Genomic DNA, 144,179 nt, shown 5'->3' on the forward strand with positions numbered 1-144,179 from the left:
GTTATTCAGGTTAGACAGAAGAAAATGGAGGGGATGTAGGATAGTACACAGATTTGTAAATTGACGTGATAATAATTAAAAGGATACATTCTTCTTATTATATTAATTTTATGCTACTAGTCTCACTAAGTACTGAAGAAAATGTAGTGAGCTATAGCAGGGTAAGTGTAGATTAAATATTAAAGGGAAATGTAGAACTATAAGAATACTTATGGAACAAGACATCAAAGAAGCTTAAGACATCACCATCTTTGGTAGTATTACAAATATTGGATTGGACTCTACATCTGACCGTGGGCAACAATTCAATTTTTTTGAAGGATTTTGACATTTTAAAATTTGGCTTTGTTTGGAATCAGAATGAAATGTGAATATGTTGAAATTCTCCATGATGGAAAATTAAAAAAAAATTTCAGATTAATCAAAACTCTAATTTTGAGGCAACACAACCATCCCCATGAAGACAGATCTTGATGTTATAAGGATAGAATGGAAGGTTCAGTGTAGGGTCTAGACAAGGAAGGGGAAGCTGGGCCCCAAAGGGGAAAAATACTTGTAAAATCACAGATAGTAACAGCAAAGGAAATAAATACTACAATAGGACTACTCAAGTACCTAAACTTCGCTCACTAAATTAGAAAGAAATTATGAAAAATTTGTTTAAGTGATAGTTTCTATTTACTTCTATTAATTTCCTACTAACTAGTTTCCAAGACACACAAACTGACTCATAAAAGTAGCAATCTAAAATACTGTCTGTTTAAAAAATTCACATAGCAATATTTGATCAAACATAAATTTGATATTTATGGCAGTATTGGTTTTTACTAATCAAACTTTCTGATTTAGAATCACATTAAGGCCTTTGACGTTTATACAAAACCCCCTCAGTTTTATTGTATTTTATAAGTTTTATGGATTCACAATTCAAAATACAATATGTTTACATAATATATAGAGAGAGATCAGTTAAAGATATATTGCATTTTGCATTGTGACCCTAAAATTTATGCTCCCTCCTCTTGTTGTCAGAAAGCTGCATTAGCAAATTGCCTGTCAGCTTTCAAAGCTCAGTACTTAGACTTTGCAGCCCTGGGGATATCAGTAACACAAAGTTTGCCCCTTGAAGGCTGGAATGACCTGCGCCCTACAGCTCTATCTATCATATAAAAATGTACTGCTCCAATACTGTCAGTTTTCACAGCCTAATCTTGATATCTCTTTTCAGGTTTCCTGCTGACTGACAATATCACATACAACATTTCACGCAATTTTTCTTCTCTATGCATGAAATTACATATCCAGGAAATGTGAAGAGAATCAGCAGGATCCTGGTGTTGTTTCCCTGTATGCAATCAGAGTTAACCACTGTTTTATTCTGAAAGAAGAACTGGGCAATTAGTGGAGGAGGAAAAATAAAAGAGGTCTCGGAATGTTTGTTCACATTTTTAAATAAGTTTTCTATGAATTGATTTATTTCTCTTTGTGTTCTTTTTAAACAACCATTCCAGTGACTGCATTTACTTACTGGCAAGAAAGTTTGTGGAAACACCACATATTAAGCAAATTTTGAAGAATATTGGCAGAAAATGTTTTCTGAATTCTTAAACGTAAACATTTACACCAGAAAACAGGTTATGCTTAGCCAACAGAGAACAGAAAAAATACTTGTGACATATGCGTCCAATCAAAATTAACCTGTGTATTTCAGATTTTGATTATCAGCAATGATTTGCTTGCCAACAATCTGCAGACCAATAATTATTTGCAAAAATTATTAGCCAAATAATTGATAATAAATATTATGTTAGTTGCTCATAGAATAGTCACATAACAGAAAAAGAGGAGAAATTTGTCTAATAAATTATTCACTGGCAATTATTTCTATATTTCTATGGACCAGCAACAATAATATGGTATGTGCACTAATGTATCCTCATCCTACAGACCGCTTATTCTAAATGTCCAACCAATTTAGATGGAGACAAAAAGACAATAATAAGATAATATAAGACAATGCTCCAGTCCCTTCAGATCAGTGAGAAACGTCTTAAACAACTTTTTTTACACAAAAAGAAAAGGAGGACTTGTGGCACCTTAGAGACTAACCAATTTATTTGAGCATAAGCTTTCGTGAGCTACAGCTCACTTCATCGGATGCAATTACACACTAATTTCAACATATGAATTTAAACAACAAGTATGGGAGGGGTCAGGGAAGATGAAGTTGATAAGCAGAATTAAAAGTAGACCACCCTTTTTTACCCCTCTGGATACTTTGCTCTTAAATTACAAAGCTAGCAGTAAAAATGTAAGCCACTTTCTCTGCTGGTGTAAAGGGGAAAAACTGCACTGAAGTTAGTGGAACTGTGCCCATAGGGCCAGATCACTAGCTAGTGAACATCAGAATACCTCCACTGAAGTCAATGGAGCTACATGGATTTATACCAGTGGATGACCTAGTACCTGGACCAGCAAAGAAATCTGGCCAATAGGTGGGTTTTATTTGATACTTTATTTCCCAAAAGACACTTCAACAAGTGGAGAGCAAGTCCAAGCTATAATGGAACTACACGACAGTGGCTACAGTGACAAAGCTTCCTACACTGGTGGAAGGGATTACTCTTTCTGAGAGGTGGTAGCTAGGTTGATGGAACTAGCCACATCTACAGATCAACCTAATTATGATGCTCAGAGTGTGAAATTTTTCACAGCTCTGAACAACATAGCCTGGTCAATCTAATTTTGAAGCATAGAACAATCCTTAGACATATGAAGCAGATATTCAAGTGCCCACTAGATAGATGTAACCTCTGCCTATAAGACAACTATTCCCCTTGATGAATAATAATATACAACACTTCCATAGGACAGAACAATTTATCTTCAATGTATTTTACACATATTAATTAATCCTCAGTAATTCCTGAAAAGTAGGCAAATAGGATTATTCCCATTTTAAAGGTGAGGAAACTGAAGTAAAGTGACTCCCTCTGTGGCCTTGGACATGTCATTCTCAGAGACAGTATCAAAATGCAAGTATTCTTGCTTCCTAGTCTTGTGCTCAAAGCACTAAATGGGGGTTCTCAAATATTTCCATAGTGGCCTATATCTCAAAACTAGATATGCATATGGAACACCTACCCTCCAATTCATAATTGCATAAACCACCTTCCCACCCATCCATAATCACTTGACATCCCCCTGGTAACTCCTGCAAATGCTTACATTATAAGTAACATCAGGAAAGTACAACTATTTTTTCTTCTTCTTTTAATGCAATTTAGCAATTGGAAACAAGGAGAAGAGCATCATATGATGATGTACCGGTGATTAGCAAGTGCTTTTGGGACCACCACTGATCCACTGGCCACAGTTTGGGAATCTCTGTACTCAGTCATGGCTCTGTCTAATAAGTGACCCTTAATGTGTGTATGTAACTGTTCTCCAGCACTCCCAAAGGGCTGCCCTATACTGTCTCTTAATCAGAGTGTATGGGTAGCCTTTCATTCTTTCTTGCCCTGAATGGAACCTGTATAACAAACAAGCAGAGCTTTAATTTGCCTAAAGAATTTTGTTCCATCCAAATGAAATTTAAGCCTTCCTTGACATCTAAAGAATGAAAACATTTCTCTGTATAGGGGCCTAGTTTACCTTCTCCTGAACATACAAATCCATTCCAGATCAGGCTGGAGAGACAATTGACAAAAGTAAGTGCCAACTGGGCCAAGGTAAAATTTCCCCCCTGTTTAATGATTGTTAGTATTAAACTTATTTTGTCATTATTAACATACATGAACTTTAAAAAAATATGAATACATCTTATTTCTAACCTATATTTGTTACCTTAAAGACTTATTTGTATTTTCTCAAAAATGGCAGTCATATATTACAAAATCTATTTGATCCTAATGTAAGGATGTGTGTCATTTTTTCCGTCGAAAGGACTGCCCGTATTTTATTTCTCCATTTATTAATGTTGGGAATCTGTCCTTTTCCAAAAATGAGCTATCACACATATGGCTGCTAATAGTAATTGTGTTATCAATGAGGCCTTCCTCCAGTCAATTTTCTTCTTTGGACTATAACCTAATAGAACACTATAGATTCTGTGGAACACTCTCCCATTTGTAAGACGCATTAAAAAAAAATCTACCTGCTACAAGAATTCACACCATGGACACCAAAGACTCAACCAGAATTGCAACAGAGGCTTTCTGAGGTAATATTACTAAAGGTATCTGTATGATAGTATCCAGCCTGCTTGTGGGGTTGTTATTCTAAACACTGCATAATTACATAGTAAAAGATGGTCCTTGCTGGGGTATTATAACCAGTTGCTGGAAATTTTTTTAAATGAACAACTTACCCTTTTATTTTTCTTCAAACTTTTTTTAAATTGTGAAAATTCAACATGCAAATTCAAGCTTCTTGCAGGCAACTTTAACATATGTGACCAGTACTTGAACAAGATAGGTCTGACTGGTTTGGCAACATTCCCACGGCTATATTTTCACATGGATAAACTATTTTTGAGCAATTTTTTTCATTATATTAATGTAACCCATGCCTGGTTAGTGTGGTGCTCTGTCCCCCTCTAGTGGCACCTAGACCCTCTAGAGATTGATGAGTCTCTGCTCAGCACTGGCTCAGATCATGCAGTAGAGGCATGTAAGCATGCAGTAGAGGCTCATGCATTTAGCTCCAGAAGTCCCAGGTTTGAACCTCCCCGATGGTGACAGGTGTCTGTTGGCATTACACTAACAGTCTCTCCTTTAATATTAGACATGCAGGTCTTCTCTCTAATTCTCTTTAAATCTCAGCTTCAGCAAACATGTGGCCAGGGACTAAAATTATCCCTCTCTCTGCTAGTATATGTCAGTATTTTAGGAAGGTAATTTAGAAAAATGGCTACATATAACAGCTTGGATTCAATTCATTCTTATTTTTTACCCTAAGGATCACAAGCCATAGGACAACCAGGGCCCTAGGTCCTAATCCTAATGTGTTATATTTTGTGTGTGTCACTTTTGTTTGCGTGGCTGCCATGGAGACTGAGGTAGGATGTCTTCTCTCTAGCCTCAGAACAGGTATGGCACGAACAGCAGCAATACATACTTCCACAGGCTACTGTACCAATGAACCTTAACCTAGCTCTGGAAGAAATGGGCCAAATGCCGCCCTCAGTTCCACAGCTGTAAATCAGGCACAACTTCAATGAAGTCAATTCAGTTACTCCGGATTTATGCTCAAACGCTGTGAACAGCAGTTGGCTCTCTCTGGAAGCGAGATGACATTTCTGTTTTCTATGTCCCATTCAAATTACCAGCCAAGTGGCCAGATAATGTAAATTGTTGTGGTGGCTTTTGTACTACAGACCCTTGTCTACAGGGAACTGTATTGAGGCTACCAAACTAATTTGACTTCAACTGTATATGAAATGGCAGTCTAGAAGTGAAAAAGCATTATACCTCATTACCATTTTGTGAGCCATCCTGTCCCTCATTATTTAACCTTTTTAATACTGTTCTACTTTGACTATAAGCCTACAAGATTTTTTGCCAGGGTGTTTTTTTGGCCATTTTTCATTAGTTTGATGAGAATGAGATGACCACATACATTTTCATTGGTGACCTAAATTAGAATTTGAACTCTGGTCTCCAACTTTGAAAGGCCAGTGCACTTAATCACAGTATTCTCTGACCCTCATGGATTAGATTTTCACTCTTACATCCTTTTAAATGTGGTCTATGACTTTAAAACTATTTCCAATACAGAATCATACAACTTGGCAGGGTTCCAACTTGGATTCCAAATATGAAGAGTGTGGCATCTAGAATTTCAGTTCATTTTTTATCCTGATGATCAGAAACCTTTATTTTGGGTCTGAAACAGCCGGGTTTGCGGTTAGCAAAAATCAGCATATCAAATACTGAAACATTTTATTCTATCCATCTCAGGTAATCTAATGAAAGCTACAACTCGCATGAACAAGCACTGTCCACAAAAATTCTTTAAACTTTCTTTACTTTCATTAAGACTGATTAAATGTAATATGAGATTATGACATTTAAGGGTCACTGCACTCTTACTTATTATAATAGAATGAATATCCCTTAGAAAGAACCTAGGTCTGATCCTGTAAAGAACTAAGGAGTTGAAGGTGCTCAACACTTTTTAGGATCAAAATCCAGGGGCTACAGACCATACTTTTGTTACTACACTGGTGATTTCAAAGGGCCTGTGATGTTTTTGTGGATCACCCAAAGAAGTATGGGGTTCTATCACCGGCTGCTTTGTAATTTTGGGTGCCTTAATGCTATGGCTCAGAGCTCTAACTTCAGTAGCCAGGCTACAAGCATCCGGCCTTGCCCTAGCTTCCACCAGCCTAGTTACTCCTTGCAGTGTGACCTCAACAACCCTGCCAGTCCCAAGTCCCCCCCAAATCCATCTCCCCAAATTCTTAACTACCAGACACTCAGACTTTTCCCCTCTGGTTCATCACCCCGAAGGGATTGAAACCTGACCCCAGTTATCAGTTCACTTTGACACACACAAGTTTGCACAATGGAGACCTGCTTGGGGTAAAAGCAAACAAAAAGTTCCTCAAATAGAAAACTCAGATTCAAGGATGAAATAGTAAGGAAAAGCAAACATACAGAAAATAAACATAAAGATGCAATCTCAGGCTTTACACTTCTATATTATCTAAATTTCCCTTTCTAATACAAGTTACCAATTCCTCTGAACAATTTCCCAGCATGCCCTCTGTCCTAGAAGAGATCCAATGTTTCATGGACAGCATTCCGATTACATGTTCTACACATATGTACATGCATATATTCATAACCATAACATGTACACCAATCTCCCAATTAAGTTCAGAAGATTACACACTTTCATAAAAGACTATACTTGACATATTTTTATACATAATAACATTATATATTGCTTACTCTTTGGGGTGCAGACCCCCTGTTCTCCCCTTGGGGTGTCTGGACCTTGCCTGTCACAGGCCCAAATCTGCCATTCTTACTCATTTCAGGACTGTACCCAGTGGGAGCTTTGTCCTTATGTTCAAAGGCAGCAAGATCATGCTTTTGGAGTAGCACCTGACTTCATGAGCAATTCCATTGAAGGCACTAGGATGACTCATGGAGTAAGGTGCTACACAAATGAGCTATGGGTGCCAAATTTGGGACCTACAAAAACACTGTCTCTGGTCTACTGATGGGATTCAAACTTGGTAATTTGTAAAGTCTGAGAGACAGAATTATTGGCATTTTTTAATATGGTCGCAAAAAGTCAGAAAGGAAAGTGAAGTGGGAGTAATTTAGATGAGATTACACTCTGTCATGGTCACTGTGTTTACCTTGCTCTTGATTTCTCCCCCACTTTATTTTTTACAGTTATTGACCATGTGCTGGCTTCTTTTTGTTAATATTATTCCATGTGCATATTACAGCTTTTACAATGTCTGGGTAAGTGTTGTTCATTTCTGCAACTGTACATGGCTGAAACAAAGATCCTGTGCCCTTTGCAGGCCAAATTTCCTGTTCTGGTATGAAAGACAGGTCTCACTCCTGGCTCAGTGAAGGCTTTAACTACCCCACCCTATTGGGGCTCTGAGAAACATCGTGCCTTAGGCTTATGCAAAGGCAATTGTATGACCTCAGACCCCTTCCCCTGCCAGCTTTGGTGAGTGTCACTATGGCTGCTGGCCTCACACAATCCTTGGATTCCCTAAACATGTTTCATGTTCCATGCTGGTATTTCTAAAAATCATTGGAAAACTTGTAGTAACTAAAATCACTTATATTCTCTTTATAAATATACAATGTACCTCACCTTTGTCCCATTCATTATTTGCTTAGTGTAGAGGACTGGGTTTCAAGACATTAGGATCCTATTCTCATTGCTGCCATTGACTCTCTGCATGATCTTGGGCATATCATTTAGAAGCCAGGAGTCATTCTGCATTTAGAACTCAAAACTAACACTCTTGAAAGGCTGGCAAGCTCAGTTCTTTAACCCACTTGTGCCTCTATTTAACCCTTTACAAAAGTGGCATAAGCATTCTGTGAGTAGGATACTGAATTAGGAGTCAGGAGACCTGGGCTCTATGTCCAGCTCTGACATGGACTGGTTATAAACTTTAGGCAGGTCACTTTACCACTCTGTACCTTAGCTTCACTATCTGTAAAATGGAGATAATACTACTTACTCTCTGTTATGCGATGCTTTGAAAACAATGGATAAAAATGATTTTAAAAAGAGTTAAGTATCATAAATAAAAAGTTAATTCACAAGGATACCAATAAGGGTTAATTAATTAATATCCAGAGCATTCTTTGAGACCAGCAGATGAAAGATTGTTAATATTTTAATGATAATAAACTTGATAAATGCTTTAAGATCCCAATATATTAAATAATATTTTTGTAATACATGACTCATTGTATGTGTTTATATTAAATCATAATCCTATGGTGATTAATTTAAAATCTATACAGATCTCCATATGCTAACCAAATATGCCTAAGGCTGCATTAATTCCAAATAATAAACATATTTTAAATTGCATACATAACTGATGTTTTAATACATTACACTACTATACTTGACTCCAAAGAGCCCAGTATTGTACAAAACATTTCTCTGCGTTTTATATGCCAGCTTTTTCTTATAGGCCTTTAAACTTTTTCTGATAGCTCACTAAAACTCTTTGCACAAGCAACACAGTTGCACAAACATAGCCATTTGTGTTTGTAAATGCGCACCAGGTTATTGCACATCTAATTGTTCCCCTAGTGCATGCCAAGTGTCCATTTATGCAGGCAAAAGCAGATAAAGAATGCTCACAGTTGTATGTATGCAATTTTGCAAGCTGTTCTCGGGGCTGGGTTAGGAAATGTGGTCTTTGGGACACATTTTGTGTCTACTTCACTATATGGTAAGTTCTCATTTTACAAACCATTGCTCAGCTTATTTTGTACCAGAAAGCTGTCAGAGATTTGAAAATATGCTTAATAAAATAAATGAAAACTCATAGTCCATCTAATATATCAAAAATTGAATAGCGAGCTCTAATTAAAGAGTGAAGTATCAGAGAACTGTGCAGAATACATAACCCAGACCATAAAGGTACATACATCAGCATTTCTAGAGTTCCCATCACTGTGATATCTGCATGTCTTGATTCACATTCAACCTACTTTCACAAACTTCTGCCCATGTTTTCAACAGTTCGGTGAAGACACGCTGAGGTTGTTCACATCAGCCCTGATTCAGCAAAGCACTTAAGCACATTCTTAATTTTAATCACATGAGTAGTCCCACTGAATTCAAAGTTAAGCACACGCTCCAGTGCTTTACTGTTTCAAGGCTAGAGTTGCGAGGTGTGAGTCCTCTTTTCTATTCAGCCAGTCGCCTTCTCTTTGCCCTCAGCAGCTGCACCCGTCCTCAAGTAAGAGAGACTCCTTCCCCCTTGAAGATACCAAAGTGACAAGGCAAGGTTCCAGTGGCTGTTGTGGGATAGGGATGTCTTGGGATTATAAGGAGAAGCCAGCTGGTGAGGGGAATCAGAGTCAGACTTCCAAGCAACCCCCAGAGATTGGTTCACTTTCTAGCCCTGTCAGAACCAAACCACAGGGCTCTGTTCCTGACTCCCTTTGCAAGCTGAACACAACACAGTTTGCAAAACTCTAGTATCATCACAGATGAAGTGTATTTCTGTACATGGAAACATTTCTTTGTCTGTCATTACATATGCCCAATTGGGTATGTCATGTTCTTTTGACTGCTTGATTGCAATTTGGCAGTAGTTTCTGACCAATTTGCAAATTTTATATTTTTATGTATCAGGTTCTGTGTTTGCAGTAATGCAGACCTGAAGAAAATGTATATTGTCCCCTTCAGCCTAAAATGAATAACTACTGTTTAATGAAGGTACATAAAATAAAGCTACACGTCACCACTGTTTTTGTTTAGATTAATCTCTGTGATGTCTGCTTGACATCAGGCTATAACAAAAATTTATTTTTCAGATCTACTAGCCATAAAAGTTTATATGGAAATATCTTATGGCAAACTGGTAAGTGCAAATATGACCCACACTAGTATCTACCCTGATTTTGATGTGAATATTTCAAGGAATTATTCAATCATCCTAAATTACTAAATATAACTTTTCCTAAATTCTCCTCTGAGGCCCTGGAGATTTCAAAACACCGTGCACTAAAGCACTAGCACCTAGTCCTGGTCTATGGCTGGGACTCCTAGGCTCTACCACAATTCAAACAACAATGAAATAAAAATAAATTTTACACAAATGTAAGCCCTGTGGCTTGAAGCTCTAGAAGGGAAGGAGCTCTCTTCTCCCATCTGTTGGAGAACAGGGGGAAATGGTCACAGAGCTGCTTCATCCTACTCATAACTCCAGATGGACAGAAGCTCTCTGCCCCATCTATTGGTGAATAGAGAACAGTATGGCTACAGAGAGAACTACTTTTACATAACCTTTCTACACAGAAATCCCTCAGTGACACATTGGTAGCCACCATAACTGCTCACAAATTTAGAATTGGTTGGGTTGTGGAACAGAATTCACAGTGGAGGGAGAGGAAAGGGGCTCCTATCTTGTGGCAACGAGTGGGTTTAAAGGTCCTATATGCTACTGATTCTTCTCCACTGAAGATCCTGTTCTGATGAGAAATGATGCAGAGGCAGCCCTTCAGATGGAGATAATACAGAGGTGACTCCTTGACGGGGTAAAGTGCAGAGAGGGCTCTTCACTAATGCAGGCAGCAGCAGAAAGAGGACACTCTGGTGAGAGGCCCCAGCCATTAACTAAAGTTGAAATCACTACAGCTGGGTTCAGTGACAGAGCTTCTGGGCAGGACCAGGGAGCACTTCCCAAGGGACTGGAGAGAAGCCTGCCTGAGTGTATCTCAGCACTAGGAGACTGCACTACACACTGACACCAAACTGAAATTTAGCAAATGCTGAAGCGAGGCGGTACAAGGGCATTTGGCTATGGGACATCCACACAGTCAAGTCGGGAACCAAGATAACAGCCTTCTGTCAAAGTTACTGTGCAGGAGTATTTTCCTTATCATACATATAGATATATTATTGCTGTGTTTTCTTGATTCTTTGTTCCCTTTTCCCCTCACAAAGTTTGCCTTGTTTCATACACAGGTGAGATAATGCCTGTTAAGGTACGTAGTCATCCCAGAAATTCTGAGCTTGGCTTGAGCTAGAGTTGCTTGTTAGTTTTAAAAGAGATTCCCTAGCTTTTTGAACCTGGCCGTTGTTGCTGTCAATGACACTTGGGTTACACAAATAATGCAAAGTCTGTTCATCTTGCTGTCAGAGGTAATCTTCTTGCTGAAGGAGATAATCTCCCATGCTTTCACATATTTGATATGAAAAGTGCCACTTTGAGAAAATGTCATGGACAACTAGCTTTGGTAGGCTTGGATTATGCTGGAATGAAACTGCAGTTTTATTCCTTTATTCTGGTAAATCTTATTAAGAGAAGTTCTTGAGTCCTACTCTCCATGAAACACCCCTGACGATAGCAGTATATGAATGTCACTGAAGGGGAAGTGAGCCACCAGTTGCCTACATCCAGTATCCTTGATGCAACTAAGGGAATAAATTTGTCATTAGTTGACATTCCCAGCCCCCTAATGCCACTAGGGGAGAAAGAGTGGTCTCAACTGGTATCAATCACAATAGGGATTATACCATCAGCTGCTTTTGCCTTGGGTCCAGCTACCAGTTCCTTTCGTACAGGTTTCCTGCACCAGCTGGAGGGAGAAAAAAATCCTTGGTGGCCTTGGCTGGGAGCATACCACGGCAGAGCTCATCCTCATGTTTGGCTTGCCTTTTATGATTTATCTCACAGGCTTTCACATCCTACTGCAACATACATGCGTATGGGATTTCTTTTCAGATCTGTACAAGATTATCCTACCTGCTTACCTTATTTTCACATTACACAGCAATCATTTAACGAAAAGCTGCTTGAGCTTTTGTCCATGAACTACCAAGCAACAACATTAATGAAATATCCCAGATCTTTTTTGAAGGAGCACAGCCCCCAGTCTCCTAGAATTCCCTATCTTTGGCCTCTGCCCAATACTTAAGACAAGCATATGAAATGTGCCTAATCTGAGACTGAGTACTTTTTGCCTTCACCTAAAGTATAAGCTTTACAGGAAATCTGCAGGAAGAATCAGGAGAAATAACAGGAAAAACTGTTAGAAGAGTTAATAAAAATAAGAAGTTCTACTTTTGTAATAAACAGCTTATTTACTGTAATGTGCTTAGGGCCTAATTCTGTCACCTTTACACATGCTGAGTACCACTTTACTACTCAAGCAGTTCCAGTTTCATGGAGCGAGGTGGGGTAGAACTGGCAGAATCTGGCTCTTTATTCATTGGCTACTGAAATTTTCATTCACCCTGCCACTCTCTTATATCTGTTTTTTGAGCTGGTGCTTGTGCACCTTGAGTAACTCTGCTCCATACTGGAATCTTCATCTCTTCAGCCAGGCCTACACTACAGATCTATATCGGTATAACTACGTTGCTCAGGGTTGTGAAAAATCCACATGCCTGAGACACGTAGTTATACTGATATAACCGCCCATGTAGACAATGCTGTGTTGACGGGAAAGCTTCTCCCATCGATACGGCTACCACCTCTTGGGGAGCTGGATTAACTATGCCTATGGGAGAAGCTCTCCCATTGGTGTAGTAGTGTCTACACTAAAGAGGTACAGCGGCACAGCTGTAGGGCTGTGCATGAAGACAAGCCCTTCTTCTTCACTACCTCGTCCCCTCTTAAAGTTTCAAGAGGTTCCTGCAGGAGACAGAGCTTTCTTGGGGGCTGGTCCAAGGCTGTGGAATGAACTTTAAGAGCTAAGAACCATGACAAATCTCATCAAATTCTATTCCAAGTGCAAAATGAAAGGAATTCTTCTTGCTTTCTCTAATAAAAGCACATAACAAAAAATTAAAAGAAATTACTTAAAAAAATCTATAGATAATTTTCCTCAAGTGGAGAGAAAAAGAGAAGGCAAGAATCACACACAACAGATGCTAGTCATGTTGCTTAGTGACTGGAAGGCAATCTGATATCATCATGATGCGTGTATGGAAAGAACCAGAACAGAATAGAGTTTATTAAATTTAGTGCTCATTAACTTTTTCTCTGAGGAAAGAGACTGAACACAAGTTAGGAAGAAGTTCAAAAGAAGAGTCTTCTTTGTCCTATGCCTATGACCTACTCCTGAAAGCAAAAATCAGCTTTGCTCCCAAGGACTGAATTTTGAAGTAACTCTTTCTTGCAAATTGCATTTTGTCTTCCTCCTTTTTCTTGTCTACAAGTCTGCCAACTGTATGACCACCACTTCTGTAATACTGGACTCTTTGGCCTGGGAAGGTGGTTATTGTATTAATCAATAAAAATGGGTCAGATGCTCAGCCAGTGTGAACTGGTGTAGCTCCACTGGTTACAATGGAATTCTGCCAATTTACACTAGCTTGAGAATAAGGTTCTGTTATGATTGCTGCCAGAATTCATACTTACTTTAATAGAAATTCAAGTTTCCATTTAAATCCTTCCATTAAATGTTGGTTTCTGATGGACAACCTGTAGCCCTGTTATTCTGTTCCAAAATTTAATTGCCATCTGGAATCTGTAGCAATAACTTGAGAATTGTATTATCCATAAGACTACCTCTGCATTCTGCCACTGTGCGCTCTGGAATCTAGTTTTACACATATATAATTTCAGTGAGATCAACAGAGTTATACCAGTTTGAAAGTGGTTAATGTAGAGGTGATCCTGCATCTTATTCTTGCTTTTAATCACTGTTTCTCCACAACTGCAATTTCTTCTTTTTCCTAAATCTTTATTTTCTAAATTTCAGTGGGAGGATAGAGTAGTAAATGGATAAGGGAGCCTACTTTCTTCTTCCAGGAAGGAAAAAACTAAAATCGTCACCCTCCATCACCTTCAATGACTTCCTTTCCATCTAAAATCCAATTCAAAACTTGTATACATTACCTCTTAGACCTCCTACACACAGCTCCATAGTTGGAAAGTATATCTTTCTCCATTATCACCATCATTATACATCTAGAACCTTTTCCCTCTTCTCTCCAAACCACTACGTCCTTTAATTCACCTTAAAACCTTGTTCATCTCCTTAGTTTATGATTGACTCTGGCCAGCTTTTTATGATAATGTGTCTTAACTACAAATGTATTCAGACATCTGTAGATTTTCATGTCAGAAGGAGCCATTATGATCATCTAGTCTGACCTCCTGTGTAACACATGCCATAGAACCTTACTCAGTCATTCCTATATCTAACCCAATAACTTGTGATTGAACTGAGGCATATCTTTTAGAAATACATCCAATCTAGATGTAAAGAATCTAAGTGATGGAGAATTTACCACAGTCCTTGGCAAACAGTTCAAATTGTGTGTAGAAGAGACTAGTGTTTTAGCAAAAAGAAAAGGAGTACTTTTGCGAATACAGACTAACACGGCTGCTACTCTGAAACCTCTAGTGTTTTAGGTCTCTTTTTAAAGTGAATATTCTTAACTTTATCTTGTTTTTAGGAATAAATATGTAGATATGTTGCTTCTACTTAGTGAAAGATACATGTAAAAACCAAGATCTTAAAACACCTCTCAGATTTTGGGCCAAAAGGCCCACACAGTGTAGCTGTAGTAGTATGAGGTGATACGACATGGTGATAAATGCTTTCAAAAATTATAGATTAATGTTAAATAGGAACCTTGCTGAGATGATCAGGATGTTTTAGAACCATGTTTTAGAAAATATAGGTACAAAAAAACCATAATTGTAGGTTGTGTAAAACCAGACAACATATTAAAAAGCCAAGCAATGGAATGTCAGGGTCTATACAGGGGCCGAGAGAGACTAGAACAGAACGCACCTCTCAGTGAGTAGAGTTTTCAGTTGTCTGTTACAAAATGTAGTGGGACAGACTAAGATGGGTGTCTAGGGTAAGTGTGCACCACCCTCTCAGGGCTATTACTGCAAAGGCTTAGGTACCCACTATCCAAAAGCACAGTTGTGGACTCCCAGTAAGTCTAATGGTCTCAAAACACAGACACTCCATGAGACTAGCGAAGGAAGTCAACTTCCTTAGCATTAAGGGCTGCAAGAGACAAAAAGACCATTTGAAAATCAATCAGGCAGGCCAAGGAACAGAGGGGCTCAGTGCTCTGCCTGATGTGCTCAACAAGCACACCAACTGGCTGCAACTACCAAAAGTTAGAGCAACCCCAAGGCTGTTTTAAGCAAGGCCCCTGGCTGGCCCAGGGTCAGAGGACCAAAAAGTTGACTTAGAGCCACTCTCCCCCTGCTGTATTCATCTATGCCAAGAATTGTGCACAGTTGGATTTTGGCATTGATTTAAACAGGGGCAGGACCAAGGTTCAACTGAGGACAAAATTAGGCTCACTGGGTGAAATCTTGGCCCATTGAAATCAGTTTTGTCATTGATTTCAATGGGGCCAGAATTTCACTCACAGAATCCAAATAATATGGAATTTTGTCCAGAGATGTAGCAATTAGAGTTACAGGCCAGAATCTCTGTGTTTTCTTTTCCACCCCCAAACTCTGGATGTACCTTTTTTCTAATATTATGGTGTTTAATAAACTTTGTCCTGATAATCTCAGCACAGTAGAACCTCACTAATCTACAATCCCTTAAGGTGCATACTTTAATCAGAAAAACCAACAGGCAGCCCCTCCTCAACTCTAAGCAAATATTTAATCACCAAGAGTTGTAAGGAGGCCTCATATTACTAAACTATCTTGTCAAGTCCTGAGCTCCTGCAACTCTTACTGAAACCCGCAGATGCTCAGCACCTTTCATTTTTGCCCGATGACTTTTGCAAGCTATTTAGTACATTTATCAGTATACTGTGAGGTAATAGCACAAACAATTAGAACTAAACTGAAAAAAATGATCAGAATATGTTTACTAATACATCATATTTGTTCTTCCAAAGTGTTTGCTCGCTTACATGCTAATTCACAAAATACAGTAATTCCCAAAGGGTCTCCCAGTCAATAGTGTGAATTAGTAAATTGTAAATGTATATGTCTTGAGCTAACTTTGGTGAGACATCATCTCTTTTGATAGTGATTTTGGATATGTACGTTTTAAGGATATGTTTCTACTTTTTTGTATATTTTTTTAACAAGTGAAGCCATGAAAATGAACACAGTATAATCCTGTCTATCCTGACTGAGCCCATGAGGCTGGTGTAGAACATTCCCACACAGATTTTGTTTGTATGTGAGTGAGTGAGAGAGAATATAACAGAAATATGCTGACACAAGGGGGTTTTCTTTCAGATTTTATTTGCACACATTTAATATAATTGTTGCCAAAGTGAGTGATTTGTAATACCCACATAGGCAGTATTTGCCATAGAAAGATTCATATTGTCCCACCCATAAGCTAGTTACTTGTGTGATGCACATATAATGATCAAGCTTGTGGTCACTGTGACCAAATCTAATTATTTTCATTTGTGCCTCTTACGTAAACCCTTTTCTCAGGAATTAGTTATTTCATTTCTTTACAATTGCCTTTATGCAGTCCACTATGCAATATATTTGCTTTTAAACTAGATGTTGATTGAAGCCTGAAATGGCTGCAAGTCATGTCATTGATTAATTAGCTTGGATCTCGGGTGGTAATTTTTGGCGATTTCAAAGATAGGGGCTAATTGCAAAAGTTGAATTTGGCTTTGGGTCCAATTCTCAAGCTCTCCAAAGTTCAGGGGTATTTGGATCATGCAATTTTCATTTTTCTTAATTAATTCAATTAATCAACAACATGACAATCTGGTTCTAAAAGCAGGAAATCTGAATTTGTCATGTATACCTAAACTACCAAAATCTGCAAATATGAAAGCATATAAGGACATACTAAGGACCAACACAAATGAGAATTAGGCAATTTCCTGTTGAAAATTTCCCACTAAACATTTTCTTGAACTATTTTGAATGTAAGTATTCTAAATATGCTCTTCTGCTTGGGTTTTCAGAGGGCAAATATGACCGCAAAGGCAGTGTGAATTGGTAGGAGCCATGGAAAGCCATCAGAATTAGAACACCTCTGTGTTGTGAATAGTTTCAAAGAGACATCATTTGAATGTATGTAGTATAATCTCAGGGGAACTAATTCCCAACTTCAAGACATTCCTTAGTTCCAAAGCAACCCCCTGATGACATGAATATCTTCAAAGTGGGACGTCACTGTAAGTTATGTAAGTATTTATTCACAGGAGACACCATCTAAGAACAAGAAATTTTTCAGATGGGACATTCCCAAACAACATGAAAATCTTCAAAGGGAGAGCCCAAAGCATTGCAAACGCTACGAAAAAGGATAGACATGAATACACACACACATACACAGACGTGCGCGCACACACCATGTGAAATTTTTCAGGAAAAACAAGCTGCCTGAAGCAATGTCAAGGGTTTTGTTTTGAAAAAGGGATCCCCTGCTGTGGCAGTAAGTATGCATGTATGATTACAAAGATGTCTAATTAAATTATCCTTATCTGAATGCTGTCTGAACTTAACAAAGTAGATAATAAGTTCCAGAAACAGATACTGTGTGTGAGGCCAAAATTATTTTACTTCCAAAAATTAAAGCCTGAAATGTGAGATGTATGGGTAATAGAAAACATGATTATTTCCCCACCCCCACAGTCTACACCTGATGTTCCCCTTTTGCCAGCTGAATCACAATGCTAAGACATCATCTCAACTCTACTTCTATAAAGAGAATATGGACTTGATTCAGTGGATTTACTTCTGTTTTATAGCAGGGCAAGTTACACCAATAACAACTCCCTCTCTGCTATATTTTAGTGCTGAAGCCCTAGCTCCAAAAATAGCATGCCCAAAAGTGAAGTATGGGACATCTGGATCAGGGTAGTACAAGGGAAGTATCCTCTCTTTTCTCTCAGATTAGTTTCTGGGTAAGATAAGAAAAAAAAAGTGGTGGTATTCTCCCAAATTCCACCCACAACCCTATCTCCACCCCCTCATGGTGCAAAATGTGATGCCATACAGAATAGACTGTGTAGATCCTCATAATATCATTATTCTTCTACTTTCTTGCATGTTATGATAACAGTGAAATAGCTAACAACACTGGTATTCAGCTACTTGCTTGAAATTAATAAGGGCCATTTGCAACTCCCTACACTTTCTTTACAAACTAGGACAATTTGACTTCTAGCTGGTGAGTATCCCAAAGCTGACAGATATGCAAGTTTCTACATGTAATTTTGTTTATTTTAAAAATGTACAAGTTAGTTTGTAAACTCCTTTAAAAATACATTATAAAATGTTACCTGACTTGGTCTCTTAAATAGAGGAATTTTGTTCTATTTGGTCAAGGATCACAAGCACACACCCTTCTTTTACTTTAAAGAGAACAAATAAACCAAGAAGGGCTGTATAAACTCTTTTTGGCTACAGCCCTGATCCATGAAAGCCCTATGGGAAGCCACATGAGTGCAGAGATCTGTTTGCACAGAGCTCCTTGCAAGAACAGGGCCAGACATGGTTACTTCTGAGAGGCTAGTAGATGAGTCATAATATAACTACAGGTGCCTCCTCTGTTGTCCTGTGATCACAGAGCTTGCTATTCACAAGTACTTTACTTTCTAGGTATGGTGTCAATCTAATAAAAAGATGGACAATAAGGCCATGTCTCTCCCAATTTTCCTCAGTTGGGAAATCAGCCTCATAATCAACGAGTCAGCTTTCCTATGACATCCCTATTATTTTCAGGATTTGACTGGGGAGGAAATACCATGTGAATGGTACACACACAGAGACACATATATGTGATATTTATTTTATTTTGATTCTGTACCTGAATGAAAGCAGGAAGACCAGAGGAGCAAGAGAACTAGCAAAAACATTACAAAAAACCCAACAACTTTGTGCATTTTTTAAAAAACTGGATATCATTCAGACGATGTTTTGGGCAACAGTTCAAGTTATTCATTATTTTATCCAACGTGTTGATCCAGCCTTAGTTTGGTATTGCAATACTATTAAAAAATAAAAAAATTCACTGGTTCTGAAAAATCAGACAGGTGTTACTGACCCAACCTGTTCTGCTGATGCCATTTCGTACTCTAGGACTAAGATGAGAAAAGGCACAATCTGGATTTTTGCCTTCAAAAATGAGGGGAACAAATTTCAATCCCTAAAGTTGAATTGCTGCTGCTATGGCCCTGGTTTAGGAAGGTATTTAAACGTGTGCTGAACTTTAAGCACTTGAGTACTCCCTCCCATTACATTGCTTAAAGTTAGATACATGCTCAAGTACCTTTGTGGGTACAGAATCAGAGCCTATAACACAGAAGTCATTAGGCCAGACTCGGGGCCCATTACTCAACCAGGACACAGGGCCTGTAAAGGGGGCAGGACAGCATGGAGCTGGTATATTTGATACTTCATTCTCCTTTCCACACCCACAACATAGAGGTATGGTGGAGTAGCTGAAGAACTCTGCCCTCTGGCAATCAGGGGCTGCAGAGCAGCTCACAGTCAGCCAAACGAGGCTGCCATAATTTAGAGCAACTATTGGGAATGGCTCTGAATCTGCAAGGTACAAAGGTGGCTTAACGCCTCGTTGGGAGACGGGCAGCACAAAATCTGATCCCCAGGAGAGAGTTATAAATATGGAAGAAAATTCTTTTGCTGCTTTATTGGTCAGGGAATGTAATAGCTATCACAAGGTCAGAGTGGTTCAGTCCATTTCTGAATAGGCACTTGCTTGTTAATTAGCTGTCTTACACTGTTATATACTATTACACAGTATGGTGTAATATCATAGTGTCAGAATGCGGGATTAGTATCATTAGGATCTAAGATATGTGGTCATGCTATTACCATGGTAGAACAGAATAAGTTACTTCAGAAATAAAAATCTTGCAGCAAACTGAAGTTTTTCTATGCAAGATCAGTACAAATAAAAATGTGTTAAATCTAGCAGTTGCCCAGTGTCTCTAGTGATATTACAGAAGGGTCAAGAGTATAAAGAGAGGTATTTTCCTTGCATTGGCCTTAGAAAACATGTATGATCAAGGAAAAAGAAGTGGAAATGAAGACATGCTTCCCTGATCTTAGAGGAAACGCTGGTTGAAAACAGTTCGTCATTCTGTACAGATTTCCTCTGTAATGCTGCCAAAGTCTGTTTCAGACTGTGTTATCAACTGTATAAATTGCAAAGTAATGCTGCCTGTGTTGAACTGAGTTCCCTATTTATTTGTTGTTAAAAATAGCTGGAATTGGTGCTTAGAAGTGTATCCTGCTTACTCATCTGAGCTGGGTTCCCTCTACTGTTACTGTTTCAATTTCTGGAAAATTAAGCACATTTGTGTCCAGCGTCACGGGTGCCTGACAAGGGACCTGATTCTCCTCTCACAGTGATTTTACACCAGCACTACTCCACTGACCTCATGGGGAGTTATTCCCGATTTACAGTGGTGTGTGAGAAGGGGGAATCAGGCCCAAGATCCCTGCCCTGAGACATCCACACTCTAAGGTCCCAATCCTGCAAACACTTATGCACGTAACTTTAAGCATCTGAGTATCAAAGGAGTCAATACTACTGCTCCACATTGCTAACCATGCTTAAAAATTAAGTTGAGTGTATGTTATGTGCCCCCCCCCCCCGTGCCCAATCCACAGACAATATAAGTTCTTTACAGTCCCAGCTAGGGAGACTTTGCTCTTTAGCTCTGGAGGTTTCCAGTACAATCCCTGGTATCAGCCAGGATGGCAGCCGTCACACATAAGTATTTGCAGGCTCATGGCCTTACTGACATCAGTTGGTTTTTTCACATGACTGCACAAGTGAATAAGGGCCTCAAGTTCCAGCCCTTTCATATATAAACTGCTTTTCTTCTCTCCTACTGTTATTTTGTAAGTAACAATAATTTACATGTATACAATGGAACTTTTAGTCCACTTTACTATGGGACATAATTTAGTTACATAAAATAGTTTCCAAAAGAGAAACCTTTGACCATTGTGCTGTTTTATGCACAAGAGTTGATTGTACATGCATTTTTTCTTTTATACCATTAACAACTACCATACTTGCAAAGATTAAGAAGTATACCATAACAAACATAGATCTGTATGGGAAGAGAAATTGTAAAGCATTACAGACGTGTGTAATCCAGGCCTTTTAGCTCCCTAGGCTTCATTAGAACTAAATGTACAAATATGTGGTAAAGGAAGAGCCAATATTTGAAAAGCAACAGGAGAAAATCTGTACATAATTTGATTGTTTTTACAGCAGCATTTTCACTTGCATGTGACCAGATTATCGATCAAAAGACCAGTAATATCTTCAAAAAAGGACTTTTAAAGATTCATCACTTAGTCATATGCATACAGAGAGATGCATGTGCTATGTACAGGAGAAATGCACTGAGCTACAGTAAATAAGATGTATACAAATACTGGAAAACCAGAATTTCATCTCTAGTGCTAATGATGTTTAGCATTCAACATAAAGTCCTAAGTAGGGTTTTAGTGCACACTATTAATACTGTGTATTTTAGCCAGGTATTGAGCATCCAACTCCAGTGTAATGAATGTACACATAAACCTTAAAATTAGTCTTAAAAGCATATAAACCACTTCAGTTGTTAACATTTTCTAAAACCCACATGTGTGGGTAATATCACTAAAAGCAGGTATGTTGGATAAAAATGAATGATGTCCCTCTTCCAACATAAACCCAGGAGTTCATCTTCCAGTATTGTTTATAAATAGAAGAGAGTCAATTTGCTTAGGATCTGCAGGACTTTTCAGTACTCCATTTAGATAATGACAACATTTTTAACACAGCTATCACTCATTAGGTCAAGAGGTTGTGATTAATCAAGAACTGTTTTGATTTAGGCTGATAGACATCTAGTCTCTTTAGGTTACAGTTGAATGAAGATGGCTTCAACAGTTTACAGAGTGAACTGTAATGATACATTAGACAAAAATTGAGATGGAGAAGAGAAGTGTGATCTATTTAACCATTCCATTTGCATTACAATGTGCTGTGTGTGGATTAGGCTAGGCAATGCTACAGTAAATTAAAATCTGCTGGGAAATTGTTAATGTATTATACCAGTAGGAGTTCATTGGCAGGTTACAGCTAGATAGATGTCTGCTGAATATTACCAGGCAATATTAGAGTTTGGACTAAAAGAGGAAGATTCCTTCCAGCAATAACTGACTGATGGAGAAGGCACTTCCTGACTGGAAGAGCAGAGATCAGAAGCAAAACAGGTTCTGACAAAAAAAATTTCATGAGAGAGTCTGTTCTCGTGAGATTTTGGACCAAAATACAGACCAAAGAAGTGGGGATCTGTTCAAATAAACTTTGGCATGAACACCCAGACTTCCTGAAGATTAACTAAACTGAAATGAATTGCCAGACATTTTAGAATATTATGTACAGCATGCAGCATAAATGTCTCCTATGTTTTTATAGTGAATGCAACTGTTGTCTAAGATTACTTTCCCATATTTTTCCGACAAACTTCTTGATCCAGTTTTCTGGATTGCTGTAGTAGCCTTTACTAGGTCCTCAGTGACCCAGTGTTAGGATGTTTCATTGTAATACAATATACTCACTAGGAAACATGGTTGTATACTCATCTGCTCATGATAGATGTGAATATCTGTAATCGGACCTTTTTGTTTTTAACCACATCTTGAAACATTGTACCGCTGTTATATATATTACATTAAAAAGTTTTCAGACTTCATTAAAGAGTAAGTAGGCATTCCTGAGAAGATGCCTTCTTTGTACAATCAAAATTTAGGAAATCATCCTTCTTTCTATTATGTTCAATACCATCCTCATCAGAGTTTAACACACCTTTGTGCCACAACATAGTTCACTGCTTCTTCAACTCATGACACTCTTAGATTTGTACTACCTATATGGCCAAGACCAGGGTGAAATATCTGCAATCATTTTTCTTTTTAAATCAGATTTTATAAACTCAGACAGGGAATGGGCTGCATGCTCTGACTGCATTAATGAAGTACCATCTCTCCCCATCCTCCACTTTCCTTCCAATAATGATGATAGCTGTAAAGTGGAGTAGCACCAGAGATACAAAAAGAAGTCATAAATTTTTTTTAAATTATTCTTTGTTCAATCCATGCCTGCTATTCCTAATTGGATCCTCTGATAAATCTATTATATGCATCGTATGTGCCTTGTACAATACTGCAATCCAGCAAAGAGAACATTAATGAATACAATGTGTGTGTACATGTGCTAAGATGGAGTCTATGTGAACTCCTGTTGGCTAGAATTGTTTGGGAAAATGATGATCTATTGTTGCAACTAGTGTTCTAGTTTGCCCCGGGTTTAATGAATTAAACTGGAGACAACAAATAATGAAGAACACAGACTGCTGTATGATTATTTTCACTCCTTAGTGAATCTGTCTATGCTTAATAAATGTTAGCATTAGTTAAGAACATCGAACTGGGTTCTGGTGAGCCATCAATACACCCAATTCATACACACTTTGGAATGTTTTAATCCCTTGTCACATGGCACAGGAACTCTCTCTTTGTGACGTTCCCCCTCACTCTCTCATGGGACACACTTGTCTTGCTTTTGGTATGAAAATTACCTTTTGAAACTGCTCCTTCTTGAGTTGACCTCTTGCCCTTCAAATGGAAGGTTGTCATGCCCTGGAAACTGGTTCTTCTAGTGACTTCTAATGAACTGAAACATCATTCTCCTACAGTAAAGCACCACAAGTAGAAATACAGCATAGTACCTGCATTAGCTATTTAAAGAATTCTGTGCTTTGAGAAAAGAAAATGCAGGACAGACCTAAAGCCATTAAACAGGGGACATGAAAGGGTGCATTACACAAGCCTGAAGGATTAATGTCCCTTTATCTAATTACCTAATTAATGTTTTTATAATTTAGCATGCTATTAGAGAGCTTTCAGTGTGCACAATATTTTCAGATAAAACATGAATTCTAATTCATTAGGAGGTTGCTTCTTCTGATCCTATTAATACAAAACATAACCCCCATGTAATCTTTGAAAAGTCGGTTATTTCAGCACATAGTATGAAGCTGTAGGCTTTTCTCAAAGAAACCTCAGGGGACATACCAAGAAGCATACTAAGAAATGCTGTGGCTCAAGAACTAATGCGCAGGAAAATAACAAACAAATAAAATACACTTCTCATCTGACAGGCAGGATTTGCACAGGAAAGAGAAACTGATAAAACTGAGTCAAAGGAAAGCAAGCATTTAAGAGGACAGAACAACTCAGCCAACCTAATCATCAAGGCCACAATCTTGTCTAGCATTCAATAAAATCTGAAGATTGATACTTTGATCAAACCACTAATAAGCTGATCACCTACCGACATTTGTCACAATGTTCTGGAATATGATACATTTGGGGCTCTGACTAAAATGCTTAAGACATGAATACAAATCACCCACCTACTGAGGTACACACTCCTTTCCATTTCACACAGTTCAGATACAAAAGGAACAAAGATGACACCAACTCAAGACTGCTGTGGAGGTATTCAAGCCCTAAATTTAACATTAGACAACTGTCCTTGACTAGGGGTTTCAACACCCAAAGAGGGAAAATGATTACTCTCTCCTTTCTTTATGGCTAACTGGGGGGTCCTGAAACTCTTCTCTGTTGTAACATGGGGTAATGATATGAGAAATGGTTGAGAGCTATTGATATGAGACATTTGATCCATCAGACAGAAGGGCTGGTGATCTTGTTCCCAGCTCTGCCCTTATTAGCTATATGATCTTGGCCAAGTCACTTAACCTATCCAAGACCTCTTCCACATCTACAAAATTGGAATAAAAATACTTACCCTTAAATCCTTCCTTGAAAAGGGGAGTTGTGATTTGCTCCTTTGGAGGCTACAGGGAACTGAAGATGGACAAGGAGCTGTAAAACACTTCAAAAAGGTTCTGTCCTCTGAAGGCATAGAATTGTTTATTACCTCAGATAGCACACACCTGAAATGCAGAGCAGAGACAGACTCCGGGGCATAGATGACTCATGCCTCCTATACTGGGGGGACAATCTAAAGGGGCAGGACACGTGACCACCCCACGTGTCTCCTCTGCCCAGCAACCTCCTGGCCTGCACCCAGCCCGGGGCCGCCGAGCTCTCCCCACCCCACCAGAGTTATTTGTGGAGGAAGGGGAGGTTCTGTCCTTCTCCCACTGCGTCTCTCCCCTGGCACACTCAACTGCTCTCCCTGGCAGCCAGGCCTGGGCAGGGAGTGGGATGGAGCCGCTTCTCACGCCGGCTGAAGCTGGACGCTCTGGGTCGCTGTTCTGTACAGCGCAGTGGCTGCCTGAGAGAGAGCCTGTCTGGGGTGGCGGCCTGCCCTGCCCCCTCTGCTTCCCACCTGGGCCTGGCTGTCGGGGACAAGAGCCAAGCGAGCCTGGCAGCCATGACCCATCAGGGAGTGGAGGGGGTGGGCTGCCCCCCAGCCAGGCTCTCTCTCCCGCTGCACAGAACAGCAACCCAGAGTGGCCAGCGTGAGAAGCGGCTAGTCCCACCCCTTCCATTCCCCACCCGGGCCTGGCTGCCAGGGACAGGGCTGAGTGTGCTGGGGGGCAGGCACAGTGGGAGAAGGGAGTCCTTCTCCTTCCCCTCCCCCTGTTAGGCCCAGCAGACCCCATATGCCCCCCCTACATGTCACCTATGCTCAGGGGTCTGTATTAATCAGGGCTCAAACTAAAATGTCTCAGACATAGTTTAGCATGGTTGAGCACCTTGATTCAGTAGCCTAATAACAGTGTGCCATGTAGTTTAAACTGTTCTGCTCCTTTACGGTACATGGACTTCAAGGCCTGGCCTAACACAGAGTAAAACAAACAAACAGCAACATATTTTCTGTAATCACATATTCCTAACACTTTGAACCATTTTATATTTAGGTAATACATGTTTTAGAAGTCTTTAAAGCATAAACATATAGCTCACACCTGTAACATAGCCACAGAGAGAGACTCAGAAGTCCGTATGAAACAGAGCTCAAACTACAATTCAGCGGCAAAAAAACAGAGTTAAGATTGCTGGGTGGTATGTTGTTCCCTCGCAGAATGTTGAGTTGAGCAAAACTCAAACTTCTGAAAACCAGAAAGCACAGAGTCAAGGTTGCCCACGCAAACTTAACTCTGCCCCCTTTCCACAATGCCCCAATACACCTTGTTAACACACGCACCGTTCTCTGACAACCACACAGTTGCTGAAATGTACAAACTCTTCACCTCCTTTTACAATTCACTCTCTCTCACCACAGGACTCCATCTAATGCTATTAAAGGACACAAAGAGAGAGAAGGAGGACTTGTGGCACCTTAGAGACTAACACATTTATTTGAGCATAAGCTTTTGTGAGCTACAGCGTTCCGTGAATGCATCCAATAAAGTGAGCTGTAGCTCACGAAAGCTCATGCTCAAATAAATGTGTTAGTCTCTAAGCTGCCACAAGTCCTCCTTTTCTTTTGCAAATACAGACTAACACGGCTGCTACTCTGAAACAAAGAGAGAGAGCGTTGTAACAGACCATATCCTTTGTGGATTGGGCATGGAGGGGGATATATAACGCTCACTGATCAGTGAGCTGTAATATCATCTGATAGCAGAAGCAGAGAAAACTTAATGCTGCTCATTCTCATAACACTCATCTACCTCACAGGGGCATTTCTGATGAGTAATTAGTTTATGCTTGAACAGTGCTTTGGAAACCGTAAAGAACTGTATAATTCCTCTTATTCCTTTTCTTATGTTCTTCTTCCAGGGCATGCACCAGCTCAGCAAAACAAGGTCAATGTGAGAGTCTCCTGTTGAGATTTCTCTTAAACTGCTTTCCTGAACTGCCAGCCCGATAGCTGGTTAGGATTCTCACTGAGCCCGCAGAGCAACAAAAATGAACAATCTGAGCTAAGGTTTCTCTGGTGCAGCGGTAACAAGTGGGATTTCACTGACTGTGGTTAAATACTGTTGCTTGGCAGAAAGAAATGTGATCTCTCAAGGTAGAGATTAAAACTGGTGGATCTAGTGCAAACTATTTTTGTTTTATTAGTTATTTAATTGTGATAATTCAGCAGGAAACTTTGTCAGAGAATCTCAGCATCCACAGCTTGGGTAGATACTGATGATATCTGACTAATCATCTCTCCGTGTACTGCTTTTTGTCAGATGAACAGCACCCACTCGCCTCCCCCCCCCCCCCAAAAAAACCAAAAACACATCATGTATAGCTTTGAATTTGATGCTTAACACCTAAGAAGGTTTTGTTTGTCCATGAGGAAAGAGGGACTAAACTGGGAAGTACCTTTATTTACTGACCTTGTGCCACATTCTACTCTCAGTCAAATCCATGGCTGTACATATTTGCATTTGACTGGAGGAAGCACCTGGCACAAAGAGTTATTTCAACTGATCTAGAGACGAACACACAAGAAAGCAGAAAGCAAAGCAAGACTAAAAACCTAAAAAGAAATTGAGCCCATTAAAGCTTAACTACCTACTTTTTATTGCTTGTGGTAATAGATAATTGGCCATCTACAGTACAGTATATTATTTCATTACCTTAATAACTTGGCTTTACATAAGAACTTTTCACACAGCAACTTGGCTCCAAACTGTTAACTTCTTTTATTAATGGTAATAAAACAACAATCAACCCACAATAATTTATCCTGTCATACCCTGGTGACTTGAAGTATGTAGCCTTCTTCTGAACTCTATTAACTTCCCTGGATTCTAATGATATCTTATATTCTTCTTGAAATTGCAAACACCATCCACTCATCTAGATGGAGAATTTTTAATACACATCAGGCTTTTAAATTGTAACTTCATAAAATTTTCCTTTCAGATCTCCTTAGTCACGTTCACCTAAAACACTTCGGAAAATATTAACTGTTAATTTCATTTTCTCTGTGGGCTTTGGTTAGTGACAAATCCCCAAGATAATTTCAAATTCATTTGTGTGTAGTAGCTAAATGCCTAATCCTGAATAGGGTTTTTTAGGTTCTCTGACAAAATGCTTCAAAAGCAGATATTCTGGTATTGCAAAACAATTGTGTTTGAAAACACTGCATGCTTCTCCACAGCAAGAGTCTAAGGGCCAGATCCTCAGCCCTGCTCCAGCTGTTTGTACTGCTCCAGTAGTCCAAAGCAGTCTTATCCCTGGCTTAACCAACTCCATGAAAATGTGTACCCTCTCTGTCCCCAGCTCAGGGAGTGTATCCAAGCCAAAGAGTCCATGGGCAGGCATTCTTGTGCCCCAGCAATCCTCAGCTGCTGGAATAGCAGCTATGAGCAGCAGAGAGGGGAGGGATAGCTCAGTGGTTTGAGCATTGGCCTGCTAAACCCAGGGTTGTGAGTTCAATCCCTGAGGGGGCCATTTAGGGATGTGAGGCAAAAATTGGGAATTGGTCCTGCTTTGAGCAGGGGGTTGGACTAGATAACCTCCTGAGGTCCCTTCCAATCCTGATATTCTATGATTCTATGAGAGCTGGTGAAAGTTAGAGCAGCTTCATGACTGCTCTAACTTTCACTGGTATATCAAGGCAGTGGGTGGACTGTCACAGGAGGTGGGAATTGCAAACAGGAGTTTATTTTCTGCACCCTTTCTTTCCTTTCACTCAGCACAGGTTGGCTGGACTCAAGAACTTGGCTCAAAATATGGATGAAAAGTTCCCTAGTGATCATTTATTTGTATTTGGTTAGTTGGAATAATAAAAATGAGAGAAGGTATGCTCAAAGAGCTCTGACTCTGAGTATTGTCATTCCTTAGATGTCCACAGTACACTAACCACAGAAAGTCTCCCTGAATAAAATTCATTACTCCCATCCTGGTCATTTCTCCTCTAAAAAACAGAGGAGGCTTCCATTCCACATTCTGGCTATTTTGGATCAAGTGGGATCTACTTAAATTGGAAGCTTTTTCGGCCAGGGACCTTTTTTTTGTTTGGCTGGTACAACGGAGCCCTGACTGGGCCTCTAGGAGCGACTTCCAAAGCAGCAGCCAAAAGTGAGCCTTCTATAAAAAAAGAAGAATACAGAGAAATCATTCTGGAAGGTTTCTGATTTTCCTGCTGTATCTAAATGCGTATGCATACTCATATGAACTATAGTGAAAGACTCTATATCCAGGACAGATGAGTATTAAGATGAAAACCTAAAGGTAACATTGTATCATTTTTAAAGGTTGTTTTTGAACAAGAAAATCATAGATCGTGATTAAATAAAAGAATGACAACAGTCGGAGATGGAAATGACTTATTACTTCATTTGGGACCTGGCCCTGCTCCAAGTGAAGGCAATGGTAAACTCTGCTTGATAGTAATAGGTTCAGCCTCTAGCCCAATTCTCTGCCCATGCAGGACTGTTCCGCACAGTGAAGGTTTTTTTAGAGTTATTTTTTTCTGTCTAATTTTGTATGCACCAAGCAATAGAGCTTCAATCCCTTCTTTTGAGAGTCTAGTCCAGTAGTTTTCGAACTTCTTTTCTGGTGACCCAGTTGAAGAAAATTGTTGATGCCCGTGACCCAATGGAGCTGGGATGAGAGGTTTGGGATGTGGGAGGGGGCCCTGGGCTGGGGCATGGGAGGAGGGTCAGGGCTCTGGGGTGGGGCTGCAGATGAGGGGTTTGGGCTGCAGCAGGGGGCTCCGGGTTTGCAGGGGCTCAGGGCTGGGGCAGGGGATTGGGGCACGGGGTTGGGGTGCAGGCTTACCTCCAGCAGCTCCAAGTCAGCGGTGCAGCTGGAGTGCAGAGGCAGGCTTCCCGCCTGTCCTGGCACCGCGGACCGCGCTGCACCCCGGAAGCAGCCAACAGCAAGTATGGCTCCTAGGCGGAGGTGCGCAAGTGGCTCTGTGGAGCTCTTGCCCACAGGCACCACCTCCTAGCTCCCATTGGCCCATTCCTGGCCAATGGGTGTGTGGAGCCGGTGCTCGGGGCGGAAGCAGCGCGTGGAGCCCCATAGTCCCCCTGTCTAGGAGACGGACCTGCTGCTGGCTGCTTCCAGGGACTAGGGATTACTAGTTTTTACTGGCCAGCCGCCAGCGTCCCTGGGTGCTGAGCAAGGCAACGCAGTGCCTTGCATTCTGCAACCCAGTACTGGATCACAACCCGAAGTTTGAAACCCACTGGTCTAGTCCACAAATTAGTAGCATAGATCAGAGTCAGGAATTTTTAACAATACTAAATGTTCTACTTATACTTTCATTCAAAACTCCTAGTGATGCTCCCTTCTACCACCGATTCTCCCCCTTGTTAGTGCTTATATGTATCCAGTTAGTCTCCTCTTAGGATCAAATACTGTGTCACTGAAGCCAATGTGAGTTTTGCAATTCATTTCAATGACAGAAGGATCAGGCCTTTAGTCATTATTTAGCCAAGTTATATGTGTTTATTTCCTTTCATCTTTGCTCTAAAAGTCAATCCATTCACTGACCTCAGCACTGTTTTGGTCTTTCTCTGAACTCTCCCAATTTTCAATATTGTGCTAGTTATAAGTGTGGTCAATTCCAGATGTGGTCATATCAGAGTTACATAAATGAGGACTGTGACCATCATGTCCCATGACATGCCTCTACAAGTATAGCACAATTGCACTGGCTATTCTTTCAACCATAACATATTGAAAATTCATGTCCACTTTGACCTTGAGATCTCTTTCAGCATTGCTGCTTTCAAGGATTTTCCTTCCCAGAGAATATCTATGTTTCAGATTATATTTCTCCTGGTGTACTGGGTTATATTTTCCCATGAATGTCATGGTTATTTTCTAGCTCCATATTCTTAATCCCTGTACTTCCTCTTTTATTATTTCTCTGTCTTCCTAATTTATGTGAACAAGGGTTTCTGGGATAGGACCTTTAGTATCACCTGTGAGTTTCAGTAATTATTATTAAGGTTACACAACACTTTCAATTATTATATTGATTTCAGTTAATATTTATATTGCAATAATAGTCCATTGCCCTAGTCAGGATCAGAGCTGCATTGGATTGTAAACTCCTTGGGGAAGAGACTCTCTTGTAATTATGTGTGTGTACAGTGCTGAGCAAAGTGGAGCCCCAATCACAACCACAATACAAATAGTAATTAACCTATCTGTGCTAGGTACGGTATACGCACATAGAAAGATATGGTCTCTTGATGCAAAGAGTTTACAATCTAATGTATTTACTCCCTCTTCTTGGTATTAATGAATGTTAAATAAAATTGATCCCTGAAACAACCCTAGACACCCACCCCCAACTTGACACCCTGCCAATTTCTTTAGTGTCTTTCAGTTAGTTTTCAGTTCATGTAAACTAGTTCTCAACCTAGCCAACTGGAATGTATTTGCAGAATGAAATTGCATGAGATGATGCATCAATACTTTAATAATAAATTCCAAATATGTTATGTCTGCCACAATCACTTAATCCACTATTTTTTGCAGTTTTATAAAAAAATACTGAAATCAGTCATGAAGTTTCCATAGTCCACATACAGATGTGATGTATACTGAGTGCTGGAGCATGATTACAGAACCTGATCACATATGCAGTGAGTAGAACTGACGAGGGTTTGAATGCAGCTCTTATTGAAGTAAATGGAAAGACTCCCATTGGCTTCAAAGGGAGTCGCTTGAGGCCAGTTTGGTAAAAGCGATTTTACCGAAGCGATTTTCTCCTTCCTCTGAGGAGGCAATCAGGAAACACATGCAAATCTTTGCTTCCTGACTGGCTAATCAGAAGTGAATAATATTTTTTTCTGGATCTCTAACTTCTTCTTCCTATTACAGGGTTAGTTTAAAGGAACAAACTGTTATATTTCTGAAACTTATAGGCATAATGGAAAGATTTCCAGATATTTCTGATGAAGACATTCAGAATGTATGTAATAATATGTACTGTAAATTGCCTTCAGAGTTCTGTTAAGGGGGAAAGGCTAGAGTGGTGAAGGAATGTGGGGCAGGGGGAGAACCAAGATACAGTTAATACAGGACACTAACAATAATAGCTACTAGACACACAGTCTATGACTGTCTTAGATTACTGTCAGTCTTAGAGACAGAGATGAGATCTCAACAATATCTTTTGCTGTGTCTCTCAAGCCCCCTACCCCCGCTCAGGAAAACTAATGTAGTTCAGATATCCCATTGCATCATTCTGCAATATTCAATTTGTTTGCTGATTTTCTGTTTATGAATAGACCTGGCAAATGTAGAAGCATGACGTATGTAGAATGTAGAAGCTACTTCTGAAAGTCACTCAGGGCTTTTATAAGATTCAAGTCATGCAAAAAAATTATTTTTTGGTTCTACACAGATGTCCCTTCCTCAAAGCATATGTAAGTTTCTCCTCGAGTTCTTACCAGTACTTTTGAGTAGAAATAGACAAAATTTTCTGAATTCTGATTTTTCAATGAATTGTTTGTGAAATTTTAACAAAACAAAAACAAGAATGATTTTTTTTACAAAAATGTACATTTTCCTGCAGCAGCATGGTTGAATCTGGCTCAGCACCACAAAAACCCTGAAAGATCATCCCTCTCATCACTACAGTTCTGGAAAACTAACGAAGTTATATGGTCTCATAAGCTGCTCATCTCATCTCCATTTTTCAAACTGCTTGTGACAGTTTATGCCCCTAGGGTCAGGGCAGTGCAGCCTAGCAGCCAGAGTCTATAGCATCACCCTCAGGTGCAGCGCGGCCTAGAGGCCAGAGTTTGTAGAGCCGCCCATAGGTGCAGGGCAGCGCGGCCTAGAAGCCAGAGTTTACAGGGTGGGGCACCCACCAAGGGCTGTGGCAGCCCCAGTAGGGGGGCCCAGGCCCTCCCAATTCCACAGGGCCCTGACCCAGGGCCCTAACAGTGGCGTAGCAACTTGACACTGATTCAGCAGGGGGTGGGGTCCTACCGAAACATGCTGAGGTTTCCCGGGTGGGAGGTACCACTCCATCACCCTCCCTGGGTCACTTCCTACCAGTGTCTGTGTTGGGGTCTCCCATAAGACTTCGGGTTCTCTGTGGTCAGCTGGGCCAGTCACCTCCGGTGGCTCCTCCAGTTGCCGGAGTTCAAGCGGGCCCAGGGAGGCTCTGATTCCCAGTGCAGTCAGGGGCTGTGGCTGCACCTCTGCAGGAGCTTCCCAGACAGGTCTTTCCCCTGCGGCCTCTAGCCCAGAATGAGCTGGGCTTCCTCCCTTTATATTGCTAGAGCATCTGGGACGGCGGGACTTCTGCTGTCAATAATATGGGCTTAACCCTGTCTGGACTAGGGTGGGGTAAGCAGACCCCGTCACACTGCTCCATTCTAAAGCTTGTTGCTGGAAGAGGGGAGGCAGTCACACTCCTTCACCCCCATCCCTGGGCACCCATCTAGGGTGTTATCTAGTTTCACAGTCTTTTGTCAATCACCAGAACCTCAGTGTCAGTTTTCATTAATGACTGGCTTTTTGCAATGTTGCAGACAACTATGCAAATCAACAATGTATTCCATGGTCTGGCAGCCCTATTTATTGGTAAATGCACATCTGTAGTTGACTCCAAATCTCACACTGTCACAACATAATCCCATGAGATCCAGAGGGCAATGCTTAATCAGATTATCAATATTTGCCAATAGTTATAGGCTATTTCATTGAATAGTTAAAAACTGGACACCTCCCAGCATCCCATCCCTAGAAGTAAGAGGCCAGATTCTGATCTCCTTGACCAATGAGGTTACACCAGCACAAGTGAGATTAGAATCAGATATCTAATCTTGCACCTCACGATATCATCAGTGTTAAAATAACAGGCTAGTGACAGAGGATGAAATCTTGACTCCATTGAAGTCAATGGCAAAACTCCCCTTAACTTCAGTGGCACCAGGATTTCACCCCGAATGTTTAAATTTGTTGTGAGAAAAGAACTATATTCATCTTGTCTGATAATGCTGCAGGGATGTGCTAAAGCCACTGTGTATTACAGAAAGTGAGAATGCCATAAAAAAACAAGTGACAAAATTAACCAAAATAGTGTTTAAATGGTTCTCACGTTTTATTTCTTCCTTTTGCAATAACATAAACATGCTTAAAACATATAATAAATGCCCACAACAGGATCAAAATATAAAATATAACAAATCCATGTACTGGAGTAGGGTGCAGAGAAAGGGAAATTGGTGACCATTCTTTCTCAGTTTAGGGGCTATGCAACTGCTAAACCTGCTCATTTTAGAGCTATACTTTGTTAGAGAGGACTTCAATCTTGGCATTTCAGTTCCTCAGAGAAGGAAAAATCTTCCAAGTGCAGGGCCTGCAGTAGCAGTGAATCAACTATTGTAATGTGCTGCCTCTTAAAATACTCCAGGGTAGTCAAGGATTAGGAAGGCCCCCATTTTGTGTGAGCTGATCAAATACAGATGTTGCCAAAGAGTTGACCTTATTGACCGTGACTTAACTAGAGATTGAATGGCAGACAGACGGTCAGTAGTAGGGTGAAGCCATGTTTTGGCGATAGGGTGTAAATGTATATACAGTTTACAGGATGTGAATGACACTGAGCAAACATCTGGTCTAGTGATAAATACATGTTTTACTTCCCAAAAGTTTTATCCCAGAGAAATGTGGTAAAAATAAATAGTGCCTGACTTTGCTAGGTGCCTTGTGTGTTTGTCATAGTCGTGGAAAACTTGAAATAAAAAATATTAAAAATGGTACTGACTTTTCTCTCTCTTCCTGAAATATCAGATTTCATATAAAACTCATCAGCTGAGCTGAGTATTTGTCTTGATCAATGGCAGGAAACCAGGGGATCAAATGTTAATAAATCAGAAACAGATACCCCACTTGAGCAGAAATATATCACTAACCTGAAAAATAAGGCAAATTATTTGACAAGTTTTATATGTATGTGCATGGAGAAAACAAAAGCTTTTCATAAAACACTTGAAAAGTTGGAACAAAGAACAAGGAAGGAGAAAAAAATAACTCACAGTGCCAATGAATATAAAATATAGCACACAAAAGGATCCTAGTTTACTAGTTTAGCTTACTTTGAGGTTGACAAAATTAAATGAAAATGCATTAATTAATACAACACAATGAACAATCCTATTTGTTTTAATAGCAAGTTATCTCTTTTATTTTGATGGCACCCCATAATAATTGAAATCCTACTATAGTGATAATTTGATATTTTGAAACATGCCTTGAGCTATTAATTAATTAATAAAGAGTGATAATAATTGTAAAGTACTGACAGATTCATGACGTTCTTGGTTTGTTGGTATGTAAGTAGATAAAGACGCACTGACTAGCTTTAGCTTAATCACTCTAAACGTTCTGGTCTGACTTTTTAAATTTAAGTTTCTTGTACTTGTTTCAGATAAGCATCCTAAGAGTGTGGTCTTTTCTTTAAATTGAAACTGTTTTCTTTTGTGCATAGCCTACTAAATTAAATTAGAAAATCCTGGTAGGCCAGGAGGACAGAATTTCCCTTCCTTCCTATTTTCTCATTCTGCAATCTATCACCTAGGGTAATTAGGACCAGTGAGGGATCATCTTCACTGGATTAACCTTAACTAAATTGTATGCATTCAACATGTGCTCTTTTGATTAACTTGAGCCTGGACTGCTGCCTGTGGTACACCCACCTTGTAATTCTACACACTTAATTAATTTCAGATGAATAGCAAGAAGAATACATTAAATTCTCCAATTAATAAACCTATGTTAGTTAAGGCATTTTTTGTTAACTATCGTTAAATGCACAGAAAGAGAAACAAGAGGTAACATAAAATGCATAAAAGTAGAATATAAAAGAAGAACTCCAAATGAGCCAGCTTTGCCAATGAATTTACAAATTCTTTCTATGAACCTACAGTGCACTACACACACAACACTTCCACTGACATCAATAAGAATTTTGGCTGAGGAATCAGGCCCTACATTTTAAAAGACACAACGGACATAAAATGCAACGGAAGATCCTGGTAGGAACATTTTAAAAAATGATTTAACAATATTTAATTCAGTTTTTCATATGGCTTCACTCTTGTGTAAACGTCCTTTGTCATAAAAAAAAAAACCAAAACTTGTAATGGTCACTGGCTATAGCCCAAATCTCCAGCCCTGACTCAAATAAGCATGTTTATCTCATCCTTATTGCTGTGTGAAACATGGGTAAATGGCACAGGAAGTGCCCAAGGGTCCAATCCTGCAAGGACTCACCCATGTGAGTAACCATGCTGCTGTAAATGTTCCATTCAATTCAATAGAACTACTCTTGGAAGTCAAATTACTCATGTGCCTAAATATTTGCAGGATTAGATCCTGACCATACAGGAGGAACAGACTCTATACAAAGCCATGCCAAATGCATAAAGAAAATAAACAGAAGGAAAAGGAGGAAATATTTTTTTGTCTAATCCCTTTTAATTGAGGTTATTTTAGGTGCTAATTGTAAAAATAAGGATTTATGATCAGATTCACAAAGGTATCTGCCCAATATCAGTTTTACACCAGTATAACTGCAGTGACTTCAGCAAAGTCACTACCAGTTTACATTGGTGGCAGTGAGACTTCAGTGGGACTACATATGTGCTTAAAGCTAAAGTACTTTGCTGGGCTGGGGTCAAAATGCTCAGCCGCTCACAGGATCAAGCCCTAAGTGAAAGCAGAGTCAGATCCATAAAAAGTACATTATTTTCAGACAGATGTTGTTTCTAAGTTAATTCTGGCCCTTTAAAATCATTTGCTATTTTCCTCTTTAGAAATCAGTATTATAATGAATGGAGCCATGAATATCCATTTCACTTATCTTTCATCTATCTTTGGTATTTCTGTGGTGCCTGTTACCATGGTATTTAAGCACAGTTTGTTAATTTCTAGTATCTAATTTTACTGCTAAACACACAAGAGACGATTAATAATATACAAATACAGACAGTAAAACAGTCTACGAATAATTTTATTTATAATTGGCTATTTGGCCATTTTATAAAATCATCCACTTGTACTTTTTTTCTACCATTTTTATCTATATAAAATCAGATGTTTATTATAGGGCTATTGATTAATTGCAGTTAACTCACACGATTAACTCAAAAAAATAATTGCAATTAAAAAAATCGCAATTTATCGCAGTTTTAATTGCACTGTTAAACAGAATACCAATTGAAATTAATTAAATACTTTGGATGTTTTTATACATTTTCAAATATATTGATTTTAATTACAACACAGAAGTTAAAGTGTACAGTGCTCACTTTATGTTATTTTTAATTACAAATATTTGCACTTTAACAATGATAAACAAAAGAAATAGTATTTTTCAATTCTCCTCATACAAGTACTGTAGTGCAACCTCTTTATCATGAAAGTGCACCTTACAAATGTAGATTTTTTTTGTTACATAACTCAAAAACAAAACAATGTAAAACTTTAGAGCCTACATGTCCATTCAGTCCTACTTCTTGTTCAGCCAAATGCTAAGAAAAACAAGTTTGTTTACATTTACGGGAGATATCGCTGCCCGCTTCTTCTTTCAGATGACATTGTAAACAAGAAACAAGCAGCATTATCTCCTGGAAATGAAAACAAATTTGGTTGTCTGAGAGATTGGCTGAAAAAAAAGTAGGACTGAGTGGACTTGTAGGCTCTAAAGTTTTACATTGTTTTATTTTTGAATGGAATTATTTTTGTGCATAATTCTACATTTGAAAGTTCAACTTTCATGACAAAGAGATTGCACTACAGTACTTGTATTAGGTGAACTGAAAAATACTATTTCTTTTGTTTTTTCATTGCAAATATTTCTAATAAATAAATATAAAGTATACAGTACTTGTATTAGGTGAACTGAAAAATACTATTTCTTTTGTTTTTTCATTGCAAATATTTCTAATAAATAAATATAAAGTGAGCACTGTGCACTTTGTATTCTGTGATGTAACTGAAATCAATATATTTGAAAATGTAGAAAATGTAGAAAACATTCAAAAATATTTAAATTAATGGTATTCTGTTATTGTTTAACAAAGCGATTAATCACATGATCAATCTTTTTAATCACACGATTAATCCCGATTAATTTTTTAAATCACTTGACAACCCTAGTTTATTATAAATTATCATTTGACTACTGTTAAAAGGTTATAAACAGTTATTGCTGATATGATATGCAATCTTCCTAAACTACCTGGGAAATTTATATAACTATGGGGGTAAAAATTTCAAAAGCAGCTAAATGACTTAAGAACCTAAGTGCTGACTTCAAAAGTGACTTATGTGTTTAACTCTGGAATTCAGGCCCCTAAGAAATTTAGGCACTTTGAAGTTTTCATTTCAAACTGATTAAATTAAACACAATCAAGACCACTTTAATTTTAAATGAAAGTGGCCACAAAGGGGTTTAGTGCAGTTCAATCCACTTAAAATTCATATCTTTAGTTAATTTAGATTTCCTAACTTTCCTACCATGTCCCTTTACTATATCAGCTGGTCCTGTGCCATAAGGACATGTGGGCCAGTTCTGCCTTCTGGGAGAGGTTGAAAAAACTGCACTTAAGGCAGTTCCAGTCCTTCTGAGAATGAGAATTTCATCATTGACTTCGATGGGACAAGATTCTGCCTTGCCCTTATGCAGGGTGCAAAGTGCAGGAAGCCTTTCTCCCACTACTGGATGGTCCAGGTTAGGGTCAGACAGAAGTCTACTCCTCGTGCTCAGGGCAGCACAGTGGCTGTTCCCTAAGGGTTGTGTGTCAGAGGGCAGAGAGTAGACAAAGCCATGGTCCATTCTGCCACTCACAACAGTCAGCAGAGCTTGCCAGAGGGAAAAGTAGGCCGAAGCCATGGAGGAGATAATAGTGGGCATGCATCCCTGGTAGGCATTCTGTCATTGTGATAGGTCTACACAGTAATCAGCATGGGCTGTACAGGTCCACCCAGAATTACTCACAGGGCTAGCCTATGCTGAAGCACACACTGCCACAGATTCACTGGCATTTCAAGACCCAAGCTAGCTAGATTAAAGCTAGCTTGGATATGTCTACTCGAGGTGCACTTGTACCCTGTGATTCCAGTGTAGACATACACCCTGAGGCAGAGTGCCACACACACTACAGAGAACAGCACTGCAGGTTAGCCCTCCCAACCCATTCCCATTTGGGGGAAGCTACTCATGCCCTTTTTTGTAAACTTCTCCAAAAAGATGTTCGAAAGAGCAGTGGGTGTCAGAGCTGGGACTGGCCAGTCACTCTCACAGAGACATTTGGCAAAATAGAATTTCCCCCTGGTTGCGCTTCATAAACATGTTCATTAGGGAACAACTTGAAAAAAACAAACCCAAACCAAAAGCCATTAATTTGGGGGCCGATTCTGCACCGTCTTACCCAAGTAGTCTTCACTCAAGCAGGCAGCATTAGTCCACCTAACTGTAAAGTAGGGATAACGAGGCATAGAGATGTTAACGCTCAGGGAAGAGCCAGCGTGTATGTGATAGTGACATGATCAGACCACATTAGAAACCACTTCTACTCTTACATTTTATGGGTCCAGTAAATCAGAGTATTAAATAAACCTATTCAAAGTAATGACATTGCTGCTCCAGTTAGTGACTACAACACAGAACTTTTCATCTGCTGTCAGAAATGTGGAAAATAACCCCATTTATTATTATTATTTTATTATTCTTTTGTTTCAGCTCCGGCAGTTCCTTTGAGATAATAGCTTTTTTCCCCTCTATCAGCGCTAATACTCTGCTTGTTGATTAACAGAGGTAGATACACACTTAAAAGATTATATATATGTACTCATTTCTAAACTAGTCCTTAAACTTTCATTTTAGTGTTTGAGAGTTTCTGAGCATATCAGCAACTAGAAAGTTATGCATTTCCTTCATTTTTATCTGGTGACAAAATCATAGATTCGTACATAAAAATTATTAATTTCTCTTTCTTGGTCCATTTTAACCACAATATTTTTAACACTTTATCATGTAAAAAGAAAGATTCAGAAACGTATAAAATGTGGATTATTCTCCTGATGAATCCTAATAACTTCTTTGGTGATCTATTATATGCAGGAGCTAGCTATCAGGAATAAGTTTCAAGCTGGCATTATGTATTTAATAGACCACAACAAATTCTTCATCATTGTAAAATTGCATTGTGAAAATACTTAACTGTATTTGGTCAGTTTTTAAAATGTTTATTGGTATGTGTAGTAAATTACTTCATGAAAAGAATTCATTGCAAATTCTCAGCTCTCAGTTTAGGTGACAATGTGAGCATTTTTTTCAATAATGCCAACAGCAAGTAACCCTTTCCATAGATTAAATATTGAGCAAAATTACAACCCGATCCTGAAACATTTATGTGCATGACTAGTCCCACTGAGATCAATCCATATAATTGATAGTAGAGGGATTGTTTACACACATACAGTCAATCAAAAGCATAAATTCTGAAGAAAAAGGGGCTTAATTTTTTAATTATGGCCATTTTTAGAGCTCAATCCTGCTTTCAACATTAGCAGGATTGGGCTCTTAGTCAAATACAAAATAATATCTTAAATCAGTAATTTTTTTTATTCTCCTTTTTCTTCTTTCAGTAAGGTGACTGGGTCATACTTTAAATGAAGTACTGGACACTAATAAAAACAATATAATCACCCACAAGCAGTAACAGACTCTGGATATAGCGTAAAGTGGGAATTAGGTAATTATTTATTTTCATTCACACTCTATATAGTTCTAATTGTTCTTTAAAAACTCAACCTTGAAATATCAGTTTAATATATAATGTTCTTAAAAGGAACATCATTTTGGAAAATATGGTGCCTTTTACACCAGTCTGTTTCGAAGCTGTCATGTACTGACTCTCCTATACTGAGACTGAGACTGAAAAAACATATAGTTTCTAAATTAAATTAAGTACAGTATAAATTTAAAAACAGATATTGATTTAATTCTGATAGCAATAATTATATTTACTATACCATTTAAATATTTATTTATATTAATTACTTTTGATAATGTTGCTAATGTTGTTGATTTTACTCTACAATAGAAAATATTTAACAATAAAGTCTTCTGACCTATTCCAATCTATTGCAGTTTAACCAGTTCACTTCTAAATCATCGTTGGCTATAGAAATTAATCTAAAATACTAGTTCAAATACATTTCATTCCATTAATAGCTAAAAGGATTAGCATCAATTATATAGTGAATTTTTATTGTCAGATCTTCATTAACAACTATCATTTTTCAACTTGACTATCAAACACTGGGACTTGTTTTAAGCTTGTCCGCTATATGGACCTTTCTATAGCCCAAACCTATATTTTTACAACAGATTTTCAAGAGTTCAGCACCAATCAATTCCCATTTAAGCACCTCAACAAATTACCAAAAGAACTTAGCTCTTATTTAGGTATCTAAGTGAAGTAACCAGATATTTAAAAGATATCAGAGCTGCAGGATACTGAGCATTTTGAAAGTCTGGCTACTTCTTTTAGGTACCTAAATGGGAGCTGATCTCTTCCGAAAGTATGAATACGGATGCTGAGCACCTTCAACAAGTTAATATAGAGTGCAGGATTTTCAATAGTGACTATTAAGTATCAGAGGGTAGCCGTGTTAGTCTGTATCCACAAAAACAACGAGGAGTCCGGTAGCACCTTAAAGAATAACAGATTTATTTGGGCATAAGCTTTCATGGGCAAAACACCCACTTCTTCAGATGCATGGCCACTTCTTCAGATAGATGGATGCATCTGAAGAAGTGGGTTTTTTACCCACGAAAGCTTATGTCCAAATAAATCTGTTAGTCTTTAAGATGCCACTGGATTCCTCATTGTAATAGTGACTATGTTACTTTGGAGTACAACTGCCGCTGAAAGTCAATGGGGCTGTGCTCTTAAACCAATTAGGTACTTTTGAAAATCCCACCCATAATCTCCGATTCAGCCTGCACATAGAACAATGAGTCTAGCAATACCAATAACGAACAAGCTGAGTCTTCAGGGTCAGTGATAATCATTACATCTGTTTACTTTTGGAGAAAAGTGGAGATTTCAAGACGTTAAACTAGCTAACAAGTAGGAGTCATGGTTCTTTAGAAATGATCAAAAATTAAAAATGCAATCTGCTCTCCCTGGGACAGTAGTGGTAACTGAAATGCTTAACCTTTTAAAAATCATAACAAAAATTAATACAAGATTAAATTAAGTCTAAAAGGCTAAATAAGAGCTAAAACATACCAAACAATTGTACTCTTCCACTTAGATATCTTAGCAAATGTGCAATATCTCAGCATAACTACTTTATTCAGCACTTTCATTTGCTATTTTTTCCTTTTCATGACCAATTCCTAGACATAGATACTTTATAAGTAACATACTTACACTTCAGGAATGTCTTCATTTCTATCCTGGCATTCACATCTGTACTTATTTAATGCTCTGCTGGTGGTCTGTGCTCGATGGTATGCCAACTGCTATGTTCATCTTAAACAATATTTACATTGATTAGGGACACCAGAGTGCTGGAGACACTTACTAGAAAATGAACATAATATCCTGGTTTACAACATCCAAATATTTTCAAACTAAACTGCTATTAAGATATCATGTAAATGCATAATCAACCTAGACTCTCAGAATATGAAGGCAATTTTGCAGAACCACATCTCGTGAATATGTTACAAAAAATGTGTATTTGCTCAAATAATTTAAAAAATCCAAAATGCACACTTTATTGAATTGTATTATAATAGCATCTCACGATCGGGGCCCCATTTCACTAGGCACTGTACATAGACATAGTAAGAAACAGTCCCTGCCCCAAAGAGCTTACAGTCTAACTGAACAAAATAGACGAAAGTGGAAGAAAGAAGACTCTATCCCTATTTTACATATAGGGAACTGAGGCACTGAAAGATTAAGGCTTGAATTCACAAAAAAGGAGTTAGTCATTGTGATCCTGAGCATTGCAGTGACTAACTTTTAAATACCTAGAAAATCACTGAGATTCACAAAGTTTGAGTTATGCACCTAGGCTCTCCAAAAAATGAATTAGAAGAGGCACCTGAGACTGTGAGTCACAAAACCCAGCATGTTAGGCACCAAAACTAGCTAATGGAAATGCTGATGAGAGATGCATGCGCTAAGCCCAACCCTTCTCAAAGAAATAAGGCTAGGCTGCTGGGAAGCACCTATCTCTGCCTACAGTTCTCAGCTGTGAACCCCCTCCTGGAGTCAGTGCCTACACCATTTTAGCAAAAACCCTATGGGTGGGTAATGAGGGAAGAAAGAGGAAGAGGAATAGGACCTCCCTCATAATTATGGCTTTAATTATTTTTCCACAGGGGAACAGCTTCCGCAGGAGAGATTGAGGGACCCCACATCAGAGTATCCCTGTTCAAATCCCTTCACCCCCTCAGTTGGAGGGAGGACTTGAACCAGGGGGCTCCCACATTGCAGGTCGGTACCCTAACCACTGGGCTAAGTTATGAAGGAGGTGCTCCCTGCCCACACATGCTGCTGTGTGTGAACTCACCTGAGGGGCCCGAGCCAGTAGGCATGCTCAGAGAGCACCTATTGCATTGGGCTCCACACATACTCTTGGTAGCCAAACACCTAACTTCCTCTGGTTTGTGAATTGCTCTGGTGCTTAGGTGGGAGAGGCATCCAGATGCTTCGAGGGAGGCAACAGTACATATGCCCAGACACAGAAACATAGGAACCCAGACAACTTTTACAGCAAAAAATGTAAGTACCAAGTGAGTCTGGGCACTACAGAGTTCAGTTTTATGCAATGAAGTGATGCTAAACTGGGACTTAGATGCCTAACTCCTTTTGTGCATGCAAAGCCTGTGGCAAAACTAGGAAGTGAACTCAGATCTCCCGATTCTCAGTCCAGAGCCCTAACCCTCACTTTTTTAAACCAACGTGACTGGTTATAAGTTAGTCATATGACCAGAATTATATTTGTGACATTGCCCTTCTCAAAGGATAGTAGTGTATACTGGCAGGTGGCAGTTTATGTCTGACATAGAGATCCACAGAAGAGTTTGGCGAACATGGCAGTCATCTTCCCTGAATTTCAATACTCCACTAATGCCTCCTGCCAACAAAAGGAACCAGCAAGTGAGTCTCAACTTCTCCAACTTGGGGGACCCTCTGCAACTCTGAGGCCTTGTCTTCACAGGGGAAAAAAGATGAATTCTTAAAATGAGTTAGTAAACCTGAGTTAACTAGCATGTGGTAAATTCCTAGAAAAGGCAAGGCAGTTTTTAGTTTTCAGATGAGTTAGGAGGTCAAGGTAAACTCCAGGGTCCCCCATAGTCTACTCTCTCTGGCGAAGCCTTATTTCCTGTACTCACAAATGTTACTCTTAAGGTTAACCGTTCTAGTGTTATATAGCAGTTGTGGAAGGTCATATTCATGCACAGGTTGAGACAAGAAAACAGATAACATGGGAAAATCACTTGGAGAGTTATGGGATTGAGGTCCAAAATCTTGAATTTGATTGGGTCTTCCACAGGGAAACAGTGGAGGGAACAGTGCACTGGAGTGGCAGGTTAACAGCAGCCTGTGTCACTGAACATATGGGCTGCTGTGTTCTGAACTGTTGCTTTTTTAACAGTGTCAGTTTCATACCTAGCTACAGAGAACTAAAACAATCAAGCTTTTTTCCTGTGGCTATGTCTGAACACAACAGGTGTGGGTACAGTCTTGTTGCCCACTGTAGACAATAAAGGTATTTTCTGTGGCCAGGGCTATTCAGGTATCCAGAAGTAGTGAAGGACTGAGGATGTATTGAGGACCAAGACTCTGGAGTATTTTGTCTGAGGACACAGTACAGTCCCATTAACTTGAGATGGGACAACAGGAATCTATGATTCTCTATATCAAATGAGGTGTCCAGTAATATGAATATGGATTTATGGCTCTTGTCCGTGGCCAAGAGATCATCCAACAGTGCAGCTCTTGTTTCATATCCTTGTCTGAAACCTGACTGGGAGGGAGCCAAGATTTTGGCAGTATCTAGGTAGGGATAAAGATAGCTTTTGATTAGCTTCTCAGTTTGCTCAGGAATGGGAGGCTATATGATTTTACCACCAATCAAGCTGCTCTGTGCTTACTGTGTTCTATGCTTATGCTTCAGGGTGTCAGCCAGTCACCAGCAGGGATCAGGAAGGGATTCCCCACCTCCCGCCGCCCCCCCCCCCCCCACAGTGTATTCTGACAGGTTTTTATATCTCCTTCCTCTGTAGCTTCAGGAATCGCTATGGCTGGAGATGAGACATGGGGAAGGGTGGACCAGGGCTGAGGTGGTACTGAGCATTCTCACAGGTGGTTGACTCCCTGGTTCCTGCTCACATGCTGAGGGTCTAAGTGATCACAATACATGGAGTCAGGAAGGAATTTTCCCCAGGTTCATATTGGCAGGAGCTTGAGGGGGGCGGGTCACCTTTCTCTAAAGGTTGTTGGTGCCAGGATTATCTGGGTATATATGATTTAGTCGTTTTCCTGCCATTCTAGGGGCCTCAGGCACTGGTGCACCTTGGACCCTCCTATTCTGTGGCACATAATAGTCTAGTCTTCTGTGGATCTCATTTACTTTGGTTTCAGTTCAATCGTTGGGTTTAGTACACAGGTGCTAGGTGATGTCAATGGCCTATGACATACAGGTCAGACTAGATGAACTAGTGGTCCCTTCTTGCCTTAAACTCTATGATGTTATTGCAGAGTTCGGGCTGCCATACCATTCCTACACAGGAATATATGGCTATTTCATACTCCTCATTTGACTGCCAAGGGAGCAGAGTGCCCTGGAGATCCAAGCTTAGAGCCATGGTATAGGGGTGTAGGTTAGGGCACTGTGCAAAGTGATGCCTTTGCTTTCGAGGCTCACAGGATTTGGCCCTTTATATATATACACACACACACATATATATATATATATATGTATATATATATATATATATATATACACACACACACATACACAGTGTGAGAATGTGCAGGTATACAAACAGATATCTATCTATTGTATAGAGGCAGATATGATGATAAATATAATTGATCTCAGCAACATTTTCATGAAAGTATATCAGTCCAGGAACAAAATCTACTCAGCTGCTTTCTACCAGGATAATACTGATAATGGGGGTGGAAAAGATATTTTACTTCTACCTAAAACAAACACACAAACAAAAAATCCATAGACCCATTTTGGGCAATAGATGAATAGAATTGGATTAATAGAGTTTTGCAAAGCTGGTCTATCTACATATCTGAGTATTTATCTCATTACCTGACAATCTCAAACACATTGGGAATGGGAAAGGACTGTCCTTAAATGCTGCGAACCAAATGAAAGTTGACACATGCAGTATGTCATCTTTCCACAGTGTATGAGTAAGAAGATGTCTGTCCCAGTAAATGATTGATTGTGACACGTGTGAAGTAGGTTAAGCAAATAAAAAGTGATCCCTCTAACTATTGTTTTGCAGCATTGGTTAAATGTGTAAAAATAAAACAAAACATAAGCTATACATTCAAGATGCAACCCAAATTAATCATGGTTGTGTACAATCCAGCTGTGAAATATGAGATTTACTACAACTGTTTCTGTATCCCAGAAGTTCCGCAGGACTGTTTTATGAACTTTTACCAGTTTATTTTTTAATAATAGAAGAAGGAAAAGGGCCTCTTTCTGTTTCACTGTGTTCTCTACCAGTTAATCATGGGTCCCCTGTTACTCAGATAGGAAAGTTGTTTTAGTAATTCGGGAAATAAAACTAGCGCTGAGTCAGCACGAAGGCTGAAAACGACAAGTTTAATATTAAAACACACATTTGAAAAAATAATTAGAGTCACCATTTCAACTGTGGATCCCTCACCTCTCACCCCAAATTAGCTGGTATTTCAGGACCTGATTAAACAAGTGTCATACAGTTTGACATAAGAAATATGTCCAATTTCTAAATCAGCATGAAAAACTGGGTTCATTTAATAGGAAAAAGGGTAAGAGATTTAGAGCCAAAATACAATGTTCTGATCTAAGTAGCACTAAATAATTTATTTGTCATGGAAATCTGCTGCAGAATGTTTAAACATTACCTTAAACCAGACCAATGTGAAAACATTTGATGCAGCACTTTGGGGCTTGGAATCTTGTTTTCAATATAAACGGTTACGGTGTTTTTTAAAAATGTATTTTTATGATGTTTCTAAAACCACTGTATCTTTACAGATACCTGTGGGACTGTGGTACTTTATTTATCTGGAATTCTATTTTTTATGGGGAAAATAATTGAAAATGTAGTATTTGCCAGCAATTAATCTTTTATTTCTAAATTTGTTAAACAAATCCATATGTAGTTATTGCTTATATTTTGAGGACTGGTAGCAGTTGAAAGCTGAAATATTCTACAACTGTAAATTCAGGTAGCCTTTTGGCAGAGGGGAGCTTGATAATGTATTGCTAGATATGCCGTAACAGTGAATAATGGTTTTAACTTATGCAAGACATAAAACTTAATTTTTAAAATAGTAGAAAACCTGAATACATTACCCTAAAAATTCACCCAGAAAGCTACTTAATATCATCATCATACTAGTCTAGGGTCTGATCCTCCTCCTACTGAAAACAATGGCTAAACTCCTGCTGACATCATCTGGATTAGGCCCTTCCTTTAATTTTGAAATCTGGTGACACTTTTGATAACTGCTTCTCACTGTGGGCCTGAGCCAAAGCCCAAGTCATTAAGAGTTTTTCTATTGATGTTAATGGGTTTTGGGTCCAGTCCCGAGTCTCCCATCAAAAATAAAACATGGGGACCTGACCATGTACATTTTAAAGAAACACATTTCTCTCATTTCTAGCCCCTATGAAGAACTGTATATACACATAGAGTCTCCATTGACTGTAAAGCAGCTATTAGGTGAGGCCTCTCACTATTTAAAGTAATCTAAATACTATGCTTTTAGTAAAGTAGTCTTCAGATTTGTGTAGCTCCCAGAAAAATAGGACCCCAGTCCAAACTGTGGCCTTTGGATGCCACCATAATTTAAATATTTATTACCACTCACAATCAGGCGATAAATATTTTATTTTTATATGTTAAAAATGTCCCCATGATAATGCTAACAAAATGTTCATAATAAGGGGGGAAATTATTAGCATTAAAATACTGTGCTTGCTAAGTAATTTTATACTGAAATATCAAAAATGATAGGTTTAAATACCTTAATTTTGATATTCTCTGGGGCTTATTCAGAGGAACTATGGCTACAAAAAATAAATATTTACTGCAAAAACTCTCACCGCTCTTTCTTTTCTTTCGCACCATGGCATATATGCTTGGTAAAAAAAAAAAAAAAGAGGAATTGTTGCAGATTTTTTTTCTTCAAGATATTGTAAAAGGTCCTGTTCCTTTCCCTTTCCCCACAGCCCAAGGAAAGACTAACTATTTCAATAAGTTGTACTAACTCCCTTTGATTGTGGTTTTTTATTTTCTTTCTCTCTCCCTTTTTCTTCCCCACCTGCTATCATATGGGTATTACTGTTTTCCCAATAAAAAAAGGAGAAGAATTGTTTTACTGTGTGTATTTTAACAAAACTGAAAACTTGAATTCAAAGTAAAGGTAAACTAAAAAGCAAAGGGGAAAATTATACATTTAAAGAAGAACAAACAATAATGAGCGTCAGCCCTACATACAGAACATATACCACTCATTTAGTTTAACATGGTCCCAGTTGCATCAGGGCTCAGTGTTAAGAATCTTGCAATTTACCAAATGGAGCAGTAAAAATGGACTTGCACTAGAGCTTTCATACTTTTCATATGACCTTCATTAGTGAGACATATGGATTATGTTAGTATTTCAGGTTACTGGCCCAAAGTCAACCCAGAAAAATTAATGTCCCAGAAACACAGAAATTGCCCCTTTTCAAACCTTGGACAGGAAAGGTCGAAAAACGTCAAACTGACAATATTCAACTACTAATTTTGAATTAAGTCATTTTCCGCATAGTTAACAACTGTATTGCAATGGTGGCTACTCCTTTTTACATGGATATATGACCCATCACAACCTGGCTTATAATTATGGATTTCAAAGTAGTGTCTAATGAGATGAGGCCCATTCAGCAGTATACAGCAGTGGAAACAAGCCAACATTCATTAAAGATGTACTATCTAGAAGCCCAACACCTAAGATAGGTTTCAGACACAATTTTCCCACTTGTCTCAAGAATAAGGCAGAATAGCAAAAACAGAAGTAATAAAACTTGGTCCATCTCAATAACTTGGCTTGTGCTCTTGGCAACAATAAGCCAGAAAGACCATAGTTTAGCTGTACTAGTGAACTTGCAAGACCCTTCAATCTGCATCTTCATCTTAAGGGATTGTTTCTGTTGGATTAAAGAGACAGTCTAAATTTAAAAGAAAAGAAAAGAAAAGAAAAGAAAAGAAAAGAAAAGAAAAGAAAAGAAAAGAAAAGAAAAGAAAAGAAAAAGATCTGAGTAATTAAGAACCATCACCATCAGCTGAGAAACATTTGTCCTAACAAGTTACATTGGTTCATCTGTGACCACAAAATTTTGAACTGAATTTTCAGAAGGTAGAAAAGACGACTACTGGTGAAACTGGAAGAAGAGTCAAAGTATTTGAGAATAACATCAGGATTCTTTACATGACTTTTCTCTTGTTTGTATTAGAGCCCATGTAACAACACCTCTGGCCTGCAAGGATTCATCCTTTGATCTCTGAATCTAAAGGCAAAAGTATCTGCAGTTTGAGCGAAACCACCAGGTCTGGAAGCATGAAGATTGCAGCAGATATATAATCCTCTAAACATGCTCTTGAGCCACTCGATGGGGACAAAGAGGCAGTGTCAGCATGGTTGCACCCACACTAAACATCCTGACCAAGATTTGCAAGAACAGGAACCTAAAGAAAGGCATACGATAATACATATAGAAACATCTAAACACGTGGTTACATTTGAGAGACAGATTTATAAAAATTTAAAAATAGGAGCCTGACACCATTCTCCTAAAGCCCTATGTAGACACCTAAATAGGTATCCAGATTTGCAAAAGCGCTGGGCACTCAAAAGTTTTTACTAAGGTTAATAGGAGCTGCTTTGTGCTCAGCAGATTTGACAATCTACCCAACTATTTAGGTGACTGCGTATAGATTTAGGAGCCTAGTGTCAGGCTCCTATTTTTAACTTACTACAAATCCACCTTCTAAATAATACCAATTTAAAGAGGTTGTGAATTTAACAGGAAGGTTTTCTTTTGTTGGACTTACAGTGCTGTGCAAGAGGGATGCATAAGGTTCAATCTCTAGCATGTTAGGCACCAAAATAAATATTTCAAACCTACCACACACACAGAGAGAATACTGAGGTAGAATATTTCCTAACCTCACTTAGTTTGGCACAGATGTCTCTATTTCAAATTAAATGTCAAACAACTTTCTTTATAATCTGAGTGCTAAGAAAATCCTTGTAAACTTCTCAAGATTGAACTATTTTCTTGTGTACTACAGATGTAAGGCTAATCTGCATCAAGGTCCCAGTTCAGAAAGGTACTAAAGCATGTGCCTAAGTTTAAGCACATGAAGGGTTCTATTGACATATTGGCACTACTCACATGAATAAAGTTAAGAATGTACTGCAGGACTGAGGCCTAAAAGCTCTAAAGGCCTAATTCTGCAAGATGCTGAGTGTCTTCTGTAAGGGGCTGCGCATCATCACCTCATATTGATGTCATTGGGATGCTTAGAACTTTTCATAAATTGCTTGGCACCTTGCAGGATTGGATTGCAACACAATGCACCACAGCCCGTGGGGACTGGGTAAAGGAATACCAGGGAATTTGCCGCAGAGAAACACCATATGTGGCCCAGTTCCATTGGAGATTGCAATGAAATCGAGGAACAGTTAAGGTAAGTAAAAATATCACTTGAGATTTGCTCTCCAAAACTGATCAGGATTTTGGCCACTCTCCTGGAGAGAAGTGTGAAATCCTTTTAAGCAAATCACTTCCCATTTCCTCTCTGTTGCACAAGAATTTCCTTCCGATGAAGTGAGCTGTAGCTCACGAAAGCTTATGCTCAATTAAATTGGTTAGTCTCTAAGGTGCCACAAGTACTCCTTTTCTTTTTGCGAATACAGACTAACACGGCTGTTACTCTGAAACGTCTTCTGTCAGAATCCTGAGAATTCAGAGACAACTGGAGCCATATGCCTGTCTTAGAATTCCAATGCCTCCTGAATTGTCATAGTGAGAAAGGTGGGGAAGTATTTACTAATTTATTTGCTGCATATGTCAATTGCTAATTCACATTGAAAAAATATAAATAACATATTTTCAGTTGAACACCAGATTGATTGGGAACAGAGAGAGATGCAGTGCAGTACTCATAATAAATAAGACGGTGCTTGATCAGTAAAGCAGCTGTTCATTTTCAAATTAAACCTCCTGATTTTTAACACTTAAAGAAGTTTTCCACAAATGCTCATGTTGTGAATATTTTCATTGCACCTAATAGGTTAATTCTTTTTACCAAAAGCCTGAATGGACCAAGACCTGGGGTAACATCTGTCAATTAAGCAAGATTGAAAAGGAACTCCTTTGTGGAAAGCAAGGACTCTGATAGCTCTTCTCTTTGTCCCTCACTCTGGATCTCTGGCAGTTTACCTTCACTGAAGTAGCAGCAGTTCCTCCTTTCTCTTCATGCAGATGCTCTGGTGCTAATATATAAAACTACCATATTAGGAGGTACCAAACAGGAAGAAAAAAGACAGAGTCCATCAGGGGTCCCTAAATGTCCAAAATTAACTAAATTTTTTTTAAGTGACCAAAACTGGACATTTACTCACCCTAATCCTCACAGTAAAAAATAAATAAAAAGAGAGAGCGAGCGAGAGAGAGCGAGCGAGCAGCGGAAGAACCATACTTTGAACAAATTTAAACAACATAGCATGAAAGTAAAGGGTAAAGGGTAAAGAGTGTTTTGTGATAGAGCAAGGTCACACACTATTGTTATTCTAAGATGTCACAAATAATTTATAAAGATGACTTAAAAACAGCAGACACTTTATTTACCGATATAATGGATAACCTAGGACCTAACATGGCACAAATTATATATATATATGAATGACTGGTGTCAGGGTCTGTCCATGTCTTCAGTGAATTCAAAAGTGGATGATGTGAGAGCAGGAATTTATATATATCACATCATCCTATTTTGAATTAGCAGAAGAGATAGGCAGACCCTTCCAGCGGTTCTTCCACACATGCTACTATGTACTCTTCCTGCTAGAGATTGATGCTTCTAGTGAACATTGGTACTAGGATGGAAGGCATCCAAAATGACTCATAACAAATAGCATATGGCATGAGCAGATTTAGGGATTTGACATCTGTTATGCTGACTAATATTAACACTTCTCTCTTATATTTTAGCCAGCAACTGAAAACAATAAATATTGTCTTCACAGATCCTACCTGAGGAAATCCCATATCCTCTTTTTTCCCCTCCAGAATTAATACTACTTACTGGAAAAAAATGGATTTCATCTATAAGTAGTTGAAGATTAGCTAAAGTTCTCTCACCCAGAGCTCTTTGAATTAAACAGTAACAGAAAGTTATTTGTGGATATATTCAAAACTGTTCCTGTCCCACCTATTTACAAGCCAAAGAAAGCTGGGTGCCTATGGGCTAAATTGGACAGGCCTCAATTAAAAAGCAAGGATGAAATACTACCATCTTTGAAAGTAGAAATTTTTCTCAAAATTAATATGTGATTAGCGCATTGAGTAGGTCTCCCTTTCGGGATGAAAAAAGTCAGAAAATGTATTTCAAAGAACCAAAAAGCATTAAATTTATTTAATTTTTTAACTTTTTTTTTCAGATTATTATTCTTCAGAGAGAAATGGAACCACAAAAGCAGATGTGTGTAACTCTAAAATTAGCTGATGAAGCAGAATGTCTGCTTTACAAAAGATTCAGTGACTGAGGACATCAAAAGTAGTGGGCAGCCATGCCGGCAGAGATTAAAATATGCATCAGAATAGACACATTAGCTATCAAAAGGTGTCCAAAGACTGCATTGTGACTAGATGATCTAAGTTACTCCCTTTCAGCTGGGAAATGCAATAGTTGCCAACAAAAATGTTAGAGTTTGACAAGACTTGGCAAATAGCTGGGATATAAATTTGTGTTTTGTAAGTTATAAGGCCTTCCAGGAGATGTGACAAATCCTGAAAAAGGCTGGAAAAGCATGCACAGCCCACAGAAACTTACTCCCTTTGCCTGGATCTGCCAAAAGAAAGGAAATATGAAAAAAACAAATACACATGAGATTTGCCAGTGCCAGACACACCATTTCATTTAATAGGCACACCTCATAAAATGCTGAAAAAATTAATGATTGTAATATACAGTATGTATATTATAAATAGTGACTGGTTTTGAAGGCTATAGCAGTAACATATTGCCTAAGAGACAGAAATGTTATTAAGATGGGGACAAAATATCCAAAGCCAGAGGCCACTAATAAAATAAAATAATAATAATAAATTACTATTTCACACTTATGTAGAGTTTTTCATCTTCGAAACCATTTGCAAACATTAACTAATTGTTGTTAGTTAAATTTTAAAGTTAATGGGGCAAATCCTTTATACACTTCACATGCCTCCTGAAGTCAATGGAAGGTTGGGGTATGCAAGGAATGCAGGCCTGGACCCATTCTTAGTAATGGGCAGATCAGGAGCAAAGAAATCTCAGCTATGAGTGAGGTTAGGGATGTTATCCTTTATCTGGTGAATCCAAAGTTCATTGATCATGAAGTGGGAAAGCCAGGAATAGTCCTTTTTTAGAGCTCTGATGTGATCCCAAACTGAAATATTATGTTCCATTCTCCGGCCCCATATTTCCAGAGAGATGTTGACAAATTGAAGGAAGGTTAGAGAAGAATACACTTGGTTAGGTCAGTGGGTGGTTTGACTTACATGGAATGATTAAAAGAACTAAACAGACAGGGTGAAATCCTGGCCCCATTGGAGTCAATGGTAAAAGTGCCATTGACTTCACTTGATGCAGGCCTTCACCCTTGTGTTTCCATAAACAATAATTAAGAAAGGGGTGAGGAGTTTAAATGTACATATATTTGAAAAGCAGCAGCAGCAAAAAGGGAGATGATTTATTTATTGCAGTATATTACAGCCTAAATATATAATTTAGAACATTGTAGCATATTATAATACATCTATATAACACCTATATCTACACGTAATCAGATCATCAGAAAGGGAAACATATATATGGATAACAGCAACTTCATAGCTATGAGATCTTCTACTGTGTTATAGAAATACGTTCCAATGAAAGTGGTGGGAAATTTTAACATAAAACACTAGAAAACGTACTATAGGGAACAACCGTGCACTAGCAGGGAAATGGAGTGAATATTGTACTAGAACAATGCCATTTCTAGCAGTTTCAACCATTCTAAACAAAAACTAAGTTTTTTGACCTAAATTAAATAGAAGTATCCCCTTAATAAATAAACCAAAGTAACTATACTGTTTAAAAATGATCATGTTTAATATTTATTAACAGAGGTTTTACATTTTAAAAGATCCACAGTGGAATGGAACTAATTGCTGCAAAAAAAAAAAAGTTTCCCTCCTTTCATTTTTTTACATTTAGGTCATAGGATTATTTGTAGTTAAATATTCTAACATACAAAATGATGGGGTTTATATTAAAATGTAGCCCCTGGGGATAGCCTCATGGGATATACATCTTCCCTTCCCCTCCCCCCCCGAAGTTCCTGTCACACAGTCTTGATCCAATTGCTTTCTGGTTAGATGATTTTCTTAGGTGAATGTCTACAACTTATTTCCCATTCTGAGAAACATATCTTTTCACTGCTCTGTGATGACTGCAAACTTCAATAATTTAGCCTGGGACATAATGATTTGTGAATGAGCCCGCAACAACAAACTCAAGCAACCCCCTGTTGTATCAATTGAGATGGAATATATGGCCCAAATAGTCAATGATATCAACCTGACCCTGTCACTGTCCAGCATTAAACAGTTTTAAACAAGGTTTGGGGTATACAAGGTCTTTGGTGTACAAAGACCTCAGCCTGCCTAGTACCATGGCAAATGCTATTAAAATTCCTTTTTACCCTTTTATTGAAGATAAAAAGAAAGTAAAACAGTTAATACTTTACATTTCCAATCTTTAGGTCAGGCTTTCATTTTAACCACATTCCTTGTTCCCTTTCCCTCTTGCTGGAAAAAGTTTTTATAAGGAAAAAACTCACTGTTTGACAACTTTTTCGATGGTATTAAAGATGGGAAGAGCTGTCCATTCTGGGGAAAGGAGAAGTTAGTTGAGATAGGCTGGAGCTATTGTTGTTGGTGGTGTTGGTAGAAGACAAAACAAGACTAACACAAAAAGGTGGCTGGGGAGGTGGAGGTGGGGGAAGAAAGAGCAAATCTAGAAAATGTACCTTCTGTCTCCAGGCTGTCTCTCACTTGTAATCTTGCTGCTGGAAAAAACACAGGCACAGTAGATGGTCTTATCAGCCACTCTGAGACCTGGTGAACTTGTACCAGCATTGGGCTGTTCAGGACATTGCATTACGGTCACAGGCTTACTGCAGTGTTACAAAATATACAATTGTGGCTGGCTAAGCCAGACTCTTATTAGACAGAAGGAAAAAGGAGAGAGATGGGAAAAAAGATATAAGGTGAGGAAGGAAATGTACCCATGCGGAGGGAGACAAAGCCTCACATCCCAGTTGGTGTTCGCGATTTACCTGAAGCAGGCGCAGTTGGTCGTGTCATCTGGGTCCCTCTCTCTGGCCTGGATCTCTCTCAGGGTGAGGACACAGAAGGCACAATGGCATCAAACTGGATCTCGATGTCCCAGGAGACAGTGGATGTAGCAGCAGTTGCATGATGGTGAAGCTCTCTTCTTTTTCTTCTCTCGTCCTTCAATCCGCCACTGTACCCCTTCACTTTTCCTCTATTACTTTTCCCCAAAAGTTTTTTTCTTTTTAAGCTTTTTCTTTCTTTTTTTTTAAGACCCCCAAAAGGGCATGATGGAATAGCCATCCACTCATTATTTTGCTCACTAATTAGGCCTAATTTCTGACACATCGATTTTGGTTCATGGATTTTCAGTCCCCAACTTTTCTTGTTTGCCAAGCATGATCTTAACACAGTTATTGAAAAACCTTTTCTTTTTGCATTAATTCAGTCTGTCTCCATTTTGCACCTTTTCCTAGCAACATTTATTTTTATGAGTTATTGTGACACTTAATGAACTTTCACTCACTTTTCACAGTTGAGCTCACAATTAGAGTAAATTGATTGATTGAGCTCAAACCATCTCTGCAACTCGCCCAAAATGTCCACCCTAGTCCATGCCAACCTATTTCCATGGCCAAAGGTGCCCTCCATCCTCACCCTCAGTTATAGTCCATTGTGGACTGTCCTTTCATCTCCAACCCCTGCTACATTTCCCCTGATGTCTCACTTTGTCCGCAGCAGGTTTCCTGATGGTTTCCTTTCACAGATAGTACTACCCATTTTGAGATGACATGTGAGAATTGCTTAGAAGGACAAAATACCCACATGAAATCTTCTCTGGGTCCAATCAACCCCATCTGTCCTCACCACCAGTTAGCCTCCCAGTCTGAATGACTCAATCCCAAACTCTCCTTCAGCCTTTTGCCAGGACCCAACTGGGATGGGGGGGGGAGGGAGAGTATAAAGAGCACAAGAATTAAGTTTTGAATACCCCACAAAAAACAGTCAGGAATCCCCTCAGTTTGCCAGAACGCTACCCCTCCGCCAACACATTCACTACTCACTGCTGCACCCAAATATATGCACACACCATCACTCAACTCACACATGTACATGCATAAACACACCGCCTCAAACACTACAGGATTGGCAGCTGCACTCCTGTGTACAGCGTATATATGCTAGAAATATATGAATAGCGTATGTATTCTAGAGCCTAAACCAAAATGTTGGATACCAATAACCCCAAAATTTTTGGCATAATCGGATATGATATCAGGTATGATATACTAGACTGTCATACACTGAACTTGAACATTTTAAAAATAGCAATGCATTCTGAAGCTAAGATTTTCAAAGATAAGTGTCTCACGGTTTGGCTCCTAAATCTACAATTAGGCACCTAAATAAGTGGCCTGATTTCAGAAATGTTAAGCTCCCATTGACTTCAATGGGAGTGTCTGGAAACACAGCAATTTTGAAAATGAGGCTATTTAATTACATGCCTCAATATGGATTCAAGAGCCAAATTTCAGTCTCCTAATTTTGAAAATCTTAGCCCCAGCATGTTTATTTATTTATAGTGTAGCTTGAATTTCCTTGAAGAGCTTTTGTATAATTTGGGGAAGTTGCTCTAAATTAAAAAAATATTCATTTTTTCCAGGAAGTACATAAGCAAATTTATAATAGCCCATTTGCTGCCCCAAACCTCATCAATACTGCATAATTATTATATCTTCCAAGCAAGCTACCATTTTTCTCAAAATGATCAAAGCATGGGGATCAAAGCATATGCCCCAAAATAACTGACAGCAGGCATTACTTGTTCTGATAACAAAAAATTAGTATGTAGGTCAATATTCAATAAGAAGCAAATTATGATTGATGTCATCTCAGTGTAAAAGCTTTCCCTTCAATTGACATGTCAAATCCTTGAGAGAATCATGTGTTATGTTTGCTGCCAATCAATTTCTCAGCATCAGTTAATTTCCATATCCTTCTTTTGATGTGCTTGAGTCACAGCACAATCCAAAATATAATATATACCAAGGCAATGGAAATGGATGGATTATGAAATATAAGTGGCAGTTCTCCGACTGCTTATAGAATTCTATGAGCAGTCGGAGAACTGCCACTTATACCCATTTTGATTATTTTTGATTCTTTGTTCTGTGGCTGAAAGATTTAAATTATGTCCATGAAGACTGTCTGACGTCTCTTTATCCTCCATCATACCTCGTTTAATGCTGTGGGAAATGTCTTAAAGGACACTGGGTTTAACATTACTTGGAAACGGATATACAAACATTTACTCTTAGCCCAGTGCAATTAAATTTACAGTAGTAAGATTTTCACAATATCCCCCAAAATGTAATTTTCTGTATATTAGCTCCAAAGTGTATATGTGACAGAGTGCAGAATGCAAACAGGTGAGCATGTATTCTGATCATTCAGATATTAATTAGTTCCCCTGGAGAAAGCTGAGGTGAGTAATTAGTCAATCAGGATGGCCGGCTGAGCCAATTACCCCATCAGCCCAAGGCTGATAAAGAGGCAGGAAGGAAGTGCCAGAGGGAGGAGAGAGAGGGAAGAACAGAGTTAGCTGAGCCTAACCATAAAGAAGCTCAGAGTAGGGAGATCTCTGTTCTCCTCAGGCCCTGGGGAGAGGGACAAAAAGCTAGGTTAACATTGTTGTGAAAAGGGTAAAGGGAACTTAAAAGGACACAGTGAATGTACAACCACAAGAATCTGCAGTTTCTGCGGGAAGAAGGCAGGAGAGGAGGCATACCCTATGACAGCATATAAAATATGATGGCTATATAAAGTCCCGCACAGAATCATAGTAGCTTGAGATGCAAGAGTCTTATTAGGTCATGCTGTCCATTGTTCTTAAAAGGCAGGATATCATCTCTTGCTTTTTAAGGTAGGCTCTAGTTACCAAATATAGATTTGGATCCAGTTTGCATGTACTCCAAACTCTGGGATATATGATTCCAGTTTTGGTTCAATTTATTATGATGGCAGGGACAATTTGCAAATTTCAGATCCAGATCTGGGTTCCAATATTGGGTGTTTTGATTGGGCTCATTTTCACCTGATAAAGGACAGATATTGATTTGATACTACATTTGATCCTCATCAAAAGGCCAAGAAAAAACTTTTGTTGTTGTTGTAGTAAAATTGCTATATTTTAATATACAATAATTACCCTGCTATTGTGTGGAAGGAAATATATCCGTAAATGCATTAAGTATGGTCTAGAAATTGTCAGCCACGGGACACAGATTGCTGTGTCCAGATGACAGATTGCTGACCAGAGTGAAATTACTGTTTGAAGGAATTCAAGGGAAATATATAATCTGATGGTATGAATAAGAAGCAGAAAGAGTAGAGAAGAGCCAAAACTATAAGGAAGTAGATCCTAGTTAGTTCACCTTGGAATTGGGCTTCATTCTCCCTCTTGTCTCTTACTTCTATATATCTAGCAATGAAGGGAAAGGAAGAAAAGAGAGAACAGGTGAGAGAAAAGGCTCTAATGTTAATGCAGTGTGAGTTGTTCAGTCTGAACCATAAAAGTACTTGAAATCAAACTTTGTCTGAATTCCCACAGCAACTCCTTCCCACAGCAGTAGTTGGTTAGAACTTTTTGGGGCCAACAAACCATCTGTAGAACCTTTTTACAATGTTTCTCTTGTTCTATCAGAATACCTGCTAGCCATTTCAGGCTGCTGTTCTTGGCGTATTTTGAAATTATGCCAGGTTTGTTTGAGAAGGTAACCCAGGACAAGTCACTGGGACATTGCCCTGTGTCATAACCTGTTGCCACTAATTTGTGTCTCATGGGTATGGCTATATAAAAATGAAGGGATGCTCAGCTGATGATTCTAAATGTTCTTTCAAGTCCTCTAAGGAATGGTCTACACTAAGAAGGTAAGTCGAAGTACGTTTCGCTATTTCAGTTACTTAAGTTACATAACTGAAGTCAAGGCAATTTAGGTTGACGTACAGCAGGAGACAGCAGCGTATTATCACCTAGACCTAGGCCTAGGTCTGGGGTGGCAAGTTTGCAGGGGCAGCAAATTTATAACAGCAGCCAGAGGCACCAACTTCCCCCAGTGCTGGTGGGTGCTCGCGCCCCCCCAGCCCCACCCCAACTCCACCCCTTTCCCGCCCCCATCCCCATTCCAACTCCTTCTGCAAAGTCCCTGCCCCAACTCCACCCTCACCCTGCCCCTGTTGGTCCCCTTCCCCAAATCCCCGCCCTGGCCCTGCCTCTTCCCCTGAGCGCTCGGCATTCCCCCCCTCTTCCCACCTCCCTCCCAGCCGCCCGAAGCTGTTTCACGCACAAACGCTGGCAGGAAGCAGGGAGAAGCAGGACCAGGCAGCGTGCTCAGGGTAGGAGGCAGAGTCAGAGTGGAGGTGAGTTGGGGGGAAGCTGCCAGTAGGTGCTCTGCACCCACCAATTTTTCTCCGTGGGTGCTCCAGGGCTGGAGCACCCACGGAGTCAGCGTCTATGGATGCCGCGATTCTACCAATCATAGCGCATATTGAAGCCACCAATGATGGCATGAATTTGTAAAAAAACTAAAAACAAGTTCATATGGGGGCAGCAATTATTTCAGGGCCGAGGTGCAGCAAAATCATTAATCCGCCACTGGCAGGAGACGCTCTCCCATTGACATAGCTTCTGCCTCTGGGGGAGATAGAGTACAGACACTGAGGGGAGAATGCTCTCCCATCAACTTAGCGTGTCTTCACCAGACCTTCTAAATCGACACTGCTACATCACAGCAGTGCCGATTTAGCCCATAGTGTAGACATGGCCTAAGTCTATGCATATAAATGAATGGGGAGGGCGAGAGAGCAATATGTTGAGCTCCCACTCTCCTGCTGCAGAAGTGGAGCTCAGTTCTTGTTCTAGTCAACCCCAGCTACAGGTGACATCGATTTAATAATTAAAAAAAAAGCTTAAATTTTCCTTTATATTCTAGTTACCTCATTTTGGGTGCCTGTGACTGCTGGCCTCACAAGGCCCAAAAGCTCACTCTGGCTTTCTCTATTGCTTGCCAAGCACCGAGGAAATGTTTTTGGAGTTGTGAGGAATTAAGAAGTTCATTATGACAGCTGATACGATATGGTAGAGAGTAAAATAAATTACTAAGGAAATTACAGACCATGTCAAAGAAAGTAATTCACTAACAGTGCAACCTTGAGACTAGCATAAAAGTGGTGGACAAGATTGTGGCAAAGCAAGTACCTTTAACACTTTAGTAAGTACCATGGAGGTAAGTACTCTTCACTATAACTATAGTCATATATATGTCGTGTTTCTCTTGTGGATCAGTGCTACACATTACGGTATCCAACTACGCAAGGTAGACTGCAAACAAAACAAAGCAAAAAAAAAACCTGCCCGGTTTCACTACAACAATAAAGCAGGACTGTCCTCTAAAGTATGCTATAGATCCCACAGCTGAAATCTAGTCTATGATGTCACTATTTCTGATGTTTCTGTTCTGAGTATAGCTAATTATAGTTCACCATTGCCTGTCCATAAACCGTTCTCTTTTGTTGACATTTTCACCTCTGCTGGGCAGCCACTCTCCACTGAGATGATGATCTTGGTTTGGTTCAATCATTTCTGCTGGAATCTACTTAACTACAATGTTTTAAAACTCAGACAACCTAACCTCCATTTTGTGATTTATTTGAAGAAAGCAAACCTTGATACGGTATTGAACTATGACAATTATGTATCTGCAAATCTCTCCAGGTATGCTGTAAAAACCCACAATCCTATTCTGTAACTGGACTTTTCTGTTGCTCTTTAAAGCAAAAGATGATTGATGGATAGATTTCCACCATTATACAGGAGCAGTTTAAATGGGCAGACTGCAATGAGTCTAAAATACAAGGCTGTACAGCTAGTTAGTGTATGGAGTAAAACGGAGGAAAGATGTGGGTCCCCGTGCAATAAACTTAGCAGTTTCAAAATACTAGAATCATAACAAGAATTTAGAACTTCAACTGGTAATTACCAAGAAAAGGGCAGTGGATTTTCATGAGCCTAATGATGCAGTTGTATATAACAGCCATTATTGCCACACAGAGGAATGTTCTTAGAGCTGTGACACTCACCACTGGAATCACAGAGTGAATGTTATCTGGTACTACTTCATAAGGATAGCACCTATACATTTCACAACCTATGGGGGACTACTTTGATTTTCGTTTTATGTATTTCCATCTTTACCCAGTGTTAGAAAATGACATCACATATCTTGAAAGGTCAGTCCATTGTTAATTGGTCTATATAAACAGTATCCAGACAGACACCAGCACAGCATGCTTGGATGTACGGATAAGCTTGAGCTATGCTTGGATGTATGGATAAGCCTGGTATGAAACCAAATTTTTCCGAGTGCCACACTAGACAGACAAAACTTTCTTTTTTGGGGCCTGTGATCTCAGAGAGAATCATAAGCCCTGACCCAGACCACACTGCAGCAGTCACTCAGGTGCCCAGACCAGCATATGTGACCACTATTTTCTTTTCTGGGACTTACCTCATGATACGTCAAGTTTATTTCAAACTATGCAACAGTTGTGGAACCCCTGTAGATGTTATTACATAGTAACATTAGGTTTTTTTCCTGGACAACTGCAACTCAGGCTTGTTTTGAATCAGTTAAAGAATTCCATTGGTAAAAGTTACTTACTTTGCGCAATCCTGCTTTGCTTACCATTGTCGAATAGATGCTTTATACTTGTGTTCTAGATGCAGCACTTACTCAGGTCAATAAAATTAAGTCTAAGAGAACAATTCCATTTGCATCAAGGACAATAATTAAGGCCAAACAAAAGTACTTTGCCACTAAAATACAACCCCTCGCTTTCATCTGGGACACGGAAAAATTGTGCATTTACAAACTGACGGTATTCTTTGTGCTGTACTGGTGTCTCCCTGGATACTGCTATATAGACCAATTAACAATGGACCCTGGACTGACCATGCTGACAGTATTATCATCTACAAGCCTAAATGTTTAGGATACGAAAATACTGCTACAGGATGCTTGCAGGGGCATTGGGACAGTTTTTTATAGTGGGGGGTGCTGAAAGCAGAAACCATGTATTTGGTTGTTATTACTACTTCAAGCCAGGGGGTGTTGCCACACCCCCAGAACTCACAGCTGCTTGTGCTTTGCCCATAAATCATGCCTCGTTGAAAGATGATATTGAAACAATTGCACTGGTTATATGTAAACTCCACACTGTATATACAGAGCAGTTCCAAGCATTGGCTGAAATACATCCTACATTGCTTAGAATGCTATCTTTAAATTTTTTTGAATAAGGAGAGGAGGGGGTTAATGCTTAATTTTAACACAGGAGTGCCGAGCTGATTGGAAGTGGAGCAAATATGATGTTTGGGAAATACCATGACCATAGATTCTGCCGCCATGGAGGACCCTAATGCAACCCAGTCTTCCTGGTTCCAGAAAGAAGAGGGGGTGGCTGCCCCTCCATGGTTGCAGCAGGGGCAGCAGACACATGTTCTGAAGCAGTCTGAAGGTTCTACCTCTCATGGAGAAACTGTAATTCCTTCCACCTTCCCTGCACAACCATAAGCACCCTCTCTAGCTCTCATTCTCCTTAAGCCATAGCCCTTTCCCACTACCTAGGATCATGAAGAACCAACTTAGTTTCTTTGCCATCACACCCAGTGCATCCTTGCCCTCCTCAACAGCTTGCTGCCGGGTCACATGTGTCTGCTGCACCTGATGGGCTTTAACCAACTCTATCCTGATGCCACTCCCTTCTAGTCTCTGCAGATACTTCAGAATGGGGTTTCTCTAAGGTCCTTCGTAAGTCCATAGTATCCATCTTATGCTTGCCTCTGCCACAGCATGCAGATGGCAATCAGCAACGACATGTTGCATTCCCTTGCTGTTGGATAACTGTCCCGGATCCAGATCAAGTCTGCATTCTAATGCTTGGAACTACTACCCCATCCCTATCTGCCTGCCCCCTCCCTCTAAACATCCGAGCTACTATTGTAAACTTACAATATTCGTACTATAGATAACACACTACCAACACGATCTATTACATTAACTATACCAGGAGCTAAACTACAAAATTTATTTACATCTAACTGTGATTTCTAAAAGTAACAAGTTCAAATATCACAAAACCACCATTTACACAGTAATTATATGGGATGTGGGTGTGAAATGAAATATTTGTTTTTTTTATAATTAAACTACTCTCCCTCTTTTCACTTCCACAAGCACCAAGCCACAAAATGACCTGTGGTGCTCTTTATGCCTCTACAGTACATAATACTCTGATAAACTTTACCAGTACAAAAATAACTCATCACTCTTTTCTGCCCCTCTGAAGATCTGCATATGTAATCTCAAAATATCAGCAGATCTGTGGATCTGTACATATAGATAATCATATGTGCAATTTGATTTTAATTTTGAAACTTTCCTTACAATAAATTATTGCAGCACCTCTGATCCATTAAGCTATGTAAATGTTTTGTCTGCTTAGTCCATCATTCCATCAATAGAGTCCAGCAGATAGGGCACTGGACCGGGACTTCAAAGACCTGCACTCTATTCCTGGCTATGCTACTGATCTGTCGAATTACCTCAGGTAAGTCACTTCAGCTCTCCATGCCTTTGTTTGCCTGCCCACCATTTGTCTATTTATGAGACTTTCTACAGTATAAACAGGACTTAATTTTCAATGGGAGATGGGTGCCTTGCTGCCTTTGGGCCTTTGAAAATCTCTCCTGGAGACTGTTTCTAACTATGTGCAAGTACAGTGCCGAGTACAAGGAGGCCCTAATATCAGTTGAGACTCTCAGTGCTAATGTAACACAAAATAATACATTTGCCATGCCAGTTTTTGTAGCAAACAGCATAAATACTACTTCAGAGACACAATAAAAGAGAGATTAGCCTGTGAGTCTGAACCTATCTGTGTTTTAAGCAGAATAGATGCAATAAGTTCACATACTGTACTTACCCCTGGTTATAGTCCTCAAATAATGGATTCTGACACAAACTATAACTCTCAATTTTAAAACTTCTCTTTGTTTAGCATGAACAGTGCAGCCTCGGGAGAATAATTATTACGAGCTATAACATCACCCGTTTTGGTTGATCCTCGTCATTTCATCACACACCTTTCATTGCATGACATTTTGTTGGCGACATCCCACCCTGTAGCATTCCATCCCCTGATGTACAATTTCCTGTTGGATGAGGGAACACTGCTTTGGACAGTATTTCATCTCCATTATTATATTTAAAAGAGGGGTTCCATTTTAGCTTTCTTACGCCAAGCAGCACACATGAAAATAGGGCCAAAATTTTGGACAATGATCTATCCCCAATGAAGCAGCACGTGGCGAAAGAAGTGAGGAAACTGCATGATCGCCTTTACGCTATGAACCTGGACTTCTACTGACTTGCTGCGTGTACTGCTAAAGACTGTCCAGTTATTCATTTATTTTGGGTTGTCACAAGCAATATTGGCTTGGGGGGGCGGGGGAGAGAAACAATACTGCCTGAGTAGCTGTTTAAGACCTTTAAACCTCCCTGCTTCTTTAGCCTATTTAGGAACACATTAAGTGCCTGGCCCAAGGTGTTAAAGAATCATCTTGTTTTCACTAAGCCTTTTACTGACAAAGAGCACGGCAACAGGCTTCTGTTTGTGATGTGCAGCTGTTGTTAAGTCAACCCTCTAGTGGCCGCATTCAACACAAGGTTTATAACAAGTTAGACAAAAGCAAGTTTCCGCAGCTTTTTATTTGTCTTGCAATTAAAAAGAAAATCACATTTATGTTGAAATTTAGTGCTACCTAAATTAAGATAATGGGGGAAATACAGGATTGTTTAGCTTTCCAATCATGAAAGTATTGTAAACATAAGGGCTGGATTGATGCACTTCTTGATGATTTGAAGTGGTTTCATAAATGAAGTCCAAATATGTAATAGCTGCTCTCAATTTTCTATGAGAAGATTTATTCAAAAATAAATTTAGCTAAGGGGAAAAAAGAGACAGATTTGAAAACTGAGTTATTGCCAAGGACTGAAACATAGAAGCAGCCAGTCCCTTCTGAGACAGCTGCAACATTTCATGGTGTAAAGTCAGCGAATTTCCACAGGCCCTGCTGCCAGAGACCACAAAATGGTTTCAAACAACAGCTCACTTCATGATATTTTTGTTGTTTTTTTTTTTTTTTTTAAAAAGTGTCCTTGCGCTGCTGAGTGGGCAGTGTGCGTTAAGTTAGCAGATTAATGAAAATGTTTCACTGGCACAAGATTTTGATTGCCCTAGTGCAAAATTGCTTGCAGATTGGAAAACAGCATGTTTCATTTCAAACTCATTCTCTTCCCATACATTAGCACTTGTCAATGTAGCCATTAAGCACAGTCAGTGCAGAAATTTAATTACAAAACCATTTATTTTATTGAAAGAAAAATAAACCTAAGCTACCTCAAATGCATTAGGTGGGTTCAAAACATGTTCGGCTGATAACACCCAAGGGTAGAGAGGCTGCTGTAAGAATAATGTTCCTTTCATGTGTGGTGGGGACTCAATATTAGAAACAGCTGCCTATAAGTCATTCTTTACTTAAGTTCTATTATGAATTAAAGAACAACTGATTTAATGAAGGAACTTTTTATATCTGAAGTTACTCAGCTGTGGTATTCATTCCCTCTTCTTCTTTCCCCCAAAAGGTTTGAGTTTTAAATGCTAAGTAGGTGAACAGAATGATACTTTCTATTGAATACTTTTTTGCTCATGTTAGCCTTTTGTTCCCCTAATGCTTGAAGAATGTAAGGTCTGCGGTATTAAAGGAAGTAACAAAAATGTGCTAAATACATCAAAAAGTACAAAATCTGTATCTTATTTATGCTGCAGTGTGCTATGCTAGTATGTCTTATAGGCAGTTGGAAAGAGCTAAGCATAAGGATCTCTGACTAAATGATAGATTTGGGTCAAGCAGTACTCTGATGTCATGGTACATACTCCCTCGTCTCACAACTAATGAACTGCCAATAACAGGTCTGTTTTACTGTTCTGCTTGATGAAGAAATAAAAAAAAAAGAGTTATAACCTTCGTGGTTTGGACTGATTTGTCAATTTAAAGTACAATTTTTTTTTCTGTCTGAGATATCTACCCACAATTTCTTACAGACATACACTCATGCAGTCCACCCAGTTGAAGGGGCTGGCAATGGGAGACAACTGTTCTGCATGATACACTGGGATGTATATTATTTAAAGAGGCTATTATTACTGAGAAAAATAAATTGCCAAGCGAAGGTTTATTGGCAATGGAGAGTTTGCCATGACAAAACATGAGACTCTTGCTTTGTCAAGTCCAGTATCTCATCTCCAGCAATGGTCTCTGCCTAATATGGCAGAGGAAGATGAGAATCCATCCATTATGCATACAGCCATGTACATGTGCAGGGAGTTATGCCTGCGGATTCCATCTCACTTCCTGGAATGACCAGCTGATGCCCTAAGACATGAGTTTGGTCACTCCTGTTTTAGCAGGCATAACTGCAAATGTTATTAATGAGTATAAAATTATCTAATCCAGCCACGTTTGTCTCAATGGCTTCCTATGGTAGCCAAGATTACTACATGTTAATGTAGAATAGCATTTCTTTTTATTAAATGAATTAGTAACTAAATTTACACATACACTTTGAGTCATTTCCCCAAGAGCACCTATTTTTCACCACTTCTGGGTTTACCACAATCTGAGTAGGCAGAGGAATCACCTGAGTTTTCTTGGTGACTTTTACAGACTACTATAACTTCTGAGAAGCTCCATCCTTCAACAGAAGCTTTAAATAGCATCTCACATTCCTCCCTGAGCAGAAGAGCAGGCAAACTTCTCTGTCTCCAGCCAGTACCACTGCGCCAGACATCACCCAGCAGAATACACTAAAGCAACAACACGGTCAATGAAGTTTGAGACTGACCTTGTCACCTTCATCATTAACTCTGTCCCCTTCAGTTAAGACCCCAGTACTGTCTAGCCTGAGTTTCCTCTTGCCTACATCAATGTAAAGTAGGAGGAACATCACTGAAGTTAATGGAGTTGAAACAAGTGGAAGTGGAAGTTAAAGTATCAAGTCCCCTTATGTCTGAGCCCACACATATGCAAGATATATACAAAAGAGACACATGCACCCACAAAAAACCCCTACCCCACTGCTACCACTAAGATATACTCCAGGTGGATAATTTAATGTCTGAAATGAGATGTTCTTTGTCACTGAATTTTATATTGGTTAATCAGAACTTTTCTTTCTCCACTAAGAGAACTGGCACAAAAATAATGGTCTGAAAAAGCTCAGAAATCTTAAAGCTGGCCTTTCATCCTGTTATCATGAGTGCACATGGCAGAGACAATACCAAAAAAATACGAACACACTCAGATTCGGTCACAGAGGTGAAATCCAGTTCCACTGGAGTCAAAAGGGGAAAAAAACAATTTTAAAATGCATGCGGGGGATGGGCCATGAAGGAACGCTAACGCACTGTTACCAGAGGGATTTTCACTAGAGTTTGGGCAATATACTGCTTGTTGGAGACATTCTAGAGCATCACATCTCACTTAATAAAACTGCATGCCAGCATTGTGTGTTTCTCTTTATTTCTCTCTTCATGTCCAGCTACAAGGGGAGGCGGAGAGGCTCAACTGTCTCATTTAATGGCTTTTGAATGCCTTTCCTGATGACAATTGCTTTTTTGTACTTCAATCTTGCATTTAATTTCATAGGATTTGCTTAGATATTAGCTCAAAAAATGCTGATAGGGAAGCTGTAACAGGGCACACCATGAAAGAGTGCTGTAAAAATACAAATAGCTTTCTCCTCCTTAGTGAAGATGTTACCTAAAGAGTTTTCATCTTTGTGAGATGGGTGGTGATTTGAAAGGCAACAAAATGGTCTTGTGCAAGTCTGACAAGAGACACAATAAGAGAAGAACTGAAATGTACATGAATAACAGAACCATTTTGGTAGGAAAGAGGCAATGTAGTACATTCCCCTACTTTGCGAGAGGACTAATTTAATTATTTCTAAACCATACCTAATAAAGGGCTGTCTAGACTAGTACTGAAAAACCTCCAATTTTATGATTCCATCACCCCTTTTGGTATCTTATTCCATTGCCTTAGGTGTTCCCAACACCATCTATCCTGAAGCATAAACCAGTCAACATTTTGTTTTGTCCTTGCTGAGTAGTGGGAAGAATTTGCCTAAGTCCTCTCTATAAAGGAAGGATACAAGAAGTCACTCCCCTTACAGCCCATATGCAAGAGCTGGGCACAATTGTAATGCCTGCCTAATTCCCCCTGGAGAACAAGAAGTCTATCTTGGGTATTTCTATGGTCTCCATTGCCACAGTAACTGAGCACCTCACAATTTTAATGCATTTATTCTCAGAACACCCTTGTGAAGTAGGGAAGTTTCATCCCTATTTTAGGGATGTGGAATTGAGGACAGATAGAGTATGAGATTTGTCTAAAGTCACACAAGGAATTTATGGTAGAGTAAGGACTTGAGTCTTCTGAGCTCCAGGCCAGCACCCAAACCACCAGACCATCAATCCTCTTAGTCAGCCTGAAAGGGCTGGCTAGGGACAGGACAATGTCTGGTGGAGCTGGACTGGTATTATGAGAGGAGCAAACTTCACCATTTTAAAGTATGCTTCCCCCTGTAGTACAACTGCTCCCAGACCTCAACTCCTATTCAAGGCTAAAACCGTCAAACAGCATGAAACTGAAACCTTAGTGAGACTCATTATTGCCTCTGTTGCTGGTCATATTTTCAAGTAGGCCTTGAAAAATCAGAGAGAATTTTTCAGTCCACTCAGGGAAGTATAATTATGAGTCAGTGGCATGAAAAGACACAAACCACAAAAGCATATATGCAATGTGTATATATCTGTAGTAACAGATACATCCAGAATCTAATATTTCAATCTCAGAGGAAGAATTTGTTGGCTCTTCCAGTGCAGGCAAGGAGTGAAAAAAAGAGGCAGAACAAAAAGAAAGTGACTGAGATAGAATAAAACCTAGCTACCACAGAAACAAAAAGAGAGGAGTTCCTCCCCTAGGTCGGAAGGAAGGAAGGAAGGAAGAAAGGAAGAAGCCACAAGTTTATCAGGATGCTGGTCCATTGGAGACACCATCTGTACCTGTTTCCACATTCACACGAGACCTATATTTAATGCTAGTTGCTTCAGCTGCAAGAGCCATGACATAAAAAACTGGAAAGACATCTTGGCACATGGGCTTCAGCCACAAGGACTAGATGCACTGCCAATAAAAGAAAGGAAGTAGAGATCTGGTAGATAGATGACAGAATAAATCATAATGAAGCAAGTGCAATATCAGCTTCAATTTTATCATCCAATTTCGTGTGTGGTCATAACGACCACTCTGATTCGCTTGCAGAGCAAGCCTGGGCCTGCTGCATCCATAAAATTTATCCCATTATTCTCTTCCAAAATGAACTTAACATTCACATCCTCCATGCCAAACAAACAGTTAACCTTGAAAAAGAATCCATCAAACAGACAAAGCAAAGTTCTGCCAATTTCAGACAACTCCTGGCCATTGTGGCACCAGAGTTTGACTACCTTGAAAATATTTTGCAGTATGGTCAATGTTGCACCAAAAACAATTCATCCAACTTAAAAAAGCTCCTTGCAACAGAGCAAGTTTAACATATTTCCATAACACATGAGATAGGGACAAGTGGACAAATACTTGAGTGCATGAGTTTCACAGCTCACTGGGTGCCATTCCAAAAAGCATCTGTCAGCAAATTTTGAAAACAACTGTGCATTGCATCTCTTGAGTTTAACAAGATCACACAGCCGCCAAAAACTATTGAAGCTTAAAAACCAAGTAAATGTGTGCTTTACCTCTCAAAATCTTTTCTCTTATTACATTATCAGTGACAACATTGTCAGAGCAGGGTGAAATGACAAATTCACAGGTGTCTAAGTTTGGAAAATGTCTCTCGATCTGAACTTGCGAATATATGACTCTCAAGAAAAACACAATTATTAACATCTTCTTGCTGAGGTCTATAAAACCTGAACCTACTTAACATTTTGTTAAATCACGTACATTTTTAGAAAACAATGTTGCCTTGTGTGCTAAAACAGAAAGCCCTAGCTCATTCTGTTCTGTGTTATGTGTATACACACACACACACACACACCAAAGGCTGCTAGAGCACCTAAAAGCTCTTGTCGTCAAATTCTGCCCTCATTGAAGTCACTGGGAATATTGCCATTGATTTCAATAGAACTTGCATTTGTCCCTATATGCATATTACTATTAGAACTGAGAAAGGAGCCTCATTGGGTGGACTGTATGAAAGGCTGCTACGAGGTCAGGAACATGGACCCAGGGAGCCCATTCCCAAGAGCGCTCCTTGGGGCCGTAACCTTCCCAATCAATGAGGTTTGGAGGGAACCATGTTTGATTTTAGAATCCCTAATCTCATAGATCTCATATTCATCATAATTCTGGACTCATGCTGGAGGGAGCAGTGGTTGTTGTTGGGGAGCAAAGAAGCTGTTGACGTGTGCCTTCAGCAGCAATACTTGGAACACCGGGTGTACTATGACAGATCGAGACAGCTGGAGCCTTACAGTCACTGGATTGATCACTGGCTGATTGGGTACAAGCCTATGTATTGGTAGTGCAATTTGAGACAATCCTGATCTTCATGGAGGTGTTCTGCTGAGAGCCAGACCTTTTGTCCAACTGCAAATATGAGGCCTTTCTGGCACTGGCAGTCAGTGTATTGCTTGCAATCCCTCTTGGTATTTTGAAGATGTATCTTAAACTCTTCCTTGACTCTGTGGATCTACTGTACCAAGATGGTGGCTGTGGGGTTTGTGGAGATAGCAGGTATGGCCAGGTGGAGATGGGGATGGAACCCAAAGTTGTGTAGCATGGACTTTGCCGAGTAGAGACATGGTCGGTGTTACTGCAGGCAAATTTGCCTGGGGTAAGACAGCCAACCAGATGTTCTGGTAATAATTTGTAAAGCACCACAGAAACTGCTCTAAGACCTGATTCACTCTCTCAGTTTGTCCATTGGTTTGTGGGTGATAGGTGGAGGACCTGTAGGCGTGGGTGTTGAGCAGCCACAGGGTTTCATGCTAAAACCACAACAAAAACTGAAGACCTCATTCAGATGTGATGTGTTCATGGAGTCCATGGAGATGGATGATGTGCATCACCAGGAGTTGAGCCGCCTCTTCTGTAGTGGGCAGGTGTGCAATGGGAATGAAGTGGGCCATTTTAGTTAACTGATTGACCATGATGAGATTGATAATATATCCATCAGATACAGGGAGCTCCACTACAAAAAACAGAGTGATGGCTGCCTAAGGTCTAGCTAGGTTTTCTGCAGATATTAGAGTGCCAAGGGGTCTCATCCTCATCTTGTTGTAAACACATACCTCTCAAGAATCTAAGTAGAAGTGCACCATTGTTTACATCTAGGGCCATCAGAAGAAGTGGGCAATCAGGTGAAAGGCTTTGAGGTGTACGAAGTGGCCTGCTAGTGGGGAGTCATGGCTCAGTCTCAGTACCTGCAGTGGGGGCATCTTGGTGGGACATACATGTGACCTCCTGGTACGGAGTAATCTGTCCCATATTTGATGTTGCCCCTTGCTTCCTACTTCAAGTTCCTTGGGAAGGGGGCTCCTCCCCCACCACTGAGCAGATGAAACATGTGAGATCTTGAGAAATGGTGACATCCAGGAAATTGAGGGGCTTGCAAATGCATGGCATCTTTGTGCAAGAGGGCTGTTGACTGGTAAGGAAATCCCCTTTTTGGACAGGGTATCAGGAGCATTGTTTTGGGCTCCAGCGTGGTAGGTGATGGTGAAGTTAAAATTTGCGAAGAGCAGAGCCTAGCAGATCTGTCTTAGTTTAGCACCTTATAATTGGGAAGGTATTCTAGATTCTGTATGATCGGTGTACACCTATATTGGGTGCCGGCCCCTTTCAGGTAATGGCACCACTCTTTGAAGGTGGTCTTGATCTCTAGAAGTTCTTTACCTAAGATTTCATAATTCCTTTTTGTTGAAGTAAGTTTCCATGAGTAGTAGGCACAAGAGAGGAGATGCTGTTGGGGGCCATATCCTTGGGACATTATGATCCCAAGAGCAGCTTTGGAGACATCAGTCTCGATGACAAAGGGCTGCCTCAGGAGTAGCATGCTAGTGAAGGCCATCTTGAGCTGATCAAATGCCTGTTGTGTCACCAGGGACCAGGTGAAGGAGGTGTCCTTGAGTAGAAGTGCTGTCAAGAGGGTCATCTAGCTCAAAAATCCAGGAATGAAACTTCTATAAATGTTACAAACCCCAGGAAGTATTGCAGCTTCTTGATGTATCAAGGGGGAGGCTGAGGGAGCTGGGATTGTTTAGCTATGAGGAGAGGCTGAGGGAGCTGGGATTGTTTAGCCTGCAGAAGAGAAGAATGAGGGGGGATTTGATAGCTGCTTTCAACTACCTGAAAGGGGGTTCCAAAGAGGATGGCTCTAGACTGTTCTCAATGGTAGCAGATGACAGAACGAGGAGTAATAGTCTCAAGTTGCAGTGGGGGAGGTTTAGATTGGATATTAGGAAAAACTTTTTCACTAAGAGGGTGGTGAAACACTGGAATGCGTTATCTAGGGAGGTGGTAGAATCTCCTTCCTTAGAGGTTTTTAAGGTCAGGCTTGACAAAGCCCTGGCTGGGATGATTTAACTGGGAATTGGTCCTGCTTCGAGCAGGGGGTTGGACTAGATGACCTCCTGAGGTCCCTTCCAACCCTGATATTCTATGATTCTATGATTTTCTATTCCCTCCACAAAACATAGGGGTTATGGGTTGCCAAGCAGGAGACACCAAGGATTATGGGACAACCTGGTGAGTGGACTTCCTGAAAAATTCAGATTTCTTGGTGGCTCTGGATAACAACTTCCAAAGACAGTCTCCTGTGTCATCAGGTCCAAGGAGAGGAACAAGTCTCTAAGAGGTCAGGAGTCACTTTTGGCTGCACTGGGATCAAGGGCACTGGAACCGGAGAGGCCTGGGGACCATGGCCCTCCCACTTTTCGAAAGTGGACAGGCGGCCCACTGAGCCCCCAACCCAGGGCAGGTGGAGAGTCTGTGGCTCCCAACAGCTGCCCAGCCACGCAGCTCTTACCATGTCTGGGCTACGGCTCTCAGGCCCCATCCCCCAGCTGGAACCTGGTCAGGGAGAGCCATGCAGGCAGCTGTGGGAAACTACAAAGCCCCCATCTGCCCTGGGTGGGGGCCCCACGAGGCGGGGATACAGGCTGGAGGCTGCTCTTGCCCCTCCTCCCTACCCAGGGTAGGTGGAATGTCTGTGGCTCCTGGCACCCTTCTGCTTCCTGCTTGGCCAGGGGCGGGGCCTCGGATGGAAGGAGCAGAAGGGGCCACAGGGGGGGCGGGAGCCCCTGGCCCCTCCACTTTTGGGAAGGCTCCGCTACCCCTGACTGAGATGCTCAAGACTCCTGCGGCATTTGTGTCCATGAATCTGTCTGCAGCTCCAAAGTCCACATGTGCCCACTGCAGAGGAACTCACTGAGGCTCGCCTGGAATTTGGAGGTGGACCTGAACTTGGAGGTGTAATGATGGCTCACCATGCCTCAGGCATGTTTCAGTAAGGGGATGAATGGCTTGGGGCCCCCAGAATGGCCCCCTTTATTGGTTCTGGGCTCAGTCACTTCCCAAATTTTTCTGGACTGGGACCTGTGACAGGTAACCAGTGAGTGTGTGGCCAGGTTCCCCACCATAGAAACACAAACTGTGGCAGTGATGGTGTTTTCTTTCCTCGGGAGTCTCACAGCAGTGGGTTACATCAAGTTGCATGAATTCTGGGACCAGCCATTACTGAGGACTATTGTCTTGGATGTGGCACTGACCCCTTCCTTTCTTCGCATTGCTCATGCAGTCTGTTGTCAATGCATATGGCAAGGTCAACAAAGGCATCCAAGTGGGTTGGGATTTCCACATAAGCTACTTTGTCTAACTTCCTCAAGAGCTGGGCCATCACGTTCCATCTGGTGTCAGACACAAGTAATCTGAAGTGGGTGGCATAGGAGACAACCAATTCTGGCCCGCTGGAGTTTTCACAGGGCAAACTTGGCTGAGAAAATGTGGTGGGATTGTTGAAAATTACAGAAGACACCTGAAGGAAACCATCCCAGTTCGTCTGCATTGGGCTTCCTTGTTCTAGCAGGAATGAGGCCCAACCTAGCACCTCTCCCGTTAAGAGGCTAGCTACAAATCCTACCTTAGCTTGATCAGTGGGGTAGGATCAGAGATGGAGCAGGAATTGCCCACAACGTTGATTAAAAAACCCAATGAATTTTTGGCAGTCCCCGTTGAAGCATTTAGAGAGCATAACAGCTGTCTCACATCCAGGAACATGGCACATGTCTGGAGTGCAGTATTCTTGCCTCAGAACGGGGTAGTCTCCTTCTGCAGGGACTGGTTCTTGGCGGCATATGGTACCAGATAAGTCTGCAGTGTAGCATTTTCTTTGTGTAGCTGAGTAATCTGCACCCACAGGGTCTGGTTCTCCGATGGGAGCTGCAACTTGTACTCTCGACGTGGGGAATTCCTCCAGAGGACAGTCAACCCATTCAGGTGTTTCTGGATTCCTTTGAGACATGCCAAATAAGGGATGATCTGCTGTCTCTATGTTCTTAAAAGGCCAGCCTTCAGCATGCGCTAGGGGTGATCCATAGAAACTACCAGGTTCTTTGGGTGGGGGTTGAGGCTTAGGCAACTCGAGGTCAGATTTCTGGGCTGAGGTTAGTACCAGAGGTCAGAACTTGTGTCCGAGTTCCAGGTCTGGAACCAGGTCAGAATCCGAGTCAAAGCCAAAGTCACTGCCGGGAGTTCAGAAGCAGAGAAGCAGAGCAGGTTGTGGCGGCTCGCTGGGGATCCACATTGTTGCCTGGACACTTCCTGGTACACCTTGTGAGCTTATATGGAGTCAAGGGGCCAATTAGGAGCCTGCAAGGCAGCTACCAACCCAGTCTTTGAGGCAGAGCTTCCCATAGTGTATGTCTGCTGTGATTTGTGGCTCACAGCCAGTTAGCAGCTGTCACAGAGTGGCAATATGGAGGTGTCTGTTGCCTGATGGCTCCACCAACTCAGGTTTGAGTTCCACTGATTCTTACACATGACCACATTAAGGATACTTGGATCTTGAGTCCAGCTCCTATGTAGAGCACAAGAGTTATTCTCTGGATAGCGCCACCTCCCCCGCAGGAAGCAAATGGGTGGAAAGAAGCAGAGAACGGATGGAGCACTGGCAGAGCTGGCTGGGTACATGAGAGAAGTAAGCTATGCCCCTCCCTTTCAAGGTCTATAATAAATTACTCCTCCCTTGTCCCCAAAAGCAAGAAAGGTGCATTACTACTAATACTGATGCTTGAGTTCAAGCAAGGAAGCTAATTCTTCTTGGGAAAGAGCAACAATAGAAGAGTCTCTCTCTAGTGTCTCGTGCAGACATACAAGGAGCATCCATCACTGTTCCTACCACCTGATCAGAGGAATTATCTCCAAAAATGCCAGTAAAGAGCATTTGAAGTTGCATCAACAAGCAGAGTACATTTGTCCAACTTTGGTGAGAACGTTGTCAATCAGCTCTATTACTCTGAATCTATTAAAAGAAAGAACTGTCTCCAAACAAAAATTCTTTCTGCTTACAAAGCTCTTGCTCAAAATACATTAGATCCATCAGATTCATGAGGTTTAGCTTGAGAGAGACCACTGTCTCAGTCTGAATACACTGCTCATCTCCTTTGACCATTACAATATTTAAGCTGCTCAGATATAAATTCAAATGAAAGTATTTAATCTCACCTCTAAATGTACCATTTGGATACTCATAATAACCTTTGTGGCAGGGACATCTGCCCATTGCTCATTGCTTTGATCATCCATCAGAATGGACTTCACTTCTAAGGACCAGATTTTCAAAACAGCTCAATTCTATGTAGGTACCAAAATAATTGGCCAGATATTCAAAAGAGCTCAATACACTAAGTGCTAAGCTCTTCTGAAAATTTAACTCCTTATGTTCAGAACTGGAATGGGACCAAACAGACCTCTTAGTGTTCAGCAGTGCAGATGGAAGATGGCAAAACAGAAGCCACTGAAGAACTTAAGGGTATGGGATGGCATATTGTGTTGATTCTCACTCTGCAACTACATCTCTTAGTTCCGTGAATATTTTATATGGTTGTACATATAATGCTAGGTTACAAATTCCAACCTTGGATCACGGAGATCCAAGGACTCTTTGGACACCTACACACACACCTGTACAAAAGATTTATTTTGGTTGCTAATGTTCCTTTTTACCCACAGTGTTCTGTTTTGATCTTGAGTTTTGGACCCAGCTGAGACTTTTGAGCTTAACTTTTGGGCCCACACTGCAAGAGCACATAGTCTCAAACACTATTGTATTAATATTGGTTTCTACCCTAGCAAAAAGGAAAATAAAAAACCAAATCATCTTTCCACCACATGACTCTGAAACAAATCCATTTTAAAAGTAGAAGCAAGAATATAGCAGACTTTGTCGTTTCCTTTCTAATCTATGAGACATTACTGTCAGATTCTAAAATGTGCTGAGGTTAAAATGAGGCGAGATTAAGCTGCATATTGGAAATCACAGTTTATTTCTCCCTAACAGCTGTCAAGCAAGTTAACACTTCCATTTCTCCGAGTAGCTGTCTACATTTATTAGTGCCCTTTGTTAAATTACTGTAATATACAATAACTATGTTAATAAAGAACAACTTTTGCAGTAATGAATTGGGGGGTATTTACAGTAATTTTCCTACTTTTATGCTGGCATCTGCAATTTGGAGTAGACAAATGTTCCAAGGGGGGTAGTAAATTGTCATTCTCTCTAAGGATTTATAAGATCAATCTTGGTAATTTGTTAGTTACAGTGTAGGTAATGTGATATTATTACTCATGTTACACAAGAACTTTATATGGCTTACTAAATAAAGTGGAGGTCTTTACTTTAGAGACCACACTTCCTTCCAGCCTGATGCCTAGACATGTGAAATAAGATTGGTGATTTCAGCCTTAGGACCATCTCGGGTGAATATTAACCAAGATCCCCAAACCCCACAATACAACTTAGTCAATCACTCATCTCTACTTGCTAGTCTGTCACACCCGAAAGAAGCAAACTATTGTATGTCTTTTGTACATTAGTTGTCGAAACACACTAACGTGGTTTTCAATGCAAAATTTTCCAAGTCCTAATTTTGTACCTAGCCTCCCATTAATTTATCAGTGGTCTATGAAATCCCTAGTCAACTTGTATAATGACACACTAGACTGCTATGTAACAGGTTTAGAAATTATCAATTTGAAAAATCTACTTGTACTTCAGCTTTAATTTTTTTTATCATAGATGGCTGATATAAGTTATAGATGACAGAGACGGGAAAGATCTATTAGTACCTCCAGCCCACTTGCATGCCAGTGAAATATTGTTCTCCACAATGCATTTTTCTAGCCTAGTTTTAAAAATCCCACTTCTCTCGGGAAACTATTCCACAAACCACTCTCTCCTCCCGCTTATTGCCAGTCCAAATTTCCCCTGCCTTAATTTCATGTCATTTCTCATAATAAGCCCACACGTCACACTAAATAATTCTTCTCCATCCATGGTGTCTACAACCTTCTAATATTTATAGGCAGTTATTACACACACACACACACACCACATGTTGTCTTTTAATCTTACCAGGTCCCATAATTAATTTTGTTGCTATTCTCTGAACTCATTCAGATTTGTCAATATCTTTTGGGTTGTGTGGCACCCAGAGTTGAACACAATATTCCAGGTGTCATTCATCAAAACAGAATGACACTTTTACCACCTTAAGATTAAGATGACAATGTTTATCTTCTTTTAATATTTTTAAGTGAATTTAGTGTCAGTGAGAAGCCTTAGACTGACAGGCTCTGAAGACTGCAGCTGCCTATTTATCCACACAACAGGTAAAGCACTGCAGTAGGGGTGCAAGCTTCTCCACAGTCTCCTGTCAATCTAGATCAACCTTGACTGACAGAGATCACATCTGTTATTGAAATTGGTTGAAACTATAGTAAAGAACAGAATTATCAGATACAGAGATAAACACGATTTGTTGGAGAAGAGTCAACATGATTTTTGTAAACGGAAATCATGCCTTACCAATCTACTAGAATTCTTTAAGGGGGTCAACAAGCATGTGGACGAGGGTGATCCAGTGGATACAGTGTACTTAAATTTTCAGAAAGCCTTTGGCCAGGTTCCTCACCAAAAGCTCTTAAGCAAAGTAAGCAGGTGTGGGATAAGAAGGAAGGTTCTCTCCAGGATCTGGTTAAAAGATTGGAAACAAAGGGTAGGAATAAATGGTCAGTGGGACCAGTACTGTTCAACATATTCATAAATGATCCGGAAAAAGGGGTAAACAGTGAGGTGGCAACATTTGCAGATGATACAAAATGACTCAAGATAGTTAAGTCCAAAGCAGACTATTAAGAGTAAGAAAGGGATCTCACAAAACTGGATGACTGGGCAACAAAATGGCAAATGAAATTCAGTGTTCATAAAGCAAAGTAATGCACATTGGAAAATATAATCCCAATTATACATATAAAATGATGGGGTCTAAATTAGCTGTTACCACTCAAGAAAGAGATCTTGGAGTCATTGTGGATAGTTCTCCGAAAACATTCACTCACTGTGCAGCGGCAGTCAAAAAAGCTAACAGAATGTCGGGAATCATTAGAGAAAGGGACAGATAATAAGACAGAAAATATAATATTGCCTCTATATAATTCCATGCCTCCATATAAATCTTGAATACAGATTGTTCGCCCCATCTAAAAAAAAAAGATATTTTGGAATTGGAAAAGGTACAGAAAAGGGCAACAAAACTTATTAGGGGTATGGAACAGCTTCCGTATGAGGAGTGATTCATAAGACTGGGACTTTTCAGCTTGTAAAAGAGATGACTAAGGGGGGACATGATAGAGGTCTATTAAATCATGAATGTTGTGGAGAAAGCAAATAAGGAAGTGTTATTTACTCATTTTCATAACACAAGAACAAGGGGTCATCAAATGAAATTAATAGGCGGCAGGTTTAAAACGAACAAAAGGAAGTATTTCTTCACACAACACACAGTCAACCTGTAGAACTCTTTGCCAGAGGATGTTGTGAAGGGCAAGACTATAACAGGGTTCAAAAAAGAACTAGATAAGTTCATTGAGAATAGGTCCATCAGTGGCTATTAGCCAGGATGGACAGGTATGCAAAAGCATGCCCTGAAGTGTCCCTAGCCTCTGTTTGCCAGAAGCTGGGAATGGGCGACGGGGATGGATCACTTGATGATTACCTGTTATGTTCATTCCCTCTGGTGCACCTGGTATTGGCCAATGTCGGAAGACAGAATACTGGGCTAGATGGACCATTGATCTGACCCAGTATGGCTGTTCTTATGAAAAGGTTGTACTTAAAGCATGTCCTCCTATCCCCATACCTCTCAGCTGCTGATATTTGTCTATAACCTTCTTGCATTTTGTCTCAAATTGTCTGGTAAGCTTGTTGAGCCAAGAGACTCATCTTTTATTTGCCTACAAAGTACCATGGGCCAGATTTTCAAAGGTATTTAGATGTCTCATGGGATTTTCAAAAGCATCTAAGCAAGTTAGGCTCCTAAGCCCCATCAGTGGGAATTGGGTGCCTAACCTGCTTAAGTGCTTTAGAAAATCCCTACTAGGCACCTAGCTGCAGCTTTAGGCATCTAAATACCTTTGAAAAAGCTTACCCCATGTTTATGTATGGCACTACAGAAATAATAAATAAATAATAATGGATGCCCATTTAGTCCTTAGCATCTCTGAGGAAAATGCCAACACGGATACCAGTTTTGGATGTGAACACTTTTCTATTAGGAACAGGACTGAGATCAACAGGACACTCAAAGCTTGTGAACTTCTGACAAGTTATTACTGACCGGGATTGTATTTAAATAAGTGGCCCAGAGGTGAAAGGGTCTTCATCCCATTACCAATCACCTCAGCCATACAGTCCCCATATTGTAAATAACTTAAATACAAGACTATGAATACAGCTCTACTAAGCAATTTTAGAAGGCTCCCCTATGCTTTTTGCTAGCACATGTTGGTATACTAACATGAGTGACTTGGGTTCTTGGGGGTTCAATTTCTGCTCTATGGGCCTGTTTCAGCCTCAATTGAAATAAATGTCAAAACTCTTGATGGCTTAAATTAGGAGTGAAAGCAGCACCAGACTAACCACTAGACTCAATAGGCCTATGACTAGGGCACAAGTGCAGGGAATCGCTTGAGTATGTGCTGATTGAGGTCAGGTATGCTGGACAGCATAAGAAGTGGATGCTGCACAGAGGCAGCTCATTATTCAGGAGAGAGGAGCTCAGGTGAAATCAGCAGCTGTGAGATTGCTAACCCTAACCCACACCTGAGTAGGAAGAGACTATCTGGCCCCAACGTCTCATCACCCTCAAGCAGAAATCTTCTCAGGACAGGGAATATATCTGGAAATGGACGCCAGTGGCTACCACAGTTCTGAAGCACTTAGAGGAGAGGAAAGTGATCAGGAACAGTCAGCATGGATTCACCAAGGGCAAGTCATGCCTGACTAATCTAATTGCCTTCTATGATGAGATAACTGGCTCTGTGGATTAGGGGAAAGCAGTGGACGTGTTATTCCTTGACTTTAGCAAAGCTTTTGATATGGTCTCCCACAGTATTCTTGCCAGCAAGTTAAAGAAGTATGGACTGGGTGAATGGACTATAAGGTGGATAGAAAGCTGGCTAGATCGTCAGGCTCAAAAGTAGTGATCAATGGCTCCATGTCTAGTTGGTAGCTGATATCAAGCGGAGTGCCCCAAGGGTCAGTCCTGGGGCCGGTTTTGTTCAATATCTTCATTAATGATCTAGAGGATGGCGTGGACTGCACCCTCAGCAAGGCTGCAGATGACACTAAACTGGGAGGAGTGGTAGATATGCTGGAGGGTAAGGATAGGATACAGAGGGACCTAGACAAATTAGAGGTTTGGGCCAAAAGAAATCTGATGAGGTTCAACAAGGACAAGTGCAGAGTCCTGCACTTAGGACGGAAGAGTCCCATGCACCACTACAGACTAGGGACCGAATGGCTAGGCAACAGTTCTGTAGAAAAGGATGTTGGGGTTATGGTGGACGAGAAGCTGGATATGAGTCAACAGTGTGCCCTTGTTGCCAAGAAGGCTAACGGCATTTTGACCTATATAAGTAGGGGCATTGCCAGCAGATCAAGGGACATGATCTTTCCCCTCTATTCAACTTTGGTGAGGCCTCATCTGGAGTAGTGTGTCCAGTTTTGGGCCCCACACTACAAGAAGGATGTGGAAAAATTGGAAAACGTCCAGCAGAGGGCAACAAAAATTATTAGGGGACTGGAACACATGCCTTATGAGGAGAGGCTGAGGGAACTGGGATTGTTTAGTCTGCAGAAGAGAAGAATGAGGGAGGATTTGATAGCTGCTTTCAACTACCTGAAAGCAGGTTGCAAAGAGGATGGATCTAGATTGTTCTCAGTGGTAGCAGATGACAGAACAAGGAGTAATGGTCTCAAGTTGCAGTGGGGGAGGTTTAGGTTGGATATTAGGAAAAACTTTTTCACTAGGAGGGTGGTGAAGCACTGGAATGCGTTACCTGGGGGGGGGGTGGAATCTCCTTCCTTAGAGGTTTTTTTAAGGTCAGGCTTGACAAAGCCCTAGCTGGGATGATTTAGTTGGGGATTGGTCCTGCTTTGAGCAGCGGGTTGGACTAGATGACCTCCTGAGGGCCCTTCCAACCCTGATATTCTATGATTCTATGGCTAAAGAGAAGAGGCGGCCCTGGCTGCTGCAGAATAGGCTTGGAGTGGAGGACCCCAGCTGCCATTATAGCTCACATTCTCCTGCTCTTTGAGCAGTCAAGGAAGATTAGGGCCACAGCTCCCAGTTTAAGAGCACCACCCTGACATCTTCAGTTAGGCTGGTTGAAAGAAGAGGGGTCTCCTGAACCACAGCTGACACTCATCCCTCCTCCCAGGCCCATCACTGCCATCCCTCTGATGGAAAGAGAAAAGAAGCCCCCTTTTCACCTCAGGGAAGGAGGTTCTGCTTGGGCAGTGGCAGTAGCCAGGGATCTGTGGCTTCCCTCCTCCAGGAGTGGACCCCAGCGAGCTTGAAGACAGAAAGCAGCAAGCCAGGGAGGAGAAAGGCCAGTCTTTTAATATTTGGGATGTAAGAGCATTGATAGTTAAACGTTGGGAATGTGGTGGTGATGTGGATTATGCCCTGCCTTTTTATGAGTTAGCATTGATTCTGTATAATTATTATAGCAAAGCCCATAACAGAACTAACCAATTTGGTTTTGTATTTGTTTCTGTTCTAGAATTTCTAACACATGCTCAGTTTTTCCTATGTGTTCATAGGTATGAACGCCTCTGGCTTTCCGGAACTGACTAGAGCAGAACTGACTTTCTGGTTCTTACCCTTACAAGTTACTGGTAGCTTACAGATGTATGTCAGTTGAGATTTGGATAAAATAAGAGTTATACACATTATGGCATAAGTGTTCAGACACACATTAGACCTGCAAATTTGCCCATGCCCTGTGCTTCTTTTAAATTTGTTGCCTTGCCAAAAATTCCACAGATTTATGCCACTGAGTTGTTTCCCCATTTACCATATTGAAGTTTGATGCTTTGGGTAGAGGCTTTTTACTTTTTAAACCCATTTTGAACTTATCAACAGAAAAAGAAAAAGAGGCTACTTACTCATAATCTGGAAATTATTAACAATGGCTGATAGGATAGCAGTTCAAAATATTTGATGAAGTGGAAAAGTGTGTTAGACTCTTTTCCCCAAAGTATATTTGTGATTAAATTGTCAGGCAAGGAAACAGATGAAGAAAGCGCATAGTCTCTGTTATTCAGATTACAATAATCTGGTTCTAACTAGATTATCAATTGCCCAGGGGAGTTTACATACTGTGTTACCTACTGCTTTCCTTTGAAACAGTTGCTCAAGTAATATTGCTTCTATTACATTCCTTGGATTCTTCAGTCTCCAACAAGTTGCAGGTCAGAGTGTGTGTGGAATCAAACTTCATTCATGATGCGCACGTTGATGGAAGTTCTTTGTTAGTTCGGTATAAGAAGAAAGGAAGAAGACACAAGCAAGAGGACAGAGTCACTTCAAACAATGCTGCACTGCTAATATCAAGAAAGAGGGGGGTGAAATGTTTCACTGACAGCATAGAATCCTCCTTGCTACAAAGCCTTCAAGGTTTTTGCTATAAAACCACATAAAAATATATGGCTAGAGTGTGTCCTGTTCAGCCCAGGTGCACAAGCAGCTAGAATGTGAAGATCTTTCCCTCGAACATCCATTCCTGTGAAGGGGACAATAGTAGTCCTTGTGGTCCAGAAGCGTGATCCAAAGCTCACTGAAGTCAATGGGTGGAATCCCATTAATACCAGTCGGCATTCATTCAGGTCCAAGAATCCCAAGGTTTGTGTAATCTTACACTGGTGGTAGCACTAGATCCTTGAAAACAGGTGAGAAGGAGGACGCATGTGTGAGAAGGGACAAAGGCCCACACTGGGCTGTGTTGAGCAACTGAGCATTTGTCCAGTGTGCCAATCCTAGGACTGACCCACAGAACCTGTCTGCCCTCCCTCTAGTTCTCATACACATACACGGCATTGACTAAGTTGCTGCTCCTAACCTTCCTCATAGAAAGAATCTAATAGTAAAACTAACAGCTTGCTCTTTCCCCCAAACAATTTCCCAGCAATCAGTAGCTTCAGATGCAGCACAACCAGCATTTGCTCCTCATTTCTTGCTTTGTGGTGATGTCTGGTGGGTTTCTATCAGAGGTAAAGTAACAGGAGTCTGAACACCTGAGGTGGGCAACTTTCACGTCACCTACATCCCCCCGATGGTTCATTTCCAACTAAAATACTATGATATACTACAATTTTTTTTCCTCGTCTCCAGAGAGAGCCCAAGGAAGCATGTCACAGCAACAGAATCCTTGATCAAATGAGGCCTACAATAATATTTTGTAGAAAAAGCGTATTTTCTTATGGCTTATTTGTATTCCCCTGCTGGGCAGAAAGAGACAGAGAATGATATGTCCCCAGTGACAAAGTCCCCAATAGCAAGAATAAAATGAAAATAGTATAATACACAGTATTTTTTAAACTTTTATTTTGCCTCATTTCCCTTTCCTCCTTCCTTGAGAGAGAAAAAGAAAGTCACACAGAGAACAACAGTGAGCTAAACTGGGGAGAAAAAGACAGGGGACTCCAAGGCACTTTGTTATACCCAGCTCTAAATTTACTGTCAGCTTCTAATCTACCAGGCAAAGGAAGAGCATTCCAAATATTCCCCCAGCCTGCTTGATGCATATGTCAAAAAAGCATGTCAGAAGAGCTCCTAAAGGCAAAATGCAGGAGGTTGGTATATCCCGTTTGTTTAAGGCCATGGAGCCCACTGATATGCTCAAATAAGGGCCACACCAGAAACCTTACCATAAGCCTGAGTGCTGAATCTGATTTACATAAAGTGTAGACGATCCAACTGCCCTTATCTGAAACTTTGAGGGGCAGCCAGTAGAGGGGCAGCAAAGCTTCTTGATTGGAGGAGGCTCCCTCTACATTTAAGAGAAGATAGCTATTGGGCACATTTTACAATTCTGTACTTGCATGGCACTTAAGGCCATTTTAGTGTGTGAAAGCGACTGTCCTGTTACCATGGCTTACAACATGTAGAACAGCAAAAAAAAATTAATTAATTTAAAACCAGTGAATTACGTTAAGGTAGAAAACCCCATTATTCTCTGGAAAGAAATGAAATCAAAGTGGAGAAGCAGTGGCACAAGACCAGCCAACAAAACTGAAAACAGGAGAGTTTGAGTGGGAGTTCGTAAGGGAAGTTTGGAGGAAGGGGTGTGTGGTGCTTCGTTTTCTTCTTCCTGACAGGAGTTTTAGGAGGGAAAGCTACGATAGCTACGGAGACCCAAAGAATGGAAGAGACAATGAAGATTGCTGCATGTGGAAGCTGTGGGATATAGATTATTCTGGAGAGGGTACCTGAAAGGTGCTTCATTTGTATGAACTGCAGCCTGACAGAACTAACGGAAGAGAAGATCCAAGGTTTGGAGATGATATGGTTGAGTTTCTAAGGGGATTTGAGCAGATGATGGAGGGAAGGAGAGAGGAGGCTGAAGATAAACCTCAAGACTTGCAGATGCATGCTGAACAAGAGTACTGTGAGGATATACATCTGGATGAAGAAAGTGGACTGTGGAAGCATTTAACTATGAGAACAAGGCAGAGAAAGAGACCAGCAAGTGAAGGAGAAATAGAGCTGAGGACCAGGCTAGCTAAGTTGGAAAATGTAGGGGAGAAGCAGGCACTAACAGAATATGGGAGAGCAAGGAAGAGCAGCTAGTCCTGTAAGTAGAGGATTAGAGACAATGAAGATAGCCAGAGTTCAGAGCCCCCCAGGAGGAAAGAGAATGACTCTCAGAAGATTGCCAGTGAAAACAGAAGACAAGAAGACATGCAGCCAGAAAGAACAAGACTGGAAGATCACACCAACACTAGGAAGAGACAGGTATATGCGACTGGGGACTCCCTACTAACAAGGACAGGCCTGTCACCAGAGCTGAATCAGAGAACAGAAAGGTGTGTTGTCTGTTAGAAGCTAAGATACAGGATGCGGACCTGAGGCTGAAGAGGATCCTAATGGGAGCAGAAAAGAATCTACTGATTGTCCTTCATGGGGGAACAAATGATGCTGCTAGATTCTCACTGGGACACATCAAGAAAGACTATTCCAGGCTGGTGAAGAAGCTTTAAGAAATGGATGCTCAGGTGACCTTCAGTGGGATTCTACCTGTCCCTACAGGAGGAGAGCAAAGGCAAGACAAGGTTATGATGATCATTGGTTGGCTCAGGCAATGGGGCTATAAGGGAGCTTTGGGATGTTTGACCCGTGGGAGACAGTCACGGACAGAGGACTGTTCTCAAGGGATGGACTCCACCTGAGTAGAGAGAGTAATAGACTTCTGAGATGGATGTTGGCACAACTCATTAAAAGAACTTTTAACTAGGAATTCGGGGGAGATGGTTGGGAGCTCATTTCCCTCTAAGCTGCACAGCCCCACAGCAGCCTATTAAGTGCCGTGCACGCGCTCAGGCTGCAGAGGGGAGAGGCGCCTCTTTCCCCAGACCCGGACCTGCCGCTTCTCCCTGCCTGCCCCAACCCAGCCCCGGACCTGCCGCAGCTGGGGAGGAGAGGCACATCTCCTGTTATACTTATAAGAAGCACACAGGGAAAAAGGCAGCGTGCTGCATTTATTGAGAATACAACAGTTAGCATATGCTTTTCAATCTCTCTCTCTCTCTCTCTCACACACACACACACTCCTGCCAGTTGATGTTTATAGTTTCCAGTCCAGAGTGTGGATCAATCTAGTGGTCAGCCAGATTGGTCACTGAGGGGAGCAGGACGCTGTCAGTTGCGATCCAATGCTCCTGTAGTGTGGCAAGATGAACCCAAAAGTCCCATGGCCAAGTACCCTGTTCTTATTGTCTTTTTTCTCTGTTGAAGTCTATGGATTTTGCTGTGTCAGTTTGTAACTGGTTACTTCTTAACTGGTGTATCTTTTGATGTAAACATTCCAATACACCTCCAAGAGGGTCATCCTGTTCTGGTTCCTGTTTAATCAATTGTCCTGTCTTTAGGGGTGCCAGCCTTCACCTCAGGGTCGTCAGTTTGCCCTTCCTTCATTATGGATGAGCGTTGATGATTTTCTGGTGTCATTAAGTCTCTTTACTCCTTTTTCCTTGACAATCTGGCTATAACAATGGCCTTCACACCTTACCTTGTCCTGATGCATACATTCCTCATTCACAAAAAGCAGTCTTTTTACAGAGACCTTTAAGAATACAAACAGTGTCAGTTTACTCTGAATCTCCTTAACATAGACACAATACAAAATCCTGTCTTTTACTTACTAAACCTCAAAATAAATAAATGTATATTTAACTAGAGTGCCTAATTTGTAATACATATAGGAATCCATAGTAGACATTATAACTTATCCTAAAACAAAAGGGTGACCATAATCAGTCATAAGGATTGTTCTGGTCTGTCCCTGCCTTAACATCAGTACAGACACTGGCAGTCTGTCAGATGCATTCCTACCAACGTCCCGGAGGATCATTCCTTTCTGCTATTCAAAAAGGGTGGCTGGTAAAATGAAATCAAGACATACATTAGTACCTCTATTCTTACAGTACAATTATAAAATCCTGCTCCTACACTCCCCACAAGCCCAGGTGCTGCTGCTGCAGGGAGAGGGAGCTGGGGGGGAGTCCTCTCTCCCCGCCGTAGCCCCAGGGCAGCCTGCACCCCAAACCCCTCATCCCCAGCCCCACCCCAGAGCCTGCACCCCCAGATGGAGCCCTTACCCCCCTGCACTCCAACCCTCTGCCCCAACCCTGACCCCCTTCCCACACTCCAAACCCCTCACCCACCCCCCCACATGAATTTTGTTATGTGCACCAATATGGAGTGATGTATCACACACCACCTCCATATTGGTGCACATAACAAAATTAATTCCACACATGTGTGGGAAAAATTAGAGGGAACACTGGTTGGAAGATGCTCATGTATTCTCCATGCCTGATTCTAATATTGAGCAAGAGGAAAAGTAAAAGAGGATACCGTAATGGAGAAAGGAAGGTTGTACATTCTCCTATCCTAGCTGTATAGCTAGGATAGGAGAATGTACAACAAGAGGACAGATACAGTAGAATCTCAGAGTTATGAACTGACCAGTCAACCACACTCCTCATTTGGAACCAGAAGTACACAATCAGGCAGCAGCAGAGACCAAAAAAAAAAAAAAGCAAATACAGTACAGTACTGTGTTAAACATAAACTACTAAAAATAAAGGGAAAGCAGCATTTTTCTTCTACATAGTAAAGTTTCAAAGCTGTATCAAGTCAATGTTCAGTTGTAAACTTTAGGAAAAAACAACCATAATGTTTCATTCAGAGTTACGAATACGTCAGAGTTACGAACAACCTCCATTCCCAAGGTGTTCATAACTCTGAAGTTCTACTGCAGTGTCAGTACCAAGTAGCAGTCAGGAGGGTGATCCTGGCAGTAAAATGACTGCACCTAATCTGAGGAGGAACATGGGTAAGGCCATACAGAAATAACTAATATGTCTGCACACCAACACAAGGAGAATGGGTAACAAAATGGAGAACCTAGAACTACTGGTGCAGGAAGTAAAACCAGATATTATAGGGATAATGGAAACCTGGTAGAATAGTAGTCATGGCTGAAGTACAGGTGTTGAAGGGTATGTAGTATTCAGGTGATGAAAGATGGAAGCAAAGATAAATGTTGTGAAGTAGCATTATATTTTAGTGATGAGGTGACTGTAAAGAAATTAGAAGTGATGAAATTGAATCTGTTTGGTTCAAATCACTTTGGGGAAGAATGATAATAGATGATCCACAGGGATAGCACTTGGGGTCTGCTACAGATCCCCGGAATCTGGTCTGGTTATGGATAGAGACCTCTTTAATATTTTTAGTTAAATAAATACTACTGGGAATTGTGTGATTATGGGAGACTTTAATTTCCCAGGTATTCATTGGAGGACAAATGCTACTAATTTTGGTAGGGTAGTGTCAAGACATTCCTGGATGTGGTAGCCAACAGATTTCGTTGCCAAATAGTTACTGAACTAACAAGAGGTAATACCATTTTAGATACAGAATTAATAAGTAGCAAGGACCTCATAGAAGAACTGGTGGTCAAGGGCAACCTTGTTTCAAGTGATCATGAGTTAATTCAGTTTAAACTAAATGGAAGGATAAATAAAAGTAGGTCTGCAACTAGGGTTCTTGTTTACAAAAGGGCAAACTTAAAAAAATTAAGTAAATTGGGGAAGTGGAGTGGTCTGAAGAATGCAAGGATCTGAATGTGGAGGATCAAAGTTACAGAAACTATCTAGAGCCTGTGCCCCAAGCAGGGGGAAAAGTTCATAGGGAAGGGATGCAGACCAAACTGGATGAACTGGCATCTGAAACAGATTATTAAGAGAGAGTAGAAAGCCTACAAGGAAGGGAAGAAGGGATGGATCAGCAAGGAGAGCCAACTCCTAGAGGTCAAAAAGTGTAGGGACAAAGTAAGAACTGCCAAAAAACAACCAGAGCTGGACCTTGCAAAGGTAATCAAAACCAATAGTAAAAGGTTCTTTAGCAATATAAATAAAAAGAAAACAAGAAAGGAAGTGAACCATAAGCACAGGGTGGAGACTAAAAATAATCTAGATATGGCCCAAAACCTAAATGAATACTTTGCCTCACTTTTTAATATGGGGACTTTTGAACAAGAATATGGAAATAGAAATTACCACATCAGAGGGGGAAGCCAAACTGAAACAACTAATGGGACCACACTAGGGGGCCCTGGAGAATTTCCATCCAAGAATATTGAAGGAACCGCCACATGAAATTGCAAGTCCAATAGTGAATTTAATGAATCCATAAAGTCAGGGATTGTACCCTAGGACTACAGAATTGCAAATATAGTAGAATTGCAAATATTTAAGAAAGGGGGGGAAAGTGATCTGGAAAACTACAGGCCCATTGACCTCAATTGTATGCCAGGTCTTAGAACAAATTTTGAAAGAGAGAGTAATTAAAGAAATAGAGGTAAATGGTAATTGGGATAAAACACAACATAGTTTTATTAAAGGTAGATCCTGCCAGACCAACCTAATGTCTTTCTTTAGCTATATTTACACTGTGCACCTTAAAATGGCGTGGCCATGCCACTCCTGCTGCGCCGCTGTAAGATGCTCTGGGTAGCCGCCTTTTATCGCCAGGAGAGAGCTCTCCTGGCGACAAAATAAAACCACCTCCAATGAGGGGCGGTAGCTTCATGGCCAGGAGCGTGGCTCTCACTGACGAAGCACTGTCCACATCGCTGCTTTTCATTGTTAAAACTTTTATCGTTCGGGGCGGGGGGGGGTGTTTTTTCATACCCCTGAGTGACAAAAGTTTTAACAACAAAGCGCCAGTGCAGAGAAAGCCTTTATGAAGATAACTGATTTTCTAGACAAAGGAAATGCGGTAGATCTAATCTACCAGGATTTCAGTAAAGCATTTGACAGTTTCACATGGAAAATTATTAGTGAAATTGGAGAAGATGGGGATTAATTTGAGAATCAAAAGGTGAGTAGGAAACTGGTTAAAAAGGGAGAATACAATGGGTCGTGCAATGCCAGGCTAGAGGGAGATTACTAGCGGAGCTCCTCAAGGATTGGTCTTGGGACCAATCTTATTTAACATTTTCATAATGACCTTGGCACAAAAAGTGGGAGTGTGGTAATAAAATTGTGGATGACACAAAGTTGGACACAATACCGAGGAAGACTGTAATATCATAGAAGAAGATTTGGACAACCTTGAAAACTGCAGTAATAGAAATGGGATGAAGTTTAATAGTGCAAAGTACAAGGTCATGCACTTAGGGACTAACAAGAATTTTTGCTATAACCTGAGGACTTATCTGTTGGAAGTGATACAGGAGGAGAAAGACCTGCATGTACTGATGAATCACAGGATGACTATGAGCTGCCAGTGTGATGTGGCTGTGAAAAAGGCTAATGCAATTCTAGGAAGTGTCAGGTGAGATATTTCCAGTAGAGACAGGGAAGTGTTATTACCATTGTACAAGGCACTGGTGAAACGTCAGCTGGAATATTGTGTGCAATTCTGTTCTGTCCTGTTTAAGAAAAATGAATTCAAACTGGAACAGTTGCAGAGAAGGGCTACCAGGATGATCAGAGGAATGGAGAACCTACCTTACAAGAAGAGAATTAAGGAGCTTGGCTTGTTTAGCCTAACAAAATGAAGGATGATGGAGAGATACAACTGCTGTCTATAAATACATCAGAGAGATAAATACCAGAGAGAGAGAGAGAGAGAGAGAGAGAGAGAGAGAAAAGTTATTTAAGATAAGGGCCAATGTTGGGACAAGAATAAATTGGCCATCAACAAATTTAGGCTTAAAATAGATGAAGATTTCTAACCATCATAGGAGCGAAGTTCTGGAACAGCCTTCCAAAGGGAGTAGTGGAGCCAAAAAAACCTAACTTCTTTCAAAAAAAAGCTTGATAACTTTATAGAGGGGATGTAATGCTGAGGTTACCTACAATTGCATATGGCCCATCTGTGACTGATTTTAGAAAGTATCTCCACTGGCTGGAGATGGGACTGCAGAAAGGGAGGGCTCAGAGTTAAAGTGAATTCTTTCCCAGGTGTCTGGCTGGTAGGTCTCACCATATTTGGATTTGGGAAGGAATCTTCCCTCAGGTCAGACTGGCAGAGATCCTGGGGTGGGAGTTACTGTCCTCTGCAGTGTGTGGTATGGGTCAATTACTGGTTTGAACTAGAGTAAATGGTGGATTCTCTGTAACTTGAAGTCTTTAAAGGAAGTCTTGAGGACTTCAGTAACTCAGCCAGAGGAAATGGCTAATGACAGGAGTGGGTGTGCGAGGTTCTGTGGCCTGCGATATGCAGGAGGTCGTACTTGATGAAAGCGTAAGCTTTCGTGAGCTACAGCTCACTTCATCAGATGCATACAGTGGAAAATATAGTGGGGAGATTTTATATACACAGAGAACATGAAACAATGGGTGTTACCATACAGACTGTAACATGAGTGATCAGGAAAGGTGAGCTATTACCAGCAGGAGAGCAAGTGGGAGGGGGACCTTTTGTAGTGATAATCAAGGTGGGCCATTTCCAGCAGTTGACAAGAACAGTAGGAGGGGAAATAAACACAGGGAAATAGTTTTACTTTGTGTAATGACACATCCACTCCCAGTCTTTATTCAAGCCTAAATTACTTGGATCCAGTTTGCAAATTAATTCCAATTCAGTAGTCTCTTGTTGGAGTCTGTTTTTGAAGTTTTTTTGCTGAAGAATTGCCACTTTTTAGGTCTCTAATCGAGTGACCAAAGAGATTGAAGTGTTCTCCAACTGTTTTTTGAATGTTATAATTCTTGACGTCTGATTTGTATCCATTTATTCTTTTACGTAGAGACTGTCCAGTTTGACCAATATACATGGCAGAGGGGCATTGCTTGCACACAATGGCATATATCACCTTGCTAGATGTTCAGGTGAAAGAGCCTCTGATAGTGTGGCTGATGTGATTAGCCCCCCTGCCCACTCTCCTGCTGGTAATAGCTCACTTTTCCTGATCACTCTTGTTAAAGTCTGTATGGTAACACCCATTGTTTCATGTTCTCTGTGTATATAAAATCTCCCCACTATATCTTCCACTGTATGCATCCGATGAAGTGAGCTGTAGCTCATGAAAGCTTATGCTCTAATAAATTTGTTAGTCTCTAAGATGCCACAAGTACTCCTTTTCTTTTTACGGATACAGACTAACACGCCTGCTACTCTGAAACCTGTCTGTACTCAGAGGCTCACAAGACTACAGAAATGACTACTTTTATTTTTGTTTTTTTATTGGTGTGATCTTTGGAGATGGGATATTCAAACATACATGAATAAATGGAAGTTTAAGATACAATTTCCATCAAGTGGAATGTAGGGCCTTGCTTTGTTCAGCTAAAAAGACAATTCCGCATAAAAGCAACTTGTCTGCTGAGTTCTCATCCACATAAGCTCTAGCTTGCATTTTACATTTGACAGTGTTGCCAGGGCTTTGGAGAAATGAATCAGAGTGGTTGGGAGCCCATAAAAGTATGAATAATTCAGAAAAGTACCTTTGGATACCTCTCCAAGATTAATTTTATTCCCCTCAACTTTCTGAGTTTCATTCGTCTCTAATTATTGTCAAATATATTAAATGTGAGAGAGCTGCTTAAATGTTGTCATTTGTAACAAACCAAAATATATCAGCTATAGTCCCAAAACACAGACTCAGATCCAGGTTCAAGTCCAGATTCTTAATCCTTCCTGGAAATTTCAAGAGTGTTCGATTCAATTCATTATTGGGACAGGCCCTAACGATGAAATTCACACTCAGGTCAGGGTCCAGATTTAAACCACCCACTGCTCAGAGGTATTTGCATTGAGGATTCTAGTTCCAGCCCCTCTTTAAATTTAAATGATACCAATGAAAACACAGAAGATATAGGTTCATTCCATAAGCATTTCATAGGAACTAGTCTGGTATAACTCAGGGTGAACAAATACATAATCCCAAATATGATAACATGCTCCTAAAATTGTATCATTGCTAATACCTGAAGGGACATACTTGAAATGAGTATGAGAATGCTTTTTTTCAGCAGCGTATGTACAGCAAAGGATTACCTGGTGTACCAGGAATGTCCTGTTTTCTTATGCATGTCGCCTGCCAACATTCTACATTACAATCATATGCATTTCATAACTGTTCACTATTATCAGCTTCTCAGTTTCATCTCTTGGATCAGCAGTAGTTTCTTAAAAGTATTTATTTTCTTTACTAACTTAGTAAAGGGCTGTCACAGCAAATTGGAGTGCAGCAGTAAACTGGCCCACTGGAATACTGAAAATTCTGTCTCCCCCTGGAACTTTTACATTCCTGTTGAATCATAAGCATTCGGTGGAGACCAGCTTTCAGACTTAAGGAGGGATTTCCCTGTGTCTGATGGAGTTCACCTCCCTTTCTGATATATTGTTAAATCATCTCTGCTAGAGATGATTTTTAACCTTTGTGGCTCATAAAGGTACTTCTGAAGTGCAAATAATTTGTCTTTGAAATGCACCAGATTGCACAAAGTGGCAGGTATGTTAACAAAAAGATTCCCAGGGAAGATACCTCCAATTCTCCTTAACAAGAGGTGAAATTCTCACACTCGCTCCCACCCCTTTACATCAGATAAAAGAGCCAGAGCTGGGCGAAGAGGCCCTACAAGCCCCATATGTGTCTGAGGGAGGATTCCCCAGGCATAGGCACTGCAGAAGACAGCTGTAAATCCTCCCAAGGACTTCCTTGCAAGCCTCAGTGTAGGAGTCAGGGCTGAGGGTAGGACGGGAATGCAAGGGAATTTCCACAGCATTGTGGAGATTCTGGGCACCAGTGTGGTCCACAGATCAGCCCAAAAAGGCTGCTATGACTTGGACAGGCTCAGGGGTTCTCTATGACATGCCAGGGACCAATCCAAGTACTGGAGCAGCCCCAGATAGAAGGGTACACCATAGTCCCACCTCTTCTGGGCTGTGAGTTCAATGCGGGCACCTCTTAGAGAATCTCACCCAAGATTTTAATTCTTCTACCTCCCCCACAGAGCAAATTATTCACATTCTGTAAGTGGCATTGAAATTCTCTTCCTTTAACTGTAGATGGTCTCACCAAGCAAACAAAAACTTCGTAATTAATTCCAAGAGATCCAGTGCATGATCCAGCAATGCAGGTCAGAATCTCTCTACTGTAGGGTTTTATACTGCCGCCTGTCACCATCAAATTGAGCCTCCTCCAGGTAAACTCAATTAGCAACAGAAAGTCCTTGGTTCAACTTCATGGAGTCTTGTTCTTTTCCCTTTTGGGGAGAATATGACAGAAACAAGGCTGATGTATTTAACAGTATCCCCAGTAGTGGTCCTGTACAATGACTCAGCAGAAAATAATACAGAAGTAACCACCAGCCAGGTCTTCTTCTCAAGGGATGATGTTTATGACAAGAAAGCAATATAAGTTAATAGAAGCAACAAGGGAAACACAAAAATGCCCAACTCAGGGCTAAAGCAAATTCTATTACCTCTGGGTGTGCAGCCCTATAATCCCAAGAGCATTCTCTCTCCTTTGTCTCACAAGTAGCCAGTTTTACAGTCTTTCCAATGAGCGCTTGTATAAGGGGAGGGGGAAATTCAGCTGAGGTCAAGCCCTGTTCTCTGAGGAACAAGTAGTTCCCCTGTACCCTGTCACAATACTCTTTGAATGTTAGTCTTTTACAGAGAGAACAAAAATGTTGAATAAATAAGCAACATTCATCCCTTATAGAACTTGGATGCCAAATTCTCAGTTTCTGTAAATCAACATATCTCCACTGACTTCAACGGAGCTATGCCAATTTTAAAAGCTCAGGATCTGGCCCTGGGAGTCTAAAACAGAGTAGGAACCACCATCCCTGCATGACTGTATAAATGAAGAGGACACTAGAGCCTATCAAATGTTGCTATTATTTGTAATCCCCTCTTTAAATATGCATTTTGCAAGCAATTTACTGTGTTTATTACAAATACTCAGCTTTCTGTAATAAGCATTTCAGTTCAGTAGTCTTGTTACATACTGCATCACTTGATGAAAGTGGAATACTTGGTATATATTCATGCCTAAATTAGTCTGTCTGATGGTCAGGTTTTTTGTGGTTATACATAGTTTATTTATCAAAATAGCTCATGAGATTCCAAGGAAAGGTGCAGTCTGACCTTTTCTTTCACAGAAATGGTTCCAGAAACATTTAAGTGCAATTCAGGAAAAGAACTTGGCATGTCATCACCCATCACAGTTATTCATATAGGCTAGGGCTCACACAGAGAGAAAAAAAAGTTAGAGCAGGGACAATCTTCCTAATCATGTACTTCTGGTGTGTAATTTTATTCATGAAACTTGTGGCTATTTAAAAAAAAAGCTCTCATAGAATGAAGAGTTTCAATGAAGAAAATGGGCATTGCCATTGTTATTACTTGGGATACTTATGCTGTTTCCTCTTCTAAAAGAAAATGGTTGTCCTTTCTTTGCTGACTCTGCTCTTGGTGGTCAACAATCAGAACTCTGGGTTCTCACAATGTTTTTAAGGAAAATAATTTTTTTTTAAATTTTTTTAGTTCACAAGGACACTGAAGTGCCAGTGGATGATGTCCCTGAGCGCTGTCAATTCCTGTTTGAAATGCTGGAGCGCCAAAGAGGATGCAAACAGTTCTTGCACTCAGCACTAAAGATGAAGGAGCTCAATCACAGCTGACAGCAACTCTTTCATGGGATAGGCAGGAAGATTGGGATATTCCTAAAGAACTAGAAAATAATCAGCAGGACAAACCCAACCACGACTTTATGCCCTCCACTGGTTATTAAGGAAGAAAGCAGGGCAGAAAAGTGAGCCATAATCCATTACTTAACAGACATGGGTCAGACTGAAATATTCAGGGCCAGATTTCAAAGACCTGAAGTGAAGGATCATAGAATACCAAGGTTGGAAGGGACCTCAGGAGGTCATCTAGTCCAACCCCCTGCTCAAAATCCCCACTTTTTGCCCCCAGATCCCAAATGGCCCCCTCAAGGATTGAACTCACAACCCTGGGTTTAGCAGGCCAATGCTCAAACCACTGAGCTATCCCTTCCCCCAAGGCTCAGCAATGTTTGATTTAGCCCATTATAGGACTTGGAGATTGCTGCAAGATTGAGCTTTGGATGTGGGTTTCAAATAACCTAAAGTTTGGATATGTTCAGATCTGGGGTTTGATTCAGGCCCATCCCTAATACTTATGGTATGTAAACTTGTATAAAATTCTGTATAAACTTGTATAAAATTCTGAACTGACTATTTATTGGGGCTTTAAAAAGTTTGATTAAATTATTGTTCTATTATTTAGGGCTGCAGGTAGAAGCACCAAAACACCACCAAAGAGGCTCTTCTTGCACTATTTTCAGCTTGACTGTTAGACAAAAGTACCAAAAAAAATCTGATAAGAAAGCCAGAGACCAATGACAATGAGAGTTGTTAATTCAATTTGCTATTTCTCTCTCCCATTTTAGCATCAAAATAATGTTGGAACAGAGAGGACATTTGCTTGGTGTATTCTAGCAGGAACAACAGAATTGTCTAGTGTGAGATAAAACTTATTTTAGCAGGAGACAGCTTTCTTAGGGGCCAGTTCAGGACTGATAAATGAACTCCTGCAGGATCTAAGAACCTCCCCAAACCACACTACTTTTCACTCCAAGTATAATATCCCTTTCAACCTTGCCTTCAAATAACAAAAGCACCTAATACATTAGACTTAAACCAAAGAAGTGGTGGGAGTGGCATAAGAACGTAAACAGACTAGACACGGATTAGCATTTGTGGACTTTGCAGGAGAAGTGCATCATCAGAAGGGCTATGAATGAGGACAGGGTTGTGGTCCAGCACACTGGGAACTCCAGAATAGTGAGAAGCACAGAAGAAGGAAAGAAGAAGAAATAGAAGGAAAAGAAGGGACTGTTAGACTGGCCCCATTTTAAGGCAATGTGTTATTTCCATCATGCTGTTTCCATCCTGGTTTTGCCAACTCAAGATATTTGGAGAAGCTTGGAATAAGCACCTGAACTTTTGAATGTTTAACCCAAACTGTAATCGCCAACCATTTGAAATTGGCCGCTCACAAACACTAACACACAAACAGCTTTCACATACATATTAAATGCAAGAGACATGATTTACAAAAAGGTCCAGTGCCAAAGAATACTGTTGAACCTGTCCGAAGAAGTTTTTTTACATACACTGCACACTGGCAAATGGCTTCACTGGATCAAGTCTGCATATACAAATGTTCCATTAAAGCTGTCATAGCTAAATCTGAACTCACCAATCACAGGAAAAGAGCTGTGCAAAACTCCAGCTGTTTCACTTTGCATGGGGGGTTGTTCTAGAATTTCCTTCTGTTTCAATTCATGTGGGTCCAGCCCAACAAATCCAAAATCCCTCAGCAAAACTCAGTTGAAACTTTGCTGTTGATATTTGTTATTTGTATTTCAGGAGCCCAGTTGTGCTAGGACAGGATGCACTCACCCATCGTGAGCGTCCCCTTGGCTCAATACGTGTGCCTACTCTCTCTCTCAGGTTGTCCCTGCTCTGGGATAAGAGTAGTGCCCCAGGGCTCCCTCCCTGGAGACAATGTCTTTGCCCTCTTGGGCTTCCTGGCTACAGCTCTCCAGCTGGGCCACTATAGTGGCACCCTCTGGGGTGCCTCAATGTCCAGGCCAGGCCAATGGGGGGTTGGGGACGGACACGGGCCCACCCACTACTCCAGGTCCCAGCCCAGGGACCCTTTAGAGAGCAGCCATCTGCTCTGTCTCTTTATCTATATTGCACGGCTTCTCTAATTCCCTGGGTCACTTCCCCACAGCCCTGCAATATCTTCACCCTTACCTCAGGGCCTTGTCCTAATGGAGTTCCAGCAACCAGCTCAGGGCTCCTTTTCGCTCTCCCCAGCTTCTGGCAGCACTGCCTTGTCTGGGGTTCTGCAGCTCCATCAGCCAGCCACACACCATCCAGCCTCCTACAGCTCCGGCACAGAACTGAACTGCCTCTGGCCCTGCAGCTCTTCTTACACAAGGCTGCGGGACCCCGATTAGCTGTCTCCCACACAACCACTCTAGGCAGCTTGGATGACCTCTCTACTACCTTTTTTGGGGGTGGGTATGGCAGGGCCACGAGGCCTCCAGCAGGGGGCCTCACAGGGTCTGGTATATCCCATCACAGCACTGTACAGACATGTAATAAAAAGAGCCCCTGCATCACAGAGCATACATTCTTGTGCTCCAGTTCTGCTAGGAGTTCCACATGGAGGTAAGGACTTGGGCTACTTACATAGCCCCATATCAGACAATTATAGCACGACCCATTTTTCATGATTTTGGTGCACTTGTATATTGAATCCCAAGTCATGGAGATATGACTGTGTTAAGGCCTATACTAGTGCAATATAAAAACAGCCACCGCCATCATCATTCACATGAAAGATTTTGGAACCCTCGCAAGCCTTTCAAATAACCTGGGCTGTATTTCAAGCTGTGTAGGAAACCCCCAAATCAACAGGATTTCTCATGGATTTGATTTCACTGTGAGCATTTCATACAACTCTTCACACAAGATGCCATCGGAATAAAATGTAAACTTAGACAAAAGGTAGAGGAAACAAACATGGCTGTGTTTGTGTAAATGTTACTTTACACTCAATACTGCAACACTAAAATCAAGCTGTAATTACATTCTGTGTATTATTGTTTATATAACACTGAAATAGGAAGTTTCTTTGCTGTTTGGTTATTTGGAAGGAAACTGCTTAAAAGATTTTTCTTTTCCCATTTGATTAATAGCATCAGTCCTGATCCAAACAACCCCTTTTCTCATTCTTTTAACACAGCTGTCCCACTGGAAAGGGGCTACATTATGGAATCTACAGTCTCCTTTTTTGTGTATATGCTTTTAACTTCAATTAGTTTGCAAGTAAAGCAGACTTTTTACAGCGGTGGCATAGCTGTATCCCGGACGCTCAAGCATCAGTTCAGTTGACCAAAACGTCAAGAGAGATTTCACCAGCAATCACTCAGTCTCCCATGCAGTTAAAGCATATACAAGGTGGTCAGATTTTTTAGACCTTAGCATTAGGCTCACCACCAGCACAACATCAGGGAGAGACAGAAAGGGGAAGATAAGAAGACAACTCAGCAAAACAGAGAATGAACAATAATGCTATAGAACATTGTATCCTCCCCTCCCCCCCCAAAAAAGCAAAGTAAAGCTAACATTATGGAGCCTCAATATACAAATCCTAATAGCTCCATAGAGATTTTTGTAAATATATACAGATCATGTAATGTACATAATTTGGAAGACACACATGGAGGTATATAATGGAGATTAATGGATGGATAACTATATATTCATGAATATGACAATTCATAAAATCCAAGAATGTTAAGCCCAGACTAAAATGCTTCTTTCTTGATTAATGTCTATTTTCTTGTACTAACAAATGTCAGACTATCACACCTCATGATAATACTGCATATAGCACAGTATAGTAGTTCTGAGATTCCCATGCGTTTCTAGTTGGTCTCAGAGAAATTTAGACTAATGACAAACTGCTTTGGCACTCACCTGACAAACAGGGAGTCATTACCATAAGCTTCTGCTGGGTTTCTGTCCTCCATAAATGTGTGGTCAACGTACTGCCATTCCTACACAAGTTGTTAGTGAAAGCAAGAAAGAGAAGCAAAGGCAAGGTGCTATGAAGTTGAACTTTGAAAACTAAATAAATACTGAGAAATGTGACCCACATGAAATATAAGTGAGGCAAATTGTGGAAACAAGTCAAATAATGCAAAAAATACCGGGAGAGCGAAGAGAAAATTCTGACAAATAAATTGATATTGTGACAATGAGAACTGGCTGGGGAATAGTACAAATTACATGTGAATATGGCAGCCCTTTTGTAATTAACAGAAACAATGACCACATCTACACTGTGGGCACTACAGCAACATAGCTACACCACTGTAGCTATGCAACTGTAACCCCATAGTGTAGACGCAGACTACAGCGATAGAAGGGGTTTTTCCATCGCTGTAGTAGCTTCACTGCTCCAAGCAATGGTAGCTAGGTTGACAGAAGCATTCTTCCATCAACCTATTTGCAGTTGGGTCAATGTAATGGATTTTTCCACATCCACAGCTATGTCAACCTACATTATTAAGTGTAGATCAGGCCAATGGAAAAACCTCTCTCAAAGACAGGTATTTTCACACTAAAATTGAGTTTGAGCTTATTGAAGTCCATGGTACTGCTTATTTGTGAAAAGGCTGTAGGGCTTGGCCCACCACATGTATAGTATTACAGTACTGAAAACAGTTGAACCAATGCAGTATTGCAAGCTATGTGCTGCTCAGCCAAAGCCAGTTTTTGATTTTGAAGCAGGAGCTGCAGTGACAGTATTTGCTCTTCTGGCAGGAGACTTGAAAGTGGCATTAGTGTAAACATAAATCATAATAAAGCAATACAGATAATAAAAACTGTGCAACATTAAACATCCTTTAAACAGCAGGGGTGAATTCCTGGCCCTACTGAAAAAGTGATTTCCATAAGGCCCAGTTTCCACCCAAGATATACAAAGGATTGTGTAGCTGTAGGATGAGATTGTCATAAGCTCTGTGATACACCAACTGTGTTCCCACTAAAGTTAATGGGAGTTTTATTACTGACTTCTGTGGGGGGAGGGGGGTCAGGCAGTGGGAGCCAGTATTGAGCATTTTGAAAATCCCACCTATTTCTGAGGTGATAGCAATTATATGTTACCCTGGCCTTTAGTAGCAGAGGAGTACTGATGTACTGATACAGAAATTGTAATGTACTGGCTAGTTTATTACAATATTCAATGCAAAAGGCTAGGCAGATACAATATTGTACAAAACTCACCAGGCTGGAGCACTCCATTGTGGGGAGGGCTGGTATGGCAGCACTTCTACCTCAGTTTTCCCACAACAATTTTTAGCCTATGCTGGCCATAGAGGTGACTTGGCCTTCTAGCCAAGCTACTTTAAAGCATGCAACCCCTTCCAAAAGAAGTCCAAGTCCAAAACAACAACAAAGCAAAAGAATCTCCAGACCCTTCCTTGCAGGTGGGCCCCCTGGTGGCAAAAATGTTTCCCAGTGCCCATGAACCTGAACCTGACTTCTTCTCAACCCAGCAATCCAATCCAGGCACACTCTTCTACAAAGGACTCAGGCCAGCCACAGTTATCAAACTACTCCTGACCGTCAACCAAGCTTCTTGCCACAGGTAAAAGCAGTTTGTCATCTCTCCTCCTCAGTCAACCCCCGGCTGCTAGCATTCCTTTTCCTCTGTCCAACACCCAGCACAGGTATGGTGGGGCAGGGCGAACTGAACAAGGCTAATTGGTCCCAGACATCCTGGCCCTTAAAAGAGCAAGTCACCGTATTACAAATATTATGGCTGAGAATAAGGGTTAGAGTTTCATAATAATCTATATGCAAATACCTGTGTATTCAGTTGCAGAAAATATACATGCAAATTATTAGTTACACATTTAATTGGCCCATTATTAGTCAATTGCACACACAATCACGGTAAATGAATACACATGCCTGGTGTTGGACATGTAATCATGTGTATTTTTTTCCTGAAAATTTGGGCCTGAATGCACAAGATTCAAGAAGTTGAACTGTATAGCTTCCAGAACCATAACTCATTCCACTTGGGCATTTGTGGAATTTTTATGCAAATTTCTTTTATGCTTTAACCAGTGTGCACTGTGTCTGAGTTTATCTATGCAGATGACGCCTGCTGCGGTACCCACTTGCGCTCTTTCACCAAATTGGAGAACACCTTGAATGCCAACCTAGCCAAGATGGCAGCCTACTGTAGCAGCTAGTGCCTCCAACCCAGTATGACCAACATAGTATCGAGAGTCTTTCACCTTCCTAAAGCAAGCACTAAAAGTAAGTTAGAGGTCTTCCTCAATGGAAAATGACTGAAACACGAGGCAAAACTGGTCTACTTTGGTGTCACACTGGACTGCTCTTTGACTTTCCACAACCATTTAAAAAAGACTGCTACCAAAGTCAGGACCAGTCAGACCATATACCAAAGTATAATCTTAGCCGGTTTAACGTGGGACACAGGCTCACAGACACTTCCCACATCAGCTGTGGCATTGTGTATTCCCCTCAGGGGAATATTGTGCCACTGCATGGTGTCTTTCGCCTTATACTAAATTGGTCAACATCCAATTAAACTCGACCATGCTTATCACAGGAACCCTGTGCCACACTCCTATCCTATGACTACCCATTCTGAGCAACATAGTCCCTCCACACATTCATTGCGTAGATTCTATAGCTAGACCGGTGGAAAAGCTACATGCCAATCCAGGTCTGAATCTGTCAGCAGCAGTGCTATGGAGCAATGAGTGGTCAGGTAAAGACATTTGGAATGGTTTCCATGTCACTGATCCACCAGGATTTGACCTTTGGACTCTGTTGAACAGATTCTGAATTGCCTAAGGAACATATGCAACCAACCTCTTCACATGGGGTCTATGTGACGACCCACTTTGTCATTATGACCTATATCGGTCAGTGGCGCATGTTGTTGATGAGTGTCAACATGGTGGCCTTAGGGCCTTTTATTCTGCTGAAGAAGCTGTTGTCAGGTGGCGCAGCAACGGCATATAAAGTTCACATACTGAAATAACACACAACAGACTTTGTTAAATGTGGCTGTGTTTGTTACATAGTGAACCAGCTGCACTCTTAATCCCATATGACCTATATACTGCATTGGTGCCCTTTCTTCTAGAGGAACATTAAGAACATAAGAATGGCCATACTGGATCAGACCAAAAGTCCATCAAGCCCAGTATTCTGTTCTCTGACAGTGGCCAATGGCAGGTGGCCCAAAGGGAATGAACAGACAGGTTATCATCAAGTGATCCATCCCCTGTCACCCAATCCCAGATTCTGGCAAACAGAGGCTAGGAACCTGAAAATCCTGGTTAATAGCCATTGATGGACCTATCTTCCATGAATCTGTCTAGCTCCCTTTTGAACCCCGTTAAAGCATTGGCCTTCACAACACCCTCTGGCAAGGAGCTTCAGAGGTTGACAGTGCATTGCGTGAAAAAATATTTTCTTGTGTTTGTTTTAAACCTGCTACCTATTAATTTCATTTGGTGGCCCCTTGTTCTTGTATTATGAGAAGGAGTAAATAACACTTCCTTATTTACTTTCTCTATACCACTCATGATTTTATAGACCTCTATCATATCCCCCACTTAGTCACCTCTTTTCCAAGCTGAAAAGTCCCAGTCTTATTAATCTCACCTCATACGGAAGCTGTTCTATACCCCTAATAATTTTTGTTGCCCTTTTCTGAACCTTTTCCAATTCCAATATATATATTTTTGAGATGGGGCGACCACATCTGCACGCAGTATTCAAGGTGTGGGGGTACCATGGATTTATATAGAGGCAATATGATATTTTCTGTCTTATTATCTATCCCTTTCTTGATGATTCCCAACATTCTGTTCGCTTTTTTGACTGCCGCTGCACATTGAGTGCATGATTTCAGAGAACTATTCACAATGACTCCAAGATCTCTTTCTTGAGTGGTAACAGCTAATTTAGACCCCATCATTGTATATGTATAGTTAGGATTATGTTTTCCAATGCGCATTACTTTGCATTTATCAACATGAAATTTCACCTGCCATTTTGTTGCCCAGTCACCCAGTTTTGTGAGATCCTTTCGTAGCTCTTCGCAGTCTGCCTGGTACTTAACTATCTTGAGTAGTTTTGTATCATCTGCAAATGTTGCCACCTCACTGTTTACCCCTTTTTCCAGATAGTTTATGAATATGTTAAATAGGACTGGGCCCAGTACAGATCACCTGGGGGACACCACTATTTACCTCTCTCCATTCTTAAAACTGACCATTTATTCCTACCCTTTGTTTCCTATCTTTTAATCTATTACCAATCCATGAGAGAACCTTCCCTCTTATCCCATGACAGCTTACCACGTTCACCTATCTGACCCACAAGGCATCTCTACTTTCTCCAATCTGACTCCAGCTTCAGTGGGCCATAGGAGAGACAGGATTCTCTAGCTACCTTCCTACACTTGAAGTCAATCTTCATCTCCACCTTCAGATTTCTTGGGGATACAGGCAGGAAACAGCTAGAGGGGTGGGAGTCACAAATACATGACAATAGGGGGAACAAGTCATAGTTATAGCTAACACTGGACAGAACTCTTTTATACCCAGGTTCATTGCAGATATAGCTGGGGCGTCATATCTTGGTGTATGGATAAAAAAGTTTATTACATTTCTTATGATACAACTTTCAAACACTGGTATTTCCAGTATTTCTAAATCAACTTGCTGTAAGCTGTTCAGTTCTGATGAAGGCTAAGGGCCTTTATATAATAAAAAAGCATCTGAAAATATTATGAACACAGAAGGAATACTGTTTTGTTCCTACAGGGATAACTCAAAAAACAGAATTTTACAAACTTTTCAGAAAAAAAAAACAAATTAACACTGAGCTGAAAATAAACATGAAAAATTTTAAACCAAAGAGTCATTTTGTTCAAAAAGTTGTATTCCCATCAGAACATGGCTTATTTTAAAAGTTCCTTCTCATTCACAGCAATAGCACCATGATTCCATAATATAGTTCATCTAGTTAAAGCTTACATGGGCCATGAAGAACTAGGCAATGACAGCATTTATGAGGGTCGGAAGCAACTAAACCAGGAGGCAGATGAGAAAGATGCAGAGAGACAATTTGAGTCATCCACAAAATAAAGACCTAGGCAAGGGGACAAAATTGCTGAAGGGTAGAAAGAGCCAGTAATGCAGAAACAAAAAGTCATTTTTTCATAAAAAGAAAAGGAAAATTGTACATGACCATAGAATAGCCCTTGCAATTGCCACTGACAGTCTATGCAGCAAACTCTGACTGAGAGGAAAATAGAGATTAATTTCTGATGACTGTTATACTTAGTCCCAGAGCAAACCAAATCCATTAACCCCTTTTGCCTAATAAATTCATTTACAGGGTGACATTGCTGATAAAGCTAGAATTTTAGGGTGTGATCCTCTCAAGGACTTTGTAGAATCAGGATATTAGTCTGTAGGCTCTACAGCTCTGGCTTATGCTAAAGAAGCTTAGTTCAAGCCATTGGTCTACATGCATTACCTACAGTTCTTTATATTCTCCCACCTTCAGTTTCAGCTTACCCTTGGGGCTCTGCGCAGGAGGTCATAAACTGAGTATCAAATGTGATGTTTTCCATCCAACCACTAGAAGCTAACAATTATCGCCTTAAGTAAACATGTACCCATGCCAAAGACTAAATTAATTTACCAAGCAACGCTAGTGTTGGTGGAGTGGGCCCAGCGTCTCATGGCTTTGCCTGGTGAACTAATGAAGCAGCTTTGCAACCCCCAGCCAAGAGAGACTTTTTTTTATATAGCATATGCATTACACAATGTGTGCAATATTTTCCACATTCAAAGAGGAGACTATTTATAAGCTGCCTATGTTAAAATGGTTTCTTATTACAAGGAAACAGAGAGCCAGGTTAAGCCTGGAAATTGAGTTTCTCTCTCTCTATCAGTGAAACTTTCAGTGACATTTTCTTCATTCCCTACAAACTTTTTTTCCAGACAGTTTTGTCTATTTCCTGGAACTAATATGGACTAGGGATAAAAAGACCACAACTCCCAGAACATCTCCATCCTGCTCAGCCTCCAGCTCCCACTGAAAGACCCAATGAAAATCAAATTCAAGGAACTGAATCTGCTTCCAAAAAAACCCAGAGGCAAATGCTGCTGCTATCATAACAAGATAGATTCTCACTTTCAGCCAGGGAGGCGTTAGTTGCAAAACATCAAACCATTTGAAATCCCTGCTATGAAACAAAGTTTCATAATCCAGTTTGAATTTCACCCCCACCCCCTCTTTTTTGGTAATGCAAACTTCAGTTTTTACTGCCATGTCCCAAAGAATGAAACCTGCCAGTAATAGTGGGCCAGATCATCAGACCTGCTGTGAGTGCAGCTTGAATTGAAGCAGATGGGGAGCAAGCTGATCTTATCATCCTCCCATCCCCGCACACCCCCAATCCTGGGGCCAGGTTGCATTCATTGAGGAGTGCCACCTCGTGGGCTCTATGATTTGAAAACTAGGCACGAACTGGTGAGGAGATGGGCAGTGAGAGGGATATTTGAGGGGAATGTAGACAGGGCAGGAAGGACACGGGAGCGGGGGAATGAAGGAGAGGCATAAGGCGTAGACTGAGGGGAATGAGAGGGGAAATATGCAACGTAGGGAAGCAAGTGAGAGTCAGGAAACTGTGAGGAAATGTAGAGGGAGCTCGCGAATGGGGTGGAGACTGGTTGGGACCGGAAGGGATACAGGGAAGGAAAGGAGGACTGGGAAGATGGAAAAGGAGGTGAAAGAAGAACAGAAGATGAGGATGACGGATCCTCAGCCCAAAGGGAGAAGGTAAGTGATGCCACCCAATTAGAGCAGCCAAGTGAAGCCCTCTCTTTGGATGCACTTGGAAGCTGAATTCTGAACATGACTTGATCACACACTAGTTGGGGTGTGTGATGCTTCCCTCTAAAAACCAAAAGTGTAGCCAAAATTATGGACTTAAAAAAAAACCTCTTGATTTTTAAGTCAGTCTCTTGATTCTTGGGGGTCTGACCATGATTCTTGAATGCTTGGGTTTGGCAATACTGTGGTGAATAATGCCGATTAAAGAGAGCCGAACAATGTGGCCAGCTTCTTGCAAGGCCAAAAGAGTAATGCCTAGAGCAGCTTTATGTAGTAATGCAACCCTCAAACACCAGGGCATTTAGAACCATTTTAGCTTTTTAGGCTAAAATAAAGGCTAGTCCCTCACTGTTTGCAGGTAGCACGTGCTATCCTTAGTTTAAACCAGATTCTGTCACTGCTACTCAAATTGAGTAGCACCTTACTCCACAGATATCCCCAATGATATCAGGTGGACTGCTTGCTGACTAAGGTGCTGTTCAACACAAGGATGTCAGAATCTATGCCTAAGTGTCTGCTACTCACTGTAGTAATAACTTATGACAAACCCTCTGCATATTGGAGTTCCACACACAGAGGGCTTCCCTGCAGGGAATCACATTATTTTGCCAGGATATCATATGTAGTATTCTTGCTCCTTCCTTACTCCTCTCATTTCCACAGACCACTCTCCCATTTCAGCTTTACGAGGATCTTCTGCAGGAGACCGTTTCAGTGTTGTAACTTGGCATGGCATAATCCTAAAAAACATAGTAAGAGGACCAGAAAAATGCCACCAAGGCTAAACCACAAAGTAAAAGTAGTGGTTAGAGACCAAAAGGCATCCTTTAAAAATTGGAAGTCAAATCCTACTGAGGAAAATAGAAAGAGGCATAAACTCTGGCAAGTCAACTGTAAAAGTATAATTAAGCAGGCTGAAAAAGAATTTGAAGAGCAACTAGCAAAAGACTCAAAAACTAACTACAAAAACTGCACATCAGAAGCAGGAAGACTGCCAAACAATCAGTGGGGCCACCGGACAATTGAGGTGCTAAGGAGCACTCAAGGAAGGTAAGGCCATTGCGGAGAAGCGAAATGAATTCTTTGCATCAGTCTTCACTGGAGAGGATGTGAGAGATTCCCCCATACCTGAGCCATTCTTTTTAGGTAACAAATCTGAGGACCAGTCCCAGATTGAGGTGTCAATAAATGAGGTGTTGGAACAAATGGATAAATTAAACACTAATAAGTCCCCTGGACCAGATGGTATTCACGCAAGAGTTCTGAAGGAACTCAAATATGAAATTACAGAACTACTAACTGTGGTATGTAACCTATCACTTTAATCAGCGTCTGTACCAGATGACCAGAGGATAGCTAATGTGACACCAATTTTTAAAAAGGCTCCAGAAGTGATTCTGGCAATTACAAGTCAGTAAGCCTAACTTCAGTACCAGGCAAATTGGTTGAAACTATAGTGAAGAACAGAATTATCAGACACATAGATTAACATGATTTGTTGAGGAAGAGTCTACATGGCTTTTGTAAAGGGCAATCATGCTTCACCAATCCATTAGAATTCTTTGAGGGTGTCAACAAGCATGTGGACAAGAGTGATCCAGTCAATATAGTATACTTGGTCTGTCAGAAACCCTCTGACCAGGAGGTCCCTCACCAAAAGCTCTTAAACAAAGTAAGCAGTCATGGATCAGTAACTGGATAAAAGGCAGGAAACAGAGGGTAGAAATAAATGGACAGTTTTCTCAATGGAGAGAAGTAAGTAGTGGTGTCCCCCAAAGATTTGTACTGGGACCACTGCTGTTCAACATATTCATAAATGATCTGGGAAAAGGGGTAAACAGTGAGATGGCAAAATTTGCAACAATGCACAGTTAAGTTCAAAGCAGACTGTGAAGAAGTTACAAAGGGATTTCACAAAACTGGATGATGAAAGTCAATGTTGACAAATGCAAGGTAATGCACATTATAAATCATAATCCCAGTTGTACATACAAAATGATGAGATCTAAATTAGCTGTTACCATTCAAGAAAGAGATCTTGGAGTCATTGTGGATAGTTCTCTGAAATATCCACTCAATGTGCAGTGGCATCCAAAAAAATGAACAGAATGTTAGGAAAGATAATAAGATAGAAAATATCATAATGCCACTATATAAATCCAGGGTACCAGGCCCACCCCTTTCAAGTTCAAGTTGACCCATCTCAAAAAAGATATATTAGAATTGAAAGAGGTACAGAGAAGGACAACAAAAATTATTAAGGGAATGGAACAGCTTCCATATGAGGAGAGATTTAGAAGAATGGGATTATTCATCTTGGAAAAGAAATGACTAAGGGGTGGGGGATATGATAGAGGTCTATAAAATCATGAATGGTGTGGAGAAAGTGAATCAGGAAGTTTTATTTAATCCTTAACACAAGAACCAGGGGTCACCCAATGAAATTAAAGGCAGCAGTAAGAACCCGTGGAACTCATTTGTTGTGAAGGCCAAAACTATTAGATAAGACTTAAATAAGTTCACGGAGGATAGGCCCATCAATGGGTATCAGCCAAGATAGTCAGGGATGCAACTCCGTGCTCTGGGTGGTCCCTAGCCTCTGACTGCCAGAAGCTGGGAATAGTTGACAGGGGATATATTACTCGATAATTGCCCTGTTCTGCTCATTCCCTCTGAAGCACCTGGCACTGGCCACTGTTGGAGGACAGGGCAACTGGGCTAGATGGACCATTGGTCTGACTCAGTATGGCCGTTCTTAGGATCTGGTTTGTGCAGGATGTTCCAAGGCAGTTTTTGTTAAATGGATACTATGCTCTTCAGTGCACAAGACAGGTAAACACCATGAACACCTGAGAATTGATTTGAGTTGTTAATTCAATGTTGAGGGTGATCACTGATGGGCATGTTGTGAATGATTTGCATTGCCAAATATTTAAATAAGGTCTATTTCCAAAGAAAAACTCCCAGTTATATCTCAAAACACATTTTCTCAATTCTTCTTCCATTCATGTGCCTGAGCGAAAATTAATTATTCAGAACTTAGTGCATATGTAAACCCACCCCATTCCCTGAATTTATAACATCACAGAGTGGCTATTATTTTCCAAGCTCTCAACTAACAATATTTTTTTCTTTTTGTGGTCTATGTCAAGGTGCTTGACTGTTTTGTGAATAGATTCCATATATATTTACTGAGGGGGAAATAGCCTTTTAGCTTGGCTGTTGGCATTTTCACTGTAATGCCAAATACTGTCCAGCATAGACTGAAATCACTTAGTGTCAATCAAGTTAACTAGATCAGCTCAGTGTTAATAATGAATTCAATCACATGTTCTCACAGAAAGAAGAGAGTGAGATAGTATAATGGTATTTTCATGGGATACTTGTCTACTTAGCTCAGACTATAGGGCCCACAGCCCAGCTGGGCATCAGCAATCTTAGGCCTGCTCTAATTACTAAACTGAGAACTATTAGGGTTCCCTGAACATATCCGCAGAATAAAGTCTTCAGGCTTTTAATAGATGTTACAGCAATGTATGATTTATATTTATACAAACACACTGTAAACATACAAGAAGCCATATTCTCAGCTGGTGTAATTCAGCATAACTCCACTGAAGCTATGCTGATTTTCATCAGCTGAGGATCTGGCCCAATATTTTATTTTCAATAAAAAAATATGTTTAGCAGCCAGCACTAATGATCACCTAATTACAACCCCTGTGGATCATATATTTGTGAGCCTTGCCAGTCTTTCACAGTAGAGCTAAGGGGACTTATGGAAATACAGTCCCACATGCAGCACAGCTTCCAGGACTAAATGACCCTCAAATTCTTCTGACTGAAGCGTTGGTTTTGGCTCCAATTGCCATAACAAAGAGAGCCCTCATATTCAGGAATTAATCAGATGAGGCTAGGTGTCATAAATGTAAAGGGAAGGGTAAACCCCCTTTAAAATCCCTCCTGGCCAGAGGAAAAATCCTCTTACCTGTAAAGGGTTAAGAAGCTAAAGGTAACCTCGCTGGCACCTGACCAAAATGACCAATGAGGAGACAAGATACTTTCAAAAGCTGGGAGGAGGGAGAAAAACAAAGGGACTGTGTCTGTCTGTATGATGCTTTTGCTGGGGACAGAACAGGAATGGAGTCTTAGAACTTTTAGTAAGTAATCTAGCTAGGTATGTGTTAGATTATGATTTCTTTAAATGGCTGAGAAAAGAGCTGTGCTGAATAGAATGACTATTCCTGTCTGTGTGTCTTTTTTGTAACTTAAGCTTTTGCCTAGAGGGATTCTCTATGTTTTGAATCTAATTACCCTGTAAGGTATCTACCATCCTGATTTTACAGAAGTGATTCCTTTACTTCTATTAAAAGTCTTCTTGTAAGAAAACTGAATGCTTTTTCATTGTTCTAAGATCCAAGGGTTTGGGTCTGTGGTCACCTATGCAAATTGGTGAGGATTTTTACCAAACCTTCCCCAGGAAGTGGGGTGCAAGGTTTGGGAGGATTTTGGGGGGAAAGACGTGTCCAAACTACGTTTCCCAGTAAACCCAGATAAAGTTTGGTGGTGGCAGTAGAAATCCAAAGGTAAAATAATTTTGTACCTTGGGGAAGTTTTAACCTAAGCTGGTAAAAGTAAGCTTAGGAGGCTTTCATGCAGGTCCCCACATCTGTACCCTAGAGTTCAGAGTGGGGAAGGAACCTTGACATAGGAAAGGTCACCAGAGACCTTTAAAGTGATTCAAGTTCAAGTGTCAGGGACATTTCCCCAAAGTAAAAAATATACATATGAAGTAAAAGAATAAGGAGCTATAGCTCTAAAGTGTGGGAGACAGGTTGGGTAACTGAATGGAGGACTCGGCTCGAATTCTCAGCTCATCCTCTACAATCTCCAGTCTCTGCTGCTAACCCAAAAGGGAGCTAAAACCCAATATAACGCCTTTGAGGACTTTGAGGAGAAAGTCAGGCCACTTCCTGGAGGTGACTAAAGCCTGCACTCAGCATGAAGACTGTTTCCCCAAGTGCAGGATTTTTTGTACTGTTACTTTGTTCTAAAGTTTATATTTGTGTTTTTCAACCCATTGGAGGCCTATAAACTGTTAGGGCGCTTTCCCCAGGCATTACATTTGGACGCTGTCTATTATGTGGAATAGCTTCAACAGAATCTCATCAAGCCTGCCTAGTGCAAAGTTACTTGAGCAGGATACTATCAGCCAAGTTGGTGGTACTTTGCCTAATAACCTTACTACTGAGAGTTCCTTTCTCAGGGAACCTCTGATAGCTTTGTCAGAGGTTCCATATTAGATATTTGTTGCCTTTGCCTGATATACTCAGAAGCACCAGATCAAGAATGTGGATCCAAAATTCATTTTAATCAACAGAACCTTATTTTTATTACACTGTTCACTTTACTCTCATTGCTTCTTTCACTATCTTTCATAAAGTGTTTTGTCCAACAGAGGTAGTTGCATCTACAAATATCTTCTGGACAGTTTGCCAGCTTCACAGTGCTGACCCTGGGGCCAATTTCTGTCACTTTCAAGTGTTTTTGTAAGCTGGTCATCTCTTCAATGAGGGATTAAAAGAAAAAATTATAAATATATGTTTTTACTTCTGGAACTTGATTGTTTTGGGAAGTAAAAGCTTCAGGATGACAAATTGAAGCTTAACTGAGACTTCAGTTAACATTAAGCTTGTATATTTCAAACTGGTCTCAATTTGCCACAGGTTGCAAAAGCATCCTGCATGCCAGCATATGAATATGTGTATGTGACTCCATTCTCTTCTACACAGCCATGAGGACAGGTAAGAGGCTACCTGAGTGATGCAGGCTGAGCTGAGTTTACCTGTTATCTGAACTGGGGATCTTTGGCTGACAAACTATGAAAGCTAAGCCAAGAGTTAAAAGTCTTTATTTTTAATTGGCAAAGTGCTGTGTAACATAGTAAACTCAGTTAGGAAATCTGCTTAATTAGAACATGACATGCAGCCGCACTGATGGCCATTTAATGGGTTTGGAAATTCCACTTCATAGGAGTCTCAGCCTTAAATTGGTTCTGTTTGCTCATCTCACAACACCTTTCAGTTCTACCTTAGCTTCAGTACATGCAGGGGAGGTATGAAGCCTAGTTTACTTCTTCCCTTCTGTGTTGCAGCATACAGGGTGTCTCATTATCTTCTCCTGCTGCCTTCACAGGTTCATTCCCTATCTCTATGCTGTCACCATCTGTTCTCAACTACATGGGCTTCTCCAGTGACACAATGGACTCTGAGCACTTACCTGCCCACTATCCCTGGGCAGCCCCAGGAAGAATATTACATAGACAGGCTTAGAGGGAGTTTGATTCTGAAATGCCACTGCAGCTTCCAAGACACAGCCCTCCATTCCAGTGCTATGTGCCAAGGAGACTCTCTCAAAGCAGCAGAAAGAACAAGTAATGTTATATTAGCTGCAGCTTACATCAGTGCAACAAATATAAAACATAGGTAAATAATAGGAAGTCGTCACTGAATTGCAAATGCTAGTCAGGCTGTCCAGAAGGAGTAATTCCAGTTCCCATATTTTTGCATACCTCTCAAATATCCCTCATTTCAAGGGATATCATAGATTTCAAGGCCACAAGGGATCATCTGGTGATCATCTAGTGTGATCTCCTGTATAACATAGGCCATACAACTTCTCCAAAATAATTTTTAGAGCAGATCTTTGAAAAAAATATCCAATCTTGATTTTAAAATTGTCAGTGATGGAGGATCCACCACAACCCTTGGTAAATTGTTCCAATGGCTAAATACTCTCACCATTAAAAAAATTATTCCTTATTGTCAATCTCATTTCCATATCATTCACTTTGGTTCGAGAATTCCCTATGTTCTACACAAATTTGGTGTCGGCACTTTTATTGCTCAAAATGATTTACGTTTATGTAAAGAATCATGACACTGAGGTGAAAGTTGTGAAGTGCATTTTTTCCTACACTCCTACAATAGGGGGTTTAAAATTTATGTTGCACTTCCAAAAATCTATTATTTATACTGGGAAAATCTTTTCAAATTTCAGCAAAAAAAAAAAAGTGAGATTCATTATATATTGTGCAAAAGCTACCAACTCATATACATGACATCAAGTCATATATTATAAAAGTGAAGCCTTTCACATTTTACTAAATGTCATAAGGTTTGCAGTTCCCACATTGTGTTTTAGTATTTCTGCCAAAATTGCCAACAAAGAACGTGTCTTTAACTTTTCTGACCCTATTGTGTCAAACACATCTCTCATGCACCCCATACTATGTCTTTTAGCCTACTCAGTGCTGATATCTGAGGTTTAAGAGACTCTCTATAGGAAAACCTCCAAACGTATAATATAGCTTCCCTACCAACATCTGGAGCCATACATCAAAATCGTGGCTATATACAAATGAGCTGCATTTTTTCCTCCTAAATGAATGAAGATTGTTAATGTTTACACTGAAAAAAGGAGCGAATGCACACACACAGAAAAAGCATTTATAAAGATCTTACTAAATATCTTAAAAATGTAATTCAGCTGATAAGCGATATCTTGCCATTTATTTCTTTGGTGTACTTTAAAACGGTTTTTGAAAGAAAAAAAAGACAGAGCTTCCGAGTGCTGACTGCAAGGCAGAAGCTGTCTAGTTTCTACGGTTGTAAATTGATAATGATCATTACAGTATTCACCATGTTGATACGACTTCTTTTCCATTTTGAACCAGTTTTACTAACACACTGCTTTTTGTGCCTTTTTCTTAGATGGGAGTATTAGCCCTGGTCTACACTAGGACTTTAGGTCGAATTTAGCAGCGTTAAATCGATGTAAACCTGCACCCGTCCACACAATGAAGCCCTTTATTTCGACTTAAAGGGCTCTTAAAATCGATTTCCTTACTCCACCCCTGACAAGTGGATTAGCGCTTAAATCGACGTTGCCGGCTCGAATTTGGGGTACTGTGGACACAATTGGATGGTATTGGCCTCCGGGAGCTATCCCAGAGTGCTCCATTATGACCGCTCTGGACAGCACTCTCAACTCAGATGCACTGGCCAGGTAGACAGGAAAAGAACCGCGAACTTTTGAATCTCATTTCCTGTTTGGCCAGCGTGGCAAGCTGCAGGTGACCATGCAGAGCTCATCAGCACAGGTGACCATGATGGAGTCTCAGAATCGCAAAAGAGCTCCAGCATGGACCGAACGGGAGGTACGGGATCTGATCGCTGTTTGGGGAGAGGAATCCGTGCTATCAGAACTCCGTCCCAGTTTTCGAAATGCCAAAACCTTTGTGAAAATCTCCTAGGGCATGAAGGACAGAGGCCATAACAGGGACCCGAAGCAGTGCCACGTGAAACTGAAGGAGCTGAGGCAAGCCTACCAGAAAACCAGAGAGGCGAACAGCCGCTCTGGGTCAGAGCCCCAAACATGCCGCTTCTATGATGAGCTGCATGCCATTTTAGGGGGTTCAGCCACCACTACCCCAGCCGTGTTGTTTGACTCCTTCAATGGAGATGGAGGCAATACGGAAGCAGGTTTTGGGGACGAAGAAGATGATGAGGAGGAGGAGGTTGTAGATAGCTCACAGCAAGCAAGCGGAGAAACCGGTTTTCCCGACAGCCAGGAACTGTTTCTCACCCTAGACCTGGAGCCAGTACCCCCCGAACCCACCCAAGGCTGCCTCCTGGACCCAGCAGGCGGAGAAGGGACCTCTGGTGAGTGTACCTTTTAAAATACTATACATGGTTTAAAAGCAAGCATGTGAAAGGATTACTTTGCCCTGGCATTTGCGGTTCTCCTAGATGTAGTCCTAAAGCCTTTGCAAAAGGTTTCTGGGGAGGGCAGCCTTATTGCGTCCTTCATGGTAGGACACTTTATCACTCCAGGCCAGTAACACGTACTCGGAAATCATTGTAGAACAAAGCATTGCAGTGTATGTTTGCTGGCATTCAAACAACATCCGTTCTTTATCTCTCAGTGTTATCCTCAGGAGAGTGAGATATAATTCATGGTCACCTGGTTGAAATAGAGTGCTTTTCTTCAGGGGACACTCAGAGGAGCCCATTCCTGCTGGGCTGTTTGCCTGTGGCTAAACAGAAATGTTCCCCGCTGTTAGCCACAGGGAGGGGGGAAGGTTGAGGGGGTAGTCACGCGGTGGGAGGAGGCAAAATGCGACCTTGTAACAAAAGCACATGTGCTATGTATGTAATGTTAACAGCAAGGTTTACCCTGAAAGAGTGTAGCCACTGTTTTATAAAATGTGTCTTTTTAAATACCACTGTCCCTTTTTTTTTTCTCCACCAGCTGCATGTGTTTCAATGATCACAGGATCTTCTCCTTCCCAGAGGCTAGTGAAGCTTAGAAAGAAAAAAAAACGCACTCGCGATGAAATGTTCTCCGAGCTCATGCTGTCCTCCCACACTGACAGAGCACAGACGAATGCATGGAGGCAAATAATGTCAGAGTGCAGGAAAGCACAAAATGACCGGGAGGAGAGGTGGCGGGCTGAAGAGAGTAAGTGGCGGGCTGAAGACAGGGCTGAAGCTCAAATGTGGCGGCAGCGTGATGAGAGGAGGCAGGATTCAATGCTGAGGCTGCTGCAGGACCAAACCAGTATGCTCCAGTGTATGGTTGAGCTGCAGCAAAGGCATCTGGAGCACAGACTGCCACTGCTGCCCCTCTGTAACCAACCGCCCTCCTCCCCAAGTTCCATAGCCTCCACACCCAGATGCCCAAGAACGCGGTTGGGGGGCCTCCGGCCAACCAGCCACTCCACCACAGAGGATTGCCCAAAAAAAAAAAGGCTGTCATTCAATAAATTTTAAAGTTGTGAACTTTTAAAGTGCTGTGCTTAAAGTGCTGTGTGGCATTTTCCTTCCCTCCTCCACCACGCCTCCTGGGCTACCTTGGTAGTCATCCCCCTATTTGTGTGATGAATGAATAAAGAATGCATGAATGTGAAGCAACAATGACTTTATTGCCTCTGCAAGCGGTGATTGAAGGGAGGAGGGGCGGGTGGTTAGCTTACAGGGAAGTAGAGTGAACCAAGGGGTGGGGGATTTCATCAAGGAGAAACAAACAGAACTTTCACACCGTAGCCTGGCCAGTCATGAAACTGGTTTTCAAAGCTTCTCTGATGCGTACCGCGCCCTCCTGTGCTCTTCTAACCGCCCTGGTGTCTGGCTGCGCGTAACCAGCAGCCAGGCGATTTGCCTCAACCTCCCACCCCGCCATAAACGTCTCCCCCTTACTCTCACAGATATTGTGGAGCGCACAGCAAGCAGTAATAACAGTGGGAATATTGGTTTCGCTGAGGTCTAAGCGAGTCAGTAAACTGCGCCAGCGCGCCTTTAAACGTCCAAATGCACATTCTACCACCATTCTGCACTTGCTCAGCCTGTACTTGAACAGCTCCTGACTACTGTCCAGGCTGCCTGTGTACGGCTTCATGAGCCATGGCATTAAGGGGTAGGCTGGGTCCCCAAGGATACATATAGGCATTTCAACATCCCCAACAGTTATTTTCTGGTCTGGGAATAAAGTCCCTTCCTGCAGCTTTTGAAACAGACCAGAGTTCCTGAAGATGCGAGCATCATGCACCTTTCCCGGCCATCCCACGTTGATGTTGGTGAAACGTCCCTTGTGATCCACCAGAGCTTGCAGCAGTATCGAAAAGTACCCCTTGCGGTTTATGTACTCGGCGGCTTGGTGCTCCGGTGCCAAGATAGGGATATGGGTTCCGTCTATAGCCCCACCACAGTTAGGGAATCCCATTGCAGCAAAGCCATCCACTATGACCTGCACATTTCCCAGGGTCACTACCCTTGATATCAGCAGATCTTTGATTGCGTGGGCTACTTGCATCACAGCAGCCCCCACAGTAGATTTGCCCACTCCAAATTGATTCCCAACTGACCGGTAGCTGTCTGGCGTTGCAAGCTTCCACAGGGCTATCGCCACTCGCTTCTCAACTGTGAGGGCTGCTCTCATCTTGGTATTCATGCGCCTCAGGGCAGGGGAAAGCAGGTCACAAAGTTCCATGAAAGTGCCCTTACGCATGCGAAAGTTTCGCAGCCACTGGGAATCGTCCCAGACCTGCAACACTATGCGGTCCCACCAGTCTGTGCTTGTTTCCCGAGCCCAGAATCGGCGTTCCACAGCATGAACCTGCCCCATTAGCACCATGATGCATGCATTGGCAGGGCCCATGCTTTCAGAGAAATCTGTGTCCATGTCCTGATCACTCACGTGACCGCGCTGACGTCGCCTCCTTGCCCGGTATCGCTTTGCCAGGTTCTGGTGCTGCATATACTGCTGGATAATGCGTGTGGTGTTTAATGTGCTCCTAATTGCCAAAGTGAGCTGAGCGGCCTCCATGCTTGCCTTGGTATGGCGTCCGCACAGAAAAAAGGCGCGGAACGATTGTCTGCCGTTGCTGACGGAGGGAGGGGCGACTGATGACACGGCTTACAGGGTTGGCTTCAGGGAGCTAAAATCAACAAAGGGGGTGTCTGTACATCAAGGAGTATTTCAGGCAGGACTTCACGGAGGGTTCCAATAAGAAATGGTGCACCTAAGTTATCGTTCTTATTGGAACAAGGAGGTTAGCCTGGCCTCTGATTGATACATGGCTAGATTTGCCTCGCTGCACCTTCTCTGTGAGTGACTGCAGTGTGACCTAGAGGAATGAGTCCCCTAGACAGGGGAGGAGGCAAATGAGTACAAAACAAATCTGGTCTATTTCTTGTTTTGACCCACTCCATCTATCTTTTACATCTTTGGCTGGCAGCAGACGGTGCAGAAGGACTGCATGCCATCCACATCTCATGGCTGCTTGGCAGAAGATGGTACAGTACGACTGCTAGCCATCCTCATCTCTTGCCTGCCTGGCAGAAGATGGTACAATACGACTACTAGCAATCCTCATCTCTTGCCTGCCTGGCAGAAGATGGTATAGTACGACTGCTAGCAGTCCGTATCGCCTGCCCGCTCACCATAAGATGGTTCAATAGGACTGACTGCAGGACTAAAGAGAATGACCTGGTCAAGTCACTCCAAATTTAGTCCCTGCGCCCGTGTCTGCCCAGGCACTCCCAGCCGACGTGGCCAGGAGCACCTCGGACACGACGAGGACGACTACCAGTCGTATTGCACCGTCTGCTGCCAGAAGGCAATGGGTTGCTGCTACTGTGCAGCAAAGCCGTACCGCGTCTGCCAGCACCCAGGAGACATAGGGTGACGGTTACCTGAGCGGGCTCCATGCTTGCCGTGGTATGGCGTCTGCACAGGTAACTCAGGAAAAAAGGCGCGAAATGATTGTCTGCCCTTGCTTTCACGGAGGGAGGGAGGGAACGGGGGCCTGACGATATGTACCCAGAACCACCCGCGACAATGTTTTAGCCCCATCAGGCATTGGGATCTCAACCCAGAATTCCAATGGGCAGCGGAGACTGCGGGAACTGTGGGATAGCTACCTACAGTGCAACGCTCCGGAAGGCGACTCTAGCCTCGGTACTGTGAAAGCGCTCCGCCGAGTTAATGCACTTAATGCACTTAGAGCATTTTCTGTGGGGACACACACACTCGAATATATAAAACCGATTTCTAAAAAACCGACTTCTATAAATTCGACCTTATTCCGTAGTGTAGACATACCCTAAAAATGCCTAAGGTAGGTTAAAAGAAACAAACTAACGAAAGAATAGCAAATTAACTCACCAGGATCTTAGCACACACTATCACCTCAACAGAATCAAATACTGACAAAGTATTTGGTACCCCCTTACCAGTTAAAACCAGTGGTAGGGTTCCCCAGCCCCTTTAATTTGCTGAATGAGTTTTTCTTTTGCTGATCTTAAAATGCCAGAGAAAGACATTAATTACTGGACAGTGAAGAGCTTAGATTTCCTTCAGGTGAAATGTTCCACTATGACAGTTGCCCCCAGGGTCTTCTCTCTTTAATAAAATTATATATTAACACAAAAACAACTTTAATGTGTTAGTTTTAATATCATCAAAGCTGTTGAGGTAAATGCATGTCCATAGCTCACAGACACCTATGCTGTGGAGAGAGGGTAGGAGAGGAGGATATTAATTAATGTTTGTACAGTGTTTTGAAAAATGCTAAATGCTTAGTATTAATATTATTGCTACCATGTGGAAAAGCTATGAGGCTAGACATGCAGAAAAGATTTTAACAATGTGATGGTAATCCTGAGATAAAGCATTTTCATCAAAACACAGAGGACGAGATTTTTAAAAGGACTCATCACTGACCTAGCTCTGTGCCCATGGAAGTTTATGGTAAACCAGCTCCCATTAGAGGCCTTATCTTCACAAAAGGTTTAGCTTGTTGTGAATCACACATTTTCTTGTTAACACAGTGCTCTGTGGTGTCACCAGCACCCCTGAGTCGTGGGCCTCCATGCTCTGACGTATAGGGCAGATCAGGAGTTAGCTTGTCTTGCTTTATTGACGCTAACATGAGGTGTCTGCAGTGGAAATGCATGGCCACAACCACTCACAACAATCTATAGATCATAGTTTGCCAAACCCTTCCCAGAAGCCCCTAGGACATGCAATCCTGTGTCTGATCTTGCCATCTACTTGCGCTCTGTCCCCTGACTGGATGAGACCTACCTTCGTATGGTTCTTTGCAATATCCTCAGTCCCACGTTGCAGTTCCTTCAGCTTCAGTCATTCCAGTCTTTAATTCAGCAGTGAGAAGAAAACCCAGCAAGAAGCACACACAACAGGGTGCAGCCACTTGGCCAGAGGCCAATGTCAAGGCCTTTGTCGAGTTTCAGCTGAAGTGAACAACAGCCATCACTTCAGGACTCAGAAGAGGAACGTCTGCAGTAGGATGCTTAGAAATTGCTGGGCAATCATGAGATCAGCCAGACTGGACACCAGTTTGGGGAGAATGTTTAATGAGAATCTGGATCACATGCTGACCAACAGCCTGGACCTATCTGTGGAGCTTCAACAGGCATGGGTTCACAATGTAGAGGTCTGCAAGGACATGTAGCCCATTTCTGGCTGTGAACAGGTAGCTCAGAGAGAACTTCAATCCTGAATCACAGGATCAACTTGGTGCTCTGGGTCTGGTGAGCACAGCAGGATGGAAGAGCCCCCTCATGGAAGAACTGGAAGGGGACACAGCCAGGTAAGATGCATAGACATTATTATTATTATAAGGGACATAATGAGATAAGTGATTAGATTTTCAACATGGCTCTCACTTCAGTTATGGGCAGATGCAGCGCCATTACATTCCCAGCTCTCCCCCTTCCTCCCGGCCAACCACACTATCCAATATGGGAGATCAAGCAGGGAAAAAGAAATGCAAAAGAGCATCTTACAGTGACTGGCAACAGATGTAATAGAAAAGCATTGCATGAATGCAAAAGGCTTAAATGTTAAAAGCATCACAGCAGCAGCCCTGGCAAAATATAGCTTGTGGGAACACAATCCTTAAAGGCACCATACAAACACCCAACTCAGGGCTGGACAGTGTGTTAAGGCACCATTTGGCATCAGCATCTCTCTAGTGTAGCTGCCAGTTGATTGTAGAGCTTATTTTGCTCCATTCTTGACAAGTAATAAGTAGCATGGTTCACACAATAGAAATCCCATGAGATCTATGCAATTTCTGGGTTAGGCAAGTCTCCTTCTGCCTCTGCTGTAACTCACAATCCCTTTCTAGTCTTTTTTTTTAAATCTGGGACAACACACAGAAAGAGTTGCCTTGCATAACCAGAAGATCTCCCCTCTGTAGCCTGGAATAACTGCTCTCTCCAGTCTGGGACCTCCAACAGGACATCATTATCTAAGGACATAATGGCCTGGAATAAGTTTGAAGATATCAATTCTGCTCTGCTTCACTGAGACTGGCTGCCTCCCCTGACCTCTCAAAAATGTTCCTTAGTAAAGTTAAATTTCCTGGGGAATGAGAAGGTTCTAGTAACTCACTGTTCTTTCCCTGAGAATGTGCTTGAACCAGGCCTGGAACCCGGCTGAATCCAGCTATCACAGCAAGGCAGTGAAAAGAATGGCTTTCAGATCAAAGTGACCATTTATTTTTCTGGCTGCATAGAAAGGGTATGAAGCCATTCTAGGGCTCAAGGACATTCACAAACTTCTTTTGTCTTTGTCAGGAAACTCCAAACCAGCCTCAGACTCACCGGGAGGGGCAGAAGGTGGATGTGAAAGAGACTGCTCTCTATGAGCCAAAGGCTACAGAATCTAAAGGGCGAGTCATGGAGGACCAGGGATGATCTGCTGCTGGTGATGCATAAGGACTGCTACAGGCTCTACAGAATGGCACCTGGGAATTGGCAGAAGGACCTCGAGATGGCTGCAAAATGAAGGAAGGAAAACTGGGATTTGGAGGAGATGGAAGATGAAAGGGAGACGCTGGCAGGATATCTTCACTATGATCATCAGATGAGGGAGCAAGACATGGCATTTCAGAGGGACATCTCAGGATCATGATCCTGTTGGCTCAAAACTCTCTTACCCAAATCACCCTGCCACCAATTCCTGGTGCCATCATTTTGTGTCCATACTACCATGGTCCTCCTACTGAAGGACAGCTCTGGCTGGGGCCAAAGGCAATCAATGAACCAGGGAACCACACACTAGCTACATTCCATTCCTATTGCTATGCAGGGGACAGAGAACAGATCCAGTTAATGGAACATACATCATGAGGGTAACATTGCACATCAACATTTCCAGTGTATTTTGCTCTTGATGTTTGGAATGTTTATCACGGCTATATCCCTGTATGCACCTTCTTGCTGTTTTGCACACCCTTTCAACTGGACTACCAAAATAGGTTTACCATCAATAAAGCTTTATTTGGTAACAAACTGAAGTCTGGAGCTGTAATTGATAATTGCAACAAAGGATGCCCACCCTATTTATTTAATGGAAAAACTCAGACATGATGAACTTACATTTCATTTCATTTCCCTGGCCCAAAATGCAGCATCGTAATTAATCATCCCTTATGGACTTCCCATGCAGCTTGAGACCATGACTGTACAAGGCATCCCTAATGATTTTTGCTGTAATGGACCTTGCCCCACCATCAAGAGATGTACTAGGAGGTTGTCTACAAGCAGACTCCCAAGATTCGGTGCCTTTAATCCATTCTTCCCCAAAATATCCTCACTTATCTTCATATATTTTGTGAAGTATACAATGTACTTCTATTATCTGTAATGGCTTTAAACACACTACAGTCCAAACAAGTCCATAAGGAATGCCATCTTGTCTTCATTTGTCCAAAAGTACATTTCACCTGCTCAGAGTGTAGCTGTACTGCCTCCTGCTAAGTTGGTGAAAATCAGGATAAGCTTTCACCTAGGGCAATAGAGAGTAGGGAGGTTTAGCTAAAATCCCACTGGCATGGGCACTCCATTGATGACTATTGCTAGGAGGAAATAAAGTACCAGCTCACGTGCACTTAAATAGGCCAGGTCTCTGAACACCATGGTATCATGCACTCTGGCAGTGCATCCAATGGAGGTGTTCATGAATCTGCCACACTGGTCCACAAGGGCCTGCATGATGACAGAACAGTGTCCTTTCCTGTTAACCTACTCACTTGCTTCAGATGGCAGGCATAGGATGAATGTATGCATGCTATCAGTAGCACCTGCAGAGTTTGGGAACCCCAGCCGTTCAAACCCTGCAATTTATTTAAGGCAGAGGTCCTCAAACGGTGGTCCATGGACCACTGGTGGTCCGCAAGCTCCATTCAGGTGGTCCGCGATAGTTCCCTCTAGGATGCGCACCTGGGAGGTCGCACGTGAAAGACTGAAGGGGCCACCCACTTAATTAGTGGAGCCGCGCAGGCACTGTTCCACTAATTAGGTGCCTGGACCCTGGAGAAGATGCACATGTAAGGTGAGGTGGTGGCCTTGGGAGAAATAGGGGATAGTTGGGAGGGGGCAGTGGGGTGAGAAGAAGGGGTGGTGGGAATTTGGGATGTGCAGGGCTGTGGCGGCCAGAGAAAGAGGCGACTTTCCCCAGCTCCAGGGCTGCAGCTGCCAGGGAGAGACTCCCCTCCTTCCCAGCCTCAGCTCAGGGGCTGCCACAGCGGGGGAGAGAGGGCACATCCATCGCATTAGAAAGGTAAGACTACCAATATTAAAATATGAGTCATGTGCTTTTATTTGTAGAAAAATAATCTATGATTCTATGATTTGTAGAACAAAAAAAATTAATTATTAAGTTTTTTTATATAGCACTTTTATCCAAAGTGCTTTACAGTAGTTTGATAATGGTACAAACAACATTTGGAAAGATCATTAAGCGGTCCGCCGAGACCCTCAGCAATTTTCAAGTGGTCCATGAAAAAAAAAGTTTGAGAACCACTGATTTAAGGGATATTTCCCAATGTCACCACCCTGGGCTTCAATAGAGTAATAATAAGAATAGAATTGCTCCTGGACTATTATTGCCTCTCTTTCATCTGACTGTTCTGGTGCTCAAAGGGCCACAGAGAGCTCCAGGAATATTGCTCTCTTCATACAAAAGTTCTGGGCCCACTGCTGGTCATCACATATTTCCATCACAGTTAGTTCCATCTCTCTGCGCTTGTGGTCCTGGTCCAGATACAGTGGTCTGCACAAAGGGTATCTGCCATAAAAGACTGCAGCAAGTGGGTCCATGCTCCACATCTGCATGCTGCTGATCTTTTCTCCTTCTGCTTGTAACAGCAAGCCACAGCTGTGGCCTTATTTAGGCAAAAAGCTGCTTCTGAAACACCACCACTGTCTCTTGGTGGCAGTTTTGGCAGAGGCATGCCTAAGAAATGTTGCCTCCAGAAACACCAGCAGCTGTCAGTGCCTGGTGTTAAGATGAGCAATATCCATACCTTACAGCACAAGAAGGTAACAGCAAACCAGCTTGGGTCTGCCAGGAAATTAATTTCCCAGGCCTAGAGCATTTCTGCCTATAACTCCCAGATGGGACAAATAAGTTGTCCCACAATGCCCTGCAAAAGCGCAGAGAGTTGTTATGCTATGAAACATGAGATAAGTACCCAGCAATCTTGATGTATCTCCTGATTAGATAGGGTGCCAGTGTAGATGTGGGGCATAACAACAGGTGCACAGAACTCAACTTGTGTGACTTTGTTCTATCGAGTTAGGCTAAAGGCAGATGACTAACTCGTGATTGCCCAACTCGAAGTTTGTCTTTGTCTTCACTGCAGTCTAAGTCAACGGTAAATCTGCTCCTCTTGAAGTCAGTGGTAAGACTTCCATTGACTTTAGTGGTAACAGAGTTAGGCCTATGTTACTGAATATTTTAAAAAGTCCCTCCTTGAGCTGTATGTATAGCCTCCTTCACTATTTTCCTGTGCTCCATTTTGTTAAACCATAAAGAAATCGCTAGTGTGTTTAAGTGGTATTGTCCTAGGCTGAATGGAATCAGAAATTATTCAATAGTGTAAAATAGATTTTAAACTGCTAACAGCAACTGGACAGTTTCTTTTAGCTCAGCTAGTGGGAATTAGTGGTTTTGGAGCAGCAGAAAGTGAGTTATATCCCCACTACAACTGTGAAGTTCCAAATAGCTGTGAGGTGCAGCGTAATCACAAACACAATGTCCTAAGGGGCCACAGCTGGGTTACAATATAGCTGAAGGGTATCATAACATTTAAAAAAGAAATACATACAACATATCCTGATCCTGAATAGGGCCACTTAGTGCTAATGTAACACATCAAATAATGAATATTAATAACTACTTGACTCGAATAATTAACACTGTTACAAAAACAAATGAAATAGAAGAGAAAAAAGTTGATTAGACTTTTTTAAACATAAAGCTTGATTTTAAGGTAATAGTAGTGGCAGATATAATTGGTGTAAATATGGCATCAGAAGACAATAGCCAGTCATTACTGCTGGCTTTTATTCCATTGCATAGTACAATCCTTTGGTTAAAATATTGTAGAATTGGGCCTAGTTTTCTCACTTTATAAATGTACATTTCATGATTATGACATATGAGCCATGAAATATTGCCATTTGATACAGTCATAGTAGAAAAACTGTACAATGTTTTCACTAGCTGGCCATAGATTATTTTCTTTATATATACACACACATTTATATATAAAGATACACTACACATTATAGATTATGGAGGCAAATTCTAGTAATAACAGCAGAGGAACAGAAGATGGAAAACTGGGTTCTATTCCCAACTGTGCCACAGGCGTACTGAGTCACCTGGGACAAGTCACTTAACTTCTCTGAAGCTCAATTTCCAACGTGTACCATTAGGATAACAATCCTTACATTACATATGGATAATTTTGATAGGGCTTCTTTCTTCCATTTTATTCAGAAGTTGGTAAACCCAGTACTTCTCATTTTCCACTCTGTGGTTTGCTTTGTACACCAGAACTAGATATCTGCCTCTCTACTAATATCATCACACTGTCTGAATACATTATAAAAGCTTATGATGCTTGGCAGTGCATTGATTTGATTTTTGTTATTGTTGGGTCAGAATCTAGCATATTTTACTTAAAAGTTAGCACAAGATGGGCTTTATCTGATCAAGAAACTATGAAATAAAAGGAAAGGGTGAATTTCCTTTAAAAAACAGATACCCCTGGATATATTTTCAGTGCCAGAGATTTTCATCTATTTGAATGACAGCCACATGATCCCACTGCAATAACTGGATGCCAATAAGCGAAGCTAGGGCAACAATGTAAAAGCAGAACAGTTGGCAGCTCTATATATTCAAATTGGTGATTAAAAGATTATGATTACACACACAGCACTATCCTGAAGTCCTTACTTAGGCAAAAATTCGACTGAAGTCAGTGGGTGTTTTCCTGCAGGATCAGTCCCACAGTAGATATCGGAGTCAAAGTATTTGCAGAAGGATTCCAAGAAGGTGGCCAAAGGGTATCATTATACTTTCAATGGAGGTGCACTAACCAAAATCTAAATTCTTCCTACTCTATGATGTATATAACGGGCTTTTGTTGTTGGAAATCACTGACTTCAGAGCCTTTGGAGATCACTTAAGTATGTGCTTAACTTTAAGCATGTGCTTAAATCTATAGAGTTCATTGGGACTTACACACATGTTCATGTGCTTTTTTGAATCAGGGCCTAAGTCCTCATGTTGGCTGTCTACTTGGCATATGATTATATTTGACATTTCTTCACAATAAATGAAAGAATACAGTAATTTCCCCCAAAATTTGGATCTAATCAAAGCTTTATTAGAAGTGACAACTGCATTTGGAGTTTTGAGAATACATACCCCAACATATTCACGTTCTTCCTCTAAGAAAGTCATCATTTTGGCAGTAAGGATATTAAATTTAATGCTAACCTTTACTGCTGCACCATACTTATCAATGCATTTGGGCATGGTTAGTTTATTTGAAATTAAAATGTAAATATGCAACCTCTTCTTTTTCTCTTTGAGTGTTGATTCTTCTCAGCTTCAGCAGCAATGCTATACATACTAAGATTCTATCTGGACTAGAAATGAACAGAAATATTATACACAGCTAAATAAGAAAACAGATCATTGTGTGAGTCCCCTAAGGCCTACTTTGTCTATGCAACAGTTTGTTTTACTTTTCATAGAATTTATTTTGGCTGTAGCTAGATTGATGGTGATTATATTTGAAATCCCTCCCACGTATCTGTCACATAAACACTTCATTAATTTCAGTTTTTAAAACATATTTGGATAATGAATGTGTTTTCTTATTAATTAGTAGATGTAAGTACCGAGCACCACTATATCACCAGCAAACAATCAAATGCTTCCCATGTTACCAACTTCTATGTGCACAGATTTGCTGCTATTCTAAACACATTTTGCAGTAGTTAGAAAGCTACAGTTGCAAAAAAAAAAAAAAAAAAAGAGAGAGAGAGAGAGAACAAGTAATATCAGATGTCTTATTAGCCTGGAAAGATCAATCTATGCAACCTGAGAGAAGGAAAAAGTTCCAGATTCTCCTTTTGCCAAAAAAACAGAATTAGTATGATTTTTGAAGTCTGATACAAAGTAAATCCTGAGCCTCGTCAGCATTTCTGCAGATAATATGGCTAGATTTGACATCTTCCAACAAAAAAAAACCCCAACCCCAAATAAATAAAGAAAGAAAAGAAAAAAAGAAATCTTGAACTGCTACAGAAAGTGGAGCAGGAAGTGCCCACTGCAGGGTCTGTGGCCCGCACAGCTTCTATTTCACAGAGACACACAGACAGCCTATTCCCTGGTGACAACTCTCTCTACTTTCCAATCCTGCACAGGATTTCCTTCTGTCTGAAAGTGTAAGAATTGCTCCAGTAAACACTATGCATATGCCTTCCAGCTGTTGCACTCATTCTGCCACTAAAGACCAATGACAAGAAAAGTATTATTTCCTACTTAAACCTTTTAATCTCTGGACCATGCAATTTTCATCTGCATGTTTCAGGCATAAATGACTTTCATTATTTTCAGTAACATTATTTTCATTAAGAAATTAGCCTTTGCTGTTACAGCATGTTAATTTTTAATCTCTAGATTCTACAATAGGCATTTATAGGCGGCCTACAGTATATGAGCTGTTTCAGTGAAACACTTATATTGACTATATATACCTCAAAAAGGTTATTTTATAAATATATGTGGCACCATTTAAAGCGCTGTCCATCTTTACCATTTGCTACAGAGCCTATTTATTTTGGCATGGTCCTGCCTTTACAGGAAAAACTCTTTTTCTTTATTATTAAGACTTACACAGCTTACCATTCCATTCCAGAACAACTGTATGGAGCACTACAGAAAAACTCTCTCTACCTGCAGTAAAGAAAATAAGACTCAAGAACAAATTTTAGGCATATCCTATTACTACAATAATAATGGCTTTTTTTCAAGACTGAACTATCCTGTCCCTTGTGAAACTTTAGGGGATTTCATTTAATTCTCTCCTCAGAGTAGGCTTTTCTGAACTGCATAAAACACAAAAGACCAATTTATCAATTATTATTCAGAGAAGAGCAAATTATCAGTTTAGGAGGGGGATTTTTTTCCTTTGAAAGACCAAAAGCAATACCACTGTCACATTATTCTTTTGGGGGGGGGGGAAGGTTATTTTGTATTACCTTTGTTAACATTTTTCACTAATGTCTAATTTTTATAAATCATACTTTTACATTTAATTTCTAATCCACCCTTTTTAATAGAAAAATATGTGGTTACATGTAAATCATGGTAGGGAAAGATAGTTTGGCCTTTGTATTACATTATGTAGATTGTAATTGTGAAATCCTTGCTCAATTTAGTGTGCAAGTTGCTCACATGACCCATTGTTGTCAATGGCTTCAATAGAATTCACTGGGAATGCTCATGAGAGTACTGTGTTCCAGTGTGAGTAAGGGGCTCACAATCTGGGCCATAATTACCAAAAATAGAGACAGTCAAATCCTAATTATCTAAACGGAAAGTGGGACATGACATTTCTTCAGTCAAATGGGTGTTCAAGCAAGAGATGAAGCTTTTCATCAACATGATACAATTTGGGAACCCCAAATAAATTCAGAGATGGGGGGGATTCTGAAAAGATGACTAGTGTACTGAAGTATAAGGTAAATATAATTTTGACTCCTAGCAAGTATTTTTCTGTCTCAGATATTTACATTTTGAACATGATGTTAATGTATGAATACACATAAAGGAGCCAAAAATTTAATATTTTCAATCCTATAAATAGGAAAAATATGTTACCAAAATTTATGTTGGCAACAATTTTATCTACTTAAGTGGCATATTAGGACAAAACTGCTTAGAACATTAAAAGAAAACTCACCCAATTATGTTTTTGAGAATTATAACCCTGCATAAACCATTTCATATAAAAACAACCACATTTCATGCCTTTCTTTTAATACCAACTAAAATATTTTACTAGGCCAGTGAAGTGGTTTAGCAGCCTGGGATCTATATCTTGTTGCTCAAGGACCATGGTTCAGTTCTCTGCTCTGTTGGCTGAGACAGAAATAAAAACCACAATGAGTGGTGAGTTTACTGATTTCCGTAAGTTATATAAAGGCATCATTCTTTAGAAAAGCTATCCCATTAGGCAGCAAAAGACAAGATAAAGGATATTTGAGTGGACTAGAATTGTTGATCACTGATTAATGATCTACATTGTAGAAAGAGTCATCGATGGAAGTGCATGCAGTGATATTATTGTTTGCCATTAGCGGTTGTATCCATCAATAATAGGTTGCTAACCCAAGGAATGTGCAAGAACAAATATTTAATAGAAAACAACATAAGCAAAACCACTCAAGATACTTTGCTTCCTTTTAAAACCAGCCTTTGGAGGTGTTTTTAATTATGGAATCTTGAATGGCCGTCAGTGACATTACAGCCATGTTGATATTAATGCTCAGTACACATACCAGTCTGTCTGTTTCTCTTAATAGTGTTTTTAAATTCCATTTCAATAAGTCTCTCCAGACAATGCATTTCAAAAGGATTATTGCACTTACTGGGTGATTAAAGCCACTCACCCTTCAGCCTGGTGCCTATAATGCCACCTTAAGCACGGAATAACAACCGAGAAACGACTGGCTGTCATGTCTTATTGTTTAATTATATTGTCATGAGGATCCTTTTCAGGGATTCCAAAACAAATAGTCTTAGGCAGAAATTTTCTTTTCTTCAAAGTTTTTTTATTTTTAAAAAGTTAAACCAAACACTAACAGTCTTAAATTAACAAATCTGTAGAACCACAAATCTAAGACGTCTCAGATGCCAGGCTGATTATAAATGTCTCCCCAAAGTATGGAAATCTTGTGCTGGCATGAATCCAGTATGGTAAAGCACAACTCAATGCCTATTATAGTCGGAGCTCTGTTGTTTATCAGTGCTTGCTTATTGATTCATTTCAGCCTAAGCAGAAGGTCCAAACATAAACATCACAGATTTTTCCAACAAGTTAATCTGACATAATTTAAAAGAAACAGAACAATTAGATTCCCTCCTTCCCGACCAAATTTGGCAATAAGAAAATCAGCAAAAATTTCTTTTCCATTCTGTTTTTACGGTAACCGATGGCACTGGAGCTATTTCTATACTTGTTACATCTTCACTCACAAACGTGACTGTGGGGAAATACCCTACATGAACTGGATTGTATTTATGTGTCTTAAGTATATATAGGGGTCCATTATTGCCACTACTCTCCGCCCCGGTGCATTGCACACCAAGGGGCACCATGGTCAAGAGGACATCACATGTGAATGCCTTCTTCACATGTTCCTGAGACCAGTACTGCTTCCTTCTCTCTCTATGTATATACATTCACATGCATATATCTATCCATATGTACACACACCCCAGCTCACCTTAAATAAATCTTACGAACACAGCTCAGCCTTTTAAAAAAAATTAATAACTATGCCACTGCCAAGCAAATAAAGATAAAGAAGAAAATTAACCCACAATGTATTATTCATGAGATTGCAGGAGTCTGGATGACTGCTGGTGATAAAAGTCTAGCTGTTAGTAGAGTTGCAGTTTCACAGCTTCATGACAATCTAGCCCGTTCCCTTGCTGCTCCAAGGACCTGCGAGACTCGCACACATCACTCTTTGTCTGGCGTTATTCAGACATACTAGTAGCCAGGCTGTAGAGACATGTGTAGAAGCTTTCCTTGCCTTTCTACCAGCTGATGTGTTTGCCGGAGCGGTTATTCCATGGTGGGATCAGTGGGAGGCAGTTAAGACAGAAAATACAATTAAGGGTAAGTAAACTTTCAGCGTACCACTAAAGGGCACAAACTACAGCCACTACTGATGTGCATAATCCTTACTTGTATGTTAGTCCCACTGAAGTCAATAGAACTCCTTGTTTGAGTGCTGTAGGATGAGGCCCCAAGTACCAAATGCTGAATGCTGCTGACCTGCAACATTTACTGTCCTTACACTTTGGAGTAAATAAATCCAGCTGTGATATAAAGTCATATATAATCAGTCTTTACTATTAGGAGGTACAAAACAAATACTTAAGCAACAAATGTCACACAATAGAGTTTTAGATGTACAATTTTAAACACTTCATCATAGTACAGCATTTTTAAATGTATATGGGAATTCTATATCATCTGAAATTTCCAGATTTAAAGAGTGAGCCTAGTTTTCCTAATTTCCATATATTGAAGTCATCAAGTATACTGCTATACAATGAAATTAATTGATTCCAGCAGTGAGAAAACCAGCTGTTAGTTAGCATTCAATAAAGATTTCCTTTCCTCACGTGGTTCAAAGCCTTGAATTGGTTCACCAAGGAACAAGTAGGAAGCGAAATGCATCTGTTCCTGGTTCAATTTAAAATGTGAATTAATAAGTGGTAATACTGATTTAAATGAAGATATTTAACATTAAACCTAGTGAGCCAGGACCTCAGCTTGTGTAAACTGGCATCGCTACTTTGAAGCCAATAGAGCTGAACTGATTTACACCAACTGAGAATCTGGGCAAGTAGCTTGTTTTGAAAAAAATGCATAAATAATTTTGTTTCAGCAGAGTATTGTTGCAGCTAGAGTAGCTAGAAAATATCCGTTTCAAATCGAGCATAATAAGCACAGGACAGTGAGTGGATTTCTTTTTTTTAAAAAAAAAAATGGGCATTGGCTCAAGAGGAAGTATATTTTTAGTTATTCTCACTGAGACAAATGACTTTTAAATTACATCCTAAAAGGCCAACAGACCATTAGTCATTTTAAATAAGGACAAGTAATTTATTACTATGTACATGCCACACAAATAAAAAGGGACTCACTTCTAGGTGTATTAAATCAGAGCAGAAATTCTTAAATTTCAATGGGTGTGCAGGGAATACCAGATTCAAAACATGCATAAAGATTTTCTAAGGTTATTTAAAATCTGTATGTCGGCTAAAATTGTGATAAAAGTGGTGTGCTATATACACAAACGTATTTATACATACCGCGTACATGCTAGCAAATCATTCTCCGGTAAAAAATGTTAACCTTCAGCTGAAGATTTTCAAAAACCAAATTAAGGTTATGCCAAGATGTTCTGAAGTATGACTAGTGATTTTTGGGTGCTCAGCTGGGGGGGGGGGGGCGTTCCTTAAAAAGGCCTCATTATCAGAGGTTGTGTCCTCAGCACTTTCTCAAAACCAAGGCCCAATAAGGTGTTTCAAGTTGGGCCCTCTTTGCTGAGGCACCCGAAGATAATAATGACTTCTGAAAATCATTTTCTAAAATCCTGAATGCTCAGCAGCTCCCATTAAAATTAGTGATTCTTCATGGGAAATTTTGTGCACACCAACAAATGTGTCTGCAAATTTTGTGGCATTGTCAGTGAACTTATTTGAAACTGTGGTCGTTAATTGTCATTATTTTTGGTGGTGGCTGGCTCAAAACCAGAATGTTACACAGAAGTTCAGTTTTTCTCCGCTGCTCTAAAATTGGGCTGCCCTTCTCAATGAGTCTGGTACATAGAGTTTGCAAGATGAAATGACATCTGAAAAGTGATGCCCTGTGTTTCTACTATACCAGAAATGGACTTGGACTGCATCAGGCCTAGATATCACTTTACTGAGGTGAGCTGATAGGTGTTCTCCAAAGCCTTAGCTCACAATTCTGGGATGCTTAAGGAGCTGAGACTTGCTGCTTTAATAGTTTCATGGACTCAATGACATGTTATGAATAGGAGAAATATTAGGAATGAATTTAAGCATTCCATCTTTGGCGCTCCAAATCCCTTGTTTACTTTATTACCTGAGAACTGTCAGACTGCCCAATGAGTTGACAAGTCTAGAAGTTGAGTGAAGCTGTCACACTACAATTTGCAGCAGGCAGTCTCGTCTGATTGGTTTCAGTACACAGGAACTTTCAAGAGAAATAATAACCTTTCAGTCTTTCCTAGCTTTCTTATATTTGTAATGTGTGATCTTTAGAGTTAGAAGTAATTCCATTTAATATGACAGAAGTAAATAAAGTAGTTACGTGACTGCATGGTAAGAAGTAGGAAAGTCATTTGTCTGTTTTTAAACAAGATAACAACTGGCAATGAGTGACCCTCAGCATGTTGTATCAAGAGTTAGTGTTAATGTTTGGAAATAATGCATCAATAAATGAGCTTATGTTGTGGCAACAGGATAGTACTAGAGATGGGCGCAAGTTGTAAAGTTCAGATCCAAATATAAACTATTCCCCATGTCTAGGGTTATTTGGGATTTTGATTCCATTCACTAGAGAAAGAAAGAGACAGAAAGAGAGAGAAACCAGTTCCAAACTTTGGATGATTATTATTTATTTTATTTTTAAACACTAACAATGTGCTCAGGGTTGTACAAAGGACAAAAATAAAGTCAGCCGCAGTTTACAATCTGGATTGGAAACTTTTCCACAACTCACATATAAGGGGGGCTTGTTTTGGACTCTTCTCTGAAGGCACCATGGATTTTTCATTATTAAATAGTGTTCTCTAAACCGCAATTTAAAAAGGAGCCTGAAGTTTAAATATAGTTTCCAAAAGTTCATACTTGTCTCCATAGTAAATCTATCATTAAGTTTCTCTGCTTCACAGCCTGAAGGGGAGCTGCATCTCTTATCACCTTTCACCATTTGTACATGCTCTGAGAGGCTATGGGAGGGGACTGGAAGCTGATATGGCTGTGCTAACAAACTCTGGATTTAAGGAAGACAAAAAGAAAACTCTTTTAGAAAGGCATTCAGCTTGAAGCACTGCACTTAGTGAGGGCTGATGAGACTAGTAACTTGCATATGGTAATATACATGATTATGCTGTAGTGACTGAAGTAGCAAAGACTTTCTTGTTTAAAAAAAATAAACAGTGGAAGTAGCCAGGAATTTCTATTGCTTTCGAAAGATGGCACTGAGTTCTAGTCTATTTATGATGGTTATATTGTTGTTAGTTAATATAATTTAGATTAAAATTCATGCATGATATTAAGGTTTCTATAGAAACGTCATGAATAAGAAAACAAAGGTGGTTTCTGAGCCTTTAAAGATATCTGATGATCACAGCAGGGGACTGGGAGATAGGGATTTTGGGGTACTATTCCTATTTCTGGAATTCATTTTCTGTGAGGCCTTTGGCACTACACTAAGACTCTTTGTATCTCAGTTGACCCTTCTGGCAAAATAGGTTGGCGAGTACTCACCTTGCAAGGTTTTTTAAGGTGCTACATATGCAAATTATCTATTGGACTAAAACAATATCTACTTGTGTCAAAAGAACAACTCTCCTGGATGAATTAGCATAACACACACTTCAATGCCAAACACTACAACTTCACGCTTTAAACATATGTACTGCAACTACTTGTGATCCTCTAAGAACTGATGCACAGTCTGAGTGTTATCATTAATGAGACAGATAGAACTGACACCAACCACCTGAAACAGATGTAAATCACGTTGCTCAGATATTACAGTGAGGAAGGCAGGATAAGAACTTTTACAAAATAGAATAGAATTTTAGCACATTAAAAAGCGGGATTCTCAAAAAGCAGCCAAACAGACTGAAGCACCTGCAGCATGTATCTCTGGGTTTTGGTGTGAATATTAGGTCATGTTGTTTACTGAACAATAATTATAAAAGGAAATTTTAGGCTCAGAATGAAAGCTTTTACGCTTTAACAAGCATTGCACCTCAGATATATTACGTGCCATCTGAGGTGTCAGGAAAAGTTCAGGATAGCTGTGAAGGAATCCTGCCAAAATTCATGTGTGAACACATTTAATAACAAAATGTGTGTACACAACAAGCGTGTCTGGCAGATCAGTTTTCTACACAATACATGATGTTTTGAAGATATATTAGATGTTGATAGATCTGCCTTTTAAAACTTGTGATATACACTTAAAAAGAAAACAAGTGACAAATGCTTGATAACCACAATAATACACAAAAAACCAGCTTCTTCCTTATAAAAACCTTGGAAGCAAATTACTTCTTTTAACCAGACAAGACATGGATATTTTAAGATAGTTGCAGGGAGTCTCATTAGCATTCACGTGTTTCTTTAGTGAAAAGTAAAAGCAATTTACTTTAGTTCTGGATATCTACTCTCTTATCCTTCAGCTTCATATTTGCTACTTGTTGAAACAAGCAATGTACTCTCAGCTCACCAGGTATCACCTGGTTTATTAAAAACAGTATGTTGTCTGTCTGCTTCAAACAAATTAATAGTGCTGATAAACACTACTGCCCCAGACTGCTGTACCCAAAGTGGAGCCTCACTGACTGCAGTGGGGGTCTGTGCAACTGCAGGGATCTACCTGCATTGTGCTTTTTGCAGGAACAGAGGCTAAGGACCAGATTACGAATGGTCCTTGTGCAGGTGAATAGGGACCTGCAAGAAGCCTCTACAACCCCTTGCAGGGCCATGTAAAGTTTTCTCCTAGTTACAGCCCCAGCTTTTTTTCCTCCCTGATTTGCAGTTTTATTTTTAATGGTTTAGGCCCCTATGCGGTAAAGATTTACACGTGCTTCACTTTACTTGCTGTGAGTAGTCTCTCTAAAGTTAAAGGAACTACTCATAATGCATAAAGCTAATCATGAGAATAATTCTGTGCAGGATCAGGCCTTGTTTTATAAGTCACGTGTTTAATGAGCCTATTAACATGAGATTCAGACTGGGTACCAGTTCACTATGGCACACTCAGAACAAAATGAGATATGACACATATTATATGCAAAATTCAGTTTTATATTTCCAACTGGAATAATTAATTTTAGGCAACAAAACTTTATACATGATCTAAGAATAGTGAAAGCAGCATAGGGAAAAGATTAACACACAGCACTCCTAGGAAATTAACAAAATGATCTTGCAAGCATATTTTCTCAAGAAAAGCCATTTAAAATGACATGAAATTAAAGTAAATCAATCCAGAAAGAACAACAGAATGTTCACCTGCAAGTAATCCCTTGAGACTGGCCAGTGCAAAAAAAAAAAAAAATCCGTATCACAAATTACCCAATGTTTAACTTGAAGTCCATTTGTTAATTTTGTAAACAGGGCTGTTTCCATTTCACATTGACATGATATTGACAATATGACTCTAACCCTGCCAGAAAGGAAGTATCAGGTTTCAAGACGCTTCAGGACGCTTCTCAAGTCTATCTTCACCTGAAGGGCTTTGGCAAAAAGTTACTGACAGAAGGAAATATTGTGCAACACAGGCCTTAGGTGAATGATGTCTGTCTGATATTTTCAATTAATTATTTGGGAATTTACACAGTATGCGTCTGTTTTTTGTATACTGAAACCCTCCTGGAGTGAACTTAGAGTGAAATTCATTTATACTGAAGTGAACTCTAAATCCCCTCCCAAGTGCTTTCATTTGCAGTGCATTGTGCAAATTTAAATCCCAGGTTAAAGTGAACCTCTGCTTGTAGTTCCAAATTGTAGTTCCCATGGAGCCAATGGGCAAAAACATCCACTGACTTTGGTAGGACCAGAATTTGACCCACAGTGAATTTGTGCAGACTAGGTTCTGAGAGAGTTCCCCAACATCTTTAGCAGAGTGATTCTACTGTTTGCCTTGGCCTTGTTATTGTACATCTGTACCTTTTTGTCAGCATGAATTTAGTCACTGCCTCCCTTACGCTGGCTACCCCAGAAGTGTCCTTCATAATGTAGACACACTGGCTCAGGAACAATGCTGCAGGTCACGACATCATGCATTCCTTATTTTAAGCTAAATGGCTCCAAATAGGAGGCTTGATGCCGTAACTTTTAAACAGCTTTCCTGCTGAAGGATTATGTTCAGTTGCACAGGATCTGAGAAAAGAAATTCCAAATATATGATACCGGAAACCATAGGCCTATATCATATTAATAATACAGACAGGAAGGCACCCTAGGAAACTGGTCCTGAGTATATATTAAATAAAGGAGAATCTGGCTTTCAGCCTAAGTGCTGGCAATTTCAGTCAGGCCATTTTAAATTACAAATAGAAACAATTTCACACTGGTTGATTACAGACCATGTTTCTGGTTACCTTTTGGGATACATGTTTGCATATTAATTTTGGAGATGAAAATAAAGAATTTTTTGGCTTAAAAATTTCCTGTAGTTTAACTGATCAATGGCTTTTTAATTGTTAATCCACATTTACCAGACACTGATGACTTCTCCAAGCTGCAGACCTGCTCCTACAAGGTGCAGAGCGCCCTCAATTCCCATTGCTCACAGAAGACACTAAGCACCTTGTGTGGGGGGTGTTGAGGGCTGCATTGAAATTGAAAGGTATTGTTTTAAGAGCCAGGGAGTGTATGGTCTCCAGGTCCTGCTTGAAGGAAAGATGGTTCTGTAGCAAAACATGCAAATCACTGTGGAAAGAGCCATCTTAAAGTAAGATGAGGTAAGCTGTCCTTCACTGCCTTAAGGAGCAGCCTGTTTTCTCTGTCTTTGCTTCAGGGTTCTTGTGTGTTATCATTCTGAATTCTAAGAAATGAAATAGGGGTATCTTGCTACTTGCTATTTCTTTCTGTATATACTGTGAACATAAAACCATGTGCCCAATTGTACAGTCCTTACTGAGGCAGAACTCCCACTTACTTCAAAAGGAAAATTTCCTGGAGGGAAAAACTGAAAGCGTCTGCAGCAACCCGGAAGCCTACAGAAATCCATTTTCTGCCAATCCCTCAGTGTTGCTGGGGCAGTCCATACCACAGAAATATGGGCATACATTTTATATGTTATCAGGCCCTTTAAAAAGAGTTTACTGGAGGATGGAGACAATCTCAGGGTGTTACTAGATCCAGAGAAGCTCAGATTCCCAGCTGACAAACTTTTATCATTTTCAAATGGATCAGGCATTAGTACTTTTTCTATCTGACACAGACCTCACACCACAGTCATCTATGCCTTTAACACCTCCAGACAGAAATGTGCTCTTCTTGGGTTATCCTTCAAGGCCTCTCAGAAGCTTCATCTAATGCAGAGTGAGCCCTCAACTCTTAACTGGTGATGTGTTCATTCCATAAAAATGCTTCATGCTTCCAGCTGGTTTCTGGATAAAATTTGAGGCACGAGATTTGTAGTTCTATTCACCACATTATGACACAAACCATTTTTTACCTTCTTATTTGCTTTATTTGTACCTCAGGTATATATGGTACGAAGGGCTAATCTTAAATCTTTATAGTCCGGGGTAGGTTTGTGGTATTTATTTCAACTTAATATATAATATAGTATGTTTTGATTATATTTGACAATCAATTTGCAGAAATTTATAGTTCCTTGCCTAATATGCTTTCATGATGTACTTGTCCTTAATTTGTGGATTTTATGGAGAGTTTATTGAGGTTGATTTCCCGCTTCTCTCTCCAGTTACATGCCTTTATTAATTTCTGTGTGTGTGTGTGTATGAAAGAGAGAGAATATGAGAATTTAATAGTTGTAAAAGTTGTTAAATTAACTTCCCTGGAAAATGAAGTCCTCTATATATCCTCATAACAAGTATAGTGAGGCAGTAGGCCCAGTAACCTGCCCCACAAGGTCCTGCCAATGTGTATTCAACCCTGGCCTGAAGGGCTAGCCTGAAGGATTCAAAGGAAGCTTCATTCCCCATGCCCAGTCTAGACAAAACCTTCCAACTACACATGTTCCACAGGAATCCATATGAAGGAATCTAAATATCAGCACCAAGAGAGGAAGGATCATCCTGGGCACAAGCCTGGGATTCAGGAGACCAATGTTCAATTCCCTGCTCTGCTACAGGCTTCTTTGTGATCAGGGGAAAATTACTTAGTCTCTCTATGCCTCAGTTCTCCCTTATGTAAAACGGGGTTGACTGTACTTCCCTGCCCCACAAGGGTGTTGTGAGGCTAAATACATTAAAGGTTCTGAGGGGCTCAGATACTACAGTGATGGAGGCCCTATAAGTATCCCAGAGAGGAGATTGGTAGACAAGAACAGAGAGGCAGGGAGTGACTCTTGTGGAACCCCAAATAAAGACAAGATCCTGGTACATATCCAGCACCTGTTATCTCATTAATTTCAGAGCTCTTGCCAACTCCCATTGAAGCCAACGGGGGCACTTGGAACTACACAGCATCTCTGAAATCAGTTCAACTAAATTTTGGCAGTCATGTTTGACATTTTTGCCTCTGGAACCTCTGCTGAAATTGCCAACAGGGGATAAAAGGACCATAACATGAGAATGAACCTGAGTCTATATCTGTATCTAGATCCAAATTTTGAATTTGAATTTTATGGAACAAACAGAGTTGAACAGAAAATAATAACCCTTCTCTAGGTTTTTGAAATGGTGAGAGCTCAGCTTTAATTTGTCAGTAATACATTTTTGCTATGGAGCAGGAATATAAGAAGGCAGAAGAAGGGCTAGACTCAGAGAAACGTCTTCAGCTAAGACAAGTGTCTATGCTTTGCTTTTCAATAGGCTAGAACAAAGGGCAGATAGGTCAAGGAGGAGGGGAGATACTTTGTAAGTAGGTTACATGCAAAAAAAAAACAGGAACCTAAGCCTGTTTACCCAAGGGCAGTGATTAGAGTAGTGAATGACTTCGAAAAACATGCAATGGCCATGGCATGAGAGACCAACTAGAGCAGAGACACCTGGATACATGCCTTTGTAGGGGATGTCTGGTATGAAATTAAGCCAGATGCATCAAAGTAATCCAAAAGTATAACAGTGATGTGAGCTGAGCAGAGAGAATGACATGAGACATCTGATACGAGAAAGGAGTGAAACCTACCTGCAGACTAGAGGCTGGGTCTGAGCTACATTGCCCTGCCAAAGGGTCAGGGAGAAAGTGACAAGCTAGAACAGACAGGATGGAGTCTCAAGAAAAACATGGATTATGCCTGGCCCTTTGCAGAGGTTTACACTAAATATGTAGCACAGTCCATTTCTTTTGTGTTGTCTGACTTTCCCGTTCGATTGTTAGTAAATCTTCTTTAACACAATCCAGTGGTCTCAGACCATTCGGGAATTATACAGAGATTATCCCAAAGAGATGAAAAAACCTTCCACCTCTAAGAAGAGGACAAAGAGTAAAATTTTAAAAAGCACCCAAATAACTTAGGAGCCTAAGCCCCATTTTCAAAACTGACTCAGGTACTTAGGAGCCTAAGTGTCATTGAAAGTCAATGGGACTTAGGTATTTAAGGGACTTAGAGCCTTTAGAAAAAATATCCACAATGCCTCATGACCATGGATGATGATTGTACAAACAGTATTGCCGTCCTATCAAATTTAGTAGAAAATTATATTTCTGCCATAGAATTCTCTAGGATGGTGGGGAAAGCTATAGAAATTATATAATTCCGTATTAAACTCTATAGGTGTTTAGAGTAATTCCAACATAACTCTGGGGTTTTGGTTCAATTCTGTTCGAGTGATAGAGGCCAGCTGCAAAATTCAAATATGGCATGTTTCAGATTCAAAAATGCAGTGCCCCTTCAAACTTTCTGAGCTGGTGAGAATCTGGGGGGGGGGGCAGTTTGGGGAGTTGGCATCTATTCTTAAATGCCTTAGGAGTACATAATGGTACTGGAAGAGAAAAAGTGTGTAATTATTGATTGATCTCACTGTCCTCATATATTTATGTTTTTGATAGCCCCACTGAAAAGATTATTCAAAATTACTAGACTATGTAAAGATGGTAAAATGCTTTATTTCACTCATAAGAGGGATTAAGTGTATTTTACCTTATGACACTACAGATCTCATTACACCACAAACTGGGTGAATATTTTGGGACATCTGCACTTCTGGGCTCCCACCTCAAGCTATTTCTCATTATTTACTGCTAACTAATGAGCAGTCAGGTGGCTGATTCTTTTAACAGAGGGCACCGTTTAGGCTGCTGTATACCCTTGAGCACCATTTACCATCTCACACATTAGTCTCTGGGCTTTTCATTTAACCAAATATCTCCCTTCCCTGAAACATTGTTGGATATAACAGATAAAGAGGCAGCCTCATAGCAAAATAGACATATTTCTAAACATTTCCAGCTGCCTTTAGGGCCCATGTAGTATATGAGGTGAGATACTGTGAGGTTTCACCACACAGTAAAGAGCAGCCAAAGGGCATTTTCTAAACCTTTTTTTTCTACTGTCTTCCATTTGATGAAAGACTTGTGGTTAAACCTTTATCTTCTATAAACATTTAAAATGAGGTTACCTTTTATTTTCACATCTCACTTTTGTTTCATTAAAAGACAGGTTTTATTGCAGTAATTCAGCTGATTGATACCTTGGATCACCTTCAGAAAACAGATGCTTATGAACTGTATGTATGTACATGTTGTTGCATATATAAAAACATACACATTTACATGTAGAAGACCTCCTCAAAATATTGTATTCTTTCTAATGTTTTATATAAATGAGACACAGTGAACATCATACAGAAACTTCTAGGGGCAGTTGTTTTCCATGGGATCCCTCAGCATGCGCCCCAAAGTGGACATTTCTGTATGCCTACTAAGTAATTGCACACCTAAGTATCAGCGTATGCACATAACTAGCTTATTTACAGATGCCAATGTGGAATTTGGGAGCACAAATGGATATGGCTTACAATCAGGAAAAAAAAATAGCCCTTACTCTTTTTTCTTTATAGTACTTGGATTTTGCTAAGTCTATGCAGTGAGGTCACCTGATTTATTTAAGGCTCTGTGTACACTAACTTTATTTTTTTTACACTAAATATCCCACTGTTTTTGCCACCAATACAGCTGCACCACTGGTAGAAATGTAGGGAGCACTAGCGTACACAGGGAACTTGGTGTCTACTGGCATTTAAAGTACCTTGCCATCTAAATCTGCTCAGAGCAAGTCCACACAATACAATATCAGGGTTGGAAGGGACCTCAGGAGGCTATCTAGTCCAACCCCCTGCTCAAAGCAGGACCAATCCCCAATTTTTGACCCAAATCCCTAAATGGCCCCCTCAAGGATTGAACTCACAACCCTGGGTTTAGCAGGCCAATGCTCAAACCACTGAGCTATCCCT

This window comes from Lepidochelys kempii, chromosome 3 (assembly GCF_965140265.1).
Source record: "Lepidochelys kempii isolate rLepKem1 chromosome 3, rLepKem1.hap2, whole genome shotgun sequence".
In the NCBI taxonomy this organism is placed as follows: Eukaryota; Metazoa; Chordata; order Testudines; family Cheloniidae; genus Lepidochelys; species Lepidochelys kempii.